Source organism: Rissa tridactyla, chromosome 2 (assembly GCF_028500815.1).
Source record: "Rissa tridactyla isolate bRisTri1 chromosome 2, bRisTri1.patW.cur.20221130, whole genome shotgun sequence".
In the NCBI taxonomy this organism is placed as follows: Eukaryota; Metazoa; Chordata; class Aves; order Charadriiformes; family Laridae; genus Rissa; species Rissa tridactyla.
Genome location: NC_071467.1, coordinates 119645790 through 119770574, shown reverse-complemented (window position 1 = coordinate 119770574; position 124785 = coordinate 119645790). Strand labels below are relative to the sequence as shown.

Here is a 124785-nt window from a genome sequence, read left to right as displayed (position 1 = left end):
TTTTAAGGGTCACGCATACGTTTTCTGCCATGACTTTTTAATCTGTAATCTAACATCTGTAAGGCGTTTTTCAGTCGGGCTCGCAGTAGCTCACCACCTTGGGACGGGGAGGGGGCGGGGAGAGTAACAGCCTTCTTGCCGAATGGCGGCTCTGGATGCTGCTGACCTTCGCCAGCTCTGCAAAGTACATTTCCTTCCTATGCCAAAGCATCGAATCAGCTGTCTGCAGAACAATGCGAGCGCGGACGACATGGAAAAGGCTGCCGAAGCCCTTTTGGATGGGGAACCGTCGCCCTGGGCTTGGCCTCCTTCCAGGCTCCGCACGCATGAGCAGACACTTTGATGGCGAGCGCGCCTTCGGAGGGGGATCGCAGCCGGGCCATCCAAAGGCATTTTGGCATTCCGCTTGCAATGCTCGCTGCGAACATCCGGCGGCGAAATACCTTTGAAGTTTCATGCTGGGATTTACTCTTTCTGTGGGACTTGGGCTAGGGGTATTCCCGAGCGAGCAGATGATTAACTTGAACTTTCTGCCGGACCGGAGATGTAATGCCACGCTGACTTGCCGGCCCTTCTGCTGCCGTTAGATGTGGCCCCACAGTTTTATAGTCCCTGTGAGTTTTACATCCCATGCCTAGTCAGGAGTGAAGGGGTCTGTCATTGCTGTCATAGCACAGGACCAAAATGTACGTGCCTATCTGAATTAACTTATTCTAAACCCTGTCCCTTGAAGAAAAAAAAACCAACAAAACACAAAAAACCCACCACTGCTCATTTAATCTGTTTTTGTTCCTGTGGGCAAGGCTTACACGCTGCATTTACTCATGCAAAATAAAGCTGACAGCTTCTAACCCAGCCCCGCTCCACGTGGCGGTCGCAGCTGCCCCCGGGGCGGAGGCAGGCAGCGATATGGGGAGAAGCAGCCCCGAGTGGTGCTCCCCCGTTTCAGCCCTATCTTGGTGGGACCACGATCGCTGTGGCCTCATGCTGGGGTGGCACAGCCCTCCAGGGCCGATGGCAGGCTGGGGCAACGCGCTGCCTTCCCTGGGCAAACAGGGAAGTCGTCAAGGAGAGGCGGGAGGGGATCGTCTGTCTGTATTTCTTGCTGCCGCGTTTGGCTCTGGGCTCACATTGCAGAGAGATGGAGAAAATGCGGATAAAGGTCCCCCCACCTCCCACACACCTCCCAGATCATTTTTCTGTCTGTGAGAAAAACGCCCTCAGATTTTGAGGCATGACAGCAGCACGGGGCTGTATATTTTCTCTAAAAAGATGATTAGGAGGTGTCTGGGTGACAGCTTGTAGCTCTCTCTGAAAGCAACTATTACATGCTCACTATTTGCAAGCAAACCATCACGAGGAACCAGCGGCTGGCAGCACACCAGTTTCTTTGTGGACATTTCCAGGTCTAATCCCCAGTGCCTGTGCTTCCCCGGGGCCATAGCTGTCCCAGGCAGGTCATTTCCCACAGGAGCCTGGACTACACACGCCACTACAAATGCCCGAGATACGTGCTCCGGTGTCTTTTAGCAGGAAAGCAATAAAGCCTTCAGTGCTAGAATATAAACAGAATGAACAATTTATCAGGCAGAAGCCTTTCCAGGATGGAGCCTGGCTTGGTTCCGTCAGGAGCAAATGCATCTCTTGGCCCTCGCAGGATGGTGCCGCAGCATCCCCGAATTCTGCACCGACTGAGTCACCCCAGGAAATGAGGGATGCTCCCGCCGGCTTTCTAATAGAAGTTTTCAATAAATGTGCCATTTATTTGCACCAACTGGGTGCTTTATATGCTACAGCACAGGGCTGTAGGGTAAATCAGAGGGTGTCAGAGGGAAGGATGGAGGGAGCTGGCAGCGGGAGGTGGGTCCAGGGGTGGCTGCGGGCGGGAATGCCAGGCTCAAGCCGAGGGCCAGGTTGGTGAACGGGACGCTGTGGAGGTAGAGAGGCTGAACCTCAGCCCTCTGCCCCCCGAAAAGTTTGCAGGAAGGCAGCAGGGCAGGGTTGGGAGACGCTGTTCCTCCCCACCGAGGGTGCCCCAGGCGCTGCTGCATTCCTCCGGGAGGCCTGCCCTGCCCTGCCCTGCCTGCACATTTAACCCCCACGTTGCGGGGCTGGCTGGGTCAGGGCAGAAATGGGTCCTGACTTGGGTGTTTTGCATCTGTTGCAGTACGACTGCCCGCTACGGGGCATGATCTCTGCTGTAAATTAACTCTCAGAGTCATTTAATTAACACTAACGGCACAGAAGGGCCAGGGCAGCTTCTGGGACAGCTTTACAAACTGCCTTTCTGGAGTGGTACGGACGCTTCACAGCAAGGCTTTCAGGGTCACGTTCCTTAAATGACTGCGCCCCGCAGCATCAGTTCAGGGGGGGATGCTGCGGGCCTTGCTCCCAGGTGGGTAAACTGAGGCAGGGAAGGGCTGCCTGGGAGGGCACACCCTGGGGAGGTGAGAGAACCCAAAGGATCCCAAACAGGAGTCCAGGCAGCAGCAGCAGAGGGAGAAAAGGCTGCAAATCCCGGAGCTGCAGCGGGTCAGTCTCCCGAAGGAAAGCCAAAGCCGTGTGCTAAGTGCTGGGCTGCTGCGCCAGGGAGGAGAACGCCCTTCGCCGTCCTCTCTTCAGTATCTCCAGGTGCCATCAGCGGTGGTGGAGAGCTTCACCACCAGTCCACCAGGCCAAACACTTGCTTTCGGTGGCATCTGGGTTGCACGAAAATAATGCAGGTGGCTTTGGTGGTTTTCCTACCCCTGCTCGAAAGAATATGGAATAGTTTGTTTCCTCCATTCTGCTAAAAAAAGCCTTTTATCGGGACAAGAACTTGCCTGGAGAACTTTCCAGCTCCGTTTTCCCTGCCTCTTTATCAGCGCATTAACACAAAAGGCACAGTGACCTGTTTAACCAACATACATGGCCTTTAGCAATCCTCGGCTGGAAGCACTCCGCAGGTCAGACGACATCCTGCCATCACTCATCGGCCTCACGTGGCTCGGCGGACTTGGAGTGGACTCGCCAGACGCGGTCGGTGCATCCACCCCGTTCTTCCGTGCACGTCCTAGGAGAAGCTCTCTGACTAACAGATGTTTTGAAATGCTCTTTCACATGGGAAAATTGGGAAGTATATATTTTTATTGCACCCTTGCTATTTCATCCAGCCACGTGGATCTCCAGGGATGGAGACGTACTTAAGAAAAATATTCATTCCTAAAAGCTTCTACAGTTGTTTTTTTTTCACAACGCTTTCTTGGCTTGGCCAGCCCTGCAACGCACGCTCATATTTCTATTTTGCAGCAATTAGTGAGATTTGCTAATTATGCTGCTGTGTATTTAAAGACAATTGATTTCCCTTTGTGGCAGAAAACAGTTTCCTGTTATGCCAATTCTCTTAATCTTCATCAGAAACAAAGCCAGGAATGCCAGCAATGTGTCACGCTCCTTTATTAAATCGCTCTCTTTTCTGCCCCGGTTATGTGTCCTGTGTTTATTGTTCCTGATCGGCGCGCTGGATCACCTACAGCTGTTATGACTACACGTATTTCGCTTCACGTATTTGTTGGCACCAGGCACAGTTACTGGAGAGCAGCTCCTCGCTCACGCGTCTCTTCTGGCAGCGGGAGGTGGGTGTACGGGGAGAACCTTGGACCTCTCAGGCTCGGTTTTGGCACGTGTCAAAAACTACTGGTCGACAAGAAAGTTCAAAGCCTTAAGATGTGAGTGTGAGCCTTCCCCTTGCACCCAGCCCAGGGAGCATGCTCGTATCTAAGAGAGCAAGCACGACGCCACGCGTTTCCCTTCATGTAAATGTATATGTTCTGCTTACAGTTATACCAAAGAAGATCAAGCTCTTCAAATAAAAGAACTGCTTACGCCCTAAATGTCCCAGGCTGAGTGTCACAAGTGCGAGCAGACAGAATATGGATATTTAGCTCATTATACTTAAGCCTTTCCCATTTACATGTTCCTTTGCTGAGTGAGCAATTCCGTGGCCTAAAACAGAGAGCGAATTGGCATGGCGCGGGCAGACGAGCATCCAAGGAAATGTCCTGGATATCCAATATCACAGTGTATTTTTGATGGGATTCTTGTGATCAAAATCTCTCATGGGTTTGGGCCACGTTCACCTGACAGCAAATACAAGCATCTGCTTGACCTCGACTGAGTTTCCAGTCTCTCACTGCCGAGACAAAGGCTGGCAGACAGAACAAGAGCTGCCAGGACTCCTCTCTGCCACGTCGCTACACCCAGGCAAAAATCCTCCTATTCAGAGACCACCCCCAACAACTTATAAACCCAGGAAAACCTGTTCAAACTCCCTGACTACACATAAAATGAGAGCTAATTTTATGTGGAAGATGCAACTCTCCAGGGGTGAAACCAGACCTGAACTTTTCTACCAAGACTTACTTGAGTGAGAGAAATGCCGCGAGCCACAAAGGTTGTGTGTGAGCCAAGGCCTCCTGGGACAGATGGGATTAGGGAATTGCAGAATGCTTTGTGGTACCGGAAAGTCACTTTAATCAGGAAAGGGAAAAAAAATCCCACCTTTCCTCCGCGTGTCAGGCAAGATCTCTTTTGTCATCTGGGCTGCAGATGAGAGCTCTGATCCTGTTCCCTCCTGCGCAGAGCCAATGCCCCGGTTCAGCTCTTCTCTTGCGATGGCTGGGACATGCTAAAAACTGCCTCTGATCTACTGTGATCCGCTCCATGCTTCTTCTTTGAGACATAAACACCATTTCCATAAAAAAAAATAAAAATAACACATCTGTAGCTCCAGCAACATTTTTTAAAGTCAAAAGTGGACATTATCTGGACTGATAGAAATCAGTGGGCTAGGAAGTGTATTCACCACGCGGGTTCTGGTGATAGACCTGGCTTCCCGTGGAAGACTTCTCTTACAGTTCAGTTCTTTAATACAAAATTAGCTAAAATCCTAACAGGAGGGAACTCAAGAAATAAAGCAGCAGAAAAGGCATCCAGCAAAACCAGTGTACGTACTGTTCCAAGTTGGTAAATATACATAAATAAAGCCAATCCCCTCTCTGTAAACTGCAGCAAGTATTGCAAAACTAGAAAAAAAACCAAACCAGTGATTTCTCCCCCTGTCCTCATTTATAGACAAGCTTTTAGAAAAATCTTACATACTGCAAACTTCCCTAGGAAGGAACAACCAGCAAAGTGCTAATTAACATTCTTTCTAGTTCATGTTGGTTGTAAAAAGTTTAGAGAAGGGGAACAGCTTTCTGTGAGGCTTTGCACTGAAGAAGGAGAGACAAAGAAGAGAGGCTGTATGGCCTGCATTATCCATGGAATGTCTCCCTCCACGAGAAACAAGCAGGCTTTTACAAAATCAGACCAGAAAAAGACATCGTTAACCAGATGTCAGCTCTGAGGCATTACTTTAATCCGGTAAATGGCAGAGAGAGAGCACAGATTTGATTTTCACCAAATCTCCGTTTGGGATTCAGGTGAAGGGCATGGAAAAATACATCCTTGTTCACTGACGCCCTTGTATAGGATGTTGTTTGAAGCGTAGGTGGGACGACCTGGCTAGAGAACTTCCTTAGGAGCAACCCAAGCTGTAATACTGTTCCTTAATGTGATGTAAAAAGCCCTATTGCCTTGCTGCAAAGCAGCGTTGGTGTGTCCGTGTCATCTCAGTCACTGGAGATGGCTACGAAACACCCACGCCTGACAACACATTTTTCTACACTGGGGTTTCTTCCAGCACGTTACACTGTCCCCATCTCCCCAGCATCTGAGGTCCTTCGCACGAGATCAACAGCATCAGAAAAGCACTCAGCGACATCTCAGGACTTTGCCAACTTTTATTTTTCCAGGATGAGCGTTTGAAGGCTGGACATCTGGGAAATTCAGTTACATGAACCATTTTGGGGTAGAAAGCGTACCAATAATTCCGTTTTAAATTTTGTATTATTTAAAATAGAAACTTGATACAGACTGGATCAGTGCCGTGACCAGTGTTCTATGACGGTAAGCGACAGGATGCAAGGAATGCCCCTTCTGTGTCACAGATCTGTTTCTTGGAGTAGTTTGTCCTGGGTCTATCCCACTGGATTTAACAAATCTCCCACATCTTTGTCTCATCGCTTTGTGGAATAAGGACGGTGGCACCATTTTAAAGCGCGTGACAAACACAGTGCAGTTTGATTGATTGCCCATCAGCGCCTTTCCCTCTCGCTCCTCAAGTATCCCTGCCCTGATTTAAAACTCCCACACTATTTAGCCACTGAACTCTTCAAGGACACACCATCTGTGACACCGCTTTGTACCACCTTCAGCATAAAGACGCATCTGTACCAAGACACAAGTAACAACAGTTAACTAAACGAGAGGCATGTGCAGTAAGTTATTTTAAAAAGGGTCGGTAACAGGCTACAGCCTGCGCATATGTATCCGTCCCATCTGGGCACAGGCCAAACCTGTGAGTCGCAATTATCGTTAAGACAAATGGCAACTGAGCTTCAGAGCAGTCAACCTTATGAGAAACGTCAGCAGCTGTCAGGGCAACCGCACAACTCCACAGCTGGCACCTCTTGGCATCTTTCAAACATACGCTTATACCAGGGGATTAGGCTCTGTCAGACTTACTGCATCATCTCTCTCGCTCGCTTTTTCACCGCCTTTTTTGTACCCTCTAGGCCACGCTGAATTCCAACTTACTGTAAACATGCTGACCGTACGCTTTTTGTGCAATTGCTGTTCCCTGCTTTCCCTTTTTTAGCGTGTAGAAGTCCGTTCCTGATTTTGATTTTTGCCTGAATCACCAAGTGGCATCTACAATTCACTTCCTCTGGCAAGAGCAAATACCCGCCAGTGCTAACAGCAATAAACACTGTGGGCTGCTCCTGGGCCCTGGAGTGACTGCAGCCTTTGTTTAAAGGCACCACCGTAGGGCTGCTGGGCTTACAACATCTTCCTTCATCCTTGTAAATTTTAAAAGTTTTTATTTACACCAAACATGTCACCTTCCCCCCAAAGAAAAACTTGGTTAAAACGGTTCCACAGGGTGTGTTAAACTTTGAGACAGGAAAAAAGCAGGACTATGCTGTGCTGCGGATTTTACTTTAAAGGATCTCTTTCACAGTCCTTTTAGGGGCTTCTGAACAGGAGTTTTATGAATTTATAACAACATATATGTCAGGCAGACACTGGAATTCAAATCATTTTAACTCCAACTAAAGGCCTGTGTTTGAATGTCTGAATGCATTCCTTTGTGGCTGAGTCTTAAAACTGCAAAGACTGTATCTTCATTATAAATATTCCATTTCTTAGTCATTCTGGTGTCAAAGGACTGCTGAAAAGAAAGTCTGTGGTAAGTGCACTCCAGGAGGAAGGAGAAATCAGAGTTTTGCTGCAGAAACGGGGATGCGTAGAGCCGCCTCTGCTCGCTGAGCCTGGCACCTCTATATGCAGCTAGGTCTCCAGTACCAAAAATGCTTAAAATCAAAACGAATATCCGTATTGCTTAGCTCGTACTCACACTGCAATGCGCTCTATCTTGATCCTAGTTGCTTAGCATCTGTTGGACTTATTTACTGTTAAAAGGGAGATTTTTGATGGGTTCCTTTTAATCTCATACAGAGTCTGGAGGACCGCTGGGCTGGAGGGTTAACAGTCCTCTCCATTTGCCTCCCTGGTTCTTATTGCCCTTCTTTCCTGTCAGAATGGCTCATAAATGGCTGGCTTATTGACTACTTAGTTTAATGGCTGTTAAAGAAAAGACATTCTTACACAATGAACCCTGTAATTGTCTCTTTGGAAACCCTTTTTCCAGCATTTGCTAAATACAATAAACATTTCCATGTGGATATAGCAGCAATGCAGTGTAGAAATAAAATGGCTGAAATGAGGCATGAGAATGGCTGTGTTTTATGAAAGTCTGATTGATTTTTAGAAACATGATGGCTATTTCCACTTAATGAACCCCTCAGAAAAAAATAGAAAGAATGTCAATTCAAGTTTTACGATCTAGGCACTACAAGAACTAGGAGAAGAGGCAAAAACTATGCTGTCTGCTTTCTCCACAGCTGCACCCCAGCAGCCGACTCTTTCTCGAATCCCCCTGAAAGTCTCTGAGATGGCTCCTGTGTAAGAATTACCTTCCAATCTGTTCTGTGAAGAAACAACTGCCAGCACTTTGCTGAAGTTGAACCTCTCATCTATGAGCCAACAGGAATATGCCAGCGAGGAAGGAGGGTCGTGGCTAAGGCAGGGCTTGGCTAAATAATCTGACCTTTTTCTTGGCTTGGCTCCGAAACGTATGTGAAATGCATCAAACCAGCCCATTCTGGCTACCTGCTGCGCCCAAGGCCAGTGCTAAACAAATCCTTTTTTAAAATTAACACTCTATAGTAACATTTTCTTGCCACTTAAAATGTTAGCTAATGTTAGGGTACCTGAACACAGAATAGAGGGAGCAAAGACTGACTGCAGTGCACCTAACATTTGGTGTAGCACATACTCAAGGCAGTTGTTTAGTCCTGGAATCGTATTTATGCCTCTGCATTTAGCCAAGCCAACTTTCCAATAGGATATATTCCTGAGGCTGACACTAAAATCGCTGCGCTTTCTATCATTTACATTCTGTTACAATCATTTAGTTCTTCTGCGCTTCATTCTCATTCTCCTCCCAGAGAATACAGACAAACAGCATCTCACCGTAACCCAATGAGAAACTTTAATTCCACGCATTTCTCCACGCCAAAATGAAGATTTAGCAGCAACCTGATTTTAATAACATTTCTTCACCACTGTTAGATGAGATTTAAATAGCCATAACTGGTATTTTTGAATTGGTTTCATCTCAAAAGATTCCAGTTCTCTTTTACAGCCCAGCAGCGCCTTTGCTATTCTTGCACTAAGAAGTTGATAAGGGCAGTTCTGGGAGACAGAAAGGCCTTTTTAATGGTTCGTCCCTGGAGATGCTTGACTCCAAGTTCACTTTGAAGAACTAGCTCGTGGACTTCTTCAAAATTGCGGGCTGCTTGCTGAGGCACAAAAACTTTACCGCAAGCTTTGTTATTGATCTGAAAGAGAGACATGAAAACAAGAAAAAGCGGAAGTTACTAGACTGATTTATACAATTTCCTTTCCTGAATCCAATCCATCTTGATACATGGGGAAGTGGAGAAAGTGGACCAAACTCTCTTTCTCGGATAAAATTCTCGGTACCTGCTGTCCCTCTACCAAAAAATATGACTCAAAAAACCCAAAAAACCTCTGACTCACGATACTCAAGGAAAACTGAAGAAGTGGCCATAGGAAGTCTTAGTTTTGAAGATAGCAAGCAGCATGTGACTATGCAACGCGGCAATCTTTTAACAACGTGATAGTTACACAAGCTGAACAATGAAAGTGAACATAATGGTTTGTCAGGTGGGAATCTTGAGTTGTACATACTTCTAGGCTGCAATTTACATTCTCTACAGCTAGGCGATTCCTTACAGAGATTCAAATGCAAGATTTATTAAAACGAAAATATTTGCGGCTGAAAAGATAGCTGAAAGATTCATCACTGCTCATTTTTAGAAAAATAGGCTTTAACTCATTATATGTTGCATTCATACTAAACGCATGACTCATCAAGCCAACGCCAGCCACAAGGATGACAACCACTCGTAAGGTAACGCTTTCCTGTGTGTGGCTGGTTTTCAGAGCAGCTGACATACTGGTTTTGCATCAGCAGGGCAGAATCATGTAAGTAAAACTGAGTAAGGCCTTCAGTGGGAACGACCTGAATTTATAAAATGGTCTTGAAAGTCTTTTCTGTCATCCAGTAAGAGTAGGTAACGGACAGAGACTACAGAGCATTACTGAGTACCTTTCTGGAATTAGCATAAAATTCATTATTACAAAAGCTTTCAGATTTATATGGAATACTTTCAGTGGATTAATGAAAAGAACATCAATCCTGCATTTAGCAAATGAAATAATTTGAACTTTTAAATCCAGTTCTGTCAAATTACTTGCATAAAAATTTGCTGCAAGTAGTACAGATCTTTGACCTTTAGACATCATTGTAATGAGTTTTCAATCATCTGAAAGTAACATGTGTTGCTTCATACAGCTTGGACGTAAAAATGCACACAGCTTGGTTTTCCCCTGGATTTTATCCAGGATACATGTATGCAACATACCGCGAATGAGAGAGATCTACTTCATTTATCTAGTTTGTATTTTAATCAAAATAAAATAATCTGTGCAATTCTCTGAGAGAGGAAGTTGGGACAGACTTAAGGAACAAGATGAAGTCTCAAATGCAGCTGGGATGAGTAATTTCTGCTTTTTTACTAGACTTGACATTAATTTGCAGTGATAATGTAGGTAGGCTTTTAACTATTCCTACATGCATCCCTAATGTGGTATCTTAACAGGCTGGCTGCGTTAAACTTTGCCTATGGTATCTCATGCAAAGTAAATTCCCTGAAAAACACAGAAGAGTTCGTTTTTAAAGCTTTTGTGAAAAATAAATACAAGTAGTTCTTTTTGACAGGGCACTTCAGAGAAGAAATACATTGCACAAGAAAAAGAAAACGGTAAAATCCAAACAGAGAATATAAAGCAAGCCTGCGAGCTCGCTGCTAGGACACACAGACAGGAGCTCAAAACTATGCCTGGTTAGTTAAAATGTCATTCACTGTCCTCCATGGTGCAAATTAATATGTCCCAGTGGATGGATGTTGGCAAGGGGACACATGCTACAACTAGCCTATTTGGTGCTGTGCTCAACAGAAAAGCCAACCGGTCTAAATCAACATAGTAAATAAACGGTTGTGTTTTCCCAAAAAGGTCGAGGAGCCCAGGCGACCTGACACTGTGTACCTTCCCACAGCATCTCTCCTCATCTTCCCACACCATGCTGCGAGCAGAGTCCACAAATCTTATCAAACGGCAGATTGGTTATGCGTAACAAGCGTCCTATTCATGTATCCTTTTTGTCGCGGGGTTAGATTCTCAGCAGGACAAATGTCTTCTGCTATGCCTCCCTCTCTCTCTCTGTATCTCACTAGACCAGCATAACCCTTGGCAGCTCCAGGTAAAAGTGCTAGCACAAGAAACTTGGGTGCTGGCAGCCTTGTTTCTCTCAAAAACCTTCATGGCGAACCGCAAGAGGAGAAACAAATGAGGCTTGGGTCCTTTTTTCCCCTGAGGAAGGAACCCGCTCTTTTTTTTTTTTTTAATTTGACATTTTGGACTGTTTTAGATCTAGAGGGAACTAGAGAAGTTATGAAGGACGAAATAAAATCACGAAAGACTGAAAAATAAGCACCTGGAGAATGTGGAGAGGAATTTTTAGTTCAACTCAAATATTTTTTTTATCATTGATGCATAAACCTTCTGAGAAGTAAAAAGAAAAATAAGTATCAGTGCACTTTTAGGTCTTCCTCATACTTCAAAGCAAGAAAAATGACACAAACCTAGCTTATTTTTTAAAAAACACCATCTGTTACAAGACCACAGCTGCTAACAGTTCTGCACCACCTAGAAAATGCGAGGAATGCTAGTCAGAAGTGTGGTTGTAGGATGAAATGCACACTATATTCAGGTCAGATTTTTCGCAGCATTAACAATATATGGCACGATTGAAAATATTCAACCTTGCAGTAACATTTAGAATAACAGGTACCATGCATATGCAGTGAACTTAAATGTCTTTCTCGTAGGCAATCTGTATTGTATCAGCCAAGGATGGAGTGAGTTGGCTGCTTTTGCTGCTTTCGGTTAAATACGGCGAGACATAACTCCAGCACAGACAGGAAATAATGAAGTATTTTGTGTCAAGAGAAATAAAACCATAATGTCTCAGCAGGCAAACCCCTGGCAGCCTGAGGCAGTTTGATGTCTTGAGAAGAATAGCGTTGTGTCCCAAAGACTCAGTGTGACTGTGCAGCCTTGTGAAGAGACACTGCCTCTTTGCAACTAACCAATTCCTCCATATGTCAAATGTTTCTTGGTTTAATGAGGGCAATTTATTTTTACAGCCATACAAAAACCTACAGTGTCCACAAGACTTGAAAATATTCACATTTCTGATGATTTCTCCCCACTTGTCCGTATTTCCCTTTTGCCTTGCTCTTTCAGGAGAAAGCCAGTCGTGTGCTGTTGTCATCCCCCCCCCACTCCGCACTATTTTTAAGAATTATTCCCGATTCAAAAAAGGAACTTGTCTCTTTGGTCTTCCATTCGCTTACTTTCTCAGAACTAAGGAAGGGGTTTACATACATAATATTCTTCCATATAGACTAAATATTATAGACTAAAGGTTATCCTTTGGTGAACAGGTAAAAAGGCAGGAGTCCTGCAGATGTAATAGCAGGCAGCTATTTAATTACAGACTATCATAACACCTGAGCATGAAGAACTTGAATGCAAGTTGCCCAGGAGTCAGTCGACGGAAGAGCTGAGACACTACTCGTGGATCCCACCCCCTTGGCTCCAGGTAGTCCCTCTATGGCCTGCAGTGGCTCCATCTAATGATAAAAGCTTTATGATGCCTGGGAGCATGCTGAATACAGGCTAGTTAATTAGAGATGTAGGAAAAAAGACAGTAAACTATACGGTGCATGTGCACATACACATGTTGGAACATTAGAGGTTAACTAAATGTAGTTTTATGTCCACTCTTCTACTGAACTACCAGCTCTTTCCCTAGACCACAAAGGTGTTGGAGCTCAAAGAGAAACCGAATGCAGTTATAACTTCAGCAAAGATACCTGGTTTTCCTCAACCTCATTCCTGCAAATATGCTCTGCTGAAATGTGCCACAAGTTCAGCTCAAGGTAGATGGGAAACGTCGTTTGGCAAAAATCAGAGCAACTTAAACCAGTTTATGATAGATTACATTAGGCAACCATAGCACTACAGGTACCACAAGAAATGTCACCTGATTATACATTTTTGTACAGGGCCAAGATCATAAATGCACTGTCAGGCAAAAAAATCTGGAGTGACCTGTATTTTGATCGCAGTTTTGACTGTAAAGTCCTTATCCACAGCTGTTCATTCGTCAAATCTCCACAGGTACTAATATGTGGTCACTCAAAAAGATTTATATTTAGATCATCTCCCCTGCAGATTTGTTACATTTTTTCATTTAGGAAACCATTTAAATTACTCAGCACAATGGTAATTGAAGCTTCTCTTCTACATGACCTTTCACTGAGACATCTAAGAAGGGAACTGACTTTCACAAGAGCAGAAATTTTGTCATCCTCTGAGCTCACAATGCGTTAATTGACCACCACTGAAAAGAAATGAAAACGCTCTTACCAGAACAGACATCTCCACAACATCTGATGGCTTAAGGTACTCTGGGTCTACTTTGGGCCAGGACTGATGCAGCACGTCAACATCCCAGCGATGATGAGTACAAAGTTTATTCTGCATATGTGCCAAACCTGGAAAGTGAAACCAGTCAAACGTTCAGCTCTGCTGTAACCAGAACACATCATCTTTGGAATTTGCTCGATAAATAAGATCAGAATAAAGTTGACTTTAAAAGCAAGTCCCTTCAGAGGAAATAACATTGTTTACATTAGCATACAGCACATTATAAACAGAGAGATACATCTCTCTGAAGCGCTTGTTTTATAGCATGTGTAGGGATGCTAACATGAATGTTATGGGCACATTTTAGATTTGGATTAGCAGTCCAAAACTTTGCCAAAAAGCACAGAAGATCACTGTTCGTTATTTTAAATTGTAATACTGCAACACAAGCTGACCTCTACTTCTAGAAGTCAATCATAATACTCGGGGGGTTTTCAATAACACCACCAGTTTGATTAAACTTTCACTAACAATTGAATCAAAATGATACAAAAATATGGCTTATTATTTTACTATCTGTAATATGCTTGGCAGTTCCTAAATTTGCAAGTCAAGCTACTTACAAGATTTTCTTATATTTTGTGAATTATCTCTTTTCTCAGAATTTAAAGGTGCTATGTAAGAGTACCTTGCACAGCTTGCTGTCCTTCTTATGATACGTACATTCTGACACATTTTATCCTTTGATTTAAAAAAACTCCTAAAATGTCTATAAATGGTCTCCTTTTATGAAATAGGCTTTGCTCTCCCCAAGACAATTCATTCTTGATTTGTTTAAGTAATAGGAGAATAGGATGCAATTCATTCTGAAGCTGCATTCTCTAACTAAATACAAGCTTCTGAGTGGGATTTATGTTGCTGTTAACTCCAGCTGTAGGACAAAATAAAAAGATTTCACATAACAAGAGACTGTCAAATATGATCAATATTGATAACGATTGCTTTTGTGATTCTCACGAAGCCAGGGGATTTTTAAATTAAAAACATTCTCTGTGGATGAATAAGAATACAGACTAAAACTTTTTATAAGCACATGCTTCGTCCAGAACTGCAAAATGTATTTGGAAACTCATCTGGTTTAGGGCAACTCCAGCAAGAGCGTAAAGAAAACCCATCAACACCAGATTCGCTGTTGAGACTGAAGTACCTGAAGCTGTTCTAAACACAGCACAATGGCAGACGTGCGTAATACATACATGAATTTGCCCAGCTGGATTGCTTAGACTAATACAGTGAATAACAGCAAATAGAGACATAAAGAAAATGCAACTTCCTCCAGAAAAACCCGCCTAATTTTTGTCAGCACTTTTTCAGACAAAGCGTTTTGGTAAAATGACACACAGACTTGCTATTTGCTGAATGATTCAGAACGGGGCAGTGAGGTGGGCCAGCGGGAGCCATTTCTAACGGCAAGCAAACACGTGCACATTTCCTAAGAATAACAACTAAGCCACAATCTTATTAGCTAAATAATTGATTAAAAGACTTCAATGGATCTGGTTTTGTGCATTTTTTTTCTGTCGCGACAGTAGCTCATAAACTGAAAGAGCAAAAGATAGGAACTCAAGCAGAAAAAAAATCTTTGCATTGGTGATTCATTATCACAATGACTTTAAAGACAACAGCTGCTAGATTCTTCCCTTTTTGGCTTTTGAACATCCAGATGAGCTCATTTCTTTCCAACTGATCACATGCCTTGTGGCAGAAGCATGCATACTGGCCACTCCTTATTTTCCTGTTGAAGTGGATTCTTCAAACTGTTTAAAAACCACTTTCTGACAGAAGAGCTTCTACCTACGAAAGCAAAACCAGGGTGGCTTTTAATCCCTGTGGAGGCTCACAGTCCTAACAAAGCTACTAATAAAAAAAAAAAAAAATAATTTAAGTGTATTCTGAAGCAGATAAAGTGTGACTAGCACAATGTCTATCTTTTGGTGCATTTTCTTGCTACAAAAAGAGCTATGAGCTCATCCACATTAAAAAAAAATAACGCAAAAGTCAACAGCACTAGTTTCAGAAAACAGAGTTTGTCAGGACACCAAAATGAAGGTTTTAGTTATGTTGCATGTTTGGCTTCCTGCCTTAATTCACATTTTGTGAGCTGTAGAACACAGAAAACACAGTAATTTGGTTTGCATTTTTAAAATGCAACACACACAAAACCAGAAACTTCATCGCTATGATCCAGAATGGCAATGGTCCACTTGTCAGGACCTGGGCAGACCCCTCCTCCAGCCTTCACACTTGATTCTGAGACTTTACACAAAAGCACTGTTGGACAAGTTAAGAACAAACCACTTCACAGACTTTTATTCTGAAAACATTAAAAACCTGGTTTGCTGTCTTATTTTACTGGAAAGCACATAGTGCATGTTATGAAGCACCATGCATTTTGCTTTACGTTTCTTGACATATTTTGCTTTTATAGCTATAGAGTCTCTTGCAGACATAGGACAAAAAGTCACCTGAGTATATTTTTACTTACTGTAAGCCGTTTACTTATATGTACACATCTGTACATCCATACAGGACAGATCAAGGACAACACTTACGCTCAATCTGAAGCCCTGATCCTGCAATTGGATCTGCTTCAATGGACTTTTACTGACTAGCAAGCTAATACTCAAACAAGGTTTCCCTAATGAGTAGCTCACAGCATTGGAGCCCAAGTTAAAACCACAAGTTAAATGTGTATTGTATTACTGTAAATGAGTGAGTTGAGAGAAGAAGGGGACGGGACAAGTCTGACAACATTTCAGCTCGTGACAATGTTATATTAGCATTACATGAGTATTTCAGAAGCATAATGCTTCCCCTAAGGTGCTATTTATGTGGGGAAGAGCAGATTCTCATTTTAAAGATTTAAGAAGAAAGTTGTGGAAGCAATCATGGACCAGCAAGGTAAGTTAGAACAGCAAGGTAATTCTTGTCTTACAGAAAAAAAGCACTAGAAAAAAATATCTGTAGAATTCCAGCAACAGCGCAGCTAGTTTGACACAAAATTATGTAGGCAAGATAAAAAGATGTGATGATGGAGTAAACTGAGTAAGTGCTGGCATGGGACAAGGTCCGGTACAGAAAGGTTAACAAAGCAGGAAAGGCAAGGAGGGTGGAAGTCTTAATGGGTGATAAAAGGAAGTTAATGAAGGCATCTGAAGTAGTGCCAATATCAGAGTTTAGGACTAGGCATTTTCTAACAGGAGACAGAAGATCAGAGGGGACAGTATAAGGTGACTATGAGGGTGCGTTATCCAAATGTTGATATCTTTTGGATTTAGCAAAATGAAAACAATAGAAATATGTTAATCCACCACACTACCAGACAAGCAGATAAAGTTTTTAAAAAGCTCAGAGCAGGAGTGTGTAAGGATAAGCGGAGATGCGTCCTGGGTCAGTATCTTACTCGCCTCTGTAGCCTCTTCCAAGGACAAGACTGTTACCATGGTAACTTTGTTCTTGATATCTTTTTTTACTATTTAATGAATCTTCCTATTTGACAGATTCAGGCAAGTTGCATATCCAAAATACCAGCCCAGGAGGAATGTGTCTGTCAGTTGTATGTGAAATGGTCTGCAATCTCAAAGAAATGACAGCAATACAAGAACAGCTGTTTCCAGACAGCTCTAAGAAAAACTGTATTATACTACTGGTATAGTAGTACAGAACTGGATAAAGTCAGGAAAAGTTACATTTACTCAATACAGTACTAGGGGATTCATTTTCTGTATTCCCTAGTGACAGATGTGGAGTACCAAGGAAGGCTGTGAAAAGCCTGGGTTACTAAAAGCTAACTCTGCAATGTGTTTCCAATTCAGCAAACTCCATGTGAATACTTTTAAGCTTCTGAAAACAATCTGCCTTCCTCCATTTGCAAGGAGTCACTGTCCTTCACTTTGTGTAATTACTCTTGGAGGAAAAAAAAAATTTTTTTATTCCAAATTATGTTTCTTCTTGGATTTGTGAAGGGGGACTTCTGCATTCAGATTTTCAATTAAAATCTGCAACATCAATTAGCTTCTACTCAGTTCTATTCTTTATATAAGCCTTCTGTAGTAAGGACTGTATTCAGACAAAGAAATTCTTGCAAGAGAGCTATTGCAGTGACAGTTAAAATGTTGCTAAGATAATTATACCATTACAAATTCCAATAATTATGTTTCATTTCAATACATCTTAAGATGTGTTTATCATCAGTGTATATCTTTCATGTGCTGTGTCTAATAAAAATGTAACAACTCACAATAAGCAGTTTCATATCCTGGTCTGAACAGCAAAATACAGTACTACTACAAACAAACTAAAAAAAAACCAACCGTCTCAAATGGTGTCTGTATATTCCTCAGATACAAGGTTTCAGGAAGGAAACAGATTTCCTCATCCTGTTAGTGTTCATAAACTGCCAAGATGTCAGCCGGATGAACTCTTCCCACACTGAGGGGCTACAGTCGCTTTTTATGTTATTAAGCGATAAACCAGTGTATTCACAACACAATTGAGACCATTAGGCCGAGACACCAAAATACTGAAAACCGTTCCTCTAAGCGGGAGAAAGAACTCCTTCACACACAGAATATCAAAGCCCTGGGTTACGACTGTTCAGCTGCTGAAAGGTGAGGCACTTATCAAACAGCATTCGAGCAGCTTTTCCCTTCGCTCACACTGGAAATATTTACTGCTAATACTGAACTATGCTCTTCATCCAGCTCACAAAGGCACCAAATTCTTCTTTCCTACCTGATGCGTGAAAACAAGATGGTCACATTTAAACTAAACCCCCTGGGAGAAAAATTCTTCAGCTGCCAAATAACAAAAATCGCTGTACCTTGAATCTATCTAATTTTACTTTAATTATACTTAAAAGCTGCACATGACACCAGAAGCATCCTTGGGATATCAAACTGCAGTTCTGAGTTTGCAATGGTTATCAACAAACTAAAAAATGAACTCTGAGGCAGGTCTTGCAAAGCAGGATAGCATTATTACAATCAGAATTACGTAAATCACTGATGCTACACATTACTTAAAGTGTCAGGCAAAGCATCTTTAATTAACACTGTAAAATAATCTTTGTAATTTTCCTACCATATTCTTTATTTGGTAATCATTAAGATGGACTGATCTGCAGTTAAATCCAGCTATAAAGAACTTTTTTCTAACCAAGAGGATACCTACATACATATTTATACACTTAGCCAGGTTTTAATTTTTACAAGTTATTGTATTAGAAATTGGCAATACTTTTTTTTTACATTTCATTGCGATCTGTGTCGAATAGCTTTTAGATTTAAATGGAAATGAACTAAAAAGCAAAAAAGCATTTTTTGCTATTAAAGCAAAAATGCATTCAGAATGCAAGTATTTAAGAAAATATTTAAGAAAACATCAAGAAAATATTTAAAATTTATCATATCATGTTTTGCAGTTAAACGTTATTTTTTTGAGCAAAGGAGAATAGTTTATGTAATTACTAAATAAAACTAACAGTATCCGATATTTTTGGATATCAGAGACTTCAAGATTTTAATATTTATAGATGCTAACCTCTTTTCCCTAGCTTTTCATTCCAAAACTAGAAAAGGAAAAAAACTTGGTTGATTTTTTTCATTTTACAGCACACCTGTCATTTAAACTGAAAAAATACTATTTGCACCTGCAGAAGAGCTCCCAGTTGTCAAAAGTAATTTTATTACCTTCACAAAGCCGCATTCCAGATGCTTAGCCAGAAAGTTCTATAGTTCTGAGGTTTAATTGTCTTCAAATCTTTGTCAGAATTAATATAATACAATACATTAAGTCGGGGTCTTACTGTAGGTTGTCATTATTTCACATTTAGTTTTAAATTCTATTGTAATTTCTTCTTAAATTTTTCTTGACCATAAACAGCGATCAGAAAAGCATAAAATGAGAGATTACAATGCAACAGTAAAAATAGTATCCTGTGAAGCACAATGCAAACAGTCAAAATTAATGAGAACACTCTTTTCTTTTCTTTTTTAAGGATGTAGTAAAATTAATATTAGGCATATCTCATTATGTAGTAAACACTTTCTAATGAGAAACACTAATAAGAAAGCAAAATCCCTTTTCTTCAAAAAAAGCTTAAGTACACAAGGAAGCGTAACGTGGTTCGGAGTTAACACAAGTCGCTGTTCCTACCAGCATTCCTGCTCAACTGCAAAATTATCTTGTTTGATATTAACTACGTGGCTTCCAAATTTCCCAGTTTCATTTTCCCCTGTAGAAAGAAAAATGCTCCTTGTTTTAATCACTAAAGCAAGCAAAATGTAAAGGCTGTGTATAAGTTATTTTAGAATGGAATGTCAGTATTTCATTATAAATATGTTGCTTATGTGTTGTTTGTTATTGGCATTACAATAGCAGGGAGAGGCTTCCATCGAAGTGTGGGGGTCCACTGTGATAGGTGCTATTTATAGAGCTAATAATATACAAAGTCCTTTTCCTGACTAGTTTACGAGACAGGAAGCAGCACTATCCCTACATCTAGATGCAAAGCCAAGGTACAAAAAGAGGCTTACTCTGAGCGTGTATGGAGAACTAAAGCACAAAGAAAACGAAATATTTAGAAAGCTTAATTTTTATACTGAAATTATTTAAAATAAGAAAGCATCATCACCTATACATAATAAAGTTTAAGAAATTGGCTACATCAGAAGAGCAACAAGACGTGGTGGAACCAGAGTGCAATTCAGAACATGAACTTGAGGAATCTTTCTCTAGACTGTAGTTGGACTTTTTTCACCAGAAATCCCAATCCCAGGACAGAATTGCTAGATTTTGGCTATTTCAAAATAATATAGTCTTCTTACCACAACGCTGTAGCTAAACATGCATATGTTCTTCTGATAAAATTGTTTAATAACTTTGATGTAAAGTAATGATGACCATGCTAAAAGAGATTATGATTTTCATGTTTAGTCATTAAATTCTTCAGACAATAATCACCACACAATGTTTTTGTATGGTAGTTGCACTGAATTACAATACACAGTCTTTGGACCACACAAGCAAAATTTTGTATTTCACAGAATCATAGAATGGTTGAGGTTGGAAGGGACCTTAAAGATCATTTAGTTCCAAACCCCCTGCCATGGGCAGGGACACCTCCCGCTACACCAGGTTGCTCAAAGCCCCATCCAGCCTGGCCTTGAACACTTCCAGGGATGGGGCATCCACAACTTCCCTGGGCAACCTGTTCCAGTGCCACCCTTACAGCAAAGAATTTCTTCCTGATATCCAATCTAAATCTACCCTCTTTAAATGTGACAGAAGCTGAGGACAATACACTCCCAATTTTTATATGCTTCCTTTTCATTCTTACATCAGAGAGAGATCCAGAAAATGTTTATCAATCATTCCTATTCTCCAGTGATTTTAGTAGTAAGAAAAAGACTTCCTTCTCTAACATTCAAAATGTCACAGGATTAAGCTTTACGTTTGACAAGTTACATTAATTAAGACGTCCTAGTGTTCTTTGTCAGTTTATCAAACATATTTGATAATTCTGTATTCCCTAACATGTAGTCGAATTTCAAGTTCACAAGGCACTGTATGTGTAAGTAATTGGCTTCGACCCATTCTGCCTCCATCTCAACCAATGCGGAAAACAAAGTCGTGTCAATTACTTCCATTTAAGTATAATTTTAATTGATGGTACTTCATATTGTAAGAGAATACTGACCAGAAGTAGCTTTCTCCAGATGGATCATGTCTGATGCCACTCTTTATTCTAGACAACTAAGCTTTTATTAAGACATCTCAAAAACACTGGAATTGAAAACACAGAAAAAACGCTGCCCTCCCTAATGCATCTTGCTGTTTCCAGCATCTCTGCCCCTATGTTATTGCTCTGAACAAGAGCAGCCTTTCTCTGGCAGTTAACATTATTACAGGGCCATGCACGGCTCTGGAATAGAAGCTATTAAGTATCTCAGCTCTGTAAACACTCGAATGCAGAAGGTTTTAGGATGACTGATGAAAATAAAACTATTAAAACAGCATCCAAAAGGTAATATTAGGTCCAAAACCACATAGCAATTTGTGGCCAGTCTTAATGCAGAATATATTCCTATCTTCCCACATACATCTTGGGATTTCTCCCAATAAACCTTAAAAGCAACTGCTGAACTCTGGCATGCACATCCCTTATTTCACAGGCTTTAACTGCGGCCGCATCATGCAACTGAGCCCACTTTGGATTCAGACCTCAAGGTTTACAGCTGTGACAGATCTTAAAAAAGATTTCCTGTCTACCATTCCCACTCTCCGCACAAGGTTAATTTGCAGCATAACATTGCTCAGTCTCTGGAGAATTTTACAAGAGTAGGATTTTTATTGAACACTCCTTTAGTCTTTTTAATATACAGCTCTCTGACACGGTCCTCTCTTCCTGAATTCCTGAAAGAAAATATTTGTAGTCCGTAGACTCTGAAACAGTTGTTTAAAAAAGGGCTGTTTCTAGTCTCACGTTCAGCTTTTAATACTTTACATACAGGAGCAGACAGCAGCTGACATAGGAATTCCTCATGCAAATCCTGTCTTGAATTTTTCTTACTTCTCCCTTTCTCTGCCTAGTCTCAACAAATCCACCTTTGTATGCAAAGGGAAGGAAACTAAAAGCAGATAGCTCTGGGAACACCACAAGTTTCAAGTTTGTTTAGGAGCCATGACAGAAGGTGACAAGATAAATGCAGAACTGAGGTATAAGTGACACACGTTAAATTTTGCCTTTTTTCCTGCAACATCAATAAAAAGTATATTTCTAGAAATACCTTTCCACATCTCTGATGCAATGTGTGGAGCCATAGGTGCAACCATGATACAGAGTGTAGCCAAAGCATCTTCAAATTCTGTGCTGTGGAGAATAAGAGGCCGAGAAGCTTGCTAAGCATAAAGAGAGAAAGAAAAGAAAAAATTAATCGTTAATATAAATATTCTGGGGTGGTGGGGGGGATAAAGTAGTTTAATTAAGAAGAAAATGCAGTAATAAACCCTAAAATCATATACTAAAAGTAGCTGGATAAACTTTCTTCCTTTGACTGTTCTGACTCAGGGAGATTACATCCCATGGGAAATTCAGATTCTGCATTTATTTTGTACTTTGCCTCTCTAATGAAACTGCATAGAAAAATGTCAATACTTATGAGAATTATTTGGTGGGTGTGATGAACAACCCGTTCCCATCTTCTAGAAAACTGTCCAAACCCAGAGATTTGTTTGACACAGATCATAAATGCTTCCAGATGGCATCTTCTTATCGCTGATACTAACGAGGTCAATGCAAACTAGATTTGAGTAAGTTTTAGTAACTACTACCTTTTTTCTATATTTAATCTTTACCCATCTCCCCACTTCCTCCTTTCAAATGGGACTGAAAGAGGAAGTGTCCTCATGTTATACGGAAACTTGTTCTTGAAAGATACTGCACTGACTTCTTTGGTCAAGAAATATGTCAGTGGTCAAACATTTGGCTGTCCATAGGACACTGATTTTTATTTCTTTATTTATTTTTTACCATTCACTTATCAACATCCACCAGCCCAAAGTGCATATGAATCACTGAGCTGGAGATAAAGAAATGCGTGTTCTTCCTAAGACCACACAGTATCCCAGACGTATAGTATTTCAGTACAGCACTTCTGCATGCCCTACTTAACTTTTCATTAAGATCCTTGACTTTGCCAATATTCTCCTTGCATTCCATAAGGTATAAAATGGTATTTCAACAAAGAAGCTAAAACCCCCAAAGTTTAATTTGATTGTTGGTCTAGATCACATTACCGTTATATGTCTGAAAGAATGCTCAACCAGATCTAAGAGTAGTAACAAAAATGAAGGTTTAGCATATTTGATCTATCACCACTGGCCAATAACACTCTAAATAAAAAATGCTTAAGTCATTTTTACGCTTGTTGTAAAAAGGGGAATTTGCAAACTCTATTACTAGCAGACAGTTCAGTGGTGAAAGTTGTCTCCAAGGAATCTAAGATTATGTGTGATTTTCCTTGTAAAGAATAACCCCTTTCTTTAAATCAGAATGTTTGATAATTCTACAATGTACTGCTATACTTAGCTACCTATGCAATTTGTTTAAAAAAAAAAAAAAAGAAGAAAGAACAGAGCTAAACAAAACATATCTTTTGAAATTACAGGATGCAGGCGTAAACATCAGAACCTAGTGGCTCTAATTTGATCATCAAGCTCACCCTGCAAAACAATATATTTCAGGGTTACAGTGAGACTAGAACGTGCTGCTTTTGAACCAAATAATTCCACCTAGGTCTCTTGAGTTAGTAGCAAAGGTAATGACCACAGATGACTTTTGGAATGCTGGACCTACGGTTTGGGCAGCTCCTGCTTTGTATAAGAACTTACAAGAACAGGTATGACAAAAAAAAAATACCTTCATTCATATGACATACTTACATGGAGTACGTTACTGAGGCTCATCAATCGAGAAATAGCTGCATTGAACAAATGATCCTTTGTGAAGTACTCTGTCACCTTGTATTAAAAGAAAAGGTTTGTCACTAAGTACTTAAAATTCGCAAACATGGAGTATCTTGCCCCTTACATGAAAATCACTTTGGCATGCAAACACATCATAGATGCAACCACATGTGCATATGGGAAAATAATCATCATATAAAAATTCAGTAGACTTGCTCTCCCTCTATTTCAGGATTTTAAAAGCTTCAATCGATGCCAATTAGAACCGTGTCTTAGTAATCACTCTTTATTTTCTTTCATAAAATATCTCTTTGTCCCTACAAGATGCCTTCATACTTGTAAATCCAGTTATGCTGTTGACAGCTTGTCTCTCCATAGCAAGATGGTAATTCTAATGTCCGCTAAAACACTTGGAAGGTCCCTCGCCACAGGATTTAAATCAGGAACATTTTTTATCCATAGAAAAATATTTTAAGTTAATTTAGCAGGTATTTATGTCTCCTGATAATTGAATTCACACTAATCACAGCATGAGAGAACATATAAGAAGAGATGAACAATCATTTCAATAACTTTTTTTTTTTTTTAGGGTACGCTAATATATTTTCTCCAACAACTTTTTTTCATTCTATATAAAACAGTGGACATGATAATGAGGTGTGAAGCAAACAGATCAAAAGCTCTTGTTAGGGATAACCTGCATAACTCACCTACAGCTTTGCTACTGGAAATGGAGTTACTCCAAACCCAGACTGATAATATTTTAATGCCATAACACTTCATCCTTTAAAGGAGGCACACAGCAGAGAAATTTTGCCAATCCAAATCTTACTATATTGCAAGAGTTCTGTCCCATAAGATTTGTAGGTTAATAAAACTACCTAAACAGAGAATAACTCACTTGAAAATTATTTTATGAGCTACTGATGTAGGGGAAAAAACCTTTTGGCTCTGTAAGTCAAGCATATGGTTTTGAGCAGCAATTTATGTAGTCATTTACAAACTGTGTGTTTCTTTTAACCTCAGATATCACCAGATTCTTCTGGTCCCAGATCTTTCTGGCTTCAGCCTTCTCTTTCTTATTCAGAAGCTCAGGATTGGGCACGGTTCCTGAGGTCCTCGCTTCAATAAGTTTGGTTGCAAGTGTCCAGAGGCGCGTCTGCCATCTCTGAACACCTGGCATAGCATCGGCTGAGATTAATGAAAGATTGCAGAAAAAAAATTCCAGTTACAATGAACGAATCCAAAACTTTAAAGAAAAAAGCAGACAGGAAACTGAACACTAGAGTAAAACATTAAAAAAACCCATACCTGTATTTTAAATGAAAATTGTCAATGCAATTAAAAATGCCTTTACAAATAATGCTGGGTTGCCTTAATGGAAAGAGATCAATAAAACAAAATTATTTTTCTGCAATGATTTTAAAACATATATAGAGCAGGAATATTTGCTAAATCTGTAAAACAACCCAACGTTACATCAATGCTAGAATGTTCACCTCGTGTTTTAATGACTCAACAAAACAGTTCTACATGCTTTCATTTTTCAATCTCATGGAATAATGCAAACATACACACATATTTTTTAAATTGAGAGATTTCTTCTGAAATTTTATTTTAGAAATTACATATACTTTTGTTGCTACAGAGATGCTACTGTGCTAATGAGTATAGGCTCTGATCCTTGGTACCATCTTTTAACACCGCTTAGTTTGTGATGGGGAGATTATAAAGCTGTTCACTCTGGCCCGGCAGACATCAGTCCTGCTCCGTGGCTGCTCTAAGAATGTGTTTCTGTGACCTAGGGGCCACGCTACAAAGAGGCCCCGAGCCACTACTGAAGGTATGGCTTGAGGTATGGCACTGATATGGCTTTAGCTCTGTCTTACAGACGTGTTGTGTTTCTACTAGACTGCGCAGCACTACATCACACTGCACTGCACAGTATCAACGTATCCTAAGATGTCCCAACTGGCAAGAACTTCCGATTCTGCTCTGGCAACCTCACTTGAAAAGAATGCCAGGGAGAAGTAAAGGAAAGGTGAGTGACTGTAATACAGGTGGATTATCTGTCTGATTGCACCAGATTAAAGACTTCCTGTACACCTAGGAACAGTAAAATACAACCTGATTGACTATGTCTGCATGATCCTCATGAACTGGGATGGGTGGGACAGGGAGCATGATGCTCTTCCCAAACTTTCCATCTCCCGTTAATACCAGAAGCATGTAGATCATCTAGACATGGTAGGCTTGGCATTATGCAGACTGTAGTAATGGTGTAATAAGATGCTGGGTAATTTTGACCACGTCTGGTCCTGCATAGTCCGGAAGATTGCTTACCCGCACCAGGGGAGAAGGGGAGAGAATAACATAAGGCCCTGCCTACATATCCGCCACTGAAGAGACAAGGAATCTAGTCTGAGGGCAATTCTCAAAAGGCTATCAAAACACATCCAGTGAAGAGAAGGATCATGGCAACTGAGAACCAGTATTTAATATTCTCCGAATAAGACAACTGTCTGCGCTGGGTTTGCATGGCAAGGTTTTGGTACCAGGGGGCTACAAGGGTGGCTTCTGTGATGCTAGAAGCTTCCTCTATGTCTGATAGAGCCAATGCCAGATGGCTCCAAGACGGACCTCCTGCTGGCCAAGGCTGAGCCAAACAGTGACGGTGGTAGCACCTCTGTGATAACATATTTAAGAAGGGGAACAGCCACCAGAAGAGAGGATTGAGAGTATGTGAGAGAAACAACTCTGCAGACACCGAGGTCAGTGAAGAAGGAGCGGGAGGAGGTGCGGCAGGCGCTGGAGCAGAGATTCCCTCCCTGCAGCCAGTGATGAAGACCATGATGAGGCAGGCTGTCACCCTGCAGCCCATGGAGGGTAACAGTGGAGCAGATATCCACCTGCAGCCTGTAGAGGACCCCACACCAGAGCAGGTGGATGCCCAAAGGAGGCTGTGACCTTGTGGGAAACCCATGCTGGAGCAGGCCCCTGGCAGGACCTGTGGCCCTGTGGATAGAGGAGCCAATGCTGGAGCAAGTTTGCTAGCAGGACTTGTGGCCCTGTGGGGGACCCATGCTGGAGCAGTCTGTTCCTGGAGGACTGCACCCTGTGGAAGGGACCCATGCTGGAGCAGTTCGTGAAGAACTGCAGCCTGTGAGAAGGATGCATGTTGGAGAAGTTCGTGGAGGACTGTCTCCCGTGGCAGGGACCCCATGCTGGAGCAGGGAAAGAATGTGAGGATCCCTGTTCCCCACCCCCCTGCGCCATTCAGGTAGAGAGGAGGTAGAGAAAATCAGGAGTGAAGTTGAGCCCGGGAAGAAAGGAGTGGTGGGGGAAAGGTGTTTTAAGATTTGGTTTTATTTCTCATTACACTACTCTGATTTTGATTGTTAATAAATGAAATCCATTTCCCCAACTTGAGTCTGGTTTGCCTGAGATGTCCTTATCTCAACCCACAGACCTTTCGTCATATTTTTCTCCCCCTGTCCAGTTGAGGAAAGAGGAGTGCTAAAGTGGCTTGGTGGGCACCTAGTATCCAGCCAAGGTCAAACCCACCACAACTTGCTTGATTTCTTCAATTTAAACATTCATTGTTTTGTTATCGTTAAGAAATTCAGACCAAACTTTAAAGATTTAAGAGATGCTTTCCACCTACTTTCCATTTTTTCCCCCTGGAAATATCTTTAGGCTGCTAACATCTCCTTTTGTTCACTTTTTCTATTACTCGTTTAACACGACACAACTCTGAAATCTTTCTTTGTATTTCTCAAGTGGTAAACAGGTTGGTTTGAATGACTGAATTCATTTTTGGTAGCATGATACCTGCATGTGCTTAGCTTTCTTAAAGAATGTTTAACCACCAAGCTCTAGTATACTTTGCAACTCAGATTTTGTACCCACAATTCTCATACTAATTTAGTTATTCAATTTTCAAGATGGAAAAATACAGCAAAAAGATTGTGTATCACTGAATTAGCTGCTTCAGAGGGAATTATGTACTTCTGTACTGTTAGGGATGCAGGAATTACAGCTTGATTCCAAGCGGTTGCTTTTTTTAAGAGACGTTACCTCTTCACATGCCTAGCTCCATACTGTTATAATTAGATGATGACAGAAAGCCAACTGAGAAAAGCCATACAGCACACTCCTCCAGTACATACATCAGTGCCATAATATGTAACTAAACACATTGAATCTAATAATAACTGAAATAATGCTCAGTGCAGGCTGAATTAAGTAGCAAGAAGCTAACACAAGAAAGAATGAAGAAATACACGTTTTTAAATCAGACATGGAGTGTTTTAATAAAGCCTTATGCAACAAGAGGGCTAGATTTAAATGCATGCATAAGACTACATTAAAATGTATGAACCACAGTAGATAAAAGAAATTAGTATCTGTCAGCATGACAAATTGCATGATGGCAGTAAATAAGTGCGTAGGGGGGTAAATCTTATCTTATTCAAGAACTAAGCTCATAAAAATGTCATGAGTCTACAAATACTAGTTACTAGGAACTCCGATTATCTTCTTATGAGATTCTACTGAGAAGTATTTCATGGTCCAGTTTAAAAAAAGCCATTGCATACATGTGTAAAAAAAGGGAAATAAAAAAAATTGCAAAGTTTCATCTGTAATCTGATATGATTTAAAAACTTATAACAAAGAAAATAAAATAATAATTTCCAGTCAATCAATCATAGCTAATAAAAAACAAAAGAATGAGGTCCAAGTTTGCAGAAGAAAATACCACTGAAGAAGTATTTTTTGTACATGCTTTTAGCTTGTAAGAGGTAAGCAGCTTGAAATAATCTTGCAAGCCTGCCTCTCAGTGACATCTTTGTCACAACCTCTCTTTTAAAAGAAATAAACATTAAAATGTGCTTGCTATGCTTTTTTATTCAGTTGTTCCAACACGTGGGCATCAAGAACTGTATTAATTTTCTGTTTAAAATACAACACACTAGGAAAACAACAACCACAAAACTAACAACAGAAACAATTCGACTTACTTTTAGTATCCCACAAAATATCTTGTTCTGGAGGAGCAGCAAACAGAATGTAGAGACGTAGGGTGTCAATGCCATATTCTTTCACTAATTTTTCAGGGTCTATTCCATTGTGCTTAGATTTGCTCATTTTTTCCCATGCAACTTGGAGCTTCTCACCAGTTTTTATGTGAACTGGTTCAGTTCCTAAATATTAAGACATACACAAAACATTAGTTTTGCTCATTTGTAACAGCAATTCAGTTTTGTTCCCTAGAGCATAAGAAGAAAAACTATTTCTAGTGGAGTATTTTGGTTTCCAAACAGCTCAAAGACAAAATCCCACCCATTATAAACACCTCTTCCCTCCCAAGTTTTTCCTACTTTAATGTTTTAACACAACTAATATTCCAGTGCTTCCATTACATCATGATGGAAAGTCTCCTTTTACCATTCAGAAGCTATATCTGGCACTCATCCTATGCTCCTCTATCTTGATAGCCCCTGAGATTTAAGCATTCTTATAATCATGACATTTAAGATCTCCTCGACAGGTGTATTGATTTGGTACAACCTGTACTTAGCTTTTACCAACACCAGATTTATAGGTTTCAATTGCAGTAAGTTATCCTGACAAGAACGTGCCTTCTGTTGCATGAATTTAGAGATGGAAAGGGGCATTTAGACTGATGAAGGTGCCATTGAGCAAAACCACCTGCTTCAGAAAAGCCCTAGCTTTTTTGGAAGAAAATAGGATAGCAGACAGTAGTAAATATAAGGGATTTTGCTCGTTTGTTTAACTGACTTATTGGGTTTGTATGCAGGAGAAGAACAGTGAAAATAAGGTTTTGTGAGAGGAGTGCTTAAGGGAGGCAAACATGACAAAACCATTCTTGTTGCTACAGGTCCCCAAGCCAGGACTTGCTGCTCGAGCTTCTGCAGTGAAGGCACTGGACAGAACTTGAGAAACAGCACTTTTTTTCTATACGCGTTTTACATTCCTAATATCTACTGAACACGCCAACACCTGTGTTTGTTAGCTTTGCCAGGATGTTTTTGTAGGTTTTCTGTTTGCTGGGACTATCTCCATTCAGCAAGCTGCTGAGCCACGTCTTAACAAAACTGACTTCTGATCTTTTGGATTATACTGGAACTAAAATAATACTATACCATTGCTTCTGTGTTTGGATGCAATTAAAAGCTGACGGATTAGTAGGGTCTCTGTGCACTCATCAGTGCATATGAATCCAAAACTCACAGAAGTTGCTCTCCAGTTTAAATATTTCAAGGATTCATTTTCTCTTCCAAATTTTCCCAGCACTGAGCCTTGTACACCAAAGCAGTCCCTGACTTTCTGGATGCACCTATGCTGATTTTCCCATGCAGTCTCTCTTACCAGTGAGATCAACCTCCTCTCTCTTCAAACACTGGCCTGTTGTTGTTAGTCTGAACGTCTGATTCTTGATAAGACCTTGAACCAAGAGCTTATGGAAAGGCTCCCTAAGGATGGAAGGAAAAAGAAACTTGTCTGTTGAAAAGAGCTGTGAAACGCATACTTTATGATAAGCCTCAGGTGTTGAGCCAATCAGGCACAATTATTTAATGAAACAAGAATTTCAAGTTGACTATACATAAATGGTTGTCACCTTAGAAAGAGTACTTTGTGCATTTATTCATGGTGGCTGACTGGCAAGTGTAAGTATTTGTTTGTATTCTGCACGCATTCTTGCATCCTGATTTAGTACTGAGTTATTCTAACGTCACTTTTTAAATTAGCATATGGATAATACACAAAAGTTTCTTGGCAAACAGTGGAATTTCACTAACTTCAAGCTAAATTCCCATGCGTAAAAGCGTTCAAGTAGCTGGCCTCACTGTCTTACAAATATTTAGTTCTAGCTTCTCTCTGAGGAGCACACAGTATTTTGAACAAATCAAAATCTCGCTGCACATTTCTTTCTATAAACGGAGAAGATAGTTTCTCTGACATAAGCACTTGTATGCCTTGTCCTTTTGCAGAACTAGCCATGAGGACCTAGCTGTAAGAAAAACAGTACGCTAGAAAAATGGCAATGCTGGAAAGTTCATATGTCAGTGGATGGATTTTTTAGTTTTAGTTTTTAGTTAAATCTTGAACATTAAAATTTGCCTTTTCTAGGAAAATTTACATCAGGGAGAGTGAAGTCTCATATGTGTGTATGACAGTTAAAAAGAGCCTTAATGCACCAAAGCTAAGGGCAGTAGTGCACTCAAGCAAGAAAAAACTCTAAGTAAACACTGCTCTCGTTGACAGATACATTATTGTGGCCACCTCCTTTAACGATCTTGCATTTCTAATTCATCGAGTCAAATGTCTGTCGCTGTTTTCACTGAAAAAAAGACAACAAAATTAATCTCTAGAGGCTTTGGTCCCCTCTCAGTAGACCAGGAAAATAAGGCAGTTCTAACAGCAACTCTAAGAATGCCGGGGGCCAGGGAGGAGGTATGAAGCCAGACCGAGAAGGCACACACAGTCTGGGGAGCCTTCTTATGGGATCCTCCAAACAAAGACACTGGTGACCATCATTCTGGAGGATGTGCTAATCATCGCTGTTTACTACTGACTTGCATCTTCTAATGCTCACATGTGTGCTCAATATTAAGCAATCTGAATCTTCCACATTTCCATCTAACGAAGCCCCACATGTCTACCAAAACAATTTATGTAAAAAGGATGCATCACTTATATTTACATATTTTTCAAAAAGCTAAAATCCATCCATCTAAAGAAGAAAAAGTAAAAACAGGCTTCCATATTTTACTTCACATGTACAAAAAAGTTATAATCCAAAACACTTCTCACTTTTATGAAGTCATTTTAGTATTTTACATTATTAGGCAATATAAATTATATGACAATTTGTCTCATGATTTAAAGTGCTGTAATTTATTTAATAATATAGTTAAAGTATTATTAAATTATAGAACAATTATGCATTTTTAACTGTATTGAAGCAGACATCTTCCAAGTACTGCTCTTTAAACCTTTTTGATGACTCTGAAGTAAGGGGATATTTGAAAGAAAAGCTTTAAACTGGGAGAGAGAAAGTGACAGGCTTCATACTTTATCTTCAACATATTCATATTGGAACACGAACATAAATTTCTATACTTCTAAGTATTGTGCAAGTACTGTCACATAGTCTATCATTCAGTCACCAAGCAGCACTAGTCTCTACCATGCCACCTGGTTTTATCAACAATATTAAGTCAGAGTAGCAATTCAAGCATCCCTATAAATCTTTTTCTAAACAATATTTCCTAGATTGCCTGAAAAAATTCTGTTGTTTAGAAATAAATCAAAGGAACTTAACGGAGATTACAACTGAAGTCAAATCTAGACAGTATAAACAAGAAAAAGTATTTTAAAAATAGGAGGTAACAATTATCTAAAATTTCAAATAATTATCTCAAATCACCCAAGTGAATTAGAAGATGAAAATCCTGAACAAAACCCTTGTAAACCTATCATTAACAAATGGTATATAAATGTTCCAGGACATAACTGTTCAGGATAAGTTTCTTCTACAAACTAAAGATATTACACCAAGGACAAATAAAAATACTTTTTCCCCCTATCATTCAGACTTCAGTCTGGTTAAGATCTCAAACAGTTATTAAAATAGCTCCACTTGCTGCTATCTAAAATAAAGCTAACGAGGTAGCCAGAACATCAAAATCAGATAGGGCTCTCCACTGGAAGTGATTTTTCAAGGAACACTTATTTTTAATGACAAAGAGTTAGTTCAGATCATATGCCAAGTTATTAAAAGCTGAATGCAGGAATGAGCATTTCCTATTTTTGTTTATGCTGACAGAGGCTACAAAAATGCAATACAAAATACATTACCAAGTATGGGGAAAAAAAACCCCACGTCTTCCTAGTAGGAGACTGCAGAATGGAAACATGCCCAAAATGAGAAAACCAGAGCCTGTCTAAAAAACACAGGGCTCAGAAACAAATTGAGCCCTGTACTGAATTTCTCCTGATGTGCAGTGATTTTGCCAGTGTTGTGGTGGCTCCATCTCATGGTCACATGTGAAGCGACACTTTCATTTACATTAATAAAGCCACACACCTAAACCTTTCTCCTTGGAAGAAAGTGAGTGTTTCTTGGCTGCGGAAGGGGATTGCAGAGACGTCCCAGCCCATCAGGTGTGACGCAATTCTGATCTAAACACTGCAGCATCCACTCAGGGCCTGGTGTCACAAATACCTCCTGAACCATCCCACTGGGAACAACTGAAACTCAGCTGTGTTCAGACAGACAGACAGACACATTTCAAGTTGTAAGGACGCTGGAATGGGACACAACTCCACCCACCCATAAGCCTGTTTCCACCCACGCTGGAGTATGGGCACTGTGGCCTTAGCTGTGTGCAGCTTTTGGTTGTGTTATACATCAGATGGGACCCTGCCTGTGAAGTCTGCCTAACACCTCCAAGAAGGATCAGCTGTGCTAGCCATCAAGTGTGTAATCCAACTTTTTCCTTTCAGTAACGTCCATATACAGGCTCATTTCTATGGTAATCCCGTAGAAGGCCAGGAGCGAGTGGGGGATGTGGGAGCTGATAATTTTAGGCAGAAAAAAGACTGAACAATATTGAATGTTCAGATTTTACACAATCAATAGCTAGTGCTTTTACTTAAAATCAACACTAGTGATAAAGTCTCTAATGAACATAGAGAATCTCTAACATCCTTCCTTTACAGAATAAGCTATTTCTGTCACACATGTATCTTTTATTCTGTAATGCAGCTATGTAAAAATAATGCCTTGTGACTCAACAGATTTGCTCTTTATCACAGTCAAATCTGCTGACTTAATGGCAACAATAAACTTTTTTATTGCTTCATAATCCTTCAGAGAGAGTGTGCTAGATTCCATTTACAATTATTCATCAGACAGAACCGATTACTGAAGTCGAGGGAAGAGCCAAATTCTGTGTAACTTGTACTTGCAATAATACAGTTGAGCAGGTGTAATGGAGTGTGTCAGCACACGCTCGCCAGGGTGGATTAAGCTGGAACGGATGAGGAGGTTGCTGGCCCCAGCTGCCTACCTGGCCCCTCTCCCAACAGTGGTCACAGCTGGGAGGGCTGACTGGCTTGTGAATTAATTCCAGAACTGATGCACTTTACCGACCAGATTGCTAGAACAAAATGACATCAATGTGGGCTTAATCTGTTGTCACATGTACCAATACCCGGAGGGTGCTATTCATTCTGCCTTGTCATAACTGAGGGAATAAGCAGCACTTCCCACCATCTCCAGTTCAATGTATTAAAAAAAAAAAAAAAGATCATGCCTCATCTTCAGGGGATATTTAAACTATATTGACACCTTTACAATTTTCAATGCCTATAAGCGTTGCATCTTCTATGAAAGCAGGCGTGACATCTGTAAGTGAATGGCCTATAATATTTCTATTGTAATAATGTACATCATCTATAAAGAGATTGCTTTGAAAATCTAAACTATGAAATTTTAAACTTTTGTTTTCAACCTCATTATTATATTAATAGTCATTAGTACAGAATTAAAGATTATTGGGAAATATTTCAATGGATTTAAAAGTCAGTGGATAGGAGCCAAACAATGAAAATTTCCATGAAGAAAACCTATCAAAATGAAAAATTACAACAGATTAATAGGATAATCATAAGAATTTGTCAGGATAGAAGATAACACTTTAAATGGTGGCAGCTCTCATTAACTGAGATGTAGCAGAATTTTCCTAATTTAATCAGCGAACAAGATCTGAGCTACTCGTGGAAGACTGGATATGCACAAGAGGGCAGTGTTTTTTAACATTTTAATGTTTTCCCTTGGAGCTGTGGGCTTTGACACCATGACTTTAAGTTTCCTAAAAATAAGCTTGTTGTTTCTAATCAGCCTCTTCAGATCTCTCAGACCAGCCCTTGAGCAGTCCTATCAGAAGACTGAGCACAAGTGGCTTCTCACCAATGATAAAATGTATTTAAGACGTGGTTATATTTATAAAGGAGTTGAGATTTCCACATCAAAACAAAATCCTAACTTGACTTCACGGCTTAAAAGCACCTAATGCTTTAAGTGTATAGAGCTAAAGCAAACAAACAATTTTGTGCATGATGATGAATTTGTTACAGTCATCTTGCATTCTGAACATAGGTATAAGCAGTACAAACAGGAGATCCTAGGAGCAATGCTGTAACATATCTTCACATGTGCAACAGTTCTTGAGATTGTATATGGCCTCAAAGGAATTCTCCACAGTCTTGCAAACTACTTCTACAGAAAGCAATTTTGATTTTGCCTGCTACTGTCACTGGACATCATCAGTGCTTTTTGAGCTTTTTTTTTTTCATTGAAGTTAAGAGGTTTTTTCTGCAATTTACCATATTAAGACCACTCGAAGCACAGTGCTTTGGAGCTACTGCTCTGTCACAGCAGACTATGAAAAAAACACATTCCAAATTCATAAGCTACAGAATCATGGACTCTTAAAATAATGTAGGTTGGAAGCGACATTTGGAGGTGACTCAGTCCAACACCTTCCTTAGACCAGAACTAACTTCAGGTTGCTCAGGGCCTCATCCAGCTGAGTTTTGAAAATAGCCAGTGATGGAGATCCCACAACCTCTCAGGTCAAACTGTTCCAGTCTGACCACCTTTACTGTCAAAATTATTTTCCTTCGATCCAGTTGGACTTTGCTGCAATCTGTACTATTACTCTTTTCCTTTCTCTGTACACTTCTCAGAAGAGTCTTCTCTATAATTCTCCTGTAGTAGACTGCAATTAGACTCCCTCCTTAGCCTTCTCTTCTCCAGGGTGAACACACTCAACTCCCTTAGCCTCTCCTTGTATGACACGTACTTCAGCCCGTGACCATTTTAGTGCCCCTCCACTGGACCCTCCCCAGTTTGATAAAGTCTCACACACCGCGAGGCCTCAAAATGGGACACAGTATTCCAGATGTGACTTCTGAAATGATGAGCAGAGATAATCAAAGTGGACATGCTTTTGCTAACGCAGTGCAGTATACTCTCCAGTGGGCTGCTGATTCACATCTTGGTGCTCACCAAGATCCCTACGGCCCTTCTGTATTGTGCTCCTCCTCGCACAGTTGGCCCAGTCCTGTCTGTTTCCATGAATAATCTGCTCCATGTACAGGACTCTGCATTTGTCTTTGTTGAACTTCATGAGATTCCTGTCAGCACTTCAGACTTGCTCCTCCAACTTGTTGAAGTCCTTTGCATTGCAGCCCTGCCATTCATTCTCCCAGCGTGCAATGAACTTGCTGAGGATGCACTTTGTTGCACTGCCCAGATTATTGAAGATGTTAAATACACTTGGCCTCAGCAATGGCTCCTAAGGAATACCACTTGCAAACAGCTGCTAATCAGACTTTGAACATTGACTCTTTGAACCTGATGGTCCAGACAGTTTTTCCATCCATGCTGTAGTCCACCCATTCAGTTCGCACCTCCCGAATGAGGCTACAAGTATGCCATGGGAGAACTTGTTAAGAGCCTTGCTAAAGTCACGCTAAAAGATATGCACAGATCTCTCCTTATCCACAGAGGGAATCACCTCACCACAGAAAGAAGGCAGATGAGGTTCAGCGTAATTTCTCTCGGTAAATTCCCAGTCACCTTGTCTTTCATGTGCCTGAAAATTACTACTGGGATTATTTGCTTTAAAATATTACTGGGTACCAGTGTGAGGCTGACTGGCCTATAAGTACTTTGGATCGTCCTTGCCTATTCTTGAAGATAAGTTTTGCTTCTCCCTTTCTCCAATCAATAGGGACGTCCCCTGATCACCATGGCCTTTCAAAAACAATCGACGGCAGCCTCACAATGGTAAAGTCCAGCTCTTTCAGCACCCTTGGATACATCATTTGGTCCCATGGACTTTTACGTGCCTGGTTTACTTAAACGATCCCTAACTCAATCCTACTCTACAGTAAGTAGTACCTCTCTCCCTCAAACTCTCCTACTAAGCACAAACCTTGACAGCAAAAGGCAAGGCAAAGATCGTCCTTTGCTACTAGATTCTTTGTCTGATTTTTTTATCAGGCCAACACCTTCCTTGACGTTCCTGTCAATGTAGCTGCAGAAGCCCTTCTTACTGCCTTCATACTCTTCACCGGTTTCAATTCTAGATGAGCTATGGCCTTTTCTAATTCTACCCTGCCTACCTGGTTAATGCTTCCACATTCTTCCAGGGGTAGCCCATCCTCGCCTCCCCTTTCCATGCACTTCTTTTAGTACTTGAGCTCACTCAGGAGGTCCCCACTGGCCTCTTTCCCATACCTCCTCATTTTCTTGCACACCAGAGCAGATTGCTCACTTTTCAAGCACACCTCCCCTTCCTTGTGGTCTCAGTTTACAGCGACAATACTTCAGCCACCATAGTTAATGTTGTTTTGGGAGGTAGAAGTATTTGACTAGCAAAAGAACATTTTGCTGCTGTTCATTACAGCTCCACTAGATGGATGATAGTATTGTAAAGTCTTTTGTAGAACTGATAAGCCTGAAATTGCTTGCAAGGAAAAGCTCTGAAATTCTCTGCTTAACGGAATAGTGCCTATGACAGAAAGGGTCTGCTTTGAGACAGCTGCTCCCTCAGAAGAGGAACAGCCTTCCTGCTACAGCCATGCAAGCTGGAGGCAACAGGGTGAAACACAGGTACACAAATCATCCACATCCAAAATCTCAAATACAGCTTTTTCTGCAAACTATTTTGCAGGCAGGAATGAGTGATGAAAACACATCGCCTGTTTTCATCAAATTATTATGAAATAACCCAGGGAAATATTCTGCTGGCTCCACTAACTAGTCCATCTTTTTCTGGCGCGCAGCTACTTAAGTTCTAGTTTTGTAGCATTCAAGAGAGTCCAGCACCATGTATATGTAGGTTTGTCTTTTACATTGAGTTTTTACCGTGGATACTAGTAAAGAATGAATGCATACGAGTTGCCAGCTGAGAAATTACTGAGCAGTTGCTCTCATGGGATCGCTCATTTTGACTTAATCTATTGAAACGTCTCTGCTGATGGGAGAACTGGACAGAGCAAGGGGCAGTATGTCACCATTCTGACACTAGTATCCTCCCCGTTGAGGCACTCCTGAGATGCCATTTTAGGGAAAAAAATGGTCAGAATTTCAGTGGAAATGGGGACATCAAGCTAGGACCCTGAGAGGACAAAGAATAGAACATCAGATGACTCACCTTCCTGCCTCAAACTTTACCTCTAACCAAAACAGAGGTTAGCCGTTAGGCTACAGCAGCATCAGCAACAAGAGTAGTTAAGAGTAATTATATAAAAGTCATTAAATAAAAAATAAACTGACAGCAGATACATATACTGCTTTTGCTTATCAAAATTGCTTTGCACTGTTCAGCTCCAATACTGCAGTGAATTATAGGAGTGCTTATTTTTCTAAATATGCATAGTTCCACTGAAACTAATGGTATTACTGTGCATGAAGTTACCTAATTTGAAATAATAGCACTACTCTGAATGCCTGAAGTTACTAGTTTATGCAAGCTTTTGCAGGCTGAAAATCTACAGCAACATTTCATCACTTGCTCTGAGCCAGTTAATACTCATGTAATAAAAATGCTATGTATGTATGCATACAGAAAATGCAACTGACTGTGAGAAACCAAGTAGTCAGCCAAGACTGACAAGCAGGAAAATTCAGGCTTATTCAATACAACAGTCTATTATCGTTAACAATGCCCACTAACACTCTTGCTAGTCAAATGAAATATGAAAGATTTTTATAGAAATATGTAAGGCTTACTTGTGTTTTGTCATCTTCAAGTCATGGCAAAAATGGCTGAAAAACCTTGCATAGAATAAGTGCATAACTGCATGTTCCTTTCCTCCGATGTACAAATCCACAGGCATCCAGTAGTCTGCTAAGTCATTATTAAAGGGCCTGAAAAAACACAATTATTAAAAAAATACAATACAGTATGGAAACAAAAGATTAGCTCTTCTAAAGTAGTTCATCATACTTGGCTAGACACCACTATTTACTGAGAGCTATAAATGTGTTATAAAACTTTTGCTATCAGATCTCTTTAATTTTTAAGAAGCGTTATGTTTCTTAAATTACAGACAAAATTTTAATTTCCTCTGACAAGCAGATCCACGAAAATATTATTTTCATATATTTTAGGGAAGCAACTAAGATTTCACATACAATACCTGAGAAAGTGATGAAAATATTCGTTTGCTCTTTAAATTATTTTTTCGTAAGTACCCTGTGGCTAGCCTTTACATTTTTTAGTATTTATCAAGTTTTACATACAAATATATTACAGCAAAAGACAAAAGACATGCCCACTCAAAAACAGTTGTTTTTTTTTTAATTGGAGATTTGCATTCTTGCCATTAGGGGGCAATGAAGCAGTTTACTATAAGGTTGCAAAACATCTTGAAGAGTCAGATGGGTCACCATACTCCAACTGAAGGATGCTCTATGAATTTCCAGTAAATTTGTCATTTAGAGCATATTTACTATGTCATTGGAGGTCACCTGCATGGTTTCCTAGCATTGCTTACTGCTTCATTAAATATTGTTATGTCTCCTGTAATAGGGTCCTGCCTTCAAAATACCATTTTTACATTTCTTCTTTAATACATGCTTTATGGACCCATTCTAACAAATTTACCTGTTTTATCAACTTGTTTGATTATTCCATCTGTAATTTCTGGAAGAACACCACTTTTTTCCTCACAGATGAGCCCAGAAGCAAATAGTGTATCTGGGATTCATGTCTTTAGTGGAACAAATCAAAACTAACTTGTTCACAGGGTTCCCAAATCAACAGAGTAATTCTCCCAAATTCTAGACCTGTGAAATATGACTTACAGAAATAAAGGGTTTACGTACACCTAGCTTAGCTAAAAAAAACCCAAATAAATAAATAAATCAAATGGACATAGCAATCTAGTGCAGAAGTCCATAAAAATGCTATTTCACTATAAAACAGAGTTAGCTACGCTAACTGTTACGTCAACAGCTGGATGTCGCATCTGACTATTTTATCTTCTACTTTTGGAAAAGTCCCTTTTTTTCCATGCACAAAAAAAATAAAGTGTCACTGGAGAGGAAGCAGTCTGCATAACTCAGTAATATTAATAATAATTTCACAGTGCCACTAGAAAATAATTAAAATTAATGTGAAATAAAAGTGTTCACAGAAGATATTTCTTTAGTTTAACTAAACTGGTGCTGCCAATATCTAATAAAACCAACTGGCCCAGCTATACTAAATCACTTGCTATGCAGTATGTGCCCAGACACTACTCTGGGCAACAAATAAACCCCCAAACAGCTCTACATGTCATATCAGTATCTAAAAAATGCACCTCTTTCTATCTTCCTTAGCTTACACAGTAGAGCTGTTCCACTAATTTCTTTTTGGAAAAACCAGCGCTATCAGCAGCGCTACTACAGGTGGACTATGAAGCAGAAAACCAGCTAAATAACTACATCTGTCTTCTCACACTTTCCATGCTGCAAGCACTAATATGCAGCACATGAAAAGTCTCCTTTCATTAATTTTGCATATAGTCAAAGTGCCGACACAGCCGGAACTTGCTGTGATGCCACTTCGCTTCAGGTCTGCGCAGGAGGAGGTAGCAAGAGTTACCATAATCCAAAAGGAAAGAAACAAGGGTGCCGTTCTTGGCAGCTGGATATTACACTAGACTATTCCGCTTCTTACTGGTGGAAAAGCACTGTCTGTCCACACACTGACACACTCAGTGCACTGCCAGGGAGGGTACGCTCCATGCAACTTACCACAGTCTCAGAGAAAGTCACAGTAGGCTGTCATTCTTGATGGCGTCCTGCACTAAGGACTATCTTCAGCTCCTCAGCTGAACATTTCCTCTGTGCCCTGCCCCATAATCCACTTTCAGGTAAACTTCTGCCCTTTGCCTCATAACTCCTGTGCTTACACAGCTGTGTCTACACTTTCTGCTCTCGTAGATCTCCTGGCACGGGAGCAACCAAACGCCATATTTTTAGAGCCATTCCTAGTCTATCCTGTGCTGCACTCAAGACAGAGGACAGGCACAAAATCGGGGCAGCCCAGGGGTTGATGCTTCTTTCTGCAAAGGCAGTTAGAAGCGAGAAACACGTGAGTGTCTGGCCTCTTTCTTCCTTCTCTTCTTTCGCTCTCTACAACTATCTGAAAGGAGGTTGTAGGGAGGTGGGGTCAGTCTCTTCTCCCAAGTAAGAAGTGATAGGACAAGAGGAAATGGCCTCAAGTTGCACCAGGGGTGGTCTAGGGTGGATATTAGTAAAAATTTCTTTACCGAAAGGGCTGTCAAGCATTGGAACAGGCTGCCCAGGGAAGCGGTGGAATCACCATCCCTGGAGGTATTAAAAGATGGATAGACGTGGTGCTGAGGGACTTGGTTTAGTGGTGGTTTTGGCAGGGTTAGGTTGGTGGTTGGACTTGATCTTAAAGATCCTTTCCAATCTAGATGATTCTATAATTCTATGATTCTACCCTGTGAAGCAGGGTGGCCCACCCAACAGCCCTGCGCCTGCAGCCCTCACCTGTCCCTGTTGTGAGGATCAGTGTACCTCAGATAGTACCAAGAGGAATCTACAAATGTGTCCATGGTATCGATTTCCCGCCGTGCTGCTGCTTTACACCTGAACAAGAGAGAAGGAGAAAAGCTATTTTTATACGAGTGACAAGCTTGGGGAAAAAACAACCGTGTACAGAGTGGCCGTGAAGACATTTAGATTGAAAACTGAATGGGTCTGAACAGTCTCAAGAGTGATACGTTCAGAAGACGGCCAACACAAGTTACAGAGGCCACTCTCCTTCCCTCTCCCTCCCAAACCAAACAAAATGCAAATCAAAAAGAAGCCTGAACAGCTATAACATCTTGCAACAGCAGAAGACAGCACCGCCCCGGACAGCCTTCTCCATTGTATGTTCCTGGCATTTATTAGAATTGTCATTTTAAAAGAAACGAAGCAAGTCTTAAAGCACAGACAACCGTACATTGCCATAAAGTTAATGGTAACTCAATACATATCACATTCATTAGGTACCAGCAGACAAATCATTTTATAAACATTCAGCAGATGGAGCAGGTGGTTGCCTCTCTGATTGTCTGGACAAAAAAGTCTTTGCAGAATCCATTTATCGTCTCTAGAAAAAATGAATTTAGTTTAATTTCAGCTTCCACTGAGATGTAGCAAGTCTCTTCTAGACCTTGTAGCACAATTTTAATTTGTGATTAACTGCAAATCAATTTTTGCTTATATTGGCAGCCCTGACAAAACAGTTTTTAAATAAATTTTATAAGCTCGGCTTACTTTCTGCTGGTTTCTCCCCGAATGTAAGTTATTTGTTTGTAGGAGCCAATAATAACTTTTAATAAACTTTCATTTTTTGTAAATGATCCCTCTTTAAAACTCTTACTATTAAATGGGATTATTCTAATATAAATAAAACTTTGCAACCTGTGATAAACTTGCACATAAATACCACTGGCTATATGTAACAAATGTATGCAATTTATAAATGTATGTAAATTTAAATGTATGTATACGTGTAATAAATATCTGTAATAAATGGGTACTGGCTATTTAATATTTTCCAACTACATATTTAGTCTGTGACCAAGCTTGATAACTGAGCCGCAACATGTATCTGCCTGTCTGCCTGTTAATTCAGCTTGGCTTGCTGAGGCAAGTTTAGAAGAGCATCACCAATTAACATTTTCCTTCTCTCTGTCTCTGCCCCAGGTCCTTTTCTACCAGCAAGTTTTTCTTTCAATGCAAATAATGCAGTAAAGAAATTTTACTCCTGACTGCTTTTTTAAATAGAATAACCATTTTATTAAATTGTACATAAAAGCAGTCTTGGCCAACGCAAAATAATACTGTATTATATTGAAACAGAATGGCTTTTCAGTAAGAAGCAAGAATACTTTACAGGCATTGAACCATAATTATGTCTGCTTCATGCCTCTGATGTTGCCTGTACTCCAAATGGACATGGCTCACTAAGAGGCAGACAGCATGAGCATCTTTCAAAATGTATACAACAGGCACAATACTGTAATCTCATTAGACGATCTTCAGACAACTAACGCAATTACCTGGACTTGTATAACAACGAATAAGTTGGGCATCTCCTCCCATTTATGATTGCTTACATTATTGTCACTCAAATACTCGCAGACTTTTGTATCTTTCCATCTTGCTTTCCTTATTAATTCTAGATATTAAATGCAACTAAGGAAAAAACCCTCTATTACTGGAGAGAAGGACTAAAGGAAGGGATGACGTAATTTCTCAGAGCAAGGAAAAGCAAGGAAGCAAGGAAGAGGGCACACACAAAGGCAATAGCTCAAAGGATTTGAAACTGTAGCAGACATATGGATGAGCAATACAGAAGAGAGCTGTCAGACAGGTGAGAATTAGAAGCCAAATAAGGGCGAGAATTTAAAAAAAAAACAAACACCTGTTAATTTCAGCAAATTACCATATTTTAGGCTAGGAAACTAATCCTGTATGCCTTGATTCACTTCTAAGTAGGGCAGCCACAATAACTATCCAGAAACCAAAAGGATTTGCTATACAGCAAAATATACAGTTGCCTGGTAAACAACAAAATCATTTTTGAATTAAGGTCAGGAGGAAGCCAGGAGTGCAGACAGTGACTGTAGTAACACCAGGAAAAATTTTCAGTTGAAATTAAGAATTCTAGACCAAGGCGCTTCCGGGGATTTTACTAAACCTGTAGATCTTGTTTAGTAAGGCTTCCCTGTCAGAGTCACACTTTAAAGTATACTAACTATATGTAATTTAAATAGGCATATCTAAGAAGTAATTTTTTTATACGGAAACATGAAAGTAAATGTGTGTTTTACATAAAATACATGTTATCAACAAAGGTCAAAATATATATTCCCAGAGAACCACAGAACTGCCATGCATAAGCTGCCTATTTAGAAACGAAGATCACAGTGATATTCTACCCTGCAAATGTTAAAATACAGTGAGATGTAATGAAACTGCTGCATTATCAATGAGAGCCCTAATGCCATTTCTATGTCTGATTCCCCTGCCTGGCAGGCTGATAACATACTTCTCATGTGGTCAGTCTGTTAGCAGCAGCATTGCATCGCACTGCTGATGAAAAACTTCTCTGGGATAACTCATGTTCTACCAGTTCTTCTGCAGAACCTGTATGCAAACTTCAGTGTACAGAGTATCTAAGTAGCCCTCAAGATCATACAACTGATTTTCATGACATATCTCTCACTACTTAATTTAGGCTGTTTTATTTCTTAAACAGCTGGACTACAAACAATAAAGATTACAACGCTGACAACATGCACATACTTACTGTCTCCTTCAATCTGAATTACATGCTGTCATCTCTAATATACAGTGAATGTGATTCTTCATGATAAAGAATTATATAGCTGCAGAAATGCTTTATTGTTGGACTATTGCTAAGAAAATGAACATGATGTTAGTTTCCTTAAGAAAAGGAAATAATTCGATAGTCATTATAAGCTTTGTATTAACTCTGCTGGTGAAAGATAATGAAAATTCTTGTAGCAAATGAAGTAAAAAATACTGTTAAGAAATGAAGGTTTATGAAAAAAAAGCAGTGGGTCTCTGTGTTGCAAAAAAGGAGTTTTACAGAGTATATAAGAAAAAACCAACCCTATGCTGAGTCAGACTAAACACCATTCTGGAGTAGTATCCTGGCTCAGAGTGGTCAGTTGTCAACACAAAGAGAAACAGGCAGGTACAAAGGGATCTGTCCCACTCCGCAGTAAATGCAGCATTGGCTTACCTTGGGCAGGAACAGTTCACCCATTGTGGAGCACCTTCTAAAGGTGAGGCTCCCTTTCCCGTGAAGGTGGTTACATGGGGCAACACCACAGGTAGGTCTTCATAAGGTACGGGGACAGGGCCACAAGTCTGGCAGTGAATGATGGGAATAGGTGTTCCCCAGTACCGCTGTCGAGATATTAACCAGTCTTTTAATTTGTCACTTGTTAGGTCTCCACCTATTCCTTTATTTTTGGCCTGTTGGGTAATAGCTTTTAAAGCCTCTTGCCGAGTCATGCCTGTGATCTGATTAAAAAAAAAAAAAAAAAAAAAAAATAAAAGCAGCAGAAGTAAGAAAAATGTATATTTGCTGTCAGTGAAAATGCAAGAACAGACAAAAAAAGTCACAAGTGCAATTTTTGAAAGTTTACGGCTCTTCTATGAATTTTCCCCTTCCCACTGCTTAACGTCCTTCTATCCAAGAGACCATGAACATACCAGTTATTTGATTCATTTAAACCCTCTTAATCAAAGGGTAATGTTGTTGATGGCCTGAATAGACAAGGCTGAGAAAGAGCCCTGTAGACCCCTTCAGCCTTTATTGGCAGCTATTTGCATTTACCGCTGATATTTTAATCAACTGCTGTATGCTGAAACTTCGGAATATCACCAACACAAGGCAGAGACTGAGGAAATGTGGATGGTTCAGCAGCTTTCTTTCTCCTACGTTCATTTGGGGTTTTTCTGTTCTTGCTTTCAGATGCATCTTAACCACTTAGACCCTACCTGTCATGTAACAGAATATGAGCTTTGCGTCTGCTATGAAATGCATTTTTCCAAGACCTATAACACCATATATATTTTATATTTAAATATAAGATTTCTATGTCACTTCAGGCAGATACATTAACAGAAAGGCTTATGACACATTTCAATGAATAGGGGGGAAAAAGCACTAATATATTAATGTTTAGCTTAAAAATGTATTGAGATGGTGAAGTAAGAATCAACTTTTAACACAGGATCAATTACTCAGTTTCCATTATAAACTCAGACAAATACTGTAGCTTCTTCTCCTGCACAAAAGGAAAAAAACCTCATTTTATTGCTACAGAAGAGCCAGCATATTTCATCATTAAATTATTCCTAGAAATTTGGTAGCGTAAGCCTGGTTTGATTCTTGATTAAAAAAAAAAAGCCTTTAAACATACAAATTATCTGGCACTCTCGTGAAAACAGATTTAGTTTGCATTGTTATTGTAAGTTGGAAAGAACATCGTACTTGTATACCCACCTCCCCAGAATTAATGACTTTCTCCAAACCATTTGGCAATCTTTCAATGACTTCAGTGAAAGGAATGCCCAGATTCTTAGCTACTGCAGCATCTTCTGCACTTGTACTAGGTATTCCTAGGGGGGAGGGAAAAGTGAAAAGAATAAATTAGTTCTGGGATTGACTAATATGGATATCAATCGTCAATTTCAGGATAAAACATTTTATTTCTATGACACTCTCTTAGTTTAAAAATCTAAGAACAATAAAAATGCTTTAATTATCTTTAAGCAATGAAATTCAAACAGCAATAATTACAAACACATTTTCTCAGTTTCTGTGTAATCCAAGTATTAATCAACGTCCCGCCACAGAAAAGGATGAACATTAGATGGTTCAGAAAAAGTCTAAAAGTAAAGCTAGATAAATCCGGACAAATAATAAAATTTTCAATACAACTTTATTATCTAAATATAATATTTAAATATTACAAATGTAAATTCTATTTGCTAATATGAGAAATAAATACTAAACAAACAGCCTAAGTAGTCCTCTTGTTTCAACAGTAAATTTAATCTTTTTCTAATTTCATAGTTTATTAAAATGTACCGCAATAATCTCTAACGTTACTATCCCTTTAACTTATTATGAAAGACACGATTTATTTATAATCTCAGGAAAAGAATTCAAATAACATCTGTTTTCTATTTCAGAATGTAACTACTGAGAGCACCTCCTACCGCTGTTCAAGCCAGTTACAGAAGTCAGAGTATTTAAGGCCCCTCATGCTGTCTTTCCCGTTGCATCTTATTACTTGGGTCAGTCATACATTTTGAATGCAAGCTCCTCTTCTAAGCCACGTAGACTTCTTTTTATTATAGTGATTTACCAGCACCATGAAATGACACATTACTTTTAAATATATCTTACTCATATTGATAGATGATGACATCTTCCCTCTGACTTTGCTGTGTGTATTTTGAAAAGTACTTTGTTCTACTTTGGAGGATTACCTTTCAGGGTGAGTTAAGACATTTATTAACTTCATTATCCCATGTATTCTGAAATAACATTGAGATACTAACAGATTTATTATTTCCACAGAGAGACACATATTTCTTCATCTTTTTTTCCTTTCAGTGATCATTTATTTAATATTTGAACAATCTTGCACAATTGCTGTCATCTTTAAAAGGCAAAGAAACTTATTTCAACAAGCCAATGCTAACATTAGGTTGGTGAAAAGTACAGACAAAGACTCTCAAACTATTGCTAAGTACACTAGAATTATTAACATACAAACTACTTCATTCATAACCAGTTTAACAATTGTCTTTGTTCAGGCAATGAAATGCCTGCTACACGTTAACTCTGTCAATATATAATATTTTGGAAGCAGATAACAAGAAAACCAAGCAAAACTGCCCTGTGACAAATAACTCCCTAACTAGCAAAATATGGAATTGTTATTTTATCTTTCCAGCAGATGTATGCTCTCACAATTTCAAGGCCCTATTATAGAATCTTAATTTGTCAGAGAGCCCTGCAGCCTGCAACAGGTGGCTTCACAATATGCTCTACAAATGGAAAAAAAGCAGGCCCCACTTTTTGGTCTTCTTTCTTTTGAAAAGATGATGCAACTAATGTACATTCGCAGAGCTCAACAACAGCTGGCATCCAGAACTTCCCGGGAAGAGCTGGGCTGTTTCCAACAGACATAAGGCCAAGGTACATGCCAGTGAGCAAGCTGGAAGTTTTTAATGAAAAATATGATTAGGTATCTCAATTATTTGGCTTCTCTTACATAAGCGGAGGTTCCAAGGTTCTCAAAAACAGATTCATTCCTAAAGTGTAAGATGCGGGCATGGCGTAAGCAAGCTATAGAGCCCAAGTGAATAACTTCTACCAGCCTTGTGAGGGTCATCCAAGACATTTTTGCAGTGTCAGCTGGTTTTATTCAGTCCAGTTGTTGTGCAGGAACAACCAACATTGGCAGTGGTGTAGAGAAGAAAGGAGTAGCTCCAGGGCAGGAAAGAAGTAACAACAGGGAGAAACAAAAGGGACTAAGGGATACGGATGCAGTGGAAAGGGGAAAGAAGAGATAAAGAAGTATTTCCTATTAGGACTGGCACAGAACATTGCCTACTCATTGCAGCTGAGATGAGACCACAGCAAAACACAACAGTAAACAAAAAGCTTGGTGGCGGCTACTGATGAAGGTACACTGAGAAGATTAAAATGGACACAATTTTAAAAAGTTAGTACAATTCCTAATTCTACTTAGAAGGACAGTCACATCATCAGTACTTAACTGCCTATATTGAAGGGCTAGGCTCCCTGTGCAAGAAAGGAGTAAGTAATCCTAAATAATCCTAAACTAGGTGCCTGAATTATGGGAATGCTTCCTTTAGAGACAGAGGGTCCAACATAACTGTCCAGGACTACCTGGACAGAATTATTACCTATTCTGATTTACTTTACTGACCTCAAGAAAAACACTACTAGATGAAAGTCAAACTTGGAACTTTCGTACATTTACTGTCTGAAACATTTCTCCATCAGGATGCACATAATTTATGTAAAAATAAGACAAAAAAACAAGCTAAAACTTTTAAGTTGCTTGCAAAATGTTTATGTCAAATAATGGTACAGTTCTGTTTTGCTTAAGGATGGTGAGAGAGAGCCAAATACACACGCACGGTAGGTAATCAATCCTCTTAAGATATGCAGATCCTCAAATTTAGCTCATTAAACGTACTAATTTTATAATATTTCCATTAAAATTTATCATCCTGTAAATCTCTCCCCCAGACAGATTCCACATAACTACTTTTCCCTTCCTTCTTCACTAATGAAGAACAGTAATGAAGAACAGGATGCCAAAGTCCAGAAGAGAGTCACTGTGTTCAAAGATTTGCCGCAACAGTATCTGGTGCTCCAACACAGCAATTGAAAACTATACTATTTCACTCACACGTTAAATGTCACATACCTATTTTAGTATCGACAAGATTCTCAAAATTGGTTTTTGCTGAGATGACTACAGGGATCTCCTGATTGGTAAGCAAATTCACAGCTGTTACTGAAGTAAGCGAGTCTGAAAACAAATGTAATGATCACAGTAAGTAAAATATGACAGAAAATATGCTTAAAACTCAGTTTATCTTAAACATGCATGAAATTTAAATTAGAATTTTGTTTAAATAAGAAAGAAAATGAAAAGCCTAATCACATTTCTAAAATGTTCAGACGTATTAAAATCTTCAGTAAGTCTGACTGATAAATTCACACGATGAGAAAACATAACAAACACCTGAATAAAAAGAGTAAGATTTGGACTACAGTAAAAAAAATAGTGAGTCCTTGACCACTATTTGTGCGCTGCAGAGCTGTACGAACTGGGTCTTGTGAGCCCTGAATTATATACTAGCAGACATTACAAAATTAAGCAGAAAAAAATCCAGTTATTCAAGTGAAACTGAAGGGGAGCATATAAACTACACTTATTTGTTTTCTTACAGAAGAACTACAAAGCATATTGACCAGACCTACAAAGAAATATTGACCAGTGTAAAAAAAGAAACTTAAATAACTAATTGATTTCCAAATAGAATATTTATATTCATATTAGAGATGAGGAACCTACTATCCACAGGGAAGGGGAGAGAGAAGAGGAGAGAATCAAGGCTGATAAACTGAAATTGATTTACAACGTGTAGCTTTGGTGACTCGGCAAGAAGAAAATCAAACCTGAGGATTCAAACCCCACATCTCAGTTTGGACCTGTTTCTAACTTCTTAGTGCCTTTAAGTTGATGACAATTACAATAATTAAATAATTAAAATACAGACTGCTAAGAGCTTCGTTTCACCTATCTTCATAGCTAAGCTGAGGAAAGTCTCAGTCTTGTATTGCTATGCATAAAATCTTCTTGAAATAAAATAACAGCATTTTAGAGAGTAGGGCTACTATATCTCATTAGTCTTGTTAACACAAACAATATATTCAATTTCAGGTCTCTGAGATACCCATATTCTAGACAAAATTTCTCACGTTCAAACCACCGCACATAGATTTCCTCCTCTGTTTAAAAATGTACAAAAGGAATCATTTCATTCTTTAAAAGCAACTAAGCAAAAAGCTTCCTGATCAGGATGCTGAGTGGGTAGGACAGTCTGCTTTTAAAATTAACTTCTCTCTTCCACCCAGCAATAATTTTGATTTTATGCTGAAACCCGAAATAATAACTCCAGTTAATGAAGGCAGTCTTTATTTTGCTCATTAGCTCGCATCATTATTATAATAGTGGTAAAGAGATGATATTACAGTTACAAATGTAAAAGAATGTATGCACAGTATTATAATAAGATAATGAACAATGTAAGGATCAAATCTTTATCTCAGATACCTCACACTGACAAAACTAGAAGACTTACCAGATTCTAAATTAACATAAATTTTGCTAGGCTAAAAAAAAAAAAAGAATGTTTGAAAACCAGCTGCTCACCTCTATTTAAGTAATAATAGCCTAAAATACAGAGCTGTACTCCAAGAGTAAAGGTATTAGAAATTTAAGTTACTTTGCCATACAAAATCTTTTTTTTCCTCTCCTAGAAAACATAAAAACATAACTTCCTAATTATTTAAATGAGAACACAGTGAAGAAAGGGAGTTACAAGACTATCTCTGCTGAAAAGAAAACAATTAAAATTTTAATGTTACTGGTGAATGTTTTTAAAAAATCTTGGTTTATGTGAAAATATGGTCTATCCAAGGCCATCAAAAATTTCTTTTTACTTAAATGCCATTGTTGGCCCTTCTTACGTACCATGGCTGAAATGCATATTCTCTTCTTTGTAAAATACCAGTCCATACCTTTGAAATGCTCAAGAAATAGTAAGAAATATCAGCCAAATTCAACTGAAAATGGATATATTTACAAGTAGCAGGAGTACATGATAGCAGAGTTATGATTCTGAAATTGCATCCGATTTAAAGCCTCTTTTTCAAGGTCTTACGGCTCTCATTATTCCAGATAAGAGTTTCTTAACTTAGCTCAACTAAAAGGTGAAGTTTATTGTTAACAGACACACGAAAAAAGCCTATCAAGTATTTTCATGTTAAAAAATCCAAATAAATATATCGTGGTCATTATTAAAAACAAGTTTTGCACCTGTGTGGTTTGGCTTAAAGCACAAGATCCAACAAAGATACAGACACGTACCTGGAGGTACATTTCTGGGGTTAGTGCTTTGATTTGGCTGAATTGTAAGAACTGCAAATTTCTTCCTTTGTTCCTTAATAAAAATTCTCAAAGCTTTGCTCAGCTCTGAGACAAGGGCTCTACATACTCAACACATTCAGGCTCCTTTTTTTTTTTTCTGCCAGCAAGTGAACTTTATTAAGGTTACAGAAATGAAGCACTCAAAAATAAAGCAAGTTCTGTTCAACCATCACAATTTCCCACAAGATTCCTGCTTCGTTGCTATTGACATCAGATGTTACACAGACAATGAAGCCACGTGTTAGGATGCCACCAGTTAGGAAAAAGTAAATACTGAACACCAGCCTGAAGTGGAAACAAAAAATATTCAGTATATTTTGTGTTTACTCTTATAATCTTCAGGTTTTCCAAACAACAGAAAAATAGTTGGCCAGGGATGCTAAATAAAGGCAGAATTGGTGGTAGGAGCCTTCAGGACACCAATCAACACCAATTAAAGAATTACCTCTTCTTTGTATCCTCTGTACAAGCCAGGACCTGCCATAGGGCTACTCTGAATTTATTCATGGAGTATTATTGTGCTATCTATCAATCACCCACTTAGCTATGTATTAATGATCTCTTGCCCTCTTTACATCCCCTTTGACAGGAAGGGATCATCATTGGTGTAAGAGCTGGTTCGTCTGTCTTTGTGCTAATGACGTATTACCATATAGCTGTGAGATTTTCCAATGGGCTGACAGTCAGAGTTGGACTATTCACTTCTGGTACATGAAAAAACCAAGAATCTGTTCCATTGCTTTTATATACTATGAAGTTTTACAGCCATTATAAAAGGAAGAATTCTAACATAGCTGCTGTTACTGTTTCTGAAGCCAGGACAGGCTGATGTGACACTGTTTGACATATACAAACAATCAAAAGACCTGTTCCCTCTCAACAGGAACAGCTCATGCTCAGCTTGACACACATTCTATGGAGATGATTCTCTAAAACTGCTACTCTTCTACAAAAAAATGCAGTATGAGAAAAATATCACCTTTCCCTGGGATGAACTCCCTCTGAAAGACTTCCTTGAGATTGCTATTCCCATGCAGCAGTCTGTGAGTTGGTAAGATACATAAATGCGAAGCTCCATAAATGGCTTCAGGCGTATAGGTGTAAGCTGCTAGCTTCTCTTCTGTTACTTTACCGTTAACCTGAAAAAGAGCAGGAAAATATCCCTGATGAATTTCTTTCTTTTCTCCATTGGAAGTGCAGTGGGTTTAGATTCTCCTTCCTTTTTATGGAACTAAAAAGTATACGTCACCCTGTAGAAATATACAATTCTGAATATCAAAGCCAGATGCATTCTCACCATAGGGAGTTTCCAGAATCAAATCTTGACAAAATCAACCTTCAAGACCTTGAGAAACTTGCTTTACAATCTTGCCTCAGTTTATCCAAATAAATATATAAATATTTATATTCTAAAATCATATTTAATATTACATTGTGCTACTGAGCTAGATACAATCCCTGGTTAAGTAACCTGGAATCCTTCTATTCCCTTTTAATATGCATGCCCAGTTTCTAAGAAACGGAAATGAGAGGCTACCTTTGAAATCTAAAGAGAATTTAAAATTTTCTCAGCTACCAGGCTTTCCACCACATTTTTCTAATGAAGTCAATGCTGCAACTTACGTACAGGAATAAAATAATAAAAGGTGGCACAACATTAAAACAACGGGACATAAAATGAGAGTAATAAACTCAGGAAGACTGCTTAAGAAGTATCACCCAGCACTATCAACAGATAGGTCCATTAACAGTGGAGTATATGGGGGTCTTAGAAGGAGATTTTTCTACAACAGGCATTGATATACTTTTTCAGAAACAATTGACAAAAGCAACTTAAATACAGAAATGCACCTTCTAGCAGTGTGCAATTCAGAGGTATTAAGAAAGTTTAAGCTGTCTCAATTTGAGGTTCCCAAAAATTCAGTATTTTAAAATAAGGAGTCACTTTTAAAACGTTAGACCAGAGTAAATGAGCACAATAAAGCTTTGAAATCCAAGGGCTGAAATTCCATCAGGGTCTCTGAAAATCTCTTCTGTCACTATCATATTCAAAAAGCATTTTGCATCTCTTCAGAAGGACTTCAGATTTTACCACTTTTCTCTAGAGAATTATAATTCTCTTAAGGTTTCACTCTCTTTCCTCTCCTTTCTTTCTATCCAGACTTCTCTGTAGCTCCATCGCAACCTAATTGTCTGGTTTTCATTATTTTAGTTACTGTACGTAATAAATGAAATAATGAACAAACACCAATAAAGTGGCTTGCCTGAGGTCAGCTTGGGTCTGACAGAGAAGGTGCTGTGCAAAGCAGACTCGTGCAGTGCCGTTTGATACTGCTCTTGATACTGCTCTGCTAAATGTCCTGGCTTTCGGGAACACTTATTAGCTGGCATGTAGTTTGGCACAAATACCCACAGCCAATTTGCATCCGATGTTGCACTTGAACACACAAACCCTTTCCTAAAGAGAACAGCAGGGAGTATCTCTTCAACCCACAAGCGGTGCTCTTCAGGATCTGTGCTGGTCTGGGTACATAATAGTCTCTTTTAGTAGGTTTCAAGCTTTTTATATCTGAAAATCTATTCCCATCACGCATTTCAGGGGTTGTGGTTAGCCTGACCAAGATAGCGGTATTGAAATTTCTGACTTACCTTTAGCAAGAAGTCAAGAGAGCATCCAACACAGTCACCTATCCAATTTGCTTGCATTTCTTTTATACCATACCACTCAGGGAGATCGGACAAAGCATCAAACATAGCCTGATTCAATAAAAGAAAGAATTAGAACATTCAGCTTTTGTAAGCATACCAATTAAGACTGTGGGTTTAATTATGACTAACATCAAAATGATAAGGTAGGTGCTGGTAAAAACATAGGAAGAGGTGTTTTTATACTGCTGCTACCCCATATTCATCTCTTTGAGAATAGAATTAATAGAGCGCAAGCCAGAGGTATGACGTCTCCCACAGAAATCCTGTTGTTATGAAAAGAGGCCTTCCTTTTGAATGGACTAAACCTTAAAAGGCAGAACAAAACCCTTAGATGACAACAAACACAGAAAATATTCCCAGTGGGTGTAAATTGCGTGAAGTTTAAGTGACCTAATGATCTGAACTAGACTACTGACACATAAGAGATGTGCTTGCAGGTATGAAGCCTGCATTTGGATTAGTTGTTCTAGACAATAGCCTGGAGATGGCAGTCAGATGTCTTAACATTTTCAAGCTCTGACTTAAAATGGAAAATAGAGTTTCCAGCTGCCTATCCATTTTTCAGGCTGTAAAACTGAGTGAAATCTTTAGGTGATATCATCCTGTAAAACACTCCACCCAAGTTATAACAATAAGGCTTCATGCTAAATTCAAAATATATATAATAATATTGTAATAATATAATAATAGTATAATATATTATGTAGCAGAGAAGAAATTAAGTGTTGGCTCTTTCATTAGCCATAATGTCCAACAGCCAACCTGTAACTTCTATGGATATTTATACTCAGCAAGAGATATATTTACGTGCTTTCTGATGCATGGCATGGAAGCGTAACAGACTATTCTAAACCAACTAATATTTGCCTAAACCATTTGAACAGTATGTTTTTAACAAAGGAAATCTATACAAGAGTAAAGGAGAAGGCGTACAACGGGATGGATAACTTAAAGCTCATCTAATTTTTCATTTCATAACACTTGTGTTATGAATACTCCACGACTGTCCAAAATCTTTACTTTGGCAGAAGTGCAGCCAGAGGCATGAGTCATTCAAACAGATGGTGGATACGCTGAACAATTATAGTTAAAATCTAAGAATAATGCAACATGTTGAATGATTTTCCTTCAGCTGTGACTCCCAACATCAAATGTGCAAGCTCTTTATTATCTCATTAATTGGTAACAACCTGCAAGGATGGACAGTAGCTATTACGTGCTGCTCAAATTAAATAGCGCATAGTTAGATAATTAGTGAATGTACAACTCACTCTATTTCAACTGGTGTGTTTTAACTACATTCTTAAATATTTTCAGTGAGATGCATAAAAGACATTGTAAGAATTACTTTCTAATTACTGCTCTGTTGTATATCTATCATTCAAAATACAACAAAGGGCATGTCCTTCATAAATCATATTACACCACCACTTGGGATTATTATTGCTTTCTACATCCTTAAGAATCAAATTCATTTTCTGATGATTTATAAATAAAAGAATGATAAGGTTTTGGAAGGTTTTTAATCATACTGTAACTTTCATCAGTTGTAGCTCACAATTGCAGGTGTACTATATCATAGAGAACTGCAAATTCTCATTATTCTCATTAATTCTAGTGTTCCAGAGACTACTGAGCTTTATCTGCCATGAATAATCCATGTACTTATATATCTACCAAAGAATAACGAATAATTGGAGAGATATAGAGATACAGACATATATACTGACAATACTTGGATACATCCTTTGTAAGAATTTTATGCATTTTAGAAAGAATGAAATTGTGCCAATACACACAGAACTGGCTGTACACATTAGCAGATTTTTATAAATTCTCCTGCTTGGATATCCATCCTAATCTACATTACATTTTGCTGGCAGAAGCAGCTAAATGTGCATGTGCTCTACTGAAACTGTACAGACTGTAATTGCTTGCCAGCAAAACTTTCTAAATGTTTTTTTTTTTTTTTTTTTTTTTTTTTTTTTTTTTTTTTTTCACTGCAGGATTAATGCATCAAGATCCTTAACACCAGTGTGATAATGATTTTAACTCTACTTAGTTGGCCTTATTAGGATCTATAGGCTACGGTTTGACTTAGCCCAGTTCTTCTCTTGATAGTGCAATTGCTTCATGCAGCTAAATACAGTAAAAGCCAACTTAGCTTCACCTGAACAAAGATAACACAACTTATTCTGCATGACGACACAGCCTAGCAGAGTGTGCAAGCGCAAATCCTTCACATCTTAATGTGCACATGAGCAGTAGACAGCATGCTAAAAAAACCCCACCCAAAGAATCCTTTAAAAATTTTCAATATGGAATTATGATTCTCTGTTCTTCTTGAACCAAACTTGAACCAAACGGGCATGTAACTCCTAGTCATCTGTGCCACAAGTTTGCTAACTAGGTAACCCAGACAAGACCATCAACAAAAAGATTCCCAGCACTTAGGCAAATGAATAAAAGTAAAACCATGTTGGATTCTGCAAGTGACAAGAAACAACAGCAGCATTACAATCCAGTAAGAAGTGAGTGATAAATTTATCAACTAAATTCCATTTTCAAATTTCTGATGATGACTTAATAGTGAGAAACTTGGAGACATTAGGTAGCAGAGTCTTTCTACTTTCATTTTTCATGGCTCTGGAAGAGACGGTAAAACTGAAAACGCAAACATCTAATTACAGGAGAAATGAGATCCATCTTAATTAAACACAAGTCTAGGTAAAGCATAAATACATTTTGGCAGTCTTTCAGATCTAAAGATAAGTCAGACTCAGAAAAAAGCTGAAGAAATCAAAGCTACATTCAGGGATGAGAATGACTTCAAGGCCTCTTACACCTTTAGGAAAGTTTAACTCAAGCGCTGGAGAAACTGAAGATTCAGGATAAACTGATGTTTTACAGGACTGTTTTACTCTTTCAGAATACCTAAAAAATTCTGACACAGCTAGAAGATGAAAGTCAACCAGTTCAGATGATCAGAGTCTCTCACAAAATCAAGATGAGTTTGCTGAAGATTCATCACACACAACAATGACCAAATCTGAAACCAGAAGTAAAGCGTCTGAAAGTGGAAAACTAATCTCACATATCCAGCTGTTCGGTCTGTTGAAGATTCAGAGAGAAACAGAACTGCAGGTTAGCAATCTTCAGACAGAAAAAAGTACATGAAATCAAAGAACAGAAGTGCTTTATAATTTCCCAAGTGTATCTCAACTCCAAAAGTCGCCCTCCTGCTTGTAGTTCAAAGAGGGAGGATTCTGCTGAACACCTAAAAATTCAGTCTCTGACTTCGGGAACTTAAATTTTTAGTATGATCAACGCCTGCCACTAATTTTGTACTGAGTGAGAGGATTTCAACTCCTCCGTGACAGTAAATGAAGTAAAGTGGAAAAATGTAAATATAAGCTATAAAGCCAAATGTTTACTCTTTTTTCAATGAAGACACTTTAATAAAGTTTGACAAATTTGCAACATAACAAGAAGACTAAAATAAAAAGGTCAGCAAAAGGTTTCATTTCAAAAGCATTCAATTCATTAGCAAAATAGAATTGTCTTCTACTAAATTAAAATCAATTTAAAATAAAAAGCTTTGCTTCTGAGGAAGAGTCGGAGAAATATTCAAGATCTGTTTGGATTAAAATTAAATTCTTCACTTTATTTGATCAAGCTCCCAAAAGGCTAACCAAATATAAACTAAAGATTACACAAAATCACGTAATACAACTTAATATATTAACTAAAGTACAGGAAATTAAAGTTAGGCTGCCCACTGTTTTATTTTGCACTCTGTTGCACAGTTCCAACTGTGATTATGCAGTACAGCTTTTGTTGGTATTTAATCTCTTCTTTTGTTTTTGTTTTTACCTTCAGTATTTTCTGCCTGTACTATCCCAGGTCACTCTTGGCTCTTATTTCCCACATGTGAAGTACACTTGGAAACATAAATTAAAAAGGAACAACAACGCCGATACTGTGTGTGCTTAAAATTCTTTCTTGTAAACGTCTGAACCATCAGAGTTTTCCCCTTTCTTTATCATGTAATTTATCGTCAACAAACACGTCTGGTTTGACTATGTGGAACTGAAGGAAAGAAGTGATTCCTTAAAAGCAAAACTAAAGCCAGCGTTCTTCTCCAGATTTGCTCTCCAGAGTTGTTCTCATTGTAGCAATTACCAAAGAGAAGATATTCCCTTTTCAATATAATGACGCTTATCTTTGGGATAAATGAGTAATTGATTCCATAAATATAAAAGCTCTTTAAAACATTTGTTATAATTTTTAGTAGTACTGAGCATTCACTGCTTTGATTAATCCTATACCAACAGGGACTTAAATTTATATTGCCGTAGCACCAAATGAGATGCTGCGTTTAAACTACGGTGAAAAGATCAGCCTGGTCTGGATGTCCACATACAATTTTCTGTCTTGCCAAGCTGACAAAACAGGTGTCATTTTTTTATTGATGAAGTGCTAAGCAAGCTGTGGAGATGGTACTCTTGGTCCCTGTCCAGGAGAGAGCTCTCAGCCTGACTCAAGGGGAAGAGTTTCAAAGGGAGGTGTATCAGGCCCATTCTGTTGGAAGACGACAACTATGAGCTAGATCCCAAGTGTGGGAAGTGAAAAAAATCACACATAAAGCATGAAAAACTAAAGAGCCAGCATTTCTATTCTCCTCAATGATGAGGCATTACCTCATGCTATGAAATACAACGTGCTGTCAAGACTCTTAACATCCTAAAATGCAGTACTTCAGTTTCATTACATTTCATTACCATTCTGCTTAATATCTCAGAAGTAGAATAGAAAATAATAAAAAAAAAAAAATCAAGTAAAACACAATTAGGTAAAGCAACGCCAATTCCATTCAGACCAGGCAAAGGGGCTGTCAGATGCAGTGGAAACCCAGCGAAAAGTTGGTGAAGAACTGGTAGATCTTTTGTTGTTTTCCCTTCACAGAGTTAACACCATGCTAAATATCTAAGTTTTGATGCTTCACAGAAGGTAAGAAGGATTTGTCTCTAAATGTCTATATGAAAAAAAACCCTATTTAAAAAAAAAAAAAAAGTAAAGAGTACTACTTATCTGTATGGCAACTTTAAATTTGAGTGGCAGAATTTTGTAGGCTCTATCACTTTCCCCAGTATTTAAATTAAACATACACATATTATCTTATTGCTGTGCAAAAAAAGAAGATTTAAGGCAAAACTTGAAGATTCAAGGTTGCTTCAGTTTTATTATGTTCAAGAAAAGACTATCTTTTGGTTATTTGGGTGATTTGGGAAAAGTAAGATATGAAAAAACATTGTATAGAATTAATTTTGGAAGAACAGGGACTATGCAAAGACTAACCTTACAGATTCTTATTTGAGGACTCAGTTGACTGTGCATAAAAAAACATAATAGCAATTTACAGGTACACACAGAAAATACATTTACAGACAGATTTTTCCAATGAATGTGCCTACAGATTCAGCTGGGTAACCATGGCAACTAAATGTTTTAGCTTAAACATCTTAAATGCAAAGACAACAATTTGAATAATAATGCCATCAGTTAAGGTATTATACTTTTATCAAAGAAATCTGTCAAAAGAAAAATGACAATTAAAATGTTCTCTAAAAATCCATAAAAGCTGCTAGACCATTTCATATGTACTTCACAGTTTAAAAAAATGGGTCATGATTACTTTATTACTTTACATAACCCAAATGCTTTCTGCTAAGTGTTTAAAGCATGATCAATATTTTTGCCCTTTGAAAAAAAATTCATCGCCAATGGTAAGTTGCCAAGTAAGCAAACACTGCTTTGTTTGTTTGTATTTTTTCTTTGAAGATAATAAATCAAAGCAAATCCACAGAGGACGATTCCTCCGGACACAACAGAAATCTAAAGAATAGTGTGTGTAGGAATGAAACACTGATTCCTGTAACACACAAGATGATTTCACAGCCCATTACTGATCACGTAACTCCCTGTTGGTATTTGACTAGTAATTTAACCATTGCAGATGAAGATTGCCCTTCCTAGTATTTATTTTTATTAAGGTTTTGAGATACAGGAGAAAACATAAAATGATAAATGGGTGAGAGAGGAACACATATGCCTAGAAAGATCATCAATATGCAGTATAAATAGGTTGAATAGTTACAACAAAATAACTTGTGGATGCTCCAAGTAGAAAATAAGTTGTATGCGCACATATTCAGCCATTATTGCTAGCTGGTAATTTGCATGAAGAATTAAGGGATAGCTGATTCATTAAAAGTATTTTAAATGGAACCTCATCTATGAAGCATGGTTATGAAATAAAGACTTAGATTTTCCTTTAAGCCTCTCAGGAAATGAATTACTTAGCGGAAATAAATGTTTTTTTCAACATGCTTTCTCACTATGTCAACTAAAAGAAAACTCAAGGAAACTTCTGGAAGGAATAGGGAACGGATCTGCAGAGAGCCTTGTCACAGAAAAAGGGCAAGGAAGGTGGAGCTTTCTGACATTTCGTCTTGAATTTCTGTAAACTTTTCAGAAGAAATAATAGTCACTGTGGAAGGTGCAACCAAAAGGTAACCAGAATCTAATGGCTTTTCCCATCAGACACGAAACCCAGATTGAGGCTTCACTGGAGAATGATAAGTGGGAGAAGTAGAACACTTAAAGAATACTAAACCTCTACATCTAAGAGTCGCTAAAGGGGGGAAAAAATACAAATCTTCCCCAAAAGGTGCAAGGATTAAATTACCATCAGGTAATCTCTTAGTACCTCCCATTTTTTAATTTCGAAATACAAAGTAGTGAAACTTCAGTGGATAACAGAAATCTAGCCATAAAGCTCGATGAAAGCCTGATCCACTTAGCTCTCTACCTTTTCCCAAACCTAGTAAGAACATCTTGCACAAGGGAGGAATAAATCTGCTCCGTGCCCGTGAACATGTCCAAGCTGTGAGATACAGGAAATAGAGGCCAGGTGAGTTCTGATATGAATTCTGGCACAATGGCTCAAAGACGTAAAAGCTACTCTACGCTGACAGAAAACGTAGGTCTTCAGATCAGAATGATTTTGACCATGCTAATTTGGCACCATCTTGCCTTAACCTTCTGGACACCTTCAAAAGAAGCAGAACTGGACAAAAGATGTTCAACAGGCAATTGACTCAGAAATGGGGAATAAAGACCTCAGGGTCAGACAAGTTCTGGAAGGGTGAACTTCTATTTGTATTGGTTTTTTCATGCAAAAAAAGTTGACCATAGATTTGAAATCCCCAGTCCCATAAAAGATAATCTTTATAATGACCTCTCAGATTTCCCATTTACAGGAGTCTGGCATGTGGCGTACTGTAAGTAACCTTGACCATCTAAGCCCAGCTTGGATAAAAATGCTCGCTACTCCTGTAGCATCCTAAGCCTTCAGGTGCCTGAAAATACCTGCAGAGAAGATGCTATACACATACTCATGGCAAGCCCCAAACAACTGAAGAAAAAGGGAAGTAAGATCCATACAGAACCTGGCATTATTCTACAGAGGCATGTTCACTGGCAAACAGTCAGGTAAGGATAAAAAACCCTAATTTTTGCACTCATTTATCATTAGAAGCACAAATATTTGAAGTCTCTGAACAGCAAAGACTTTCAAGAAAAGAAGTTGTGCTGGTAGTGGTTCTGGTCCATTATGTAAGCCAGGAAGACCTCTTTATGGAAATGAGTTTCTTCAAGAGCAAGACACATGAAATAATCCCCCCTGATGAAGTGAAGGTATTATCACCACTAATGTTATCATTCTAAAATCATATTAGTGATTAAAAGTCTTTAGCTTCTTAAAGAGATGTCTCTATTCTCCGCACCTATTAGGACTAACTCTGTAAAATCTGACCCCTCTGTTCCAAGACAAAAGGCTCTGTAAATTAACATTTCTTGATAAAGCCCGGTCTCCTGGCAAGGGCTTTTGAAAAAATGTGGTGAAGAAGGCTTGAGGAATAGGCTAGGAAGACTGATTGCTGTAACCATGGTGTTCAACACTATGCTATTTAGGATGATATGGATTCACATCAACTGTCAACAGCTTGAAGCCAAAGAAAAAGTATACAAAAGAAACAGATTTAGATGGAAGGAAAAATGTCTCTTACCACTCCTTGAAAAGTACTGGTATGACTACTGTAAGGAATGAAGAAATGTGTGCAAAGTTGAGTTTTGAGGATAATTAGTCAAGATATTCAGAAAGAGGAGCCAAAGTTGTAGTATTTAAGATCCATAATTTGGTTTCTGTCAAAATGCTGTTGTGAAGCTAATGTCAAGTTATGTCAGTGTGGGCACAGAGTCTCCCTCCAATGGACAATCTTCCATTGTGGCTTGCAGTTCATGGGCCATTCAGAGCTCTATGGCCAAAACAGCCTTCTTCAGAAAGTAAGACACAACATGCTATGTTATCTGGCCTCTTGCAACTTGAAAGAAAAGGGAATTTATTTATCTTAATCTTCCAAAGCATGAAATCCATCCAACATCAGATATTGGACTTAGAATAGCAGGGCCTGGTAGTCTGCTATTCTTATTTGAAGGTTTGGAAAAAAAAAAAAAAAAAAGTATTTTTTTCCCCGTCTACAACCAAATGTTTAAAGCCCTTGCCAAAAGAAGTACAGTGAGACTGTTCAAAATATGCCAGAACCACAGCAACAAAAATGGGAGTCAGTGGTGGCTGAGTAAAAAGGAAAATCCAAACCACCTGCTGATACTTGGTAGCATCTGTCACTGTACAAGAAGTGGGAGCACATGAAGGCAATGCTTGCCAAAGCACTTGAGCTGGGAGCAATATGGCATCATTCATCGATCTGGTTGTATCAGCTAGCATAGACCATACAGAATATCAATGATGCACAGAACAAAATTTTGGGAAACCTTTACAGAGATCTGTAGAGTACTCAACTGTCCTTAGGCTTAAAGGTTTTGTAGAGGTTGATATAAATGTTCACCCCCAAATGACAAGCAGTAGCAGCTCTCATCCATGATGCCACTAAGATGTTCAAGAACAAGGGGTTGTTTTCACTTTTGCCCTTCATGTAAGTAGGGGGATATGTTAGTCTCCTGAGGTGACATCTTTGGGGGGAAGATGACGGGGTACTGTGGAGGCACAAGTTCCTTCTTGTCATCAGCTGAGCCCGCTTACTGGAGAATGACATGTGGGAGGTATAATCATCCCAAGAGCTGATGGCTTTCCTGTAATGACATTCGTTAGGTCAAATTTTGTTAGGACTAAAGATGAAAGATAAATCCTCCTTCCTAGAGGAGGGTGCATATTGAGCAAGAGGTAATAATCCCATAAACCAAGGGTGTTTTCAAGGTTACTGAAAAGCTCCTCAGTCTTGTCTTTTGGTCTTTATGAGTAAAAATTTAAGGCTGATTCACCCCTCTTACAGGGAAATAGGTAAACAGTGATTTGGTGCAAGCATGGATACAGCCCAGAAATACCAGTCATTATTTCCTACAACCTCTACAAAGACAACAGACAAAAAAATGCATCAGTAAATGTAGAAACTCTAGTGAAACTCCAGCCTCAAATTGAGGGAAACAATGAATTGAGGCAGACCCTGAAATATCACAAAGGTGATAATGAAATCTGGTGACAAGAGCACCAAGAAAAAGCTCAGAACATTGTGATCATTTTGTGGTTGTGCAGACATGCTCCATTTTTCCTTCAGCTACAGCAAATCCCTTCCGACCTGAACCATTCTGTGATTCTGTGAAATGTTCCCTCCTTACTGCCAGAACAGGCAGCACAATCAGAAAACATGCAACTCAAGCACCCTCTCTGTGTATGTGGAATCAAAGCATCAGGCGGGCTATCTAAGGCTTTTTTCTTTATTATGAATGGACCTAGAGTGAGATCTGGATTTCTTCTCCCTAGATGATAGTGGAAATTTGGTCTCCTGAACCTGAGGCTCAGGAAATGAGTCAAAAATTAATTTTTAATATTTTCTTGGGAATAACTTTCTCAATCTATACTTGAAATCTCAATACACAGAACACCTGGATGGAATAAAAACTTCACCCAGACAAAACAGGAAGTCAATACTTTAATCTCCGAGAGCAAAAAGCCAAAAATGTTGTTGAATAATTCCTAGGTGTGGAAGCTATGCTGTCCCATCACAATAAAAATTTGAGCTCATAACAAAATAGGATGTTTAAATAACTTTAAAATATTTTTTAAATTACAGATATTCAAATAGAGCAGAGTATGAAGTAAAGCATAACAGAAAGTCCAGATGCACGATGGTTCAGACACATGAGGAAATGAACACTAGGTGACAGGCTGTACTCCATTGCTTGTAAGTACTCCATGCCCATAAGTCCAACAGGTTGACTACGTGAACAAGTTTCTAGTTCAAAAATGAATGCACAGCTGTGCATTCAAAGTATGCAGAAAAGCACTTGACGGTAAATACGGGATGACAGTGTGTGCATGCAGAATTCATTCATTCACCTCTAATTTATGCTTTTTTGATTTCTTCAAAACTTAATCCCACACCAATTACTTAGAATTCTTAAAGGTGTGAACAGAAAGACTTAAGGGATAATAATTTTTATATACACAAATACACAGGAATAGATCATGTATATTATTCTATAATTATATATTACACAAACATGCATATATAAAAGACCTCATTCAGCTTGATGAATATTTCTGGATGAAAAGTCACCTCTTTTAAGTGCTACCATAATTTCTAAAAACTGTATTCTCATACCTTTGCATAAGCAGTAGTTTTGATAAACCACTGTTTGAGGTATTTCTGTTCCACTTTTGCTCCTGAACGCCATGAGCAACCATTGTCATCCACCTGTTCATTAGCTAAAACAGTCTGATCCACGGGATCCCAATTTACCAAGGCCTGAAAAAAATGCAAGAAAAAATATTTTCAGCAGCTATTTCAAAACCAGAATCTTACTTTTCAGACACCAAAAGAATTTTCCACAAACATTCCTTAGGCCTGAGTTTTCTACATTTTTATAACATTCATTTAAACCAGCAATGTGGACACAACTGGAGATGTTTCGAATATTCAGCTTCTCAGAACTCAAAAACCCCAAGAATGCAGTTGGCAGCATTTGCCTTGATTGATCATGCTAGCGGGATAGGCTGACACTTGAATGTTAAATAGTAAGTTACAATTGACTATACTGCAAAATCACATCGTCTGATGCTTAAAAGGTGTCCGCCACTAATCAAAAAGCGCTGAGTCAGACTGAGAGGGATGAATAACCGAGGATCTCCAACTTGAGAGGACAGAATCACAAAGAAGCATTACAGCGTTCAACTATATTTCAAGTGAAAGAGTTGATATTTTCTGCATATAACTTCTGTCAGCTGTGTGAATTACTTTTGGAATCATCTTTCCTTATCAATACAAATACATTAAAGAAAATCTAAAGCAAAATAAATGTTGGTGTTCAACTTTACAAACCTTGTTTTGTGAGGGCTAACTGAAATACCAGACATATCATACTGGGGAGAAAGCAAAAATCAAATTTACCCTCCACAGTGCTGAGCAATTTAGCTGATCATTTATCATAAAGAATCTAAGACCACAAAAGAATCCTATTAGTCATTCCAGAATTGGTATTCAATGCTAGACAGTAACTTGAAAAAATGTACATACAGAAAAAAATATAAAAATAATTGAAGCGATAAAGAAAAGTAATCCATTGTTTTGAGTGTTATTTAGTATTTGAGATAAATCAAAATTAAATCAGCCTGACTGAAAAACAGTAGCTCCAGCTCCATAGCATTCTCACAGATTAAATATCATTTGAAAATTTTAAACGAATTCTTTGTGCATGGGGAGGACTTAGTATCTCAATCTAAAAACTAATCCCTCTCCTCATATTACTCACTTTGCATTTTATCTATCACTGATCACCTTCTGAAATGCCCGTCTCCAAACAACTGATATTGCTTAGTTTGAACTATGCTACATATTCTTCGAAACAGTAAATATCGCAACCAGAAGAAGAAAGACAGATGACAGATGCAGCAGAAAGACAGACGCATGGATCCTCTTCCTTAGGAATACTGTTGCTGGTTTTGTTACCAACGTGTGGTACATGGGTGCGTCTGCACACGCATGTGTGTGCACACAAAGTATGATTACCTATATCGATTTATACAAACTTTATTATAATGAAATGAATGAAAGCCATTCTTTGATAAAAACAAACTCACTTTCAAAAGGAAGCTTGTGTGAATTCAGTATGTCACTGGAATTTAAACTTTTCACAGTTTGCCTACCTTTTATCTGTTACCAACCAATAACATCACACTGGTTTTTATAAAAGGCTTCTGAAAATTCATTGGGAAATTAAAAGCAAACATTATATTCCACTACTACAGATCTATTTTCTAGACTTTCAGAACACACAATTTCTTCAGTAATGATGCAACACATTATGAAGGTGGCTCTAAAGTAATGGTCTTTTAATTTTTAAGTTCTGAAAAAAACCACCACCACTACGAAGTTAAAATAACAGCTGATGAGAGATAAATCAGATAACATTAAGAAGTAATAAAATGCCTGTTGCATAAAGCAGCATTAGCATAGGCTTGTATTAAATAGGTTATGACTCAAAGGTGAGAAAAAATACTGTTTCTGTTTTGATGATATTGGATCAAATTTATGAAGAAAATTTTAGAAGGTAACTGAACTAATCTATATTAGTATAATTATTTAATATAACATATTTTCATGATTCATAACAGGAAAGATTTATCTAAACAAATAATGCAAAACAAAGCAAATACGCATTTGAGACATCTGTTACTAAATGGTCTTGTCTGTGAATTTTCAGAGTTGTATTTTGTTCCTTCCATCTCTCATAGCCTTTTGACTAATATCCAGAATGTGGATATTAAATTAAATCCTTAGTTCCTACTTGTACCTCACAGAAGCAACTCCTTGACAATGAGAGCCTCTGAAACCATGGCGCCAGGAAGCCACTAAATGTCATCTACACAAAGCGGGAACAGTGCAAAAGTGTAGAGAGACCACAAATAATTTAGAACTCCTCACTACACCAATGCAGACCATATGCTTCCAAAATAGGATTCATCTCATCTAACGTCAGGTATTTATAGAATAAGTATCTATCTCCAGGTTTGGTGTCTATGCTTCCACTACAGTCTACAGACACCTAATCAAAAAAAAAAAAAAAAATCAAGAGTCTAGGTAGAAACTAATCTCAACCTAAATAAGACAGCCACATCTGGCCAGGTCAATAACCTCTACAGTACATGGACTAGATCAGTATTGCAGGAAGAAGAGAGAGGATTTTGCTATGGTGAATAAAGATGCCCTCTCTGGATACTGCTGCACCCAGACAGACATTGTTAATTCTCACTAATTCCAGCTGTGGGACATACCGAGTCTGTGTCTCCCTGCCAGCATAATTTCTGGCCAGACACACATACTCCTGGAACAGAGTGTTAACTAGACTACACATATTATTCTTATTGCCACAGTAAGGCTATGAATTATCTCCTTGTACCCAAAATGAAATTGTAAGACAGGAGACTTGAAGCTGTGCAAAAGTGCTGCCTAACATATATTGCAGGTAGGCTGAAGACAGGGGATAAATATATGCTTTAAGTATATGTGACTGTTTGAAGGGACCCAGGGTTATGGGCTATCTCTGCCATCTGTTTCCTGCCAAAAAGCAACTGGTTTATATCCACCAGAGATTACATCCCCTACAGGCTCACAGATGCTGATTTAAGTCCTCAAACTGATCCTTGACTCTTAAGAGGGAAGCAGATCCAACCACTGGCACTCAAACACCTCCAGGATCCCACAGTACTGGGAGCCTGCATGCAAAATTTGTATATCAACACTGCTTCTAACAAAGCAGCAAGCCTTGTGCTTTTCAGATTCACCTGGGATCACTTGTCAAGCAAACAAATTTACAGATAAAAATAACTTTGTTACGGCAAAGGTAGGAATTTAATTTTTTTTATTACAAAGACAGAAAATAATTACAGGGGGAAAAAACGGAAGAAACATTTCACCCCCCTAACCCAGCATGTTAGGACATATCAAATATTGAATTTTTTTGCTGGTTGTCATTTAAGAACTCTGAATACATCTTGCCACTGGAAACAGGAGAAGAAGCTCAGTAACACCCTGCCATCCCAAATACTATCTTTCACCATCAACCTCTTACTCTGGGTTCAGAGAATAATAACTACATCACTAATTACATCCTATGGGATTTCCTGGTTTCTGTAGAATACAAATGAAACATCAAAGCATATTTAAGAAATCTTGGTTTCCATTTTAGCTTAGAAACATTCACTAAATTGCCGCTTTGTTTAGGTGCAGCTGTTCAGGTATTTTGGAACTGCGTTGCCTTAGCTATACAGAGCGCTCTTTGGAATGCTCATTTAACATCTTTGTTTCACCTCCTGCTTCTTCCCTTTTCACATAGCCTGATATACATTGTTTACAAAATATTATAAGGTAAATGTTTTCTTAATGTACTCTAACAGAAAAATAGCTGTGACAGTCTTAGAGCATCTAGAGATCACAAATAGGGTCCAGGAACTGGAGGGTTAGGCACATAATCTCCACCTATCCTAGCCAATCCTATCAGTTCTCAGACACAATAACAGAAATGTTATACAGTTAAATAATCTTGCTGCTGAAGACACTCATGATCACATTATCTTATATGAGAAGTTAAGAACAAGAAAATTCTATATTAAAGCCATGAAATAAACTAATAGTAGCTACATTCTGATCCTGCACGTCAATGTAATTCACTGACAAGAAACGTCTCTGATTTGACTTGCAACAATACCTACTCATGTTAATTAGTTACATATAAAACTTATCTACATAAAAAATTCAGTTATGTACAAAATTAATTATATTTTGCAGTGATTTAAAACCAATAGAGCACAATAAATACCTATCCACTTAGTGAATGGATGATCCAGAAATGTGCCACTGACATAATGAGTGACTTGGGTTAGTGAACCTCCAAAGTATTAAAGGTGAAAATTTGTACCTACCTCTTTTTGATACACTATCCCAGCTTCAAAAAGCTTAAGAAAGAGATATTGTGTCCATTTGTAGTACTCTGGCAAGCAAGTGGTTATTTCCTGCAGAAACGAAATAAAATAAAAATTCCTGAAGCTATACTTAGTATTTTCTTACGGTGTTTTAACTTAAACAGTTAACTCAGGAGTGTATAATATATGACACAGAGAAAACATAAATGTAATCTGGGGTAATGTTTATAATGAGTGATATTCACCTGTCCACAAAACCAGAGAACATGGGCTTTGTGTGGGTTTGATGTGCAAAGACAACTTTCCCTGTTAACATGGATTATAAGAACCCTGTAAAATCAATGCTGATAGACAGAAGAACAGAAGATGACTGGAAATGACCACAGCTGCCTAATCAGGGAAACAGCAAAACTAGAAGAAAGTAGAACTTTATCAAAGAAGTCATCTTTGCTGTGTTGCCTTTTCAGCAATAGGAACAGAGACTGTTGACTGTTCAGAGGCAGCTGGGAGCTGGCTGCAGAGAGGCGAGCAGGCTGGAGGAGCCTACGGCTGAAGCCTTAGGTACAGAAGGACAGCAGAACAGCACTAGGAACCGAGGCTGTTGACACACAGAGCGTGTGGGGCAGCCAGGAAGGAATATGGGGTAAGACTCCAAACTTCAAGGTGAAAGACTTGGTTATCGCACAATCAAAGGTCAAATAAGAGTCCATTTTAAAAGGCAAGCCAGCTCAAGGTAGGAGAATGCTCTGGGTTAACGTTTGGAGAAAAAGATAAGAGTTGTGAAAGGAGTCACAAATGAGGGGGAGTGCTAAGAGGGAAATAAAGACAAATAAGACAACATAAGTAAAAGGAATGGGAGTTAAGAAAACAGCAGGTAACAATATAATGGATAGCTTTTCTAAACTTGCAAAGTTTACAAATGCTTACAAAGTTCCATATTTCAAATGTTTGTTCTTAAAAAAACCAAACTGCATTTCAAATAAACATCTCCATAGGTGAAGATGACTATAGGATTACATGATTATAGACTCCGAATTTTCTCTGTACAAACACAGTGTTTCACAGGCACAATGGATACACATACATTTTCCCCCCATATTTTAAAGTTTGGCCAAAGTGAAAACAACTGTGTAACTCAGTATTTAAGTTCTGATTATATCATAAAATACACGAATAAACAGATCACATTTCCCTCCTCAATAGCTTTCCTGTTTAACTTGCACTTGTTTGAAGAAGAAAAATTTCTATAAACTTCCTGTTTGACCGCATTTGTACTTATTGAAGTGGAAGATGACTCCTACGCTGAACTTCAAGTCAACAAGAACTTCTCTTGATTTTAGAGTTACAGGGTTGACAGCGAGCCACTGATAAAATTTATTCCATTTGCAAGTAGTTATCAACTACCTGAAACAGCTCCAAATGTGAAATGTCTTTCACCTGGGCTTTCCTATCATCTAAGCTGGCCACTACACAAGACATCAGCAATACCATCTGCTACTCAAATGACATCTGAAACACCCTAGCATAAAAATTTTATTCTTTTTCTACAACTTTATATTCCAGTGCTGAAATGTTGCTTTGAACAACTGATGTGACCTTTGAATAGATATGCCTCAAAAGTGTGTATAAGAGGCTTTCAAGACCAGAAAGAGACATTTAACGGCAAGTTGTCAGCACAGCATGCAAAGACTTAGTCATGAAAAACAGTTGCTTGATTAAATCCCTGTGCTCTGCACTGAAAAAAAACACTTGATAGAAGTCTGATTTTCATCTCTCCAACCGAATACTATCCATTTAATAAATTTTTTTCCCCACCCTGCTTCTCCACACAGTGGAGTTCTGTCAGTGTGATGCCACTATAGGGAACAGAGCTTCATCACTGTAATATCAGAAACACAAACGAAGAGAGACAAACTCTTTTGGTACAATATAAGGTTATGTGAGCAACAGGCAAACATGTAAGACAAGTGAAGCGAGTTGTCAAATAAAAATAGTAAATGGACTGAGATATGTCCTTTTGGTCCTGAATGGCAGATGTGTGTTAACTGAAACAAGAGATGACGTTTCTCAGTCTGAACAGGTATGTTTAGGATATGGTACAAGCTAACTCCCGGAAACAGATTCTCATGTCCACACTCTCTCACAAGTTGTAAATTGAAATTTTTCAGAAAGGAATAGAGCAGACTGTTGTCATTGAAGAAAACGTGTTGTGTGGTCACTGAACTGCAAAAAGATCACTCAAGCTCATCATTTAACTTTATAACCATGAAAGTTTGAAGTAACATTTGAAGTTAACAAAGAAAGAAAAATTACATCACTACCAAGTGAAATGAGCTGTTGATGACAAGCCAGCAACCTCTCGTCAATCTCAAAATGTTTTGGTTTTTTTCCTACCATTTAGCACATTAAGACTCACGGGAAAAAATAATTTCCCATGTATACCAGTTACTGATCTTGATTAAACAAATGATGTCTGGTAAAAAGTTTCCATTAGGCTGCTATCGTGCTTAAATTAAGGTGAATGTTAACATTTTTATTTATACTGTATGAGCATGGCAAAGATCTGCAGTGCATTAACAGAACTGACTTAACTCAGAAATACAGAAAAGGGTTTGTTTATAAAAGGGTTTGCAAAATAGCACGATGGACTCCTTCCACCCTGCCAAAAAATGTAATTTCCTGAATTTCACTTTTGAGTTGAGCACTAGCGTAACAGCATTCACAGAGAACCCCATGTCACAAAGCAGTTCAGTGAATATATATAAACAGGATATTAGCATATTTTCTCCAAAGTTAAAATATGTACTAAAAATCAGAACCCCTTTTACAAACATGAAATATGCTGCTCAGCTGTCCACTGCCATGTGCTCTTCAGTGCTCTGTGACAGATTTAGTGACAACCCATCACCCCAGCATTTCAGAAGGTACCATCAAACGGGAGGAGCAGCATCTCCCTTTTCCCCCCAACCGTCTTCCCTTTTGTTAGCTTGCTAGTTAAAAACAGTATCTGATGCTGTCACCAGAATGCATCATTATCATTGGTTACTGTTACTGCTCCTTATTCCTACAGCAATGACACTCATTCATTAAAACAATTCATGAAAACAATAAAAACAAACCACCTTTAAAAGTGGTCTGTTTTTAAAAACAGCGCATATTGCCAAGGTATGTAAGAGAAAAATCCCTACCCTTACCGAAAACTACCTTGCTTAATCCCTTTATCACAGCACGGCAATCTGTTCCTAACAAATAGCATGATGGAGGGGTTAGTATCTGATTACTTTTGCAAATCAATTCTCAGCTACAGACTAAATAGCAGTATTACAATTTAGATTTGACAGCAGTGCAACTTGGGAAGCAACCAGTTCATGTTAAGGTTTAAGGGCCATTCATTATTAAAAAATCTGATAAAAAACCCTCCAGTTACCAAAAATCTGGGAAAACCAACAATAAAGAATCCTGTAAAAACAAAAAAAACCCAAACTGGATGGAAGATTTTGGTCATTAATAAAAGAAAAACTAATATTCAAATGCCTTGTTTTATAATTCTCATTTGTTCTAAATCTGTTCCATTCTTACAACTTTCTATTATGTAAATCTGAACCTAAAACTGGTTTGGTTTGTTTGTTGTTTGAGAAGGTTACATCTTTAAGCTACTTTCATGGCTATTTTTTTTTTAAAGTAACATTTACAGGCTGCGTAAGTGTTTATTTGTAAGATCCACCAGGCTTTGAGAATAACATATAATTAGTCTGGAGAGAGGTAATTTCCTAGTTTATTACTAACAATTTTATTTCTAGCACAGTCTTATGCTATCCTGAAGACAGCCATGTTGCATGTGGTACTTATTAAAAAGGTGATAAGGAGAAAAAGTCTGAACAGATTTTTTTAAAATTTCTTTGGGAAGATTAAACAGTCTTTAATATATTATTTGCCTATTTTGGTATTAAAGGGCATGTACCACATCATCTGGAAGTACAATTAGTTGATTTTCAGAGGTTTAGAGCTAGACCAAACTACATTTCTAAATTCACTTGAATATTTGTATTTCAAAGTCCCTTAAGTTTCATGCTTTATTAGCTACAAATACAAACGTCATGCAGTGCCTACATTTTAAAGCATGAATATCCTTCCTGCAAAAACATTGCCTCGTATCAACGGCGTTCTTTTTTATTTCATTACAAGCAGGGTCACTGATTATCACTGATATGTGGATAAAAAGAAAATTTAATAGGTAATGCTCTATCTACTGCTACAGTTTTATGCCTGCTCAAGCAGTACACAAGATGACAACTTCCAAACGGAACAGAAAAATACCTGCACAAAGAAAATCTACCAAAGGTTTCATCTTTTTTAATGTAGAGAACAGAGGGGAACATTACTCTTATGCAAAAAAATTATGTCACTTGGCACACAGGAATTGTTTAGACTAAAAAATGCTGGCAGTACGAGCTACCTCTAGAAGAAAGTCACAGATTGATAATAGAGTGGTGAACTGATGGCTGACTGGGAACATGCATTCAGTCTGACAGTGCTTCTGAGCAAAAGAAAGAAAAAATGTTATACACTCTCCATCCCTTGTTGCTGATGATATGAATCTTTGAAAATTATATTGCCCAATTCCCCTGAAAATCATGCTTAAAAGAAGCGGCAGGCAGTTTGCTGTGCCGTCTGGGATGATATTTTGGAGAATCTGATCACCAGGAATGCCCAAATTACTGTTATCTTAAAACCAAAACATAACCACAATGTTTTTTATTTTCCAAGTGCTTTTAATGTCTCTCAGAGACATTTCTTTCGTACTCAAACTGCAGCTTTTAACCCTGGATCTGACAAACATTAATGTTGAGAATAGAAATATTCTCTCTCTTAGGTATTATTTTTTTTTTAAAATCTCTCCCCAAAAATCACATTCCTTTCAAAGTGATTTAAAAATATAACATTTATTACTTGAGGCACTTGAAATACCTACATGTTTCAGGGAAAACATATCAGATCACTACTAGTATTCAAAACTATGCTAAAGCAAAGTACTTACAGAGCTATTGTATGTATTTAATTTCATTTTAAGTTTGTTTACATTTTCTGTTTAGAATAATAATTTTCAAGTGTCCTTGTAACCTGGCTTTCTGAAATAATCTAATTAGTTTTTAATAATGCCTTATTTGTGGCACCTTACTGGTTAAGTAATTTCACTGACTGCTACAACATAAAAATACTTTTGCATTTTGATTTGTAAGACAGAACAATGAGAAAAGCACAGATAAATAAAAGGAAACTTCTAGCATCCCAGGTGCCCTGGGATGTGATCATAATAATTTTACCAAGTAATAAAACTACAACTAGCCTTCAGATTCCTGGACAGGACTTTCTTGAACACCAGACATGACTGTACATGCAGTCAGCTTCTTCAGCACAGCTACATGCACTAGATATTCAAAATGTACTTTTTATTATTTTCCTACTTTTTCCGCCCCCCTTAACATTTGTAAAATGGTAGTATTTACTTAAGTTTTCCTCACATCATCTAGGCATGTACTCTAAACTGGCCACAAAGGACAGAGACAGTTAACATAAAAGGTTTGCACTTCAAAAAGGCAATTGACCACACACTAAAATAGGGGTCTAGGGTAAGGGAATAGGTTCCCTCCAGCATATATTTGCTAGGTACTATGCTCTAGCACAATGAAGGAGCACATTTAAGCAACACTAATGCAACTAAATTAAAAACAAACTGTCGTTTTGTACAATAGTCTTGGTTAATTAAACTAACCCATATAAATAGTGGTTTTCTTGCATTTTTTACAGGAATCACTAACGCTACTGGGTTTGTTTGCATTGTCACAGTGTTTTGTAAGCCACTGATTTAGTTCCATACAAGAACAGAATAATAAAAAAAAAAATATTCCTTACCTCGAAGAGCTCACTTTTAAGATAAGTACCTGCACAGCGCAGTGCATTGCTGTGCAAAGATGCTTCAGTTAGCCCAGAAGCAGGGCAGCTGAGGCGCTGCCCAGCCTAATTAGCCTTGCAGAGAAGGAGGCTTTATCAGCCTGGAAAATACACTCTGCCACAGTTTGCCGTTCCACTTCCAAAGGTAGCTCTTTTATGGCTAGCTCAAATATCCATGCATTTGGAGATCATGTAATACAGATATATTTCAGGCATGATACATTTTTTGCAATGAATAAACATATCTAATGGTTACCATTCAGGTCACTCTTACTCCAGTTAATAAGGCTTTCTAGGTAAATAAAACTAATAAGCTAAGGAGTGAAAACTCCAGAATTCATTATGTTTCAAGGAACACTTTTTAGCTGTTTTAAAATCTTAACTTTCAAAACCAGAAACTATGTGCCCCTAGAGCATCCTAAATTATTTTAATTACACAACTGTTCAAATTAACTTAGTACAGCATCAAAGCCCTTTCCACAAGTATTCAGAGACCTCTTAAAGTTCATGAACCAAAACATGGTTTACTAGAAAAGCGAAGGTAAGCCTCAAAGAACAGGCGCAGAGACGAGAAATTACTTTCCCCTATATACTTACACTCCCTGACATGGTTTTCAGTACTGACAGTTCTCCATCTCTTCTTCAGGATGGAAGGGTTAAACAGAAGTCCATACAGAGAAGTGAATTTTCTCAGTTTTCTTGAAAGGTACTCTGCAACGTTCAACTCTGGTGTGTTCCATAATAGAGCCTACACACATGATTTTACTGTTTTGAACTATTGCTTTATTACAGACACAGAAAATCTCTGAGATACTAACAGTTTTAAATATAAGAAAATAATTGTCAAGAATGTGTGCAGTAAACCTTCCACAGCAACCTTTTATTTTCAGAGCAACTTTTTCGCTATCAGGAAAATGAAAATCTTACTAAAAAGGCTTATACTGAAAATTTTGACATATATATGACACAATGAAATATGGTTTTTAGGTGTAAGACATACAAATAAACAATTTCACCTTCAAGATTAAAGAAAACAGATGGCAGGTCTCAGACTGCCAGAAAACTAATCCTTTTCCTTTTCAGATCTACAATGCTGCCATAAAAATCCAAGATTAGTATCTCCATTACTCTATTCAGAATCATATTAAGGTGATAAGCAATGGTTATTGCTGAGAATATAAAGGTAGTGACTGACGTTGATTCACTGGTAAATGCAATAACCTTACAATTGCTTCAAAAATTAATTTTTTTTATCTTGAAAATGACATCAGCTTATGTCTGATCATGTTGCTAAGGTTTTTAAGGTGAACACTTGATTCTCAAGCATTAGTGTTTTAAATAAAATTTCTGTTTTCCAAAATGGTCATGATATAACACCTACGAAAATGCAGACTTAAGCTTCAGATTTAGAATAACATAACTAAACCACCATTTCAAGTTACTAGCTTTAAACCCTTGAGTATATTATAAAAACATACACATTGAAAAAAGCGCTCCTCAAAACATATATACCTTAACACAAAGGCATGCTGCTTTATAAACATCTATTTAGACGATTGTCTAACTTCTAACACAGAAAATTGCTACTTTGAAAGAGATGAAAAAGCAAAGAGAAAAGTCAATTGCAAAACTGAAATTACTTTAAAGAAAAGAAAGAAAACCTTGAGATTATCAGATGATGTCAGTATGTCAAAAGTAAAAGAAGTTTGATAAGCAGCTTGAGAGAAGCTCCATTTCCCACTTTTTCCAAGTGTAAATTTACAGTTTAACAACTTAAACTGGTCACTTTCAAAGACCTCTATATTGTCATAGATAAAATGGTGAAATTCCACATTTTTCAATGTTCCATCATACAAAAAAGCAGCATCCCTTAAAAAAGAAAATCTTACCCTTTCCCATGTAAAAGACAGACCTAGTGCATCAAACTGTTCCCTCATGTGTTGAATATTACTGCAAAATAAAAAATTTAAAAATTTATTAACTTTAAAATATTTCTGCAATGAGATCATATTTAAAATCAGGTGCTTATAAAGTACTGAGAAATCAAAAGCCCTCGTTAACCTCTAAACACTATTATCTCACTAACAGTGAAACTCAAGGAACTATCAGAATACTCATCTTTAATAATAATTTTTAAAGTCCCTAGCATATTCTGGTTCCATTTCAATAGCTGTGTGTACAAGACAATGATTTTTCTTCTCTTGGTTTGAGCATAACTGAAAAGCAAATATGGCCCTGCAGTTTGAAGGAAATGTTCCTGAAGCATCACTTTGCGTTATTTTTAATTCTCTTTATTGCAGTTGAGCCAAAGGACCCTCTGAAATCTTCATGAATCTGTAGGACACATTTTCACAATCAGCTTAAACCTGCTCTACTTTGGCAATACTATCCTGGCTGTGTTTTGCTTTGACTCTGGTAATTGTGGTTGAGTTCAATCAGCCGAAGACACGCCCTACAAAAAGTTCTCAGAAAAACCCTAGCAGTTTTCTTGCTTCGCTCTGATCAACAGCCTGATCAAACCAATACTGTGGTTGCAAAAACATCTGAGCCAGCACAAAAGAGGTGATGGGAACTTATATCCTGGGAGGTGACACGGAACCCCTAAGCTTCTGGTGGCAGCACAGTTATAGATAAACTTACGTCAACTGTGAAACGGTAGGACTAGGCCATGGAAGCTTTAGTTTTAAAATGCACTAAATACATTTTACCAAAATGACCACAATTACACAATATTAACTAGTGACCTGGTGTGAATTCATTCACATACTTTAAATTTGCTTAAAATTTCTTATGGACTTTTAACTTTCTACTAAAATGCATTATGTCAGATAAAGTATCATCTCTTCTCCCACAGTGACTAATTTGACAGTCATGAAACCAAGTGTTTAACTCTGATCCAGAACAAACTTGTATTGATGAATAACTGAGTAATGCAAGTATCCAGTACTAACAGTTGCAGAGCCCGAGTTACACTAGAAAAGGACTGCCAGGAGGCCTGTATCAGTACGAGTATACCAGGAAATCCTCTTAGGGACTCACAGCTTCCACTGGGAGAAACCATACTTTCAGTAGTACTGCTTATATTAAAGCCCCACTCAAAATAACCTGCACCAATAAAAAAAAAAATCAAATCTGAGTGTCTTTCCACAAAGTTTCTGCCGTTATACTAACTCTTACTAACAAACATTTCTGTGTGTTTTGCATAAGTAACTCGATCTTTAATTTGTTTTATGTTTTTTTTTCCTAACTTTGAGAATATAAGAAGTACTAGCCAATTGGAGCTCATTTTAAATCACCTCTTCAAAAAAATTATGATGCTCGGAAATATGGTTGTTCACGCCTGAACGAAGCATGTTGAAATGCTTACAGTGTGCCCCCTTTCACATGGGTGGCTGGCTCTGCTCCAGGGATGACTGAAACACACCAGGTGGCTACCACACCATCACAGCTTCACATTCAGTTCAGTCATCCCTGCTGTAGGCATGAGAAACATTCAGGATAGGAACAGTGGAGAAAACAGAAGACAGCAATTACTTCAGTGGTCAGAATTTAAACTCCCCGTATGATGAACTAACTTTCTTCCTTAGCATAAACAAACAAACAAACAAGAGTATGTAATTAATTTTCCTATTTGGATGTTATTATAACCAGTCCCAATGATGATGTGCTAGCTTGTCTCAGTTTGTTGTTACAATATTGTTATCTAACTCTTAAAACTGGACAATCACTCTTTTCAGTACTACGGAAATTTTCAAAGCAAAATTTTCAAAGTAAAATTTTCTTCCAGTATAAAACATCTTGTACTTTTAACTACCAGCTGAACTGCTTTAAGTGTACAGAACAATATGCACCCATTAACAAGAAAAGAGAAAAAACCAGAATAGCACAGAATGTAGCAGAAGAGGTTCAGCTCAGGCTGTGCCACACTTTTTGACACAGCCCTGACAAACTGCTTAGAGGAGACAGGCCAAGCTGCTATGGCACTTTGCTATTGCAGTCTCTCTGCCCCGCATGCTCACTGCTTTTCTATTGAACCAATTCAACCCAGTCAGCTGACAGAATGGCTTTCTTCTGAGTTAGCAAGCTGACTCAGTTCAACAAGATGTCCTATGGGTGCCAAAGCGAGTACAAGAGGTGAGGAGGGACGACGTAGTAGACAGAAGGGGAAAACACTAACCCTTTTATAGTCAACAAGCACTTAATGTCAGCCTCGTTGTCTCAAAATGACAACTGTCACTTCTTTGGGCCTCAGTTGTCATGTAGGTACGGATGACAACACTCTATGTGGTGAAGTTTCCATCAACATAACTGAGTTAAAAATGAGGCACTCAGAAATAACACATACGTAGATTTGTTTTACAGCTGAGCTTCAGTAGGCTTATTGAAGGAGAACAGAAATCATCAATTTACTGACCTTGCTACAATATAATTGATAGCCCACAACACACTGCAGAGTGATGGTTCAGACACTCAAAAGAACAAAACCAAGATTTTGTGTCTTGATGGTTCTCACACATATTTTCATCTAAACCATACATGAAGGAAATTTTAAAAAATGAGCATAAATAACTCAGAATTTGTGTGTAGTGCACTCATGCATTCTTCCTAGGTGAAATCAGTTGCCATCATATTTTAGCTGCAAGAGTATCAAGTATCATAACACGGGACCAGAAGCACGGAAAAAAACTTAAAAGAAACAGCATTATCAAAGGAGGAAATGGATCAAGGTCCAAAAAGATACCACAGCTAGATTACTGCAGCCAGAGCACAACAAACAGCTACACTTCAGAAGACTGCTTGCAAAGTAATTTATAGATTAATTAATGTTTACTTATATAACTTTCTATGCATTTTAAAGAATATTAGGGGAACACAACATCCAGTTCTGTGGTCTAAAGCCCAAAATTTTCACAGAAATCAGCAGCAATAATGACTGCTTATCACTTTCCAAGACTCAGTCTCAAATGAAAAAAACTGTCTTATTCCTCTTTTGCATGAGACTGAAAACTGCTATTAAATCTAACCACGTAGCTCATGATTTTCAACTGTCTATTCTATACTAAGATTTAACTCACCATAATGAAATTCTGATTTATTTCTTACTCACTGATTTGGGTGTTTGGGAAATGTCACTCTTTCAATATTCTACCTTTTTACAAGTTATAAGTAATTGAGATGAAAACCTTGAAAATCATCCTGATACATTTGTTTTTCAAAACTGAATCATCTGTACAGTTCCATAAAACAATGGGCAAATAACCCTGGTTCTTTCTGTACTTTCTTCTATTTCTACACTGGTTTTGCTCTGTTTTGTTGGTTTATGGGGGTCACAGCATAGGTATTCCCAGTGGAAATGTCATATTACTTAAATTCATTAAAGTACCTTTGTGTCCAGCGTGCAGGGTGAAGCCCATGTTCAACTGCAGCATTTTCTGCTGGTAAACCAAATGCATCCCATCCCATTGGATTTATCACCTGTCAGCAAAAAGAAAAAAAAACAAACACAACCTTACATAATTTTCTGGAATGGCATCAACAACACACACAGACCTCTAAATAATAATCAGTGTTCTGCATCCAAATAATGAGCAGTGTTTTGCATTGCAGTATTTGCTTTGTCTGAACTGAACCTCTTCCAAACATGCCCACTACGGCTAGGTCTGTTTTAAAAGATGAATATTGCATACTTGCTATCTACAATGTGATGTTAGAGGGAGCTTAAAGTATTATGTAATAAATCCCCATGACTATTTCAATACCAGGTTAACAATGACAAAAATCAATCTTTGTAGATTTGTGTGGTGGCCAAAGTTAGCAGTTGGTGCTACTGCTAAACAGAACCAAATATTCATCCGAAAGGAGGAGGAGAAGAAAGCAAGCAAAACTAATTGAACCAACAGTTTTATAACAGTACCTGATGTGTAGCCTACTATTTTTTTTCCTTTTGTTGAAGAAAAAAAGAAAAATACCCTATGATAACCTTAAATCCAACAGATAAAGTTACGAGGATGGGGGGGAAAGTTTTAGTCAAATTTTACTAAAAAGTCTGCAGACTGAAAAATTGTATTTCAAGACCTCAAATAAAGGTGGAGAAAATGTTTACTACAAAATATAATAGATAATTTTTTGAAGTAGATATATACCTTTCCTATTAACATGCAAATTATTTAGAAGAATAATCCAGCAACACAGTAAGTATTAAAAAAATTGCTTAATAATCAAGGAAAGAATGACCACTAGTTAGAAGCTGTCATTAAGCACACTTACATATTGGGTACCTGATAAAACCAATCCCATTTCTTACACCTACAAATGTGCTATAAATTCAACAATTATGATTAAAGTTACACAAGTTTAACAATAGCCAAACAGGATTGAGTAACATTTTAAAGGTTGTAAGAATTAAAAGAATAAATATTTTTACACCTTTAAATATGTATTTATATAAAGAACTTGTTCTTCTGTGGCACGAAAGCAAACAAGCAGTAAGCAAGCAAGCCCAGCAATACTAATCTCATAAGCTATCTCAATGTGAAAAATCTGTTCGTTTCCAAAGCTTAAGAGCTACTTTTGTCACTGGTTTAAATTATTTTTATTCTTCTTTGCCACAACCTTTCAATCCTCTGACTTCAATGCATTCTTCCATAAGAAATATTTTATAGAACTGTTTATAAAGGTGCCTTAGGCACCAGCTCAGTGTAAAAGCAACAGGATGTAACAGATGTGACTCCTCAACGTTCTCGATTTCGATACTGAGCTAAAACTAAACCTGCTGTATATCATTACTCTGCTCGTGCAGCAACAAAACCAAAGGTATTAAACTGTGATCTGTGATCAACTGTGATTCAACCCAGTACAGTAAGGGTCCATGCACAGCACAATTTTTATTTATAAATCTAATAGAAATTGGAATGCTATTCTGTGTTACAAATTTTCCCCGTTATCCAACAGATTATTATTCCTCCTGTCACAGCGTCAGAAATATAAAAGTCAGATTTCCTAACTCCCCACTTCCTCACGTTATAAGCGTTACATGGAAAATCTCATTTGGAGCACAAACCACTTGCCGACGCCCCACTGAAGCACACCTTTCCCGGCCTTTCTCCTCTCCCTCCCTCTGCTAGTAATTAAAACTATTGGTATAAAAGAGAAACAAAAATGAAAAAAAAAAAAAGGTAAACTTTACATAAACTACAAATCTCAATAGATTTTTGTAAGGACACAATAAATATTAGTTTCTGCAGCTCAGCTCTTTTTGACCATTATTAGTGCTGACCACCCGGCTCTAGACAGAAATGATCAAATAAACCATTTTTTTTTGTCCATGTAGAATACATATTTTCTCTTATTTAAACACTGTTCCTTTAGACAAATGCCCTACATTTGCATCCCTACAAATACCTTCTTTTTCTATAAGCTGATGCACATAAAGTGAGATTAAAAAAACTACTCTTGATTAAGTGCTATTCTGGCTATAGATAAGCAGCCAAAAGCAAGGCACAATCTCATTTCTCACGCTCATGAGCAAAAGGATGTGGGAGGAACAGCTTCACTACCGGTGACAAGCTCCCCAAAAGGGCTGACTGATGCTCCAGACAGCTAATGTGCAGACATTTTATCACTGTACCATCAGTGCTAGCAGGAGTTATCTGCTCACGCAGATCTTCCCAATTCTAGCATGTATATTAAAAATATCATACAGTGTATTCACTTATCACATTCAAAAGACAGTTCAATTTAACAACCAATAACATTCCTCAAGTTAAAGGGCTGAAGAAATAAGCTAATTCAAGTTTCAATCAGGAACCTGAATTTAAAGAGACATTAAAAATATCCTCAAATTAATCTCCAGGATAGATCTATTTATGTAGTTGCTATAGAGATGAATGTAACACACAGTGGTTTAGAAAATGATTTCAAGTTTATTGTCTCTTTTACTTCTCTACTGTGAATGCATTTGAAAGGTTTGTGAAATGCATTTGTCTAAACAATAGGTCAGCTTCTTCTGGCTGGAATGTGTTACGTATCTGCAGTTAAAACGCCACAGTCTCCACATAGCACTTGGCGTTACATCTTAACTCTGCTTAGCCAACATAAAACACAAGGCTGAGATTAACTATATCGTTCTGAAAAACATCAAAAATCTCAAGAGACATGGAAGGGGAGAAGAAAACATACTCCTAACATGTCAGAAGTTGGCACAAAGACTAAAGGAACAGTTTGACTGTTCAAAACAACAAAAAATAGGAAGAAAGCAATTTTGCAGACCAAAGGGTATTCCTTGTAGCTCCTTCATCATAGGCTCTAACCAGCAGAAAACCTGGCTGCTCCCTTCAGCATTACAGACGAGCAGAAGAAAAGAAAAAAAAGTTATCCACTTTCTTGAATGCTGACTTGATTGCTTCCCACAGCAGTCTCCAAACCTTATGCAACTGAGGGATCGATTCTGCTCGCTAGAGTGACCGTTCCTCCAAGCATCGTTCCCCTGTACAGACAGTATTTTCTCTAAGCCACAAGGAGAAAGAAAAACAAATAATGAACATATCTCGTAAGAGGAGGCCTGCATAAGTCCGCAGATGTCTACACCTGGTAAAAGACAGCAGACTGTAGTTTCACAGTCGTTTTAAGACAGACAGCACTCTCTCCAAAGGTAGCTCTGTGTTTCTGGTCTTCATGATTAAGTGGACAGGCAAAATCTCCCTGGTTAAAACTACTAGGTTAGTCTTGAACACAGAGTGCTTAAGATCCTCAGAAGTTCGCATGATCTGGCAAGATCAGCTATGAAGGATTGGCATTTTCGACCATTCAGCATACTATGTTTTGCACAGGAACATGAAGTGGCAAGGAAGTGATTTATTCGTGTGTGAGGAACAAAGTGCCTGGCAACTGCCACACTGAGCATTCTTTTCAGGATAGATTATTAAAAAGGAAAACAGTTGCATCATGAAACATTTTAGATCCCAACAACTCTGACTTCGTAGTAGTTCGCAGCATCGCTGAAAGAATCACTTCACAGCATGGTCAAAAATCTGTTATTAACGATGGCTAGAGCTCTTAACGTGGGACAAAGCAGAGGAAGACACAGTATCTTCCATTAATTCATTTCTGAGATCTCAGCTCTTCCTCTCAGAGGATTTTCATCTATTCACTGCCGTAACAATCAGCCCATCACACTGACATTAGTAGGCGAGATCAGCAAGTACTATGTAACACAAAGCTGACAATAATCTCATAACACTCAGTTCTCTGCCTCCATCAACATAACTAGGACAGACGATTCAGTGAATTTTCCTTAATGTTTGTAAGAAAACAAAGAATTTGCTCTCCTGATGGGCTCAGTATATCTCAAGACTATGACCAGGAGCTGATGTATCTTTCTTACATCTGGATCGATGCATTCTAAATTTTAAGAAAGACAGCAGAATCAGTGTCAAAAATGCCTGTAAACAAATATATTCATTTCAGAGAATGTGAGATAAGAGAGCCAAAAATGAAAATTAAGAGGTTTGCTGACAGATTAGTGAGTGGAATCAATACAGCAAAGTCTATGTTCTGTCTGTAGTTACAGCCCCATGACACACTGAACGTGAACTAACCAAGAAAGGCTGACAAAATAGGCGATCTGTGGTCACAGGTTCCAGCTGCCAGAAAACACCCCTCACTCCAGCAGCAACTTTCTGTCATCCTCCTTGCACTTATCTCACCATTGTGCAACCACACACAAGTGAGAGACACAGTAAGGACACGCAGTTGGAGAGGGGAAAGGAGAGGACTCCTTCCACTGGCTGCCTACAATTAAGCTGAACGTGCCAAAAATCTGATTTGTACATCAACAGATTACAGATTCAACACATTTGAAATATAAGATCTCCACCTGAATGCAGCCTAGATTGTCTTTAAAGTGTACTAGGCAATAATCACCATTACACAACAGCTAAAAATCACCACCACCAAACACAAAAACCCCAAGCAGGCAAGGCACACCTGCAAATAGGTTAAAATAATGAATTTTTGACTAGTGTGTACATTCTAGCAAGGACTATTTCAATGATCCGCTGCAACAGAATGCTGCATACTTGCATTCTGATAAGGCACTTTCAAATTAAGATATAATCAACCCACACAGATTTCTATCAAAACATAACTCTGCTTAAAAAATACTCTCATTTATTTTTTGTTCTTACAAGATATAAAATTCAAGAAATTATTCTACAAGCACACACTACTACAAACATTTAGAAAACAAAGGTGTCACTCATCTCCTTAATCTCACATATTCTTGTATAACATAATTGCATTTAAAATAATATCTCGTTTTCTCTCTCTTTCAAAATGAAACAGAGTGAGCTAATTAACACTTTCAGTACTCGCTACTGGAAAACTAAATTTATACAAGATTCAATTCACATAGGATACTTGTAATACTTTCCCCTTGGTTTATACCACAGAAAATAACCTGGCAAAAGGACATAACAGCCTCACACAAAAAAATGGTGGAGAACAGCAGCTAATGATGATCGGAAAATGGAACTGTATCGAAATAATTCATCCTACTATGAATTCATTATAAAGTTTTAATTAAACGTGCCTGTCTTTCTTCAATACTGTTCACTTTTACAATTTCAAGAGTATTAAGATTCACTGCTGAAAGGGAAAACAATGAATGACAATACATACAATTTAAAAAAAGATGTTCTGCATAAAATGAAAATCCTCTTTAAGTCATTTTGGGATATTGTGGAAATATCACCGACAGCATTCCAATCCTATCTATCAGGAGCAGTTTAAGTATAAGTTAAGAAATCTGATCCTAGTGTACAGGAATTTCATCCTGAATTGTTCAATGATCATTCTAATATCTGCACAACTTGCATAGGACAGCCTCGCTGTGGTATCAATTACAATTCAAAATTTTATTAAAAAGATATCACAGGAACTATTGAACTGAATCACTCTCTATTTACTGATTGCTAAGGGAATTATTCTCAGTCCTCTGAGAGGCACAAATTATCCACTTTGGAATTTATCAAAGACATGATAATGATAGCATGATAAAGCATCGGTAAATACTTTTTCCCCAAGCAGCAGCAGACTGGAAATCTGCCACGGTGAAAATCACCGTGAATATCTCTATAATTTGTACATGGCACTCTCAAATAATGAATAGGAAATCTCTTAACTTCTTACAAAACTCATACATTTGAATTCACAACATGCATGTAAATTTACGGAGAAAACACAGCCAGAAACTTCAGTTGAGATCTGGATTGGTTTACTAATACATATACAATTGTAATTTAAAATATAAAAATTACTTTTTCATAGCATTTTTAAGGAAATATGTTTCTAATAAGATCTGTGACTAGAACTCTCCATACACAAAAATTGTTTTAATTGCACTTCAAGAAAAATGTTATCCTTGACACATTTTCGAAAGAGACTAGCTCACTGCATTCATGCTAAGTAATCTATACGGGTTACAGTTCCCACGCAAAGACTTCAAACTTCATCTTCAGTAATTAGAATGTAAACAACTTATCTTACAACAGATGTACTCTATAAATCATTTACCCAGCAACCTAATCCAAGTGCATGACAGAGTTTGTTTCTCATGCACTGCCTACAGGTACTTGAGCAGTGCTGGAACAAGACAATGCTTCACTGGTCAGATCTTCGGGTAAAACAACCAGGACTTCATCACCCATCGGCATAATCAATGTGCTGACTCCGAATCAATACAACCCTGGTGATTACCTCTGTACTGCAATACACATATTCATGCACCTCCTACTGAAAACTCTGCGAAACTTATCACCCATCAGTACACTGAAAAAGTGACTGCCCATCGCGATGTTACACTTGCATTAAATCCCACCTTTGCACACCATTTAATAAATGATCAGCCAGTCAGGTATTGCAGAAAAGGCTGCTGCTCATTAGGTATTCTGTTTGATTGCCCATTTTCAGTGTCACTAGTCATCAATATCAACTACAGCTTTAATGGCAAAGCACTATTTCTTCCAAATACCAGGAGGAAAAAAGAGCAACAAATATTTATTTTCCCACTTAAAATGTTGGTGAGGTACAGGTTTCTGGCAAATATCAGTAGATTTCAGTGCATATTACCTCTCCAGAATATTTTAATTGAAACAAAATCAGATCCTATCCAGCTAGAGAAATGAAGTGGTCCTTTTTAGAAAAACAAAAAACCAGCATCCAAAGGATTTAACACTTTCTCAGTTAAGACTTCAAACTACCTCCAATATGAAGAAATTACATGAATGCATTCCAAAGAATGGTTCCAATTTACTAAAGGAGCTCTAATCCCTTTGTAAAGGCATTCAAGCTTATCCTTACTTAAGTATTATAACAAATAAGACAATTACTGCCTGTTGAGATTAAGTCAATATGAAACTAATTTACTATTTTCTAATGAAGGTGTTCCCTGAGAACAATATTTCCACCTTATTCAATATACATTACTCTCATACTCAACCATTTATACTAGTCAACTACGTACACAACATATATATTTTCCCTGATATTTTCTCTCACTGTTTATTAGACAACAAATATACATTGTAGTCTGAAGTTTTCCCTGGGAACTGTTAAGTCTCAATGGTTTTGCCTGTATTTTTCATGGTAACAGCCCATCATCATTCCTTGCTGCCTTACGAACACTTTCAACCTACCTGTATTGCTTCTAGCACAGTTTTATGACTCGCTAATCAAGGTCAATTCTACATCCATATGTGGAGATACAGTTCCTAAGATTATTTTCAATGACTCTTCCTTTTTTGTTAGTTTGGAAATGATGGAAGCAATTACTACTCAAAAATCTTACCCTAACCTTGCCTTGAATACCTGAAATGCGTTCACTTCTACTTAGGATTTTAACTTCGGAAAAATTAGTAGTCCTGAGCTTTCAAACATGCAATATTAAAGCTGAATTTTCAGAAAGAAAAACCGTATTTAAAAAAATCAATAGAATAACTTCCAAATTACTCATACTATTTTTTTTTTCTAAAGCATTCTTTCTTTTTATGTACTGCAGAATTCCAGTAATTCCCTGAATACAGGGGAAAACATTTTTCTTGGGTATATCAAATTTTCCATATGATAAGACGTAACCTGGTCATAGCCTACAACCATCACAATGAAGAAATCTTTAACAGATGGGACAACTGTGACAATTGCCAGAGAAAACATCTAGAGGCTGATAAATTAATTGCAAGGAGAAAATCAATTATAAAGACTTTAATTCTAAGTGATGGAGAAATTAGCATGGCTAATAAAGAAAAGGTTTTTTAAGGTAAATTTAAGTTCCAGCAAGTTAATGTACATCACTAACAGAACAGCTCTTAGTCTGACATGCTCAGAAAATCATTTGAGAGATCTGTAATGTCTCCTAACCGTATATGAAGGCTAAATTCTCTGGGTGCCCACCTTTGGTCATAAATAGATGTTCAAAGTGGTTAACACAACAGAAGATATATGTATTTATAGAAATCCAGCAGGTTCTACAGGCACTCACTCTTCAAATAAGCTGAAATGCAAGATTTAAAAACTGCAGAAGACTTTCAAAACTTTTCTGGAAAAAATAGGCAACTGTGGAAATCAAAACTTGCTTTCATAGTAGCTGTTGTATTTCATTGCAATTATATTATCTTTTCATTTTCTCCAAAAGTTTCTACTAAAGGTGCTTAATTCCCTTGTATTCAAAAGCTAACACCTACAGCATCCTACTGGACGTAGACAATTATTTTCCCTTTATTTTAGCTAGCAGAAGTTTTCATCTCTCTGAACAGAAATTTAGTAGATACCTCCACTATTATTGATGAGAGACGAGCTATGTCCTGAAATAACATCTCCAGTGGTCTTAACATCAAGCAAGAATCAAAAGTCCCTTCAAGAGCCCAGCTGGCTCAATAGTTTTAATGAGATCTAAGTTCTGGTCATTCAGAGGCGTTAGGAAAGATTAGTATTACAACAGATATTGTTTTTTTTTTTTCTCATTTAAAGTCTAAGGTAGTTATTTTTTTTCCTGTAATTTTAAAAACATGAGAATGCATTTCTGTGAAGCAACAGCACGTATTCAGTGCGCAGTATGTTCATCATTGGCATAAAATACATAGTATTTGGAAAGGCAGCACACTGAATAATGCAGTGACAATACCTTTAAGAGTCTCATGGATGGTGATAAATCCAGGAAACGCTCCACTTCTGCAGCACTTGTAGCAAGGAAATAGCACTTAGTACCACAACCAGCAACTAACATTTATTCCTCCATTTCATCTTCCCTGTACTCCTTTGAGGGTCTGATTCCTATATTCTTGAACTGCTCCTTCTCTCTCATACATTAGAGAGAATTCCTTTCCAAGTCTCATCCTAGATTGACTATGGCTATGTCCTTCCTTTTGTTCCTTATCCTAAAATTGGGTATTCTCTTTCCATATTCCTCCTTTCTACCATTTCCCAGATTCTTAACATTTTCCCCCTACCAATTGTCTTCTTCCTGCTTAATATGGCTGTCACTCAGGCCACAATTCTACCACAGCTTCCTCACATCCTTCAAATTTTACCCACCAGCCTTCACTGCAGAACACCAACCAGGACCCCACCTGTATACGGCAGGGACTAGGCCCTAAGCTACACCCTCTACCTACTAGAGAGAGAGAAGGTAGCAAGGGAGAAATGATGGCAGGCATGGGGTGAACTGGGAAACAAAGGAATGCGGAAGGGAAAGTGTGATTTCTTCTTGCAGACATGGCCAGTAGTTGTCTTAGCCTACCTCGTAGACTTACACTCTCAGAAGACAGCATTTCATATGTATGAGCAAGGCTATAAAGTAGGCAAGCCAAGGAGTCAGCTGCTACAGAACAGAAACTTGTGCAGTTACAGCCAGGTGACCTGATGTGTGATGGGACCCTGTTCATACAACTTATAGCAGTGATGAGAATGGGTTTCCCTCCAAGCTGGCAGAGAGGAGAAGGATGTCCCTCCCATGCAGACAAAGGACATCGACCTTCTGTCAGGAGCAGAAGAGGTGAGTTGATTTCTGTGGTGTCTGTTTTCTCTTGCCAGCTACACTTTTTTCTCCCCCATGGTCCCACCTAGAGGTCAGTAGTGTCTTCAGTCTCCACTCATAGAAATGCTGTGGCCCACTGGTCTCATTGACACTGTGCCGTACATCAATAGATTCAGGTAGCTGTTACAGCATCAGCTGTATTATTTGAGATAGCTTCTAACGATTTGTTATCAACTGTGAGTTCCGAACAAACACCACCTGTTTGTAAAAAGTCTAAAATGTCAATATTCAAAGCTCCACAGGTCATTATCCATGCATTTGTAGTCTATATTCCGACTAAGCCTTCACCTTCATGAATTTTGGAAAATACTAATTTCCTAACCAACTGTGACATTAAAACATCAAAAAAACACCCGGTCCTACTGCCAATCTTTTCTTACCTGCATCCCTCTCATTTTCTGGAACCGAGCTACTGCATCACTGATGGTGTAGACACGAACATGGCCCATGTGAAGCTTTCCAGAAGGATATGGGAACATAGAAAGCACATAAAATTTTGGTCTTGATTTCTAGAAAGAAATTTTTAGAAAGTTATAACTCCATGAGTTAGCATTTCACTTAAATAAATACATGCACACATTATAAACTGCACAGTGCCATGAAAAAACACAAGGTTCTGCTGGAACTGATCCAAGTGAGCACTGACCAAGTTTCTAGGATGAAATTTTTTGGGGCTGTAAATGGAGGTGTTTCACCAGATTTTGCTGCCATCTCATCAATTTATATTAGTATTTGTATGACACCTGAAAATTGTTTTTAATCAACTTTTACTCAAAAAAAGGTATATTAACATAACTGCATCTTAACAAATCACCATTCCCTACCATAGCATCTGTCACTAATTATCTATGTACTCCTAATCTGTCCCACCAAAAAAAGAAAATATGACAGGTTAAATTATCACCTCAACAGTTATCCTCTTAACAGTTACACAGGTGTTTTACTTTGTGCTTACAGCAAATACAGAGCTCACTCAGGACCAGTTGCTTTTTGTCAGCTGAACTGCAGTAACTCACTGAGTGACTAACTCAATCATTTGCAATTGCATGAACATCCACTGAAGGAAAACTGTTCAGCTTCACTACATATGTTCAGATCCAAAGACATCTTACAAGCAGTATCTTGCATAGTGAAAAGAAAGTAAAAATTTCATTTAGTTTGGATTGAGTAAATTGACAGAAGTTACAAAGAAAACAAACATTCTCTCTCACATAAATTATTTCTAATACACCTTGTTTACCATTGAATTTATCATTGATATATGCTTGATAAGTTCCTACATTATTTTTCTTATGTTAATAATGCAAAAAAAAAAAAAAATTATGCACAGCTTTTACTACTCTGGACCAGACTCTATTAATATTTATCAAATTACTTCTTTATCACTTTTGTCCAATAATAGCAAAATTAGAAATAATCTGAATACTTCATTGCAGTGCTACACACTATTTGCCTCTTAATATGAGATGTTATTAATTTTACTTCAACTGTAATGATAAAGTGAAAATATCATTAAAAATACAATTTAGAATTTAGTGTATGTATTCGATAAACATATGGTACCTTTGTATACAGGCACTGTAAGATATTAAAGACACAAGCATAAATTAATGCTTGCCCTGCTACATGTATGCATCCCCACTACTTTCAGTTTTCTTCCTCAGAAAAAGCAAGTCCCTTTTCTCTCTTTGATGCTTTGATAGAATCAATATTTTGTTGGACACGGGGCACATTTAGAAAAGAAGGACAAACAAACATGCAGGGGCACAAAAATGTTTTTATACCTATGTGTCTGAGCAAAATTGTGAAAGCAAAAAGAGTCAAGAGACCGAGATTACAATTGTTTTCAAGATCTTTTATTGCATGGGAAACCTTTTTTTTCTGCAAGTCGCTCATCATTGGTAAAACACTGAAAACCATAAGATATTCTTAAAAAATCACCTTCGCTTAACACAGATTTTAATGAGTCACAGTGTGTCTTGTCATAACCATCGGGAATGAGATCTTTAGAAAACTGTTTACAAAAGTTACGAATGTAGAAGATGTTTCTTTTAATACTTTAAATAATTAATTCCTAAATGTGATATAATATACAAAGAATTGGTTACTAAAACACTTCCTAAATTTACAAGCTCATACGCTGCTGGCTTTTATATCGAGATTTTTTTATTATTATTTTTCCACCTACTTCATCAAATGTTTTTAGTAATCTACTATTATATAAAAGTCTTTTCCCCTGAAATGTAACATACATCTCATCATTATAAGCAAATTGTACTAAGTAATTTTCAATTAATTTCTTTCTGAGAAAACAAAAATACCAAATGTAATTTCAAAATTTCTCATAATGCTTACATCGGTTTCTGAAATTTTGCAGAACTGATCCTTTATTCTTGGGAGCCACCATTTTTCAACTCTTTTTCTTGTCTCCAACCCATAGCTTTTTTCCCATTTCCCCGTCTCACTGTAAATAGTTCTGACACACGCCGGAACTAGTCTTCTCTGCCATTTAATTAATCCCAGGAAGCCATTTAGTTGTCTCTTCAAACATGAGGAACAAGTGCCAACTCTCTGACACACCGACTGCATTCTTATTAAGGTTATATCTGAAAAAGACAAAAATGCGTATTTCTGTCTACAATATGTAACAGGAATTCAACAGTTGTTATTACTATTATAGAGAAATTTGGTAGCTATGAAATATTTTAGCTTGATTTAGAACACTTGGTTGTTTTCCATGGTACTTGCATTTTATTCCCATGTTTGAATTATAAAAGCATTTATTTTTTAGCCAAGAGAACTAACTGTGGCCCTTGCACAGAACAAAACTGTTGTTTCATTTCTTCTCTAAAAAGATAAAATTCCTGCATTCAATCTCCCATAAAAGCAGGATCAGTCAACTGAAGGTTCAAGAAACTCGGCTGACTGAACAGAAGATGGCTAACGGCGTTAGTAAAAATTTAGAATGAAATAGGGAAAAGAGGAAGTTGGATGAAATTATCCTGGAAAACTACTGAATTTGTCATCACTGAAAAGAGATGGGGGAGGATGACTATAATTAGTAGATTTCAACTAGATATTCTAAACTGACTATTTTGCTAAGGGCTTCCTCCTCAGTACAGTTTCCTGCAAGAACCACATGAGAAACACTGTTCAGACAAGATATAATTTAACAAGATGAACCAAGGGCTGGAGCACCTCTCCTATGAAGACAGGCTGAGAGAGTTGGTCTTGTTCAGCCTGGAGAAGAGAAGGCTCCAAGGAGATCTTATAATGGCCTTTCAGTGCTTAATGGGGGCCTACAGGAAAGATGGGGAGGGACTCTTTATCATAGAATCACAGAATATGTTGTGTTGGAAGGGACGCTTAAAGCTCATCTAGTCCAACCCCCCTGCAGTAAGCAGGGACATCTTTAACCAGATCAGGTTGCTCAGAGCCTTATCAAGCCTGGCTTGAATGTCTCCAGGGATGGGGCCTCCACTACCTCTCTCTAGGCAACCTGTTCCAGTGTTTCACCACCCTCACTGAAAAGAACTTCATCCTAACGTCTAACCTAAACCCACCCTGCTGTAGTTTAAAACCATTGCCCCTCGTCTTATCGCTACATACCCTTGCAAACAGTCCCTCCCCAGCTTTCCTGTAGGCCCCAGGGAGTGTAGCCATAGGACAAGGGGTAACAGGTTTTAACTGAAAGAGGAGATTTATGTTAGATATTAGGATGAAATTCTTTACTGTGAAGGCAGTGAGACACTGGAAAAGGTTGCCCAGGGAGGTTGTGCATGTCCCATCCCCGGAAGCGTTCAAGGCCAGGCTGGATGGGGCTTTGAGCAACCGTCTAGTGGGAGGTGTCCCTGCCCACGGCAGAGGGGTTGGAACTCAAAGATCTTTAAGGTTCTTCCCAACCCAAACCACTCTATGGTTCTTCTAAGTCAAGTATGTAAAACAATCCAGTTCTCTTTCAACAAAAATCCAGTTAAAAGACTCCTCATATGCTTTAGATAAGGGTCCTAAAATAAAACTACTCATATGTGAGAAAGATCAAATAGTCCACAAGTTCAGGAGCAGTCTCAATGAGGTATTTACTGATTTTACATCATACAGTAGGAATATGGCATTTAAAAAAACTCTACATTTAGAGATTTCTTCCCTATGTTCACTCCTAATTGCTTTTTGAAAAATCTTGTTTGTTTATTTATATGAATATCTCCTATCCTCTGTCGTTGGATTTTTTTTCTAATTCTGGCCTATACACTTGACTATTGTACCAAGCTAGGCATTTCAGTCAGTACATAATTTTTCGTGCAGTTACATCTGTAAAGTCTCTGTGTAGAGAAAGTCTGTATAAGAAACAGTTCTATTTATTTATTTCCCATATGATAGCAACATTATCAATAGAAATTATTGCTATACCACCTAAATTAGGTCCCCAGTACAGCTTGTGGCACTTCTTCAATATTTACCACGTATGCACACACAAGCCCTCATTGCCTGTATCATTACATATCTGAAGAATTGCACCTTTTCTCTCTTACTTATCAAACAGCCTCTTTCAAATATTTTTCATTTACATAAGTTATGCCACTGCCTTGAATTTTTTGTTGCTAACCTCTAAAATGTCTCGTATTTGTAATAGTAACAAACCCAGGGCTGAACTCAGGATTCCCAGTGTAGGCGCACACAAGTTATTCATCTAATTTCTCCCCCTCCATAACGCTACACTTCTTCACTCAGCTCAAAATTAGCAAGAACATTTCAGTGCTTCACTGTTTAGCTTATTTTTATGAGTTATTTCCTTATTCCTTACTATTTCTATTATTTCAATTTATTTTACAACAGAAAGGAGCACTTCCCTTTCTTAAGATAGGCCACTTTCAGCATTGCTGATTTACAATATATATAGATATATTTTAAAACATGTTGTATACATGTGAATCCTTTATTGAAGACAGAAAGGAAAGACACGAGTGAGACCCCGCACCTGCAGAAAGCTCAAGAGAAGCCTGCCTGCTGATGCCATGCTTCCCAGGGCACATTTGGGTGACCCCGGGCCTTACAGGCCACGTGAGCATGGGTCAGCAGTGGATGCAAGTGGGGAAGGGGCCACAGCCTGGGTCACGCAGTGTTAGAGCAAAGCTCACGTAAACACACAGACTTCCAGGAGGAGAAAGAGATCCACGGCCCGATTCACGGTCCCAGACCTCTTCATGCACATGATGGGGATGATCAGCAAGGCACACCTTGGGCCAAACAAGGCCCTGTACCACAAGCAAGAGAGATCGCCCTAAGTCATTTTGCTTTTCTGGGCTTGTACACATGGCACTGGGACAAGAAGGGTGTCCCTCCCCGCTACAGTTATGGGCGCCACAGCCCAGCACCGTGTGGGTCTTTCAAGGAGCTGGTTACAAGCCAAAACTAAAAGGTGTGCGAAGAAAGGAAGGAAGGGGCTGGACTGACGGAGGAACACAGGTGGAGATCCTGCTTTGGAAGGATGCACTAAGCACACAGGAGAGCAGGCCTTTACTAAATTAAGGTCCCGATAATTGCTTGCTAAGGGCCAGCACATTTCACACGCCCTACAAGTGAGGCTGGCAATCAAATTCCTTTCTTTTCCTTGCTGCTCAAATTTGAATTAAAAAAAACCCCAAAAATCTTCCAACATTTCCCCTCCCTCTCTCTTCAGTTTATTAGCACAAGCCCCGTGGGGGTGGCCCGCTGCTAGAGAACCAGGCACAGGGGGAGGCAGGTCCCTCGGCGGGAAAAAGCGAGCGGGAAACCGGTCATGGGGGACCCGGCGAGGGGCCGCAGAGAGAGCCGGACTGCCCTCCGGCTAGTGACACGGCGGCGATGCTAACCGAGGGGGCGAGCGGAAAGGGCGGAGGGCGCCCGGTTGCAGCCACCGGAGGCAAAGAGCCGCCCAGGGGGGGAGCGTGAGGACGGAGCGAGGGGCGAGGCGGCAGTTAGAGCCGTTGGGGCTGACAGGAGGCGAGCCCCGCCGGCGGGGGGGACCGTTACCTGCGCGCGGCAGCCACGCGCCCTCAACTTGCCGTCTTCACCCTGGGCGCCGCCATCTTCGTCGGGGGGGGGGGGGGGGGGGGGGTTTGCGCATGCGCCGCCGGGGCGCCGTCCCCCGGCCGGAGCGCGGCTGGGTCCCTGGGTCCTGACCAAACGGTCTGAGGGCCTAAAAACCTGCCAGAAAATCACCCGTGTTTCGAAGCCGTGGGCCTCCCGGCAGGCGGAACGGGAGGGAAGGGTAGCGTGCCGCCGAAACGGCAGCCTTGCCGAAGGCCACCCGGGAAAAATCTCTCAGTGGGCGTTCGCTGAGGAAGACAGAGGCTGGGCACCTCAGTAACACATAAGGGTGCGCCAGAGAGTCTTGTGTGGGGCAACGTGAGGCAACATTTGTCACCTGTATCTTTGTATTTCAGCTATTGAACATGTAAACTTGAGAGATTAACAGTAAATAAAAGGATTAAATGAGCTGGGATTAAATCCCCATGTAAATTGCACAGTGATTAATTTTGCACATGTCCACAGAATATACAGGTACTCTTTAAAGTGACCATATAATTTAGGGGTAGATCTCAGCAGCATTTTGTCTTCAATAATTTTATTTCCTTTCTGTAATTTTTTTTTTTAAGGCAGATTCTGAAATAAAGCCAATAGTTTTTTTGTGATGTCATTTTGACTAATGAGAAACAAAAGCAGCAGTCAATAAAGACAATCTAGAGCAGCGTAATTAATTCTATCTCTGGCTGGAAAACAACATCTTACCCAGTTGTCAACACTGCGCAGTTCAGAGTTGTTTTTAATTACTGCAAGTAGCTTGTGGTAGCCTCCAAGGAACAAGAATTTTTTTTTTTTTTTCCTGTGGCTTGTGCCCTTTTGCTGTTGGCAACTGTTGATTCATTTTTAAACCTTTTTCTTCACTGTTTTGTTTCCAGTGGAGTTCAAACCAACACACTTTGTTTATGCAATGCAATGCCTACAGTAAGGTGAACCTTTTTTGTATGCTAGAGATAGAGGCTTCTTACATGACTAAAAATAAGTATTTACTGAGTATAAGTTTTCTGCTTGGTTGTATGTACCTGTCAAGTATGCTTAAATTATAACCTTTTCACTGCAAAAATGAACTGAGAGCCGATCTGATGCTTACTCTGCTTATAAACTAGTACAGTTTCACCAGGATTGTGCATAATTTTGCTTTGCTTTTGTGTTGATCTCAGCAAGCGATGGTGACTTTGGTCTAACAGACCTTCCCATCCCAAATCTATCTCTCTCCAAATTTGCTGCTGTGTGAGTTCCTGGGCTGGGGGGGATGAGGCATTTTGCAGCCTGGGGGAACAGGCAGTGAAGAAGTTAAGATGAACCCTTGTTGAATTTAATTTTCATTTGTATGGTGGCAGTGAGCTGTGGCAGCATGCATCTCTGATTCGTAGATCCCTGTTGGATTCAGCTCAGGCACCTGAGAGATTCCCACTTCCAAAGAGAAGGGGCTTCACGTGGAAGAGCTGGCTATCCTTATTTGCAAATGAAAATGTCTTTACTTTGTATGTGTAGTGCCTTTCACCTTGACTGGGGACAGCATGGTAGAGTTGAGAGTAAGTGGAGGTAGCAAAATAACAAGTGAATTATTTTATATTGTCTTGAAAACATTCTGAAAGTCCAAAAGCTGTCTCAAATTTAGAATTATGATTTTTAAAAATACATTTAAATCTCTGAGCTGTTGAAGTATCTAACAATAAACATATTGACCTATATTTCTCAAGGCCTGCTATCAAGATTATAGCTGATCGAGTAGTCAGACCTTTGTCTTATCTTTATAATCCGTTCATTTCACTAAAATATTGCTTTCGCATCCTGACAATCTACTTATGTATTTCATTTGCTTGAAGCTGAGGATAATCTGTTTAGATTAATACTAAATTAATCACAATCTTAAATGCCTCCAAAGAAGTCAGATAGATGCTATACACAGATGCACACCTGCTATATCTCGGAAACACTGAGGTTTGGCCCGTGTGAACCCTCCAGCACTTCTCTGTGCACCAGATTATGGAACGACTCAAACTGGGCTTGGGTCAAAGTCGGACGTAGCTTTTGATACTGCTAAAACAGGTACCGCCAGAGGGGTTTATAAATGGGTGGAAGTTTTCCTAGAACCACAGTATTGTGCCAAGTCTTGGCTATAGGTGCCACTTGGTACTCATTATTTCAAAAAAACAAACTGTAGAAAAATCAAAAATGAAGAATATAATTTTCTATTGTTCCTTATTTTCTTCTGGGAGGACTTGCTGGTATGATTCTTACTAGCTGCTAATAAAAAGAAGTGAAGCACATTCAACATAGTTTTGAATTGTGTGTTATTTCAGGACATGTAGAAGGTGACTTCCGTCAAGATACTGCTGGGAACTTATTCCAAAAATACATCGAACTCTTCATTTGCATCACTTTCCCATTTTACTGAAGCTCATTCTGCTGACTGGATTCTGATAGTGACGAAGGCAGCCAATAACAGAAGAAGCGAAACAAGGTGTGAGATTATCTGTAAACAGAAATTAAAACTAGGTGAGAAAAAACTGAGACCAACTAGAAGTATACATAGAAAGAAAGAAAAGCAAAGGTATTTTGAGTACGGTGATCATCTATGAAGTTCAAAAAACATGCAGATACGGAGTTTGGCATTCGGGCTTGTTCATTGGCATATTCATGGTAAGAGTAGTAGCAAGTTCTCTACCTATTAAGCACTAATTGTTTGGTATCACCATTTTAAAAATACCTAGATCCAGTGTCAGCAGTAGGTCCGAGAAATGGCAATGGATGATTGTCACATGGTCTGAAAAGGACAATGAAAAGCATACCAAAGCTTTCTTTCAAAATCTGCTACTGTCTTTTTCAGTGGTCTCTTCCAAGTCTGCTAACCTTTTGGAGATATTTTCCTCATCCAGCAATGGGAGGTCCGGTTTTCCTGTCTGCTGTGCCCTGTCTGAGTGTTCGGATGGGTGGAAGGTTGGCCAAGTTGTGAAAGGAAGATAATTCTCCTGCTATATGTATGACAAACAGAAAAAGAGTGGGAGAAAATGGCCAGGGGGATTTATGCTCTTTTTAAATGAGAGGGAGCTTGGGAGAGTGCTGAAAAATACAGGGAACTTACAAGGAACTGCTTTGTTCTTTAATTTCTGTTTAAGTGAGTTGAATAAATGAAGCAGCAGTGTTTATACAAAGTATCTTGCTACATTCAAGGGGCTCATTCCAGGGGCTCAAGACAAAATATCAAACTATGAACCCCACAAATGGTGGGTTGTATTGTAAAGGTACATATACAAGAGATCCTCAGGCTTTTCCAAACAGGGGATCTACCCCACACTCACTCCCATGATCCCCACCTTCCCCATATGGTTATTGCTTGTTAACCTGGGCTATTTGCTCAGTCTCTTTTCATTACGGGAAATTAATGATATAATGACATATGTATTTGCCTTAATAATAACCTTGGTACTAAACTATTTTCTGTAAGGCTCATATTCCCCCATTTTCTTTTTTAGACTTTACACTGACTTGTTTTGTTAGCATTTTTGTTACTCTAACACAAAGCCTGGAGGTGATTAAGTAGTTAGGTAATTCATTAGTTCCTGTATGGGAAATGTGCAGAAGTGCCCCAGTTGTCTGTCACTTAAATAGACATGCTTCCCAGATTTCCGTATAAGTATAATTTTGCCTTTGCTGATAGTTACCAGAATTGATGCTTGTGTTTCCTGGCATTGCTCTTTTGCTCCTACATCAACAACATGACTAGTATTTTTCCAGCCTCCTACAAAAAGGGGATTAAAAAACAGCATTTGGAATACAAAATCATTTTTATGGCCTGCATACTTCAAATCCCAGCCCCATTTCATGTAATTAAAGAGTTTGCTTGTTTGTTTTGTTTTTTTTTTTCCCATTAAACTCTTGAGAGTGGCTTTTGTTTCTGTTTCATTTTGCCATTGTTTTCATATACACGTATTTAGTGTTTTGCTTTAAAACACAAGGTCAGATAAAAAATGCAGGTGATTGGACTGCAGGGTTTTGAAGAATAGCACTTGAGAATATAAAAAAGCAAGAAATCAATAGACTAAATTAAACCAAAATAACCTCTCAAAGCCACGTCCACCACCTGAGCCTAGATCTCAAAGGGAAGAATTCTGAGTGACCCCATGAAGATCAACAGAAGCTTCATTTTTGCAATACGTTTCATATAAAAAGCACTCAAATATTGTGGTAATGGAAAAATAAACTCATGGAACAGATAGAAGAAGCAGAGTTATACTTTTGGGGTAGAAAGGAATGGATTTGGGCAAGACCAGTCACATTACTAGGGGTGGAACTTAACCTGCTCAAAACAGGTGTTACATGATAGGCTTGACACCTGCTCCAGCCGGGGACTGGCCTTGATGACAGAGGATGTTCTTGTCATCCAAACCAACACAGGTTCATTATTTTTTGGTTTTGCAAAAGGAAGAAGAACTTAACACAGTGTGTCAATGGAAGAAGAGATCAGCTAAATAAGAAGTCAGCAGCTTCCCCTCACCCCATCCCAGGGTCTGTGCTCGGTGACCAGAATGGCTCCGTCTGGTTGGACAATCCATGAACCTGTGCCTGTCCCCGTGCCACTCATTGAACCACTAGAATCACAGAATCAGAATGGTTTATGTTGGAAGGGACCTTAAAGACCATCTAGTTCCAACCCACGGACAGGGACACCTCCCACTAGACCAGGCTGCTCAAAGCCCCATCCAGCCTGGTCTTGAACATTTACAGGGATGGGGCATCCACAGCTTCCCTGGGCAACCTGTTCCAGTGTCTCACCACCCTCATAGTGAAAAATTTCTCCCTAATATCTAATCTCAATCTCCCCTCTTCCAGTTTGAAGCCATTACACCTCATCCTGTCACTATGTGCCTTTGTAAAAAGTCCCTCTCCAGCTTAATGATACTGAATTATATGGAAGGATTTTGAAAATATGCAAGAGAGAAACTTAGTGGAATTGTAATTATCAGTGTTGTTTTAGCAGGCTGATGTTGGTCCCTAAGTCTGGAGCTGGCACATGGAGCTGGGTCCGTTTTGAGTCCTAGGTGAGCCTTATTCTGAGGGGATTTTGTGCAGCACCTGTATTGTGTTGGGTGTTTGCAGAGGGGTGCATTTAACCCAAAATGCACATCCTCAATGTTCCACGCGGAGGTATCAGACCAGTGTCTGTGACAGTTAGCAGCTTCGTACTGATTCAGACTAAAGTTTGTGAGTAGGTATGTGCACGTAGGTGGGCAGAAGTTCTCAAAATCAATGCAATTTTGCTTTTTTGCCTTTCGTCAACGGTCCAGCTTTCAAGCAAAGTAATCTCTGCTGTATTTTCATCTTTGCCATCTTCTTCTAATTCACTAGAACAATTTTGCTGTTGTTTGGAGCTAGTTATACTCAATGGTGAACAAAATTACCACTTTGCAGCATTCAAAGCTCTACATTCCTTGCTTTTAATCTGGAAAAAAGCTGTTTGTAAGAGTGTTTAAAGTTATGAATTTACAGTTATGGGACTAAGAGCCCAGTCCTCACGAGCTGGTGGACTCTGGTTATGGTAATACCATATTGTCATTAAGTTATCCACAGCTCAGATGGCAGCTGGGAACATGATGTCTCATTATGGGTAGGAATGCAAATTTTGGAAACCTGGGGTTTCATTCTCTCTTTTTTGAAACCTGGCATTTGAGGTGGCAAGTCAGTTGTGCGTCAAGAGGCAGGCAATTCCAGCTGCTTGAAGCCATTAGTGAAGGCTTTTGTATATACCTTTTGTATATACCTTTTGTATATACATGGGGGAGAAGATCATCTGTCTGGACAGCCACCTTATAGCGAGGTGCTGTGCCCCTTTTCCCCCACCTTCTTGCACAGTAAATTTGTGTTTTACAAAAGCATGTGCTACATGTCAGACAAGAAAGAGTAACAAGACAGGCACCCATTAATTAAGCCCTTGTCGTGTGATGATGTTTCTTCCATTAAGAGCCAGGCCCTCATATTTAAAACAGGTGGTGAATGGACATTTTCCATTCACCGTAACTATTAAAACAGCTTCTTACATTGATGGCCAAACTTCATCATTGCAATTATCCAACAACTAGATTGCACTTAAACTTTGTAATGGTATCTGACAGCAGGAAACAGTCTGAGTGCTGGGCAAAATCATTCTGCGCACTGGATTTGTCTCATTGACTGTCAGCTGGCTCCAGAACTGGGGTGGGATAGGAGGCAAGTATCTGCAAGTCTTAAAAGTAATGAGCGTTAATTGATCTTTATTGTGTGGAAAAGTTAAATTGCTAATACTTTACTAAAAAGCTCAGTGCAGTTTGGAAACTGTTGTATACACATATTTACACGTATGTGTATGTGCTATCTGTGTATATATATAAACATATAACATGCATATGCACATACACATATGTGTATGCATGTTTTATATGTATACACATATAAATATGCCCCAGATGGAAGTAAATGTGATTTACCTCAATTTTTTTTTTCTGTATTTCTACACGTAATATAATTACCAAAGGAGAAAGAATTATTAAATTATTCTTTCTAGTTAAACAGAAAACAAGATGAAAGGAGTCTGGGTTTACCAAGGGAACATGGTGCCAGAATAATCTGATAGCTTTCCTTAAATGAGATAATGGATTTTCCAAAATAGAAAATGTGGTAAATCTCATTTGGACCTTAGCAAAGCACTTGATACACTCCTAAATGGGAAAATATTAATGAAGGAAGAGAAGATGGAAATTAACAGAGCACATGAAAGGTGGGGAAGAACTGACTGACAGAAAAGGGCAGAGGAAAAGGAAGAAAAGAGTCAAGGAGCAAATTACAGCAAAAGTTCCTCAAGGGTCAATTTTAGGACCAGTACTGGTAATATTTTCATTAACTACATTAACATATGAAGTCAGTGTGCTCTTGAAATCTGAAGAGACATTCCTGACATGGAAGGAGACTATCATACAGTAAAATCTTTCTGACTCTGGCAGGTAGATAAATGGGAAGAAATGTTTGATTAGAACAGAATGTGAAGGCGTGGCGCTTCAGGATTAATGAGGAATTTCTTCTCTAAGGGAGACGACAGATGACTCAGATGGAAAGAACTCTGGGTGTCATAGATGATTACAGGGTGACTATGAATTGACCATGGGAAGAAGTCATGAAGAAGGTGTACATGCTCATAGCATACATCAGACGAGATATTTCCAACATAAAGAGAAAGTTTCACTGTAGAAGGCACAGATGAATGCCTGTCAGCAATGCAACTGCTGTCACATTTCTGTAAGAAAGATGAATTCATCTGCAGCAAGTGCAGAGAGATACCACAAAGCATGTCATACAAGAGATGACATAAAGTGCTGCTTAGTCTAAAAAATAAAGGCTATGATAGGATACTGTTTTCTTTGAATATAGAAGAATATAGAAGAAGAATATATTGGTTGGCCTATTACCAGGAACAGAGAAGAGCTACTTAAGTAAAAGAATTAAAAACCCCAAGTAACCATATTACATTCAGGCTGGAAAGCAAGAGCAGGTTCTCATTATTGCATCAGAGAGGTCCCCCAACAACCTTCCAAAAGGAAGGAAACAAGGACTGTAAACAGTCTCATCCCCTCCAATAACTCTAGCAACTTCTAGGACAAAAATTCAACCCATCAACAGAAAAGATGATGTGGCATGAACTCTGTGGAGAACCAAGGTATGGTCTAGGTTTGGTAATGCAGGTGGCCTCTTGAAACACAGTAACTAGTCACTCAAGTCCTTATTTCCCTGGAAAAATTCTAAATTACCTTGTGAGGTAGCATTTAAAATGGGGTCCTTGCTCACTAGCAATTAGCTTGGAATCACAAAGTAAGGCGGGTACAGACGTGCTATACATCCTGCAGTACAGCGGGAAATCTGAAGGTCTCATAGATGTAATGCAAAGTTGGCATTTCTGTAAACCACTTTCTGCTCCCCCTTCAAAACTCGTTATGCTTTAATAAAAATGAAGATTTAAGTTTTGACAGAGAGAAGGTTCTTTTGCACATTTTTTTTTCAGCAAAACTGCCTGCATGGCTTGCAGTCATGCCAGATGTACCGGATAAGCTCATTCAGCATTCCTTGCTCACATTGAAATGGCTTGCTAAAGACAGGCAGAAGAGGATGTTCCATGCCTTCCTGGCCCAAAAAGCAGATTGAAGCAGAGGACATGCAATTTCAGCACAGGATATACTTTGATTCATACTTTATTGACGTAAGAAAATCACTTGTTCACTCGAGAATGACCTAAGCCCAGGAACAATGGTCATGGGTGGTGACTCAATGCTGTTCCCTATCAGCATTTCTTTACAATTGAGCCGTGGAAGTTTCTTGCTGTTGGGGTGACAAAGCACGTAGTGCAGCAACGGATAGTCGGACTGTTTTCTTGTGCCAGGACGTTGTGCCCATTTTATACATAAGTTAGCCAAATTGTGTGGGTCACTGTGTCCCTGGGACAGTGAGGAACCGTGTGTGGGATGGGGCCCAGTCATGGGGCTGGGGACAGTGTTCGCTGGGGCCTATTTTAGGTTTTAGGTGAGGAAGGCTTTGCAGTAATGTAGAAAGTTCATCCAGTGGCAATGCAAGGTACCTGAGTCTGACTCCTGCTCTCTCCGATGCCTACAGAAGGAGCCGAAGAAGGAGCTGGCCTCCATCTAGGATAGCTTTTGTCAACACCTTGCTCATCTGTGCCCACTGGGCATAGAATCATAGAATTGCCTAGGTTGGAAGGGACCTTTCAGATCATCTAGTCCAACCATCAACCTAACTCTTGACAAAAACCATCACTAAACCATATCTCTAAGCACTATGTCTACCTATCTTTTAAATACCTCCAGGGATGGTGCCTCAACTACTTCCCTGGGCAGCCTGTTCCAATGCTTAATAACCCTTTCAGTGTAAAAAATTTTCCGAATATCCAGTCTAAACCTCCCCTGGTGCAACTTGAGGCCATTTTCTCTTGTCCTATTGCCTGTTAACTTGGGAGAAGAGACCGACCCCCACCTCTCTACAGCCTCCTTTCAGGTAGTTGTAGAGCGCGATAAGGCATGGTGGACTGTTGTAAAGATGTGAAGGCTGCAGAACATCTCAGCATTTTAAAATTAATATTTTATGTTCCTTTACCAATCTGCTGCTTCTAGTGATGCCAGAACTGGGAAGAAAATCTGCAGAAAAGCCAACAGTGCGTAAGAACGGCATGATAAACTGACCTTGAGAAATTTCACGAAAAATTGAGTGTGATGTTTTGTCCAAATCTGTGTGCCGCACACTACTGATACAGTAAGGACTCCATCATCAACAAATACAAGAAATGACAAATGAGGAAGTCCTAGGAGGAGTGAAGTTGCTAATAACATGCTGTCGGAAGTCAAGAGTCTCAGCCCAATAGCGAAGCAGAGGAGGGTAAAAAGTTGGGCTGGGACCCCTGAGACCCAGAATGGGTTTGGACCAGCAGCAGAGTCTGTGCAGCAGGGGGCTGCCAGAGCAGCTGCACAGCTGGCTGCTCCCACTCAAAAAGCTTGAAAGCCTCAGGGATCCCAGATCTGGGAACAGTGAAGGCAATTCAAGGCTGGTCCATGCAGGACCAGCACAAGAGCAAGTAGATACTGGACCCAGCAAGCCATTCTGTCGGGGAGGGGATGCGTGGGGGAGAGAGGACACCTGCTCACAGTCCTGCAGAGAGACTATTGTGCTGCTTTAGGATATTGCATGTGTTACAGCTGGGAAAGTTACGATGCTGTTACAATCCCCTGCTGTCTCATGCAATTGCAGATACCTTATATTCTTCATTAGCACTATTTGCAGCTCTGAGTCCTGTTAAAGGAATTTTTAATTTAATTTTCTCTGGAAAGGAACTAAAACAGGATTGATAAAACATTGTGGATGCTGTTTGAAGTCTGGCGGTCTTTCCTAATGATCATCTACTATGATTTAACTTTTGTCCTTTTTTTTTTCCTATTTTAATTAATTTATTAATGTGACTATCAAACAGATACATTTAATGCCACGCAGACTACGGAGATATTAAGTCCATTACATAGAATGGTCTTGGTTGTTAGCTATAATGCATATGCTATTCAAATCCATCCATTGGTACTAGATAGAAATCCTCTCGCTTCCCAATGATTAGATAACTAATAGGAGGATTGAATGCTCTGGACTGCAATTCCTAAATAGCAATTAACACCTCATTTTTGAGATCTGATGTTATAAAACCTGCCACTCATTTTTTCTTTGTAGCTGAAATTATAGGAAAAGATGTCACAAAAACTGTGTAAGAAAGTGGAGTATATTGCTTGTTAATAGAAGATGTTTGAGATTTATATGATATATCTAAAAAAAGAAAATACATTTCAGATGTTAAGTAGTTATTTTTCAACCATGTAAGACTTTTTACATGAGTGCAACTTTTCTTTTAACAGTTGAGATTGTCCCTTTGGAGAGTACGGCTCATTTTAGAATCTGTTGCCATAAATAAACTCAACGATGCCAAGTCGTATTCTGGAATTCAAGGCAGGTTTTGCTTCTAGCTATGCAGACCCACGGGAATGCTAAGGCGATCTGTCTCTGTGTCCTGTCGTTGTGTTCTACGTGAGAGGTACAGGGTTCCTTCAGTAGCCAAATTCCACTTTTTTCTCAGTTAAGCTTGAACTTGTGAAAAAGAATTTGGATGAAGTGAACTAAATATCAAAAGACCACTCAGGCACTTCTAAAGGGTTTTTTTGAACATATTTTTTCCTGTTAACATTCCCAGATCTAAGCAGAGCATGGAATGTTTCAATTTTTACATATGTTTTGCAAGCCCAATACCTATATGGTTAACCTTATGCTAATTTAAATATTGTTTTCTACTCTTTAACATTCAAAAGCTCACTTGAGGAGTTTGGACTAGAAGGTAGCTTGACATCTAGAACCCGCAGCCCACATTAGCACTGCTTTTATGTGAACACATAGCTAAGATCTCTTAAGCCTTGTCCAGGATTTTTAGTGCCAGATCTTTATTAAATGCTTTGCTGTATGTGGAGAAAAAAAGGCCCATCATTTGTATAAAGGACAGAAAAATTGAGGAGTACTTCTCACTCGCTTTCAGGCTTCCATTGAAGCACTCCTCACTTCTCTTCATCCTGAGCCAAGGACTTCTCCCACGCTTGCCTGCTTGTGGCTGAGGTGTTGATCCAACACGGGACACTTCCTGCAGGACACTGTGGACAATCATTCAGCAGCAGTTTCGGGACTGCAGGACACGTTGGGACTCACAGCACACTGGGGAGCAGTGACACTGCCCGTGCGAGTGGTGAGACCCCCATACATCCAGTGTCACAAACATACTTTAGCGTACTGAGAGCGTTCCATGACCTGGAGTGATGCTGGCGGAGGGTGTTGAGTGATGTCTCCAAAACATCTTCCCAATGCAGTGGAGTTTCAGGGAGCTTCTCTGTGTGCTGAAGGAGCCTGGAGCTAGGAGCCAGCACAGACACTGGCTGCAAAGATGTGTTGGGAGGTGGTTACCACAGGCTGTTATAAGTCTACAGTGTACCAGATTGCTGGTGGGAAATCAAATGTCAGTGCTTTCCTGGTAGAAGTGCACCAAGTGACTGTACTACAGCTTTTTCACAGGTTGAAAGCTGGTTAATGGCTGACTTTCTGTCCATCCGAGCTTCAACAAAACCAACAACTTTCCAGAAATCTGGAAGGATGACGGAGAATTAGGTGGGTAAAAAGGTGTACAAGAAGTCCGCACCATGCTATTAGAGATGCCATTAGAGAGAAAAAAAGTAATTCAATTTTTGTTAAAAGTTTAGACAATCTAAAATGGTCTGCAATGCGTATGCGAAAGCTAATTCTGGGGCAGTGCTATGGCTCAGTATTTGTGAAATACCAGCTGCAAACTGAATGCTTTATATCCCCTAGGAAAGTAGACAGTCTTGGCTTTCTAAAGCAATCCATTCCTGCCTTAAAGCCTCCAAGGGTTCCTATCTCAAACCAAACTCCATTTCAGTGCTGTAGACTTGCTGTTTGGGGTCTGCAGGCAACTGAAGTTTTTTGAGATTAAATTCATGTCTTAGGAAAGAAAGAGAAAACTTTGTATGGCTGGCATGTTGTTTTGTGTTTTAAAATGGTAGCTAGCCTTTGTAAAATGTTGGTGTGAGAAGCCACCATGTGGTGTGGACTTGTTGGTGCTTGGTGTTTTCCCAGGAGAAGTTGGGAAGCCAAAGGTACATGATAAATGGGGCTTATTAGACATTTAGTTGGTTGGCTAATGCCCTACTTTCTGAACTGAGTGTAACCGAGACTGCTTTTTGTTCCAGTCTCCTGAATATCACATGGTTAAAACTGACCACCAGGCTTCCTGAAACGTTAGTCATCAAATTTCTGTTGCGAAGGATGCTGGCTTCTTCATCACTGCGGATTCCTTTTCTATTTCCCTTCTTTTTCCCAAAAATTTGGGAGCAGCAGCAGATATTCTTAATCTGGAATCGAGCAATTAAGCAATGCTCCAGGATTTTCTTGATCACAATGATCAAGAAATAGAGAAAGAAGTAAAGGGCTTTTCTTGCATAAAGCCCTTTATTTAGCTGCTGAGAAGGGGTAGCACAGTACACCATGCCTCAGAAACACGGATGCTTTCCCCAACCCTGACAGTAGTCTACGGGATGATCTCACATTAGTTATTTCGCTTTGGGGTTTCAAATACTTGTTTCCCTCTTATCTCATTTTTAAGAAGTTCCCCATATCTAGTGACTTAAAGATGAAGAGTTGAGACTCTGTATAACTTAACAAGAAGGGAGTGAACTACTCTAAATTTCAAAGCTTTCCTTGAGTCTGCAGGAACGCATGAATGCGTTTACCAGACAGGGATTTGCAAAAGCAGTCTAGACTTTGTAAAAGCAGTTATTAGTAGTATTAGGTCTCATCTGAAGTAATTTATTGGAAAACACTGTATACACAGTAAGGGGAAAAAGAAAAGATTCTCAGACATGAGAGAATTTCCTTTATGCTTTGATCTTTGGTTTTATAATCTGTAGGAACTGGTGTAAAAGTCAAAATGCCAGCCAGTCTCTTCTGGAACTCTGGATGCTCACAAAGATGAGTGTGTAATGATAATTTTCCTTTTGCCCAAATTGGCAGCTTTTCTGTCCCATTGTTTCCTACAGTCCCTCACCTCCTCATTGAGCTGCTGCAGCTAAAACCTTTCTCCTCTTAAACCGTTTTGACGACTCTCTCCTTCTGATGTTTGTGATTAAAAAATATAATAGGAAGACACCACCTTACAACAGAAGAGGCTCCCCTGTGAGTTATCTTCTATAGCTACAAACAAGCAGCAATGGTTTCTTCCCTGGAGAGTATAACTAGGTGAGGCAGACCAAAGGAAGCAGTGGTAATGTTTTTCCCACTAACGAATCTGGAATTACAAGAGAGAGGATTTCCAAGGTTTGCACAGAGGAGGTAAGTAGCAGACCTCAAAACTGAAGCTGGATCCCCTGACACCCAGCCACGGCTCTCTGTATGGGCACCTCCGCTGTTTCTTTGTATTGCTGGCACAGGGGTCTAAATCCAGGGAAGCAGTGCTGAGCACTTTTGGCTCCCACTGAAGCAAGCAGGACTCAGAGGTGCCCAGCCCCGTGCTGCCCTTGGCAGGAAGGCGGCCCTGGTCCTTCTCAAGGCCAGCACTGGTTCAACCTCCACCAACCCCGGGCTCTGCTACCTGCCTGCGTCAGCCGCCTTCTCCTATTTCTTATATGGCTCTAATCCACCAAACATACATGTGGGAGTATCTACATTAAAAATAGCAACCCAGAAAAAAAATGCTGTGCAGTCGGAGAGCTGATTTGCAGCTGAATTATTCATCCCCACGTATTCCTCTCATCCCAGGATAATAGTACCAGGGCTGCGCAGGTGCAGCCGGGCTCAGGGACTGGCGATGCCAAGAAGAGACAACAACCTTGCAGGCATCTGTCACCTTGGTCCCTTGTCAGAAAGCTGAATTCCCCACTGGTCAGCTCATCCGTCTTTTTATACCAACTGCCACATGAAAACACCTTAAAACACCTCTCCACTCTCCACTACGCCACCGCCCTTTGCTTGTCACCCAATAACTAGACTAATGCAGTTCGTCTCTCGCAAACCCAAACAACTGAATTAGTCTAACCTTTTAAAAGGTTATTGGAACATCCTGTTCCATTAACACCAAACCTTAGTGCAGAAAACACATGAGAAACCTGTTCCCGTGCTTTTATTGGCCAGGGCGCTTTGGTGGGTTGCCAGCATGAGAAATTCCAATTTGCAAGAGACCATGAGTGATTTTCCCCATGTATCTGCAGGAGTGGCCCTTGGTTTTAATCAGCGCTCTGGTATCTGTGATTGCAGTGCGCATTACAAAAATTGCTGGCAGTTAATTGTCACTTTTTTCACAAGGAATTTTTGTAAATAACATTTTCGTTCCCACAGAGAATCATTCAATTACCAGAGCAACCATAAAAACCTCAGAAGTCAGAACATCCTGAAACATGAAAGAAGGACCAAAAAAACCCAGGACTTAAATTCAAGGTAGTCTTCACACACAGTTCCTGGCTGGCATCCTGCTTCCTTTGCCTGGTGCGGTGTATTTGGCATAGCCTCCCTCACTGCTGTGGTCCCAGGCTGGAGCCTTGTGGGACCCTGCTCAGGCATCCTCCCCGAGGATGCAGCTCTGCTGTGAAACTCACAGGTACGTGAAATCTGAATGATATACTAATATGAAAAACCCAGGCATTTGGTAGTGCCACTTTGCTTCTGTTAGACAAAACCTCCCAGTTTAACAGGTAATATAAGCGAGATGTTAAAAGCTTGTATTGCACAAAACACAGCCCAGCCCCAGACTCCCCTGGGCAACCAGGGATGGTTCCCACATCTGCGTGCCTCTCTCCATCGTCTCTCCTGTCTGTGGAGTCCCAGCCCCATTTTTTTTCTTTCACAGTTTCTGTAGGATACCTACATGGATGTCGCATTCCCCACCTCATTCCTGCGACCTGGTTTCACATGCCACCAACTCATCGACAGGCCATCTATGGCTGCCTTGGAGGTGTGCCAGCGTCTTAGCGAGCTAATTATCCCCCACAAAACTGCAATAGCTTCGTTCTGAATTACAGCAAATTGTAGTCTTCAGAAACACATAATGGAGATGTGAGTCCGTGGAAGGATGGTCCTACCTCATTTTGTTGCTGCAGGTATTCAAAAAGGCAGACAGCAATGGCTGCAGGAGCGCCCTCCTTCCTCCCATGGTCCAGCACATCTTTCCAGCTTCCAGCTGGAATGGAGTCAATGCACAGGTGGAGCAGGAGACCAGTTTGTCTTTGGATGTTAGCCAAAGTGACCATGGGACTGAAGTGACCAAGAGAAATGGGAAGACACTCAGCAGCTGTAAATCAGGGATCGTCCGTGGAAGCACTTGCTACTCAGATAGAAACGCTACAGTCTCTCTCTTAAGTTTCTGACCTACTTCTGCAGCTCAGGGATACGGGAGACTGTGCCAGACATCAATCTGGGCGCTTGTCTCAGGGCTTCAGCTTTGCTTTTTTCTACTAGTTGGCACTCAGCAGCGTCATCCCTTCGCTGCAGGGGCCTGTTTCTACCCAGCGGGAGCTGCTGGCAGCAGCTCTGCTACTCATACACACCCGGGCATCCTTCACAGGGATGAAAATGCCCAGGCTTGGGCACTTCCAAGGTACAGCCAGAAAGCAGCCCTCCAGTTTTCGCAGCTCTCTGTCACTTTTGCTAGATTTTGTATCACCTTGTCTTCAGCTGATAAATGTCAGCTGGGATGCAGCTGTTTGCTAACCACGAAATGGGGCCAATTTCTCCAAAAAGGGCCATTCAGTGACAGTCCTGCTACTTTCTGTATTCATGCATATCCTCCGTACACTTCATTTTTGCAGCTAAACATTAGCTTCATGTGAAGATTTGCTGAGCGGTGAAAGATAAAGCAGGCTGGAGAGAGCCAGGGAATGCTATTTGCGTGATGTCAAAAGAGCACCAGATTTTACTGTTACTTCTGATGAAATGTTGAAGAGCAAGGTGAGAAAACACAGATTTGTTAGCACTGATCGTTAATTCCTCCCTGGCTGGACTCACAAAACAGCAAGGACTAGGGAAAAGAGAGAATTTGAGTGTCATTCAGCTGTATATTTAAGCATGAATCATCCTCCATTTATTGCAAAACCTCTTTTTTTTTTTTTAATGTAGATGAATTTTCATGAAGGAATATATGAACTTTGGCTACAACAGATGTCATCCTGGAGGTTTTGGGTTTTTTTAATATCTGACTGTAGCCTCAGTATAATGGGCAATATTAGGCTTTCATCTTCCACCACTACCAGCTATAAAATCCAGAGCAGATGATCATTAGCATGCGTTACTTAAGAGAGGTACAGCACTCAGTGAGTCAGGGTACAGACCAAGAGTTAATTGTTGTAGAAATTCAAAATTAATGCATTGAAGAACAGATGCATTTGAGAATATCACAGCCTGTCCAGACTCCGAAGACCCATCGTGCAGTGAAGATAGCTGTGGTAACGTGTTCCCCTAAGGTTTCCCTGAAGGGATGCAGGAAGAATTTGGTGGGAATGCGGTGGCCAGTGGGAACATGGCGGGGATCGGCAAGGGAAGTTGTGGAACTTCGGAAACTCTGGCAACGTGCTGCAAGGGAAGTATGGAGGGTAAGGTTGGATGGTGGCAGCTTCCAGCTCCAGGCTTGAATTTCCATAGGAAAAGGAGACCCTCACCTAGCTGAAAGTGGCCGAGGTGGCTGCTGGAGAGGGGAGCGAGAGTGGCCAGGGTTGTAGGTTGCTGGAGGCACCTTTTAACAGGCTGCTGAGGAGCGGGCTTCAGTTTTGACCGCCTGCCAGTATGGACTGAACTACCTGCAACAGGGTGGTGGACTGTGGGACGTGGAAACACCTGGAGAAGGGCTGAAGAAGCCGTGCTCTGTGGCAGCATCCTCAGCCAGCACCCAGCACCCCGGGGCCGCGGCTGAAACAGAGCCTTTTGGTAGCTCCCTGCGCAACTGCCCTGCTGAGCTTTCCTCCAAAACATTTAAATCTCTCCCGAACAACTGTCTTGGTGGCAGAGCCTAACCTCTGCCACGCTTTCTGGATGCTGAGAGTTCTTTGTTGCTATTATTATTCACCCTGCCCTTTATGCAATGCCAACACTGCTGCTGATTTATCCGCTGTATTTCAGAACTTTTTTTCAAGACCCCCGTTTCCCGTGAGAATATTTCTCAGTGATTTATGTGGGCTGGAGTGGAGCAGGCCATTAGGGACAGAATTGGCCAGACAACTGGCCTCAGCCTGCAGGCTGCCTAGCGAGCTGTGCTGTAAAAATATTTATTACAGAACTCTGGGTTTTGGCGGGGAGGAAGGACAGGTCCAGCCAATGCAGACTGTTTCTCTCTTCACCCAGAGTAATTGTAGTTGTCCAAGCGGCCGGGATTTCTTACCACTTTCTTTGATTAGATCATCACTTTGTAAAGAAATTCTTTTTGACAACTGATTGTAATTTTCTTCTGCTAAATATCCACAAGTTCCTCCCAACTCTCTCCCATACTACATCATGCATGTGCTCTCCAGACTATGCCAGCAGCTGAGTTTCTGTTGCTTTCACGCCTTTTGTAGCTTGGGGAAGTCACAAAAAACAACCCAGACCAAAACTATCTGAAACGAGGCTAGGTTAAAAGCTCAGATTCTGCCATCTCATGCTTGTACCCAACAAAAAGTGCCCCTGAAGCACATTCAGCGGTGGAATTGATGGACAGAAGATGCCCTGCCCAGAGCAGAGCACAGGTAATGCACCAGGACAGCGCCCTTTGGCTGGCTCTGCGGTTGCCTTCACTCAGCAGACTCCTCTCCGCTTTGCTCAGAGTCCTGGTGTGAAAACTTTTCCCTTTTTGTTTACTAGGTTGGCTCTAGGACATGTGTATGGGTAAGAATGACAATTTGTAAGATGGAAGTTGATTTGGTGTATGTGTGTCCTGCTCTCAGAAAGCAGAGGAGTGCTTCACATTGTGTCCACCTCGTTAGCTAAGACTACAAGAAGATTATTTTTCTTCCATGGACTTTGTGAAATACAAGACTCCAAATACTGCCGCTGACTCCTGACCAAGGGTGGGTAATGGACTATCCTTGAGCTCTTGCCAATGGGACAGGGAGAGGTAGGACACGGGAAGATGTTTTCTCTGTTTTCATTGTCAGTAGTGATTATCTCTATGACCTACAAGTCCAAGTTGCTAGATGTTCCTGCTGTCCCTGTTAGAAAGCTGTAAACTTTAGAGACAAGTTTGGCCCTGCCTTAAAACCAAACAGGACCCTTAAAAAAACCTCTCAAGTGTTTTCCCTCAGACAAACCAGAAACTGGGCACTTCTGCAAATGAAGGCTGTCATTCATTTGTCACACTGAGACTTAATGACCAAGTACAGCAGTAGAAGTAGGGGGTTAAATGATGGACTATTTTCTGGTTATCATTTTCACAAACTATAACTAGTTGACCTTTTTATTGCCATTCTAAGAGGTCCCTGCCCCATTTCTGCCCCCTGGCCACAGGTCTCTGCCCTCTCAGTTGTGCCAGAGACTGAATCAATGATCTTTTTATGGCCTGTCTCTAACAGAAGGGACAAAAACCTTCCCCCCTTGTAGTTTTGTGGGAAAGGATGATAACTGGCAGTTACTGTTTGTGCCTAATGAATTATTTCCCAAGCAATATTTACAAAGGTAACAGCCCTGCCTGAAGCTAAAGCAGGGGTGCAGCTAGGAGTGACAAAAGTCCTGTCATTAGAGCAAGTATATTAAGAATTTGGTTCAATTTAATTGTCTCTTGGTGGCATGAAAGACCTAGTGCTAAGAGAGAGAAAAGAAGAGCTGTTGTATGTTACTTTACCGATGATAGGCTCTGATTTACTGCCTTGGTTAGTGGTTTGCAAAAGAAGGTCTGTTGTGCCATTCAGAGGACTTATGGAGGCTTTGGTAGCTGCCCAGGTTGGTCCAATGGGATAAGGAGAAGGTCTGATCCTGTCCCTTAATCTGACCCATGTTAGCTTTCCCTTCCCATCTCAGTAGCTTGGGTTTCCGTGCCATTCCCCTGCCCCTTGCTATTGCAGTTCCTCTCCACTGTGTGAACAAAAGGGAGGTTCACATGCCCCCAGAGCTGAATGGGGCTGGGACCATCATCTGGAGACCCTCAAATCCTTCTGAAGGGTTTGAGGGTCTCCAGCTGATGGTCCCAGCCAATGGTCCCAGCACTGTTGTGGGACAGGGCTTAAAAAGCTGCATTTGGGCTGGGAGCGGATTAGCACCCCGCTCCGGGCCTGTGGTATTTGCCTTACAAAATAGTCACAGATGTGGGTTATTTTCTGCCACTAACTAGAAGAATAGTTTTAAATCTACGTGTCACTCTCCCATTTCTCTTTTAAGAGACAGTGCTTATTTTTAGAAGAAATTACTCACAAACAGTAGGTTTTCCTGGTCATATCCGCTGATAGAAATGTCTGTATTGCAGATGGCAGCATGTCTAATCCTCCTGAGACAAATTTCCTGGAACTGAACAGAAGACAAAGTGTGAATATCACAGCATCATTTAAGTAAGTGTGCCTGTTTAGTAGAAAATCAGTCAGCAATACAAAACAATTATTTTAAAAAGCAGTGTCTCGGACATCCATTTTAAGTTGCACATAAACAGCTCAATCTTTCTCAAGCTCGTCGCTGCAGCAGCAAAATCGGGTAATGAAAACATTGTTTTGAACTGGGAATTAATGAAAAAATTGTTTGCTAATCACGGAGATGTTTCTTCACTGGCACAGCTAGATGCCCTCCGGTTTCTTTCCCTTCTTGAACCACTATAGTAATGAGACAAAATAAAAGCTATTACTTTTTTGGTGAATTAGTAGCGCAGAAGTAGCTTGCAAGCCAGCGAACAGAAGAACAGGGTCTTGAAGGCCCTCCTGTCAACTTTCTCCTTGTTCAAGCTGAGTGGACCAGCTACGAGCTTTCATAGATGGGCAATCAGACAACCAGAAAGAAACGCCACAGCTCTAATAGGACATGATTATTAGTGAAAGGCAATGCCTGACGAACAAAAGTTTTTCAGATTAGCCTTTGCTTTGTAAGGATATTGTCGGAAAAGAGACATGTACAAACAAGTTGAGAAGAAAAAGTAGTAGAGAAATAAAACTGAGGTTTTGACTGTCCCGAGAGATCAGGAGTATAATGCTGGTGCAAAAGGCTTTTGATTTACATTTAATATGGCTTGATAACTACAAACTCGTGAAGGGTAGGAACCAAGAGTACCCAAGCATGACCAGTGCAGTTGAAAACAAAGTATTAGCCCAGGTGATGTATTTCAAAGTGATCTGCTTTTCAGTGGAAGGTATGTGGGGGGACTTACTAATACAATAAAGAGGGAAAAAAAGATTAAATTATGTCTGAGGTAGATATTCTTCAGATCTCTAAAAAGACTCAATCCTAAGGCGATTCTAGAATATAGACAAAGCTCATGAGCAAAGAATAATAAAACTCTTTTTTCTTTTTGCTTCTTTTCTTCTTTTTCCCGCCTCCATCTGCCCTTCCCACCCTCCTCCAGTAGTTAAATCTAAAGAAAAATAATTTGCATAGACTGATAAAAGGAAGGTCAATACAGAGCCCCAAAACTCTGCCAGGAGGCACAGAGACCTTTTCCCTGACAGAATTCAGCACAGGGTGACGGAGGGAAAGCTTCACTTGTTTTCCTGTCTCCATTTCAGCAGATTGGGCGCCTGCCCTTTTAATGCAGCCTTCATTTAGTGGAAGGCGCCCAAGACATTTCTTCCATAGTTACTCTGGGCTGCATCCTTTCCCATCCTGGAAAGCAAGAGGTGTTTGGGATACAACAGGTGAGCAAGACCACTCCCAGTACACACATGATAAATATTAAAAACTTTTGGCAGCGCAATCTGCCGGCAGAGGAAATACAGCTAGTATATATTTATGCAAATCAGTATATTCAGCACAGGTAATACATGACCCAAAGTCTCTGTTGGCTTTGTTAGGTTTAGCGTAGGTGGGTGGAAGGTTCCTCTGTGCCTGCAATAGAGCAGAAAGGCTAATGACTCTGGGAGAGAAGGGAGGTTGGATGGACTGAAAATGGTGGATGAATCACTGGAGCATGGCTCTGGGGAAAGCCAGACATCTCAGGGCTATGCTACTAGGAATGCAGTGCTGCCCTGCTTGTGCATGGGATAGAAGCTGCTATCGTTTCTGTTACCTAGTTCAATAAAGGAGATAAACAGCTTTTCTACAACTTTTTAAAATTATTCCTATTCCAAGTTACTAAACAAAAACTGAGGCCATGTGGAATACATAGGAATTGTATGGGACTGAAGTTATTGCACCTTTCTCTGCAAAATAATTTCAACATCCCTCATACCATTTGAGTTATGTCCTCTGTCACTACAGTGAATTGCAAACATTTGTAGATGTCTCCTGTGTACATCTGTGCATATATCTGTTTATACAAAAGAACCATCTCCAAATGAATTGCTGGTGTTCAGCAGCCTGGGCTATGGGCTCAGACTAGAAGACTGGTGAATCTAAGACAGGGGAAGAATTCATGTTTTTAAGCATGAATCTCTCTTTATGTTTTCTATGACCAGGATATCTCACATTTTAACATACTGTATTCTCTGTGGGGTGAAAGCTGGGCAAGGGGAGGTATTTAAAAGATGGGTAGACATAGTGCTTGGAGATAGAGTTTAGTGATGGTTTTTGTCAGAGTTAGGTTGATGGTTGGACCAGATGATCTGAAAGGTCCCTTCCAACCTAGGCAATTCTATGATTCTATGAGAATAATCCCTTGGTGCCTGAGCAAACCACAGCCCGCAGCCAGGAACACAAAGGACGCCTGGTCTTCTTTCAGCATGTCGGCTTTCCTGGAAGGGAAATATTAAGTCAACAAACCACTAGCTCTGAAGGCACGCTGTCAGCTTGCACCTTCAGTACTACTCCAGACACTTTAACAGAAAATATTCCATCCAGAAAGCATATACGGAAAAGGATCTCTTCTGACCAAGGCAAATAATCAGCATCAGAAAGAATATGTTTTAAATCTTATCTGGATACAAGCACCAACTGCGAAACCCTTTATAAAATCCTCTTTGTGACAAAAAGAGCAAATGACCTCTTTCCAGTCTCTCGTATGGCACTTGCTCTCTTCTTTCTCCCTGCCTCTTTCCCAGGCATGCGTTCATCTTCCAAAGGAGTTGGCTTTACTCAGCGTTGCCTCCACTGACCCACACAGAAGTATGTGGTGGGCAAGTTTTGGGAAGGTATTCCTCACTTTTGGTAAAAGTTAGTGAAAAGAAGGGGGAATGCCTTTTCATACTTAAAATGTGAGATTTCCTGGTCATAGAAAACATCAAGAAGGGCGATTCATGCTCAAAAATATTAATTCCTACCAATCTCAGGGAAGACAGAAATAATTTTTCTTTCACCTGCATTGAGCTCTTCTCCCTACCCACACATGATAGATCCGTTTCCACGTTTTTTGCAGTCATTTGAAATAAAGGTCCCCTCTTTACTTTCCAAAAGGCAGAAATACACCAACAGGCTCATGCTTATGGAGCCCAGTTTCTTTGCCAGACCAGATCTATGCACAGGCAGGGCAGACCCCCTTCCCACCGCCTCACCTCCGTGGCCTCTGCTGAGTCTCATCCATGGTGGTAGGGGCTGCATTTTGCCTCCCTGCCGAAAAGCCTCAAGTCCTCATGTTTTTTATGGAAATCGTGAACCCAACCCGTGGCACTTCTGAGGTCAGGGTGTCTCACTGCTCTTGTATAAATGAGATCTTACGAGGCACTCTTTCTGCAGCAATAGCAGCTCAGCTAGTCCATGGGTTACCTTACTATGCATTAATCACCCGTGCCTAAATTCCCCTGGCGGTTTGCATCACCGCGTGACACTCTCTGGAAATGAAACCTTTAGTGCCAAAGCAGCCCCGAACAACCCTCCGCACGCCTCTGGTGGGTGAATCCGAGTGTTTAGCAAGAGGAGTGACTGCAGAATTTTTCTCTGACTCCCGAGCCCCAACCGCTACTGCGAAAATTAAACAGGCAGCACAAAAGACCCGGGAGTAATGCCGCACATAGTTGCCATCAGGATAATAGCTGGCATTTGAGTCTCATTGGCCAGTTAAGGATAGCATCCACGATGCCGGAGAGGTTGCCATACCAAGCCAAGGGATTTAGAAGCGAGATTAGAGGCAGCTGTTCTTTTATCAGTGTAAAGATGAAAGCTCAGCGTATAAAAATAAAATGCAACTGATCGTCACTCTCTCGGAGGCTGCAACCAACTTCAGCAGCAGCTCTTGCCTCCAGCAGCGGCGGGGGCATCGTGGCGTGCCCATGCTGCCTTTGTGGAGGGCGTTTGGGAGCACGTCCCTCCGCCCTCTGAGGTGGCTGCCGGTGTCTTCAGGGGGACCTGCTGGTTGCCACTGCTTTGCAGCTCCCTGGAGGAACGTGTGCTGGGGGTGGGGAGGGGTATAGAGCTGCCCCTACAGAAAGCCTTTGTTTGGAAGAGCTCTGCTATTGAATAAACAGCCGTGAACAATATTTGGAGCTGAGGTGAAGGGCGCTTGCTTTTGTTTTAATTTCAGGGCGTCCCTTTTCTGTAGTCAAAAGCACCCGTGTAACTTGCAGGCTGGGGAGAAGCATCTTTCTTCTTGCTTCCAGCCTCCTCATGGGAGCAGAACAGAGCGGGGCCAAACCATCCCGCACCTGAGGTGACTTCACCCGAGTCCTAAGCACCGGGGAACAGCCGCCACCAAAATGCTGAAAATTGTGCCGTACGGGCCAGAGCAGACATGGCTTTTCCTACAAAAACAATGTAACTAACTGTTACAGTGCAAACACAAACCGAACTACTAAAAATCTAATTTTCCTTCATCCAGGTGAGCTGTTTTCTTTAGAGCATAATAAATCATAACTGTTTCTACAAGCTGTGTCTGTGTGAGGAGATGAGAATACAAAATTTGGGAGAAAAATTTCAAAACCTTAATCCCAATACACTACTTCTAATTTCTGCAGTATTTTATTAAACATTTATTAACGTGCCACTTGTTTAGAAAAATCAGATTATTCAAACCAGCGTAGCATTAAAATTTGTCTTCAAGGAAAAATGTTTTCCCTCTGCGAATATATCGGATCGTCATATCATCAAGTTACACAGTGAAGCATTTATTGTCGGCCCTTAATGTTTGAAATGTTGGGTTATGTGTACCCTCCTAAGTCCACCCCTTATCCTGTATCACCATAACGTTTTCATCAGCAGATCCCAGTGTTAATCATACAAAACAGTACGCTGGTTCTTCAAACATAGATATAAAGCTAGAAATATTATGAATATCTAAAAGGAATCATCTTCGGGAAGGGACCAAGCAATGAAAAAATTCATTCCCCAAAGTGACTGCATCAGAAAATTAAGAGCCCCTCAAAACTGTGGGCTTTAATGACACCTTCCTAAACTACCGATGCATGATTTGTTTTATGTACAATCTGATCATCTGCCTTGAGAATGTATCACCACTAGTCATAAGTCATAAACGTTTCACTGTGTAACTGGGAAGTGCTGGTTTTTTAGACAACTCAGTAAACGATTACCAGATTTCTAGTAATTGACTTTCTTTTGGCTGGCGCTTAAGTAATATATTAAAACAAAAAGGGCAGGAGTGTGTCAGGTAATTAAAAGAATGATACTTAAATCCTCATTTTGGTTCAGCTCTTACGCTGGTCTTCATTTACTTCACTTCTGAAAAATCATCAAATCTTTAGTTCCCAGTTTTAATGGTACATGAACTGACACGGCTGAAGTTATATATTTGATCATTCTGTAAAGCTCTGGAGCCCTCTGCTCTGCCATTGTTGGAGACCCACACAAAAATCTTCAGTGCTTTATAAAATACTGGGAATCTTTGTGGAGCGTGTGTTAATCTCTGGTCTGAACATTAGAACAAGCGGGGAATCAAGCAGAAAACAAAATGAAAATGTCAAGAGTGAGGAATCTCAGCCCCTTAATTCTTCATAGACTCTTTCTTGCTCGTAAATTAGATTTAGCAGAGTGTCACAGTATGTAAAATATACATGAAAGAAAAGTCTCCTAATGGGATCAGCAATTGTAATCATCCTTTTTTACTTATTGCTTTCAACTAGCTAGAAAATTGCAGGCAGAAGAACAGGACCGTTACTAGAGAACCAGCAGATCTCCTGCACTTTTTGGCCATGACAGTAACTGTATTACATCCCGGGAGAAGTATCATACCGAGAAGCAGGGGATCAAAATGTGCTTTCCTTTACTTTGGTCCCTGCTCAATTCAATGACCTTGTGCAGTTTACAGAGAGTGAAAAATCTCATTGCTTTGTATGCACAGCATGTACAAAAAAATGTACCGTAAACCAGCTGAACTCCCCAGGTTTGATTACCACTTGCATATTTATGCAAATAGTCCCGATGATTTCTCTGGAAGCGACACAAAGGAGAAAGGTTTCCTACAGTTCGTCTAGGAGGGAGGGGGGGGTCCTTGTCTAATCACCCTGAATAGGTGAAGATACCAAGGCACTTGCTGACATATCAGTGGGGCATATCATCTTTCCCGCTGGACTCTGCCTGTCCTAATGAGAGCCTGCTTGCTCTCCCTCTGCAGAAAATGGTCTTCCCTCTGCTAAACAGCACGTTTAACACCGGCACTCGCCCAGAGCCTAGGGAACGTCAGCTGTATGCTCTGCCTCAGTTCCTTTCCTGCCAGGTAGACTGGTATGTGTGATCAAGACTGCGCATCTTAAAATAGCACGCTGGAGACTGTGCTGCTCAGCACTCTCCGAACGGTGGCTAATTGCCGCAGCAGCCCGGCACGGCACACGCCTGGGACCTGCGCTCTGCACTGATTAGGGATTCGCATACGCGGGGAAGAGCGTGGGGGAGAAGGACAGCAAGAGGCAGTGATAAAGAAAAAGAAGATCAAATCAGACAGGCAAACAGGGAGAGAACAACCAGTAGATAGAGTCAGAATCACAGAATCATAGAATTGTCTAGGTTGGAAGGGACCTTTCAGATCATCTAGTCCAACCATCAACCTAACCCTGCCAAAACCACCACTAAACCATGACCCTAAGCACCACGTCTACCCGTCTTTTAAATACCACCAGGGATGGTGATTCCGCTGCTTCCCTGGGCAGCCTGTTCCAATGCTTGATAACCCTTTCTGTGAAGAAATTTTTCCTAATATCTAATCTAAACCTCCCCTGGTGCAGCTTGAGGCTGTTTCCTCTTATCCTATCACTTGTTACTTGGGAGAAGAGATCAACCCCCACCATGCTACAGCCTCCTTTCAGTTGTAGAGAGTGACAAGGTCTCCCCTCAGCCTCCTTTTCTCCAGGCTAAACCACCCCACTTCCCCAGCCACTCCTCGTAAGACTTGTTCTCCAGACCCCTCACCAGCTTCGTTGCCCTTCTCTGAACATGCTCCAGCACCTCAATGTCTTTCTTGTAGTGAGGGGTCCAAAAGTGGACACAGTACTTGAGGTGCGGCCTCACCAGTGCTGAGTACAGGGGGACAGTCACTTCCCTAGTCCTACTCACTACACTGTTCCTGATACAGGCCACCATGCTGCTGGCCTTCTTGGCCACCTGGGCATGCTGCTGGCTCATATTCAGCTGGCCGTCAAACAGCACCCTGGGTCCTTTTCTGGCTGGACAGCTTTCCAGCCACTCTTCCCCAAGCCTGTAGCGTTGCATGGGATTGGAGTGTCAGGGGTGAAGGTGGTAGTTCCCAGAGGATGCACAAGTGTTACAAGCTGAGGGACAGGAGACAAAGAGTTTGATTTCTCCTTGTTTGCACCAGCTACTGCTACAGGGTGATGCTCCTGCTGGTAGCAACGCACGTGGTGACCAGGAGACAAGAAGTCCCACCTGTTCAGAGATGACAGCACACCCTCCAACCCAAGAAAGGACCTCCAAGAAAAATGTTGGCTTTCAGTGAGAAACAGATAGGCCAGGCTGCAGGAAGAAATCAGGAAAAAAGACAAATACATCTGCAGAGCCCCAGTGGGAGTCAGACACACACACCCGTGGCCATCACCTGCCTTCATGCCCTGAATGAAGGCAGGTGAGTCACCTAGAAAGCCTTCAGACACACCAAGCTTTGAGTGTGCATCCCCTCTGGGCTCACAAATGAGGACGCACACAGCTTGCAGGCTTTGTTCAGCCCAGGTTTAAGGCTGAAGTCTCTCAAGACCAGGCTTGCTTGATCTCCCACAACTCTGTGATTTCCTGCTCATCTGTCCCATACTCACCACAGCATGATCAAAGCATCTTGTTTGAGAAGCTTTTCTCATCTGCCTTGTCAAAGGTGTTCTACACAAGCTTGTAATGTTACACACTGGCGTAACTAGACTGGGCATGCGCTAGTTGGGCATGCAGTTAGTATTGAAAGGGGCATAACTTTCAGTTTCAGTCCATTTCTGACACATAATATTTGTATTTTTGTGTTCTTGAAAAGCATAATCACAAAACTTCCATTATCTTTCTACTGAGTAAGCCATCGTTTTGTTCAGACACAGGCAGCGGAGTAGTCGATGAAGGTGTCTGTGTTTCCAAGGAGTTAGCCCTTGAATCAGTGTCTAGAAGAAATAAGAGGCTTGAACAGCTAAAAGTTCTCCCCTAAAATCACACTTTGAGAAGCCCTGGCCAATTTTTGCTTTGTTACAGCGTTTTGCATGAGTGAAATTAAGCTGAAATTAAGCTCCATAGGCACGATGGAGCAGGGAAGTTCAGCCTCACTGAAGAACTCCCCCACGCACCTGTTCTTGTGGAAACGGAGAGAAAACTCTTTTAAGAGATGAAATACAAATCTGAAGCATGACATCACCAGAAGTCTCTCGCTGGAGCTACGAGCAGGTTACGGTTACCTAGCAACTCCTGCAAGCAGCTCACTTCAGCGGCAAACCATTAGGGTTTAAGTGGCAGACGGGTACCCGGCTGTAAAGCCCTGCTCTATTCATCGGCAGAACCCGGTGTTCAGTGGCAGAAATCAGAAAAAAAAAGCTGGGAATGTTATAAAAGACCTCCATTGCGGCCTCCAAAGCAAACCTCTTTGGGGGCCCACCCTGGTGTGGTCCTGCATGGTAGATGACAGGCTTTTTCTCCAACAGCGTCCACTCTGAAAGGCAAGCTAGGACATGCTGGTGAGACAAACAGGCAAGGAAAAGTGAGTGTCTGACAGATCTGCAAGAGTTGCTTTTCGATGACACTGGATGCCTATGTCCATAAATTTCCCTCTGCAGCTCTGTATTGATCTTCATCGCGTGTGTCCAGCTAATGCACGTGTTCAAGAAAGGCAGCCAGTTTTAATTGGAAGGCACCAAGCATGGAGAAATCGACCATCTCCCGCGTTCTGCAGCGGGGTGTCTGCAAGCTTCCCTGGGAGTGGCTGCACAGTCGCCAGGAAAAACAGTGCAAAAAAGCCTCAACAAACTGACTACTGGCATAACCACTTCATAGACTTCAAACCATCGCCACTGACTTGGTCAAGTGAATTATGTATTTATTTGTCTTCACATTTGCAAAGAAGAACTGCATCTCTACTTGACTTTTCCAACCCATGTTGGCATATCTT

General features: G+C 39.6%; 1 protein-coding gene across 3 annotated transcripts; it reads right to left on the bottom strand.

The window, feature by feature from the left end:
* Positions 1 to 5811: 5811 nt before the first annotated feature.
* Positions 5812 to 96127, bottom strand: LARS2 (leucyl-tRNA synthetase 2, mitochondrial). Of its 3 annotated transcripts, XM_054191244.1 has the most exons (21): positions 96057 to 96127; positions 92400 to 92650; positions 90425 to 90553; positions 80340 to 80431; positions 76846 to 76906; positions 69005 to 69094; positions 64689 to 64832; positions 53887 to 53994; positions 52217 to 52376; positions 48946 to 49050; positions 45975 to 46090; positions 44703 to 44986; positions 41429 to 41527; positions 38651 to 38788; positions 30208 to 30311; positions 28836 to 29018; positions 24836 to 25005; positions 23791 to 23868; positions 22137 to 22248; positions 13288 to 13415; positions 5812 to 9044 (listed from the first exon to the last, which is right to left on the bottom strand). In XM_054191244.1, exons 2-21 carry the CDS (start codon positions 92631 to 92633, stop codon positions 8865 to 8867), a joined length of 2715 nt encoding a protein of 904 aa, XP_054047219.1. In that variant the 5' UTR covers positions 92634 to 92650; positions 96057 to 96127; the 3' UTR covers positions 5812 to 8864. The 3 variants fall into 3 exon arrangements, with proteins under 3 accessions (XP_054047219.1, XP_054047220.1, XP_054047221.1); XM_054191245.1 differs by lacking the exon at positions 92400 to 92650 and having other exon boundaries at positions 96057 to 96109; XM_054191246.1 differs by lacking the exons at positions 80340 to 80431; positions 90425 to 90553; positions 92400 to 92650; positions 96057 to 96127 and adding an exon at positions 75554 to 75704.
* Between the last annotated feature and the right edge of the window lie 28658 nt (positions 96128 to 124785).

What these genes read in the sequence shown, in the direction of transcription:
- LARS2 (XM_054191244.1), bottom strand. Translation starts at nt 92,633, where the DNA reads ATGCAGTCGGTGTGTCAGAGAGTTGGCACTTGTTCCTCATGTTTGAAG. An exon ending in GCAAAATTTCAGAAACCGAT is followed by an intron (nt 90,554 to 92,399) that starts GTAAGCATTATG and finishes ATTTCTTTCTAG; the next exon opens with AAATCAAGACCAAAATTTTA. An exon ending in TTGTGGAGATGTCTGTTCTG is followed by an intron (nt 9,045 to 13,287) that starts GTAAGAGCGTTT and finishes TCTCTCTTTCAG; the next exon opens with ATCAATAACAAAGCTTGCGG.